We start from the raw sequence: 144,179 nt of genomic DNA on the forward strand, positions 1-144,179 counted from the left end.
CCACTGTGTGTCTGAAATCTCAAGATTGTGGCCAGATGCTACATTTCAGTTTCTGAAATGCTCTAGTTGAGTGTTGCCCACCTCTCTCTCAGCTTGGAACCTGGTCTTCTACTACTTTCCATGGCCTGAGCAACTACCTTCTGATTTTAGGCTTCAGTTGTTTTAGCTCTAAAAGGATAGATTTGTTCTTAATTCTAAAGTGTTCATCCTGAAGCTCTAAAATTCAGTGGCTCCTTGAGGTATTGCTTTTTGTGTATTTGCTTTAATTTTAGAGCTATTTAAAGCCTCAATTTTTCTAAAAGATAACAGGTTACATTAGGTAAGAAGTACGTTTTAGGCCGGGCATGGTGGCTCACGCCTGTAATCCCAGCACTTTGGGAGGCCGAGGCATGTGGATCACGAGGTCAAGAGATCGAGACCATCCTGGTCAACATGGTGAAACCCCGTCTCTACTAAAAATACAAAAAATTAGCTGGACATCGTGGCGAGTGCCTGTAATCCCAGCTATTCGGGAGGCTGAGGCAGGAGAATTGCCTGAACCCAGGAGGCGGAGGTTGCGGTGAGCCGAGATCGCGCCATTGCACTTCAGCCTGGGTAACAAGAGCGAAAGTCCGTCTCAAAAAAAAAAGAAGTACTTTTTAGAGTTGCAGAAATAGATAGTGACTTAGCATGTTTTTAAGATTCTAATGATCCACTCTCATGAGAGTGATAGGGGAAGGGTAAGAGTTAATAAAATACTAAATGAATTTGAACAAATTAAATTAGCCAAGGTGGAGCTGATTAGTCAATATTTGAATAAGCTACAGATGGCCATCGCAAATTTCCGTTTACTGTTCTAAGTGATTCCAGTGAACTGAGTCCTGTCTTAAGTAAGTTTATATTTAATGTTTAAAATAATCTTTAAAAATAGTCACTGATGCTGAAAGAAATATTGTCAATCAGTCCTAATCGATGCTTTGCTATCAAGTGTATTTGAAATAAATTTATTACTCTGCCTGATCTGTTTAATATTCCAAACAGAGAAAAATGCACAAGAATTTATGGAGTCTCAGGATTTCACACTGAAGTGTGCAATAAATTACGACATTATTTGGCCATGAAATTAACAAGCCATGGAAACCACACCATTAGCAAGGTATACAGTGGTAAACAGCAGGCAACGATGATGATAAAAACAAAATAGACTCTGGATGTTGGAGTAGCTGCCAATAAAGGAACAATTAAATGCATTCATATGCATCTCAGGCAGGTAAACTCTTTGAGGACAACTGCTGTGAATTCTACGTGCCTGTCAGGTTCTTACAACTTGGCTTCTGTGGCTTTTATCCAAAGGCCCTGGGGAAGGGTACTGTGGGCAAATTCAGACCCCTCCTCAATGTAAAAGCTTGGCAACATGAATCCTCAACAGCAGAACGTCCACAGACCCTTTTCACAATGGTTCCAGTCCTCCTATTCACTGCCACCTTGACAATGCAGGGTAAGGGTAATGGGCTAAAAGAAGTTGAATTAAAGAGAAGGACAGATAGAAGAAAGGGAGAAAGGGAAAAGGAAGGAAGAGAAGGAAAGAGGAAGGAAGAAAGGGAGGGAGGGAGGGAGGGAGGAAAGAAAAAGAAAAAGTAGATATGGAGCATTTCAATATTTGTATGAAAAGTTGAACTAAATCAAACCTGAGGTTATCCTAAACTATCAGTACATGCCACACAAAGCTAAATGAAAACAGTAAGGAAAACTGAGATTATTTATTTCTTAAACTTTAATGTATATACCTATCCAGGTTAAATTCATCTATATTTTTTTATCCAATAAAAGAGTACTATATTGAATGTGTCCCCTCCAAAATTCAGGTTTTGCCAATGTGATAGTATTAAGAGGTAGGGCCTTTGAGAGATGATTAGGCCATGAGGGCTGCTCTCTCATTAATGGCATTAGGCCTTTATTAAAAAGGTTTCACCTTTCAGCTAGTTTTGCTAGTTTTCTAACTTCTTATTCTTCTCCAGCCAAGAGAGCACACAGCCTTCCATTCCTGAAGAGGATGTAGCCTCACCAGACAACTCAACCTACCCTCACCTTGATCTTGGACTTTTAGCCTCCAGAACTATGAAAAATACATTTCAGTTCTTTATAAATTATGCAGTCTTGGGTATTTTTCGGTAGCAGTACAAGAAAGCTAAGAGAGCATTGTTTTGCAAGAGTATCTGGTTCTATCAAAGGGTATTTAAAGGTCAGATGACTCAACTTCAGCAAAAGCATTAGCCCTCAGGTGACTTACTGTTTCTTTCTGGTTATGACCCGTTAGATTTTCCGGAGGCATTTCCAAAAACCAAAAACCTAAAATAGTATTAGGATGACTGCCTATAGAAGTTTTACAACATCAAAAATTTTATAGGAAGAATATCTTCCTGGATTATCAACACAATGATGTCAACCAGGTCAATCTATGCTGAGAAACTTAAAAAACACTTCACCTCTATTATACTGACAAACACCTTTCTTTTGTAAACCTTGTGCTGCTTTGAAAAGTTAGAAATGGTAATAGTAAGCCAAAAACGGACACTGGTAATGCCAGAGGCTCAGGTTGAAGACAAAATTAGTCATCCAGGCTAAATTCCTGGTTTAAAAATTTCAATAAGAATGAATCTTAAAAACCATGTGCTACAGGTGACACCAGATTCAAAAGCATACCTAGTAAATTATTCAATTTATATAAATTTTAGAATTGACAAAATTAATGTATAATGTTAGAAAACAGATCATTGGTTGGCTGGTATAGGAAATAAGGAAGTTTTGCAAAGAGCCAGGAGGGGAACTTTCTAGGGGTTTGGAATTGGTTCTATCTTTATGGTGGTACTGACTACACAAATGTATACACTGGCTAAAATCCACTGAACTGTTCACTAAACATATATGTATTTTATTGCATGTAAATGATTCCTCAATAAAGTTTTTATTAAAGACAAAGCACAACAAATAAAAGGTTTTCAACCCTCAAAGAAAATGTGCTGTGTTCTCCCAGGGTACCAGATTGGAAAGGATGCATTGGTCTTTCCTACTCTAAAATATATAGAGAATTATCTACATTATTTTAAAGTGTCAGGTTTCACTTTCAGGGAAATTCACCCATGTTTCAATATCTTAATTTCTTGGCTGTACCTCCTTCAAATCTAGTGAAGTGTGGGGAAGGAAATTCAGCTCTTCTATCATTATATAATATGTTATTTCCAAAGCTACTGTTTAGAGATACATTTTGGCTGCAGTTGACAAAAGTACCTCTTTGACACTCACAAATCTTTTTTTTTTTTTTTTGAGACAGAGTTTCACTCTTGTTACCTAAGCTGGAGTGCAATGACACAATCTCGGCTCACTGGAACCTCCGCCTCCTGGGTTCAGGCAATTCTCCTGCCTCAACCTCCCAAGTAGTTGGGATTACAGGCACGCGCCACCATGCCCAGCTAATTTTTTGTATTTTTAGTAGAGACGGGGTTTCACCATGTTGACCAGGATGGTCTCAATCTCTTGACCTCGTGATCCACCCGCCTCGGCCTCCCAAAGACACTCACAAATCTTAACCAATAAATGATTGTCTCCATGGAAGTTGGAAAAATTAATTTGAAAATTAAGAGTTGAGATTTGACATTTTTCTTCTCTGTGATTCTCTCTTCCACAGAAGGAACAAAGACAGGCATGAAAGTAAGTAGGAATGTGAAACACATACTTTTTTTTTTTTTAATTTTTACTTGAAGTTCCAGGATACACGGGTAGAACATGCAGGATTGTTATATAGGTAAATGTGCACCTTGAGGGTTTGCTGCACCTATAAACCCGTCACCTAGGCATTAAACCCCATATGCACCAGCCATTTTTCCTGATGCTTTCTCTCCCCTTGCCCCCACCAGCAGGCCCCAGTGTTTGTTGTTCCCCTCCCTACCTCCATGTGTTCTCATTATTCAGCTCCCAATTATGAGTGAGAACATATGGAGTTTGGTTTTCTGTTTCTGTGTTAGTTTGCTTAGGATGATGGCTTTCCGCTTCATCCATGTCCCTGCAAAAGGCACAGTCTCATTCCTTTCTATGGCTGCATAATATTCCATGGTTTATATGTACCACATTTTCTTTATTCAGTCTGTCATTGATGGGTATTTCGGTTGGTTTCATGTCTTTGCTATTTTAAATGGTGCTGCCATAAACATGTGTGCACGTGTCTTTATAATAAAATGATTTATATTCTTTTGGATACATACCCAGTAGTTGGATTTCTGGGTCAAATTGTATCTCTGGTACTATTTCTTTGAGGAACTGCCACACTGTCTTCCACAATGATTGAAATAATTTACATTCCCACTGGCCTGGATTATTTCAGCAAGATAGTCTTCAAACTCTGATATTCTTTCTTCTGCTTGATCTGCAGACTTTGCTGAAGTTGCTTATGAGCTTAAAAAGTTTTTGGGCTGAGACAATGGGTTTTCTAAATATACAATCATGTCATTGGCAAAGAGGGAAATTTTGACTTCCTGTCTTCCTATTTGAATACACTTTCTCTCTTTCTCTTGCCCTCTTCATCTGGTTCACTCCTGTGCCTAGAGGTGTATACTGAGGAGGCTGGAGACTAGCAAAGATGGGTGCTTGCTCCTTTCTCTAGGATCCCTGACCTTGAGGGGCATGAAACTGATGCCAGTAGAAAAGCTCTTATATAGGGTGTCTGAAGACCCCTGTTGCAGGGGTGAGTCTTACCTAGTTGAAGGAGAACGAGAACCAGGACCCACTGAACAAAACACTTTGGTTTTCTCTTGATGGAGTGAGTGTGCCACACTGGGGGAAACCCACTCATCTAGACTTCCTGGATTCCTCAGAGCTGTCAGGAAGAAAGACTGAGTCTGATGGTCCACAGAGACTATGGCCACCACACCCCCTAGGAGTTCAGGCTCAGGGAGATCAGAGTTCTGTCCCTTTTGTCATGAGCAATCAAGGTGGTGTCTACCACCACTTCCACAAGGAGCTCAGATGACTTAGACAGCAGGAAGCAGCAGTGCTCATAGCTGCCCCTCCCCCTGAGAACTCAGTAGGCTTAGGTAGCTTCCAGCGGAGAGGCTATTGAAAATCTAAGCAGCTCCACAGTTTGGACCCAAGGCCGCAGTGGTGTGGATTCATGGGTGGGATCTTCCCATCCATGGGTTGCACAGTTCCATGAAAGAAGCACAGTTTTCCAGGCTGGGTAGCATGCTCGCTTATCACCTCCTTTGTCTGGGGGTATGGACTCCCCTGACCTTTGTGGCTTTCAGGTAGGCTGATGCACCACCCTGCTCCCTCCGTAGGTCACGCCAGCTGCCTGGTCAGTTTGCCATGACAGAACTTAGTTATCTGGTTGTTGGTGCGGGATTCACAGACTGTTTTGGTTCTTTTCGGTGGGAGCTCCCAAGTACGCTGCTTCTATTCAGCCATCTCGCCCCACTCCCTACATACATTTTAAAAAATTACCTTGCTGGATTTATATTACGGAGATAACACAATATGGTTAAAACTTACATAGGTCTCTCTTAACTAGCAATCTATCATGAGACTTATAATCTTCATGAAGACCAGGATCTTTGACTCTTTCTTTTATTCATTTTTTATTGATGACTCCCCAATGCCTGGAACAGTGACTCACAATAAGAAAATGACCACTACTTGTTTGTTGCATGACTAAATGAATGATAAATTCTGGCTGTCAGTGTGCATCTAAAACTGTCATTGAACCAACAGTTTCTACATCAGAGTTTGGGAGGGAGTTATCAAGATACTCACAGTAAAGGGTTATCATGATATATCCTTTCCTTAAAATAATCCAACTTCAAATGGATTGTTATCCCAAACTTCATGGTTCTTTCCAATATAAAAACCATTCGTTTCAGAAGATTGCGGTACACATTACATCACAGATATGATTTTTGATGATCTTTTTAACACTATAACAGTTTATTCTTTCCTCATGCCTCTTCGTCTTAACTTAAACCTGGCTTTTCACTAAAAACATGTCCCCTTCTCACTCACTAAGTTGTTGGTCTCTTCAACTCTCACTCTCCTCTGGAATCAAAGGAAGAATCAACACCTTCCTGCTCTGTAATGATACTTTCAGGTTATTTTTATTGCCCTGAGGAATGACAGAACAATTGCCCTATCAAAGCCATTTGAGATTGGTAGCCCTAAAAATTAAGATACAATGTTTGTGAAACATATACAAGTTTAAAATTACCATATTACGAAAGTAGAGATTCAAAGCCATTTATGATAATCAGTGTGGGAAGCAACCTCCTCTGGCATATCTAATGCTATATGCAGTACCTGCTTCCTGGCAGGTTTTAAGGAAGTATGGTAATGGATGGTTTCCTTTTGTGGAAAGACATATTTGGCTTCATAAAGGCTTGAAGTGCATGCATTTTTCTTGAATTAGATTTCCCATTAATTACTTTATCCACAATGAGGTATCATCAGAACTGATGTAAGCAATTAAGGAGATGCTACTCAGTGTTTTTTCTACTTGTTGACTTTTCCTTATTTCATCTTCCATTTGGCTGACACATCAGAAATATGCATGTCTTTCTATTTTTTTTTTTACAGAATAATATATGTGGGTGTGAGTGTATGTCCGCATGATGAACGCTTCATTAATATAAAATGCCATGAATACAATTTTAGGAAGCAGAGTTAATCTGAAGTTCTATAAAATTTTAAAGCATTAAATATTCCTGGACAACTTTACATTACCAAATTTGCCCAAAATTTTACTGACAGCTAGGAAATTTTCAAATGTTCAGTATGATAATTTATTAGCTTTATAATTATATGTTAGGAGTATATTATAATCTGTCATTATCCATTGTAATTTTTAAAGTATTCCTCTCCTTGTTCTTAGAGAAGGTATTGTCCTATACTAGTAAATAAGCACAGACTATCAACATGAAAGTACTTTATAGTGACAAGAACTACTCTAGCTTATCTCCATCCTAAGACAATGGACTATAAAACCACAGCTAAGTATTCCAGAATCACAAAACATTTTTCTACCCAAACTCAAAAAGAGCTGCATATTCAGAAAATATACCTATAAAAAGCATAAATAAACCACACTGTAACCTGCCACACATAACACACTGATGGTGATGTCATGAGTCTCTCCCATCTTTATGTAGCTGGAAATTATAAAACAGGATTATTTACCTTTGGGAGTCACACTATCTCTCATACCAATTATCTCATTGCTTCTTTAGAGATAACAGTAAATTAACTTGACTATCATGCAAAAAATAATGTTACTGGTATAGAATCTTTTGTTTAAAGATAGTAACTTCAATAGCAATGGGAACTTATCACTGTAGGCTTCAAATAACCCCCATATTTCTCAGATTGCATGCTGAATTACAAAATGCCTTATTGTATTTGAAGCCATTTTATTTTCTGTAGTTCATTTTAAATCAAAGCAATAAATACTGAAGAATATTTTGGCCCCTAAATCCATAATCCATTTTGATTATGCCTGGGTTATCACTGAGACATGATTGAAATCACAGATTAGCAGCATTCTGGCCAGCCCATACATTATATATTATACAGAATCACTTGTGGGAGGGGGAAGGGGACTGAGAAATTCCTGTGAGGCCTTTGAGATGGCAATATGAAATCCTAGCATTCAGAATCTTCATCCACAAGATGGGGAATGATGACAATTGACTTCATAAATACTTTCCCACTCTGACATTGAAAATCCACTGTAGGGCACAGTACCAGCAAATAAGATGTGAAACATACATCTACTGGCCAATCAGTAAATATTCATTTATACGTCTACTATGTATCAAGTGTGCTGAGCTCTAAGGATATTATACTGAAGCAGAAATGTTCAGTTCTAGTCCTTCCAGACCATATGACCCGGGAAACTATCTCTATTGTAAACGACCAGGACTGATAAGTTCTAGTCAATGCTATTTTCATAAGCTATTATCAGCAGGTGACCGATACAATACAGTTGGCATTTTAAACAGGCCTCACACTCTGTCATCTTGCTTCCAATATTTCTGCTTTCCTTTAGTGGTCAGTTTCCCCCAGTTGATGAGGTTTGGAGAAAACTTGCCTAGTGAACAATTTCTTGTGGCCTCACTCCTTCACCACACTGTCCTCCATGCACTTGAACTAAGGAGACCTTGATTAAAGTCACTTGCTATAATCCTATTATTTTAAAATATGGCTGCTCCAGCTTTGAGAGATTTCTACTGGTCCAATACGGTGGCAAAACAGCACTGAAGCAGAAGCAGGTAAATTTCAAAATGACAGCTCTAAAAATATCCTCTCTCCTTTTGTTCTCTTTTCTCCCCTTTGCTCTGAACACCTATGCCCTGATGCATTGCCTCTACCTTCCCATGATTACTGCTACAAAAAAAGGTTTTCTAAAAGCAGAGAGTATTTACAGTTTCATTTGCTCCTGCGTCTGTGTGGAAAAGAATTTTTCCTGATTTTTAATACTTTCACAATTGTGTTAACACAAAAACCATATTATTTTGTTTATACTCTCTTCAATTTTATATTTATCATTTTCTTCATCTGCAGCAACACTGAAAGAATATTTTAAAGACAATATTTTCCCCATTGCCCTTCCAAGTTTCATGTTCATTCCTCCAGTCTCATTTCCAACCCCAATTAAGAGCTGCATCACAAAAATATAAAAAAAGTTCTTTTTGCTTTTCCTGTACCAGCCAATTATTCTAATTTGTTCTATCTCTAAAGAAGGGGATGAGAAATCAACACAAAGGCCGATTATACGATCTGTTCCAAGAGAAAGATCTGAGGGTAGTCGATTTGCTAATGAAGCTCAGTGTGTTTTAAGGACTGACAGACACAATCATCTGGAATTTTCTTTCCTTAAATTAGTGTTTTTCACCAGATGCACATCTTTCACATTGGATGATATATTCTTTAAGGTCAAGATAGAATTGGATAAAAAGAAAAGAAAAAAACAATAACACATTTTAAAGTAATAATGCAATATTATAGCTATCACACTTCCTGGGGAATTCAGCCTATTTTATGGACACAATTTAGCACAAACCCATAAGAAAGCTAACAAAGCTGAAAACCACTTAACAATAGCCTGGATAGGTAAAGGTCAAAAATGATTATTGCCAGGCCCAAGAGACAGCAGACCTACCAAAAAAAGCACAGGACAAGAAAATCTGGAAACCTGTGTTCTAATTTCAGTTATTTCAGTAATCATTAGTGTGATCTGAGTGAACTCAGCCTGCCCTACATTTTCCAATTATAAAAACCTATATCATCCTCTCAGTAGAATAAAATATCAGATCTGAAAAGCTGTGGATCTCTTTAGGAAAAAAACAAAAGTGATGCTTTCTAACCAAAATTGAATAATTCAAACAGCCTATAGAATCCTAACAAAAGTTTGCTTTGTACCAAATTACATGAAGCAATTGCTTTTTTTGAAAGCTATTTTTGATAATTACTAGACTTTTTTCCCCCCAAGATGGCAGATAAAGGCTTTTAGTGAGACTCAGACACTTGGAAATAGCAAGATGATGCATAAAGATAAACTCTCTGAGTTTTAATTCAAGAAGAAAAATGGAAATTCACTGGAATCATGACAGACACCGACATTCTGGGAAGGAGAATTCAGGCAAATAGCCCCCGTTATGGCGTCTGGCTGGTGAAAGTGAGTGAAGCCCCATTATGTGAGAGGGGCAGAGAGCCTCTCTCTGTGACTCACCTTTCCACTAGGGATCTGAGTTACTCAAGCCAAGAGAGAGCACCTTGTTTCTCCTAAGCTCCAGAACGATCTTGGGGAGAGGTTTGGAGACAATGAGAGGGAAAGACACCAGGAAAAACTACAGGCATTTCCCCAGACCTGGGAGAGACAGCAGGGTGACATTTTTAATCCAGGTTCATACAAAGTCAGCCATTCTTTGACAACCTGCAGGCATTTTTGCCTCAGGTCAGAGATTGGAACACCTGCTATAGAGCAGTATAGGGGTCTTTACAGCCAGAATTGTGGAAAGTGCCTCATCAGTATGCACTTGAATTTTGTTCTCCCTTGTCAGAGGCCTGGGGTGGGAGGAGAGCTGCCACAGCTGTAGTTTATCCTGGATGACTAGACTTGCATCAGAACTAGCCTGGCGCCTTGAAACTGGTGTGTGTGTTATCACTGGGTGCCTCAGACTCCTCCCCCAAGATTATAGTGCAGTGAGGCCATCTCCACCCCATCCCCCAGGCAGAACACCAGGCATTCAGAAAACAGGCTTGTCAAGACCAGCAGCATGAGCTGCTCCACCCTGCCTGGGCATAGACTGTGGTGCATTGGGGCCCTCTCTGCTCAACACCCAGGCAGCTCTCAAGGCATCCTGGACCACCTGTTTGCCTGGTTCAGCAGTCTGAGCCACCCTACCCTTCCTGTGCATAGATTGCAGTGCAATGGGGACCTCTCTGCTTTGTGACTAGGCAGATGTCCAGGCATTCAGAGCAACTGCTTACCTGGTTCAGCAGCCTGAGCTACCCCCACCCTTCCAGTGTAGAGATCCTGATAAAGGTGGGGGCCTCTTCACTCCACATCCTAGCAGAACTCCATGCATTTGGACCAACTGCTTGCCTGGACCAGCAGCCTGAGTTTCCTAACCCTTTCTGTGCAGAGATAATGGTGGATCGAGGGCGTCTCTGCTTGATGCCTAGGCAGATATCCAGGCAGTCAGAGCAGCCACTCACCCAAATCAAAAGCCTGAGTTGTCCCACCCTTCCTGTGCAAAGCATGCGAGGAAGGAGGGCCCTCTCTGCTCTTCATCCTGGCAGATCTCCAGGCATGCAGAGCACCCACTCACCCAAATCAGAAGCCTGAGGCAGCCCACCCTTCCTGTGCAGAGATCATGGTAAAGCAGTGGTTTCCCTGCCCCATGCCCAGGCACATCTCCAGGCAATTGGGGCACCCAAATGTCTGGATTACAGACACTTCTTTCCTGTGTAAAGACTGGATTACAGACATTTTCCTGTGTAGTGTCTGGATTACAGACACTATCTTTCCTGTGTAGAGACTGTTGTATAGCAGGGCCCTTTTTACTCCACATCCTCGCAGATCTCCACGCACCTAGAGTAACCAGTCTCCTGGATTAGAAACCAAGGCAGGACTTTGGCGGTTTTAGGACCAAGGAGGTTTCCCATCTCCACACCTAGGCAAATCTCTGGGCACTTGCTGGTCACCTACTTGATTCTCTATAGCCACTTGTGTCTGCCATCAGGCAACCTGTAGATGGGCTTGCCTGGGCTGGTCCTACCTATCTTGCCTCCACCCACCCAACTACCCTAGGGCTGATCAGGGAGCTCAGACCACTTTGTACTCCATGGGTCAGAACACTGCCTGAGGCAACAGAGAGCTTCTCCAGGTAAACAAGGATCAAGTATACCCAGCTACATTGCCTGCCCCAAGCTCTTACCCATATGCACCATCTACTGGCTTGTAGGTAGAACTGCACAATTCAATATTAAACCTTCCAAAGAAAGTACATAGGGCCATAGGAGCAGAGCTAAAAGACCAGACACAACATTCTCTAAGTCACACCCCTGAGGGAGAAGGGAAAAGGGAAAGGAAAATTTTAAAAAATGATAATAATGCTATAAAAAAAAAACAAAAAATTTTACCCATACAAAAATAACTATAAAAATTTACAGCACCAACATCTCCAAATGAGAAGAAATCAGATCAAGAATTCTGGCACCATGAAAAATTAATGTAGTGACACTACTTAAGAATTGCACTAGCTCTCTAGCAATGGTCCCTAACCAAAACGGAAAACCAAGAATGACAGATAAAGAATTTAAAGCATGCATTGCAAGGAAGCTCAAGGAGATCCAAGACAAGGTTGAAAATCAACACAAAGAAACTTCTAAAGCAATCAAGGAAATGAAGGAAGAGATAAAGCATCTTCAAAAGGGATCAATCAGAGCTCCTGGAATTGAAAATTTTACTTTAGTAATTTTAAAATACAACTGAAAGCTTTATTGCCCAGGCACAGTGGCTCACCCATGTAATCACAGCACTTTGGGAGGTCAAGATGGGCGGATTACTTGAGGTCAGGAGTTCAAGACCAGCCTTGCCAATGTGGCAAATCCCCATCTCTTGGTTGCACGTGTCTGTAATCCCAGTTACTCAGGAGATTGAGGCAGGAGAATAGCTTGAACCCAGGAAACAGAAGTTATAGTGAACCAAGATTACTCTATTCTACCCCAGCATGGGCTACAGAGTGAGACTCTGTCTCAAGAAAAAAACAAAACTAAAAAAAACTGAAAGCATTATCACTAGACTGGACCAAGTGGAAGAAAGAATTTCAAAGCTTGAAGACCAGACTTTTGAGCACAATCAGACAAAAATAAAGGTAAAAAGCATTTAAAAAATGAACAGTCTTTGAGAAATATGGGATTATGTAAAGTGGCAAAACCTATGAATTATTGACATTCTTGTGAAAGAAGAGAAAAAGTAAACAACTGGAAAATATATTGAAGGCATGAGTCAAGAAAATTTTCTTAATCTTGCTAGAGAGGCAGGCACCTAGATACAAGAAATCCAGAGAACACCTACAGGATACTCAAAATGAATAGCATTGAAGTATATAGTCACAAGACTGTCCAGGGTCAATGCTAAAGAACAAATCTTGAAGGCGGAAAGAAAAAAAAAAGGTGGTGAGGGGAAGACTACATAAGTTCACATATGAAGGGATCCCCAACAGGTAAACAGCAGACTTTTCAGCAGAAACCTTAAAAGACAAAAGAGATTAGGGGCTGATTTTCAGCAGTCTTAAAGAAATTCTAATCAATAATTTCATATTCAACCAAACTCATCTTCATAAGTGAGGAGAAAAAAAATATTTTCTAAACAAGTAAGCACTAAATAAAGTTATCACTAGACCAGACTTAAAAGAGATCCTTAAAAGAATTCTAAACATAAAAATGAAAGAACTATACCTGCTATCACAAAAACACCTAAATACATAGCCTGCATGCCCTATAAAGCAACTACACAATAGAAACTACAAAACCACTGGCTAACAATTTCACAATGGGATTGAAATCATACATCAATATTAACCTTGAATGTTAAATGCCCCTACTGCAAAGGCACAGAGTTGCAAGTTAGATTAAAATAAAAACAAGATCCAACTATATGCTATCTTCAAGGGACCCAACTCATACATAACAGCCATAGGCTCAAAGTAAACAGTTGGAGAAAGATCTATCACACAAGTGAAAAAAAAATGAAGCAGGGGTTTCTGTGTTTATATGAGATAAAACTGACTTTAAACCAACAACAGTAAAAGAAAAGCTATAAAGAATGGCATTACATATGACAAAGGGTTTAATTTAACATGAGAGTTAACTAGACTGAATATAGAGGCACTCAGCATTGGAGCACCCAGATCTATAAAATAACTACTCCAAGACCCATAAAAGGACTTAGATAGCCACACAATAATAGTGGGAGACTTCAATACTCCACCAACAGCATTAGATTATTGAGGTAGAAAACTATCAAATACAGTATAGATATAAATTCAAAACTGAACCAATTAGACCTAATAGACATATACAGAACACTCCACCACAGTACATTCTTCTTAGCTGCACATGAAATGTACTCCAAGATCGACCACATGCTCAGCCATAAAGCAAGTATCAATAAATTTAAAAATTTGAAATTATATCAACCATACCCTCATACCATAGTGGAATAAAAATAGAACTCAATACCAAAAGGTTCTCAAAAACCACATAATTAAATGGAAATTAAACAATTGCTCCTGAATGATCTCTGGATAAACAACAAAATTAAGGCTGAAACTTAAAGGGACAGGGGTCAGCAAACTTTTTCTGTAAAAGGTAAGAGTAAACATTTTAGATTTTGTGGGTCATACTTCTCTGCTGCAACTGCTCAGCTCTGCTGTTTTAGCATGAAAACGGCCATATACTCATTCATTAATGAATGCGTTTGGCTGTGTTCCGTAAGACTTTATAAAACCAGGAGCCAAGCAGAATTTGATCAGTTGGCCATAGTTTCCTGACACCAGCGCTGGATTAGTGTTCATGAGAGACTGTAAGTCAATGAGTCATGAGACTAAATCCAGTTCTCACTGTGGTACCTTCTACCTGGATGAGCTTGGACTCATCCCCTTATCTATATGGCCTGCTATATAAGGCTTTTATATAGTAAGGTTTTCTTCAGAGAAATAAAAGAGACAGGAGGTTTCTAAACAAAGAGAGACAGAAAGGAGTTAGCTCACACAATTTTGGAGGTATGATCAATTCAAAATCTGCAGGGTAGACCAACAGGCTGCCAACCCAGGGAAGATGTGCAGTTCTGGCAGAATGACGCCTGATAGCAGGATTATTACTTGCTCATGGGAGGTCTGCTGAGACCAGCTCCATCATGGAAACCCCAACCCAGGTAGTGCTGAAGGTGTTTGCACTCTAACAGACACAAAGATAGAGTGCAAAGGTGGGAAACAGAGTGGGACACCAGGGGACTGACAGCATTTCCCAGATGAAAGCCCTGAGCAGACTCTGACCCATGTATTTATTCTTTGTGAACAAGTGATTATTTTTAGTAAGCAGGTACTCAGTATTTCTTCATAGAACAAAGACTAAACAGGCAGATAGTGCCTGTTCACTACTAAAACAAAGCACCCTTTTCGAGTTAGCAATGGAGACAATGCCATATATCCTGTGTTTTGGCAACTGGTTTAACTGGTTTAACCAGTGCATGACCGGTACATATTGCTTACTGTTCTAGCAGTTTTCTGCCTGGGGATGGCTCAGTATTTCTTGCCATCGCCTCTCAGCAAACAACATATACTCCATCACACACATATCAAGACTTTCTCTCAACAGAGGTTAGGTTTTTCTTTTCCAGTAAGATTTTCAACCGATTAGATGAGTCGCACAAATATGGCAGGCAATCTGCTTTACCCACAGCCCACCCTGTAGATGTTAATCTCACACAAAAAAAAGCACCTAGACAGAATGACTCAGAATAATGTCTGAGCAAATATCTGGGCATCATGGCCTAGCTAAGTTGACATAAAATTAACCATCTCAGCCACAGATTTCTCATCTTTTAGTGGGCAGTTTGATTTATTTGAACTAGTTGATGCCTCCTGGAGATAACCTTCTATCTTTAATTTTGCACACAGTGGGCATGGAGAAAAAGAGCCCATTCACTCACTCAGATGACACCACCTAAAAAGATAAAACTTTGTCTTATTCTCTTTACAACTGACTAGGAAGAATGTAAAAAATACAGTACCACTTGTATCTGCTTCAGCTAACACATGATAGGTTTGAAATTGACCTATATTCCTGGGGGGACCCATATAAGGTCTATTTTCATCAGTGGGAATCTTGGGTTGCTGAGTTTATAAGTAAAATAACGTGGTGCATTAAAAGTTACCCAAGGATATGAGTCCACGAGGCTGAGAACAGGAAAATAAACATCTAATTCCACAGGGTAAGAATATAATTCAGGGGGACAAACTGCTGCTTCTTTTCAAATCAGCACAAAAAGTATATTGGCAAAGGAAGAACATTAGTCATGATAGACAAATTCCTTTTTAGAAATGATCTCTCAAATGATTTGACTCAGTGTCGACCATAATTTGACTCCAGAAACCACAAGCCAGAGCTTCTCATTCTCAGGGCCTCCTCTGAAAATCCATAAGAATTTGGCTTTTTTTTTTAACTCCCCAAGTGATTATAATGTAAAACTAGGGTTAAGAACCACAGCCATATCAAATTCTAGACACATCATACAGATGTAGAAAGAATTTAAATTGAACTAGGGTTAAATAGTAAAACAAGCTGTGTAGCTAGACAAGGGCACATAGACTTAACAGGAGGAAACGAAAAAAGCACAAGACAAAATATCAAATGTTTTACATCTGTGTTTAGCTAATTGCCACTCAGATAATTCAAACAACCCATAGCACCTGAACCCTAAAATATGTTAATTGTTTTTTAAAAAGTAGCCGTTCAAGTGAATATACTTGGAGAATAACATAAGTCCTAAAGAAAAAAATGAATTTTTTCTTTCTGTGCTCGTTGCTTTCTATACCTGTATGCTATTTTATTTTCCTAACATAAACTACATATTCTTTTTCAGATTGGATAGATGAGGAAAATAAAACCAGAAAAGCTCAATAATTTTCTCATGGCCACTCATCGAGGGTGTGATTGGCAGAATAATTGCCCCCAAAGACATCCTCACGGTAGTCCTCCAAATCTGTGAATATTTTACCTTATACGGAAAAGAGGACTTTACAGATATTATAAAAATTATAGACCTTGAAATAGACAGATTATTCTGGATTATCTCAGGGAACAAATCTAATCACACAAGTCTTTAAAAGCAGAATATCATCCCCATCTGTAGTAAGAGAGAGAGAGAGGTCACAATAGACAAATAGTCAGAGATGCAACATTGCTGGCTTTGACAACGGAGAAAGTGGGCCCTGAACCAAGAACTGCAATTGACTTCTAGAAGCGGGTAAAATCCAGTAAATGAATTCACCCCTCAAACCTTCAGAAATAAATTCCGCCTTACCAACACCTTTATTTTAGCCCATTGAGATCTGTCAGGCTTCTGACATAAGAAAGTGTAAGATAATAAATATATTTTTAAACTCACTAAATGTACAGTAAGTTATATGACAGCAATAGAAAATATTAACAAGTACAGAGGTCCTATAAGACTCAGACTATGTATTCAGATCTAAGCAATTCTAAAGCAAGGGTCCAGTCTTGTGATCCACAGCTGCAGCAGCTTCACTGGAGCCTCACCCCACACCTGGAGCAAAGCGGCCTAATGCAAAGCAGTGACAGCAGCAGTGAGGGTCTCTCTCTGCCTCACACCTGGGGTAGATGAGGACCTAATCGACCTCATAGATGAGCACAGGTAGACACTAGCAGCTCAAACATACTAAGACAGCACATATAACTAGTAAAATCTGAATAAGCTCTATGAACTGTAGGAATGTCAATTTCCTGGTATTGATAAAATACTATATTCATGCAAAAATGTCAGCTTTGGGGGAAGCTGGATGATGCATACACCGAGTTACTCATATAATTCTCTGTAACCTCTTGTGAATCTGTATTACAAAATTTTTAAAAATCTTTAAGTGGGTCTATCCTAAAATAGTAGCAGTATAGGCACAGAAAGGATTAATGAGGTTTATGTCAGAAAGACTAAATAAGCTGCTAAATAACAGATAAGGTCTGCCAGCAGGAGATTTTCATGGCCCCAGCACAAATAAAACAAAGCAATTTTGGTTTTAATCCCCGGAGTTTAAAAAAACATTTAAAACAAAATTCCCAGGTATTTATGTAATCACAAGAACACTAGTTTAGAAATATGGCTTCCTAAAATGACAATTTCAAAAGCAAACTTACTAATTCAATGTGTATGTTAGGTTTTAATAGACCAGTGAGATTATTTAAGTCAGCAGTCACCAACCTTTTTGGCACCAGGAACTAGTTTCATAGAAGACAATTTTTCCATGAACCAGGGTCAGCAGGGATGGTTTTAAGAGTATTCATTACATTTATTGTGCACTTTATATCTATTATTACATTGTAATATATAATGAAATAATTATACAACTCACTATTGAGGGAAGGTGTTCTCTTTCCAGGGTCCACAAGTTTTAAGAGCAAGAATTTCCCTGCACCATGACTGCCTCCATCTCTCTCCATCTGGGAGATTTAATGGTTTATGTTTGAATTTTGTGGGCACAGAAAGAAACTACGAGTCAGTCACTCCAACGGAAGTTCTAAAAAAAATTCTTTCATTGGCGAGGGCTCTTGGAGAAGGTGAGGGTTCCTCCCAGGTTAAAAGTCCACTTCTTCCACACCCCTTCAGACTCCATGTTTGGGTCCCCTTCCACAAACACTCCCTTCGTGGAAGCCATCTTTCTCTTTCTCGTTTCCCCTCTGGAGTTCCCCTCCACGAACACTTCCTTCATGGAAGCCCGTCTTCCCCTCCGAAACTCCATCTCTTTCTATTCCCTTCCACTGAGTGTGGAAGCTGCTTTCCTCTCCTGGATTCCATCTTTCTGGATTCTCTCACTCAGTGTGAGAATTAGCTGTTTCTTTCTCTCTCCTTCTCCTGTTTTTTTCTCTCTCTCTAAATAAATCACTTTCTACAAACACTTTTAAGTCCGGCATTTACTGCACACTACACCGTGGTCCCCTCTCTCATACTTAAGAGGGCAGAAGGCCAAGAACCTGGAGAAACATCCTCACCCTAATATTACATTTTGGCGAGCCAGCCAAGAGAGGGGTAGAGCAGAAGACTCCAAAATTGTGAGTAAAACCGGCCCCATTCTGTCCTCCTTCAGAACATTTGAAGCAGCTGCAGCCAGGCAGAGCTGCGGGGAACCTGAGTGGAGGTGCCTCGGAGGCACGACCCAGCCCCTCTTAAGCGGCACAGCCCAGCCAGAATTAAAAGCCTGAAACAGGTTATAAGGTGATGCTGATAAAGCTGGTCAGGTGATCACACTTTGAGAACCACTGTTCCAGGGGCCTGAAATATTAAGATACTAATGGAGAAAGCCCTTACCAGATCCAGATTATACTATCACCAACTACTTTTTGTAGGGGAAAAATATGTTTTGTTCTTGGTTGCACCTGTTTGTTTATATTGAAAACTATTTTTTAATTTTTTTAATTCACACATTGTAACTACATATTTATGAGGTGCAATTTGATATTTCCATTCATGTATATGACGTATAATCAAATAAGGGTAATTAGCTTATCTGTCACCTCACCCATTTATTATTCCTTTGTAGTGAAAATATTTAAAAGCCTTTCTTCTGAATATTCTGTAATGTACAATACTTTATTTTTAACCATAGTTAAAATACCTACTGTATAATAGAATACCAGAATTCTTCCTGTCTTATTATGACCCTGTACCAATTGAACATCTTCTCCCCATCTTCCCATACCCCATTGCTCCCCAATCTTTGGTAACCATTGTTCTGCTCTACTTCTATAATATCTTTTTTTTTTTAAGCTTCCACCTATGAGTGAGATCATGGGGTATTTATCTTTCTGTGTCTGACTTATTTCACTTAATATCATGTCCTTCAGATTCACCCATATCATCACGAATGACAGGATTTGTTTTTTTTTCTGACTGAAAGTATTTCATTGTGTATATATGCCCCAATTTTTACTAACTCACCTGTTGAATCCGTTGATTCCCTATCTTGGCTATTATAAATAGTGGTGTAATGAATATAGGAGTGCAGACATCTCTTCAACATACCGATTTCATTGCTTTTGGCTATATACCCAGTAGCGACATTGCTGGATCATATGGAAGCTTTATTTTCAATTTTTTGAGGAAACTCCATACTGTTTTTCATAGTAGCTACCCTACTTTACATTCCCACCAACCATGTATGTGTTCCTTTTTCTCCACATCCTCACCAACACTTATCTTTTATTATTGTTTATGTTGTTTTTAAATTAGGCTGGTGCAGAGTAATGGCAAAAACACGATTACTTTTACACCAACTGAATAAATAGCCATTTTGACAGATATTAGGTATCTCATTGTGGTTTTGATTCGCCCTTCTCTGAAGATTACTGATGATGAGCATTTTTAATATACCTATTGGCCATTTTTATGTATTCTTTTTAGAAACATCTATCAAGGTCTATTGCCCATTTTTAAATCAAATTGTTCTTTTGCTGATAAGTTTCTTTAATATTCTAATTATTAACCCCTTGTCAGATGTATACTTTGCAAACATTTTATTCTATAGATTGTCTCTTTACTCTGTTAACAGTTCCCTTTGCTGTGCAAAAGCTTTCATGTTTGATTTAATTTCATTTATATATTTTTGTGTTGTTGCCTATGTTTTTGAGGTATTATTTTAAAAGTCCATGCCCAGCCCAATATTATAAAGGATTTCTCCTATATTGTCTTCTAGTAGTTTATAGTTTCACTTTTTACACTTAAGTTGTTAATCCATTTTGAGTTAATTTTTGTATATGGTAAGATAGGGATCTAGTCTCTTGTACTGAATGTGGATATACAATGATTGTTTTCTTTATTTCTTTTTCAGATAGTTTAATATTAGCATATAGAAATGCAACTGATGTTGACTTAGTATTCTGTGAATTCACTGAATTCATTCATTAGCTCTAACAGTTTTTTGGTGAAGTTTTTAGGGATTCTATATATAACATGTCATCTACAAACAGGGATTGTTTTACCTTCTCTTTTTCAATTTCTATGCCTTATATTTTCATTCTTGCCTAATTGGTCTGTCTAGGACTTCCAGTACCATGGTGAATAACTAGTAAAAGCAGAGATCTTCATCTTGTTCCTAATCTTGGAGAAAGTGCTTCAGCTGTTCTCCATTCAGTATATGTCAGTTGTGGGTTTGTTATATATGGCCTTTGCTGTGTTGAGGTAATTTATTGAGAGTGTTTATCTTTAAAGGATGCCACATTTTATCAAATGCTTTTCCTTTATCTGTTGAAATGATTTTTTGTGGTTGTTTTCTATATCACATTTATTTATTTGCATTTGTTAAACTATCTTTGCATCATCGGGATGAATCCTACTTGATCATAGTGAATGACCTTTTTCATGTGCTACAGTTTACTAGTAACTTGTTGAGAGTTTTTGCATCATGTTCATCAGTGATATTGGCCTCTTGTTTTCATTTTTATTGCGATTTTGTCTGGTTTTGGAATCAAGGTATTGAAGCCTTGTAAAGTGAGTTTGGAAGTGTAGTCTCCTCTTCAAAGTTCTAGGATAATTTGAGGAAGATTGATATAAGTTCTTTAAACGATTAGTAGAATTGAGAGACAAAACCATTAGGTTCTGATCCTTGATTTCTTTGATGGAATACATCATAGTACTGATTCAATTTTTTCACTCAGTATTGGTCTTTTCAGATGTTCTGCTTCTGCATTATTTAATCTTGGTAACTGTATGTGTCCATGAATTTGCATTTTTTCTATATCATCAAATTTGTTGGCATATAGTTGTTCATAATAATCTCATGACTTTTTGTATTTCTGTGGTAATAGTTGTAATGTCTCTTTTTGATATCTTGTTTTACTTATTTGAGTATTCTCTCATTTTTCTTAATTAAACTAGCTTAAGGTTTATCAATTTTGTTTATAATTTCAAATAATTAACTTTTTATTTTATTGATCATTCTAATTGTTATTTTGGTTTCTATTTTGCTTATTTCTGCACTGACCATTATTATTTCCTTCATGCTACCAATTTGAGTTTAATTTTGTTCTTATCTTTCTAGTTCCTTTAGGTACAAAATTAGGCTGTTTAATAGAAATCTTTCTTCCTTTTTGATGTAGGTGTTTATTGCTATAAATTTGCATCTGAGAACTGCTTTTTCTGTGTCCCATAGGTTTTGTTATATGTCCATTCTCATTAATATCAACAAATTTTTTAATTCTTCATTTAATTCCTTCATCAGTACATTGATTATTTAGGATCATGTTGTATAATGTCCATATAGTTGTAAAGTTTCTGAAGCTTTCCTTTTTGTTAATTTCTAATTTTACACCACTGTGGTCAGAAAAGATACTTCATATAATCTTCATCTTCTTAATTTTGTTAAGACTTTTTTGGTGGCCTAACAACTCATCTCTCCTAGAGAATATTTTATACACAGTTGAGAGAAATGTGTATCTTGCAGATGTTGAATGGTATGTTCTGTAAATGTCTCTTAGATCTATTTGATCTGTGATGCAGTTTATGTCTGTTTCTTTGTTGGTTTTCTGTGTAGATGATCTGTCCATTTTTCAGTGAGGTGTTGAGGTGTCTTACTATTATTGTATCTTTGCATCATCGGTGCAGATCTAAAGTCTATCACTGCCTTTAGATCTAATAATTTTGATATATATATATATTTGGGTGCTCCAATGTTGGGTGCATGTATATTTACAATTGTTTCATCCTCTTGTTGAATTGACTCCTTTATCATTATATAACTGGGATCCTTAGGGTGTCATTTCATCAGCCAGAAACCTCTGTGGCCTGCAGCACCTCTGCTTGTGTTTTGCTTGTACCCTCTGGGCTCTCTCTGCTCATGCTACGGACCTGGAACTCATGCCTGCCAAAGCAAGCCCGGTGCAGAGCCATGAGGGGCATGTGAGTGAGCGCTGCTCTGGCCACTGCTCACAGCCAGGCATGCCAGCTGTGGCAAGGCAAGGAGCTCCAGGCACTGGCACAGATACCAGCTCCATGTGTACCACAAGCGGCTTCCACTGCAGGTATCAGGAAATGTGGTGGTGCCCAGAGGCTTGGCGGCATCAGGAACCATAAAGCCCCAAAAAGATTGTCCCAGCCCTGGCTTGGAATCCCCTAAGTCTGGCCTTCCCAAAAGGCCACAGTTCTCTTCTCCTTCTCATTGACTGCAATGTGGCGAGCTAGGGCCATGTTTCAACCATGTTCGTGTTATAGCTCTTTCAGTCCCATCATTCAGCAGGTCTCAAGTTCTTGTCCTGCATCAAGAAAGAAAGAGTCATGTGGAAAACTGGAGGGTCATCAAGGCAGGAAGGAGCTTCACTGAGCAAGAGAACAGCTCTCAGGAGACCCAAACGTGGGTAGCTCCTTTATGCAGGCAGGTCTTCCAAATAAGTGTCAACTCTGAGCACAAAGTAGGCCCATAGTGGATAGCTCTTTTCTACAGGCATTTCTTGTAAGTTCAGTCAAGTGGTGATGAATTTTCTTAGCTTTTGCTTGTCTGCTTTTCTTCATTTGTAATTAAGAGCTTTGGTATATATAATATTGATGGTAGTCATTTCTTTTTCTTTCAGCACTTTTAATATACCATCCTATTTTCTCCTGGCTTGCAAGTTTTCTGCTGTGAAATATGCTGATAGCCTAATGGAAATACATGGTAACTTGGTGCTTTTCTCTTGAAACTTTTAGAAGTATATCTTTGACTATTTTGGTTTTGAGACAGGATCTTACTCTGTCACCCAGGCTGAAGTGCAGTGGCACAATCACAGCTTACTGCAGCCTTGACCTCCCAAGTTCGTGTCTTTGACTTTTGACAGTTTGATTATAATGTGTCCAAAAGGAAATATTTTTGGATCTGGTTAGAGACTTTTGATCTTCCTGAATCTGGATGCCTCTATATCTCTCTCAAGACAAGAATTTTTTAGCTATTATTTTGTTAAACAGTTTCTCTGTGCTGATCTCCATCTTTTCTCCCTCTGGTAAAACTATAATGCAACTGTTTGTTTACTCAATGGTGTTTCATAAGCCTGGTAGGTTTTTTCCATTTTAAAATTCTTATTTCTTTTTTTCCTTCTCATTGGGTAATTTCAGAAGACCTATCTTAACAACTGGAAATTCTTTCTTAAGTTTGATTTAGTAGGTTGTGGAAGCTCTCTGTTGTATTTTTTATTTCATTCATTGAATCTTTCAACTCCAAGATTTCTGTTTGGTGCCTTTTTACAATATTTATCTCTTTGCTAAATTATTCATTCATATAATAAATTGTATTTTATGATTTTATTTTCTATATTCTGCTGTATCTCATTGAATTTCCTTAAGATATTTATTATGAAGATTTTTAGGCAATTTGTAAATATACTTTTCTTCAAGATCTGTTACTGGAGATTTATGTTTCTTTGAGGATGTTACATCTCTTTCCATTTTCACGTTTCTTATCTTCCTTCATTGATATCTGCACATCTAATGGAATAGTAGATTTCTTCAATTTTATGGAATAACTTTCATAGTGATATGTACTATTGTACATCTACAGGGTCCTAAGGGTATTGGTTCGATATGGTACACTGTCTTTGGAACTCGGTGGACTCAATAGCATGGGCCCCATGCAATTTCTTCAGCTGTAACTTTTGTTGGTGATGTCTGTGATTATACCTCAGTGAACTAGCCCCTGAGAGCTTGTGACTTCAGTGGTATAATTTTTCTGAAGGTGGTGGTTCCTAGCTGGTTTTCAGGCTGGACACATTCAGGAGTGATGGGATGGAGGGTGTGTGATAGGTTCAACAGAGCCACTACTAAGCTGGGTTTTGGGCCAGGCATGCACACATGACGAGACTACTGTGTGGCAACGTCTCCAGGGAGATGAGGCTGCTGCCAGACTCACTATTGGCCCCACCAGTTGTGTGGTAATTTCTATGTGGATGGAGCTGATGCCAGAGTGGTTGTTTGTCTAGGTGCAAGTGCACACAGTGCAGTGAGTAGGTTGCTTATGTGGTGGTACCTCTAGGAGACAGGGCAATTGCTGCCCTCTCAGGGTTGATATGTGTATGCATTGGCACAGTGGGCTGACTTGCTCTTCTGCAGCTTCCCTGCTGTGCAGATCTACCTGTTCTTTGGGGATGGGGTTGCAGGCTCAGTGGAGCCAGGCTCATGATGCTAAAGGTACTCATATACATTGCCATATGAATTGTTCATACTTTACGCATATGAAATAAATTTGTTTCCCTATTGAAGTGGTACTCAAATTTTGCTGCTCATTTGAATAACCTAAGGAGCATGAAAAGACACTGGTTTCTGGGTCCCACCTCCAGATTCTGATTTAGTAGATCTGGAGAGGAGCCTGGGCATGGGGATTCTTTCAGAATGTCCCAAGTGATCCTAATGTGCAGCAAATTTGCAAACTGCCTATGGGCTGCAAGTCAACAAGTGATCAGATAAAAATGTAAGACACATGGGCTGTTACTTGAGCTCTGTTGCTATGTGTATTCTGTTTTTTCCTCCTGGAAGAGGTATACTATGGAAAATGACTGACAGTTGTGTTGATTGTCTAAAATAGATTGAAATTTCCAATTAGCTTGAACAAGGACGGAGAAGGGTTGAACACAATGCTAATGTGTATCATTTACTCATTGTGCTATGTGTTTAGCTAGATGCTGTTGCAATTGATTTCAACTCTCCTCTTCATGCTAATAGTCATGCTTGTCCTAATGCAGCTGAAAATTTCTAGGCCTGTAGGTAGACGGCATCACAAAGTATTTAACCCTCTCTCTCAAGCCCACTCCCCTCTCTCAATACATAAATATACATCAGTGCACTTGAGAACAAAATAAACATATTGGCCATTAATTCTTCTTCTATTCCACTTCCTTTTTATCAGAAGACCATCAAATGTTTGCCTTTTGGTGGAATGTAGACAATACCATCAAGAGGTAAAGCGCCCTTAGGGAGAAAAAAACAGTATTTCAAAAAGGTTGATGCTCGAATGAGGAAGTTTCAGTCATCTTGGCTTAGAGGCCAAATATCCAAAGTCAAAAAAACAAAAAAGAAAAGAAACAAAAGAAATAAAATCCAGCTTTTTCTATCTAATTGAAACCAGGCAGCTTTAAGAAAAAGAAATAAAAAAAATCTTAAACCTTGAATTGTCTTTCCTAATGCAATGTGTGCTTGCCCTTAGACTATTCCTCCTATTTCCTATATTACTCCTAGTGTTTAATTCTTGAAATAGCCACATAGCTGAAAACAGAAGCTAACCTCTTGCCCCAGTGTGAATTAAATCTTCCTTTTCTAAGACTGGCCTTAGATATACATAATTATTTTCTCAGTTTGAAATAAGATGCTGTGTTTTACCTTTTCAATATACTTAATGCAACTATAACAAACCTGCTATGATGCCACTTTGGTGATTTTCTTCATCCATGTAATTTTGAAAAATAAAATAAATTCATAATATTCATGTGTGGTTTGCCCACGGGGTGGTTTGCTGTAATACGAGGATATTGGAGCCTTTCCCTAAATCATTACAAAGCCTCCAGAAAGCAGCCCCTGGTCTCCTTCAAAGCGGGAGGAAAGGAAAGAATCTTTAATCATAATAATCCTGGGTGAAAAAAAAAATCTTGGAAATACAACATCTGCTTCTGTGCTTTGTTGTTTTGCAGGATAACGGTGATTGCTTTAGCAGCTTCTATTGCCATATGTATACAATAAGTAAATGAACATAAAATTGAACAAACACATAAAAGAAGGATAAACCCACCCAGCTTAACAAATCCACTCTCTCACCTGCTGTGCCCTGAAACATAAAAAAAGAAATAATTTGGATCATAAGGATTAGTAAAATAACAGTCTCTGTTAACAGCATTGACAGGCAGTATAAGGATAATTTGTCTGATGTGGGGGCCAACGGTCTTAACCTTTTAATTCTTCGTACTGTTTTCTTTCACCACTATCTCCCTAATAACGGGAAAAAAAATTACCTGTACATTTTTCTTAGAAAAAAATGAAAAGTTAATAGTCCAAATAGACTTTTTTTCTGCTCATTTGGAAATGAAATCCATGACTATATTTTTTTCTTATCATTCACGTCGTCAATGCGTAAAACATCATTGTGAATTTAGGTGCACTAAGATCAGAAAATTTAAAATTGGTTCTCCCGAGCCATTAATTATTAACCAACATTGTGTATAATACTAAAATCTTAGGAACCTTTTTAAGATTTAAAAAGCTCTGCAAACATTAGCTAATTTATCCTCATCATTTTTCTCATGCATCATAATTGGGAATTATTAAATATCCTTAATATTTGTCAATAAAAAAATCTTTGTTAACTGTCACTGCTACATCTAAGTTATACTATTAATGAAAAAGAGTATTATTTTGGATTTACCAAAACAACAATGGGAGTAGATAATTTTAGTATGCTATCAAAATTATCATAGTGATAATTAAATTTTTTAACTATTTTATATTATTTTATTTATCATTACTTATTTTTTATTTTTAATTATCACACGGTTTCATATGTTGCTGGTCATTCTGCACTGTAGTTAATACCCTCATTTTTTCTGGCCTTTAGTGTCTCATGTGTTTCTACTCTAATCGAGTAGCTAAAAGAACCAACAGTGAATCCAACAGATCCACGTTCAACTTTATGGTTACCACTTACTAACTATGTGAACATGGGCAAGTTACTTAGCCTACATGGGCCTTGGTTTTCTACTTTAAAAAATTAGGCACAAAATAATCACCAACCTCACATATATTCTTTAAGGGGTAAATGAGATTTAAATTGCTTAATATGGGACCAGTACCTTAATAAGTGATCAGAAATATTACCTGGAAAAAATATTATATTTTTCCAGTGGTGTTATCTTTGTGATTATTTTGTTCCTTTTAATACTTTTCTGCTTCAGTGTCACCCAAGTCTCTTCATTCAGTGAGTTACTCTTACCATCTTATTTTTTAAAAATGCCTTCTATTTCTTATAATTCACCACTCTTTTTATAACTTTTCTCTCTTACCTACACCCAACAATCTTATATAATAGGCAAGTTTGCTTTGAAGCTAATGAGGCTTAACCTTCAGAAATCCGCACTTTATGGGTACCTTATTAGATAATAGGAGGAACTCCAGAAATTAGTTGATGTCACCATATGCTTTAGAAAAAAATTTTAAAGTGATCTATTTTAACTTTAATTAGGTAAGACCACTGTCTTATCTTTTCCAATTTTCTTTCCATCATGTTACTTTGGTATTGGATCATACTAGAATGGTCATAGGTTTTTTGGGTGTCTGGCTAAAGGAAAGTTTGAGTTGAATCTATTATGTGATTTAACAATACCATGTATAATGAAGTATTTATTGTTCTTTCATTGGAATGGCTTCCAGAAACACTCCTATAGCCCACAGGACTGATTTAACTGGGACTAAAATGTGAAGACACAAGGACAAAGGCAATTTTGCAAAATAGCTATGTCTTATACTTCGTACCTCTGAAAGCATGTAAGGTTGAAGAAGAAAAAAAAATGGAAAATTTTGAAGCCAGAAACTGTTCTGTAGAAAATTATTTGAATTATCCCACATAAAGTAAAAATAAAAAGTTGGTTCTCATCAATGCTTAGTCAAAACAGACATTTTCTCCTGTCAAAAATATAATTATCAATAATGGAGTGTGTGTGTGTGCATGTGTGTGTGCATGTGTGTGTGTGTGTGTGTAGTGAGACTTGTATACTGCATAAACATGCAGTGGTGCTTAAATTACTAATGCATTTACAACTGTACAGTATTTATGAAAAAGTAATCTATAGATTATTCAAATATAAAATCAACTAATAATAATTAGACATTATGATAATAAATTATGAATCTGAAATAAACTTTTCTAAATTAGTAATTGAAAGCAAATTCTAATCAGCCATAAGAGAAATCTATGTATATGAAATATATAGTTTATTCCTTAGTATATATAGAGAGAAATATTATAAAGCAATTGTTAAATAAAAATTTCTACTTAAAAAGTAGAAAAAAGTTTTCAGAGATATGCCAAGTTGTTAAATTTTTATTTTTTTCCAGATTTTGTGATGTCTGTGATATTTGACAGCATTTTATAATTTGTAATTTGAAGAGCTTCCAGTTTCAGTTAGGATGAAATATTTTGACCACTGAGAAAGCATAAAACAAATAAATTGACTAACAATCAAAAAGTTTTAAGCATACCAAGAGTAAGAATTATATGGCTAAAATTAAAAGAGAAGAATAGCCAATAGAAAGAGATTTGAACATGATATTTGTGTTATGAATCAGAGACTTTAATTGGGATTAACATGGTCAAGGAAGTAAAGATAGAAAATAAGTAAAAAAATAAAGAATTTTACAAAATAATTGAAATGTATAAAAAATAATCAAATGGGCAGTCTAAAACTGAAAGCACAGCTAAACTTTAGAGTTAATAGGTTGATTTATTAGCAGAAAATGTGATTATAGAACAAGCTGGTCTCTCGGAGGACAAAGAGGAAAAATACAAGTAGAAGTATAAATAGGCTTGTGAGATATGGGGAAATAGTTGAACAGAAAGATTTTTTAAGTTTGAAACAGAAAAGAGAATGAAGCAGAAGATATATTCAAGGCTAAAATGACCAAAAGTTTTCCAAAATTGATTAAAACCTGTAATACACAGATTCAATCAGTTATGAAAATCCCGAGTAGAATAAGTAGAAAGAGAATTACATCTAGGCCATTGAAATAACCACTAAAACCAAAGAAAAAAAATTGTAAACATCTAGGAGGAAGGCATGATGAGAGAGGATGACACAGAGCTTTCAAATTAACAGCAAAAAATAGTAGTAATAACATTTGAGTTCTGTAGAGACCATGGAGGCCATATGGAAACACATTTTATATTAAAATAATTTGTAAAGTGTCAAACTGGCATTCTGTACCAACAACAAGTTTTTAAGATAGAATTAAGATCATTTCAGACCAAACTATTAAGAGAATTTATTATGACCAATTCTTTAGTGAAAGAAATATGCAAGGAGTTATTGTGAAAGAAAAAAAAATCTCAGAAATGTAAAATACAGGAAAAATGGGCAAATATGTTAATAAGAGTTGTCAATGGATTTTGACTATATAAACCAAAAAAAAATCTCATAGATTTTAAAATATGTTTAGGCTAAAATACATTGAACAAAATAAAAGCACAGCAAAGGGATAAAAAGTTAAAGTGTTAGAAAGTTATAGATTTATAAAGAAACGGTAAAAGAAAAATAAAGTATAGTAGCCCAAGTTTTCATGTTATAATACCTATAATAGTCATGTAAAGCAATTTATAAAAATAAAAGATTAAAATTTAAAATGTGAAAGAAAGTAAAATTTTAAAACCTTTCATTAATTCAGTGTGAACAAGACAAACACATAGAAGAACCTCAAAACATTGGAGGATGAAAAATAAATATGTTAGATATTGATCCAAACATTTCAATAATAACAAAGCAATAAAAGAAATAAATATACCATATATAAGACTAAGACTGTAATACCTGAATTACAAATAAACAAGAAGTTTTATTTGTTGTTTAGAAGTGACTCATTTTTATTATAAGGATCCACAATGATTATAAACAAAAGGATTAAAAATAATACACTATGCCAAAAAATTGCAGGAAAAAGGGAATATAAAAACAACATTCAATGCTAATATCAAAGTTAACTTTCAAAAATGGAATTACAGACATAAGTCATAGTGATAAAGGTGAAAATATGCCATGTCCTAGTCCATTTTCTGCTGCTGTAACAAAATACCTGAAACTGGGTAATTTATAATAAACAGAACTTGATTGACTCATGATTCTGGAGGGTAGGGTGTCCAAGATCAAGGGACAAACATTTGGTGACAGCCTTTTTACTGCCCCACCCCATGATAGAAGGCAGAAAACTAAGAAGGAATGAAAGTGGGAGAACAAAAGGCATGTACCCACATCCACAATAATGATATTAATTCATTTATGAGGGTGGAGCCCTAATGATCTAAACATCTCTTAAAGGTCCCACCTCCCAGTACCATCACAATAGCAATTAAATTTCAATATGAGTTTTGAAGAAGACAAACATTCAAACCATAGCATACCAGGAATATTAAAATTCTAAATCTTTAGGCACTCAGTCAATTAGATTCACCAAATATAAAGCAAATATTACAAAACTGAAACAAAAAAATAAGCAAATCAACAATCTTAAAAGATTTTATTACATTTCTCTCAAAAGCTGATAGAACAGACAAAATATCAGTTAATATATGAAAGATTTTTTTAAAAATTAAATTGATCTAATTACATATGTAAAACTGTGCAGACAACTCATATACAACACACACGTTTTGCAAGTGCACATAAACCATTACCAACTTTAAATTACATCATTTCAGAAATTGTGTAAACACATTTTGATTGAAATCATTCACAGTAAATTATTTGACCACAGTAGATTTAGGATAAAAATTAATGATTCAAATACAACTAGGAAATCCTCACGTTCTTGGAAATTAAGTGATAAACATCTATAAAAAAAAATAACAGGAAAACCATCTGATTCAAAGATAAGATAACACCAGAAATAACCAAATGTTTTAAACCAAATGATAGTAACGACAGAACCTATCAAAATTTGTAAAATTAAATATGACCCCCATTAGAATAAGAATGTAGAGTCTTAAATGCATGTAGAAAAAGATGATAAACTTAAAATCAGTGTTCAAATTTTCTACCTAAAGAAGGTAAAAAGAAAAAGAACATTAAATCAAACCCAAAGAAAGCCAAAAAAAAAAAAAAAAGGTGGGGGGACTATTAGAAAACCTGTCTGGTTTTTAAATCTATGAAAATCTGTGAAACAACAATTTTCAGATGCTGACCAACAGGCTGCACAATACTCTCATCCCAGAGGTGAGAGGAATAAACTAAGAGAGCTCTATGCCTGCACTAGCTTATTTCTTGGGGTCAGTTTCCAGACTTTTGTGTAGGAAGAGGAAATAAAACAAAGCCTGAGAGAATTGTGGACTTGAAAAGATAGAGATCTTATCTCAAGGAAGCCAAAGAAGCTGGAATTTGTGGACTCAACTACCAAAAAAGAGAGAACTGAACTGACTAGGGCTCTGAAGATGTGTAGTAAGGATGTCTTGAGGGCTTGACTGAAGATTTACCTGCATGTGTGTGAAAGGAAACTACTGAAGGTAGGAAAAGAATCATTTTGAGTAAGCAGAACAATCCCTAACATCACACAGAGATAGGGATAGTTGGTGTGTAACCAATCAGACTAGAAAAACCTTGTAATGTATAGAGTATCAAATCGAATCCACAAGAGAATGATTTAGCCATATACTAAAGAGTGTTCCATAATCCACTCTAAACAGTTTAAAAGTAAGCCTTGAAATGATTGAACTTTAATTACATTTCTTTAAAAGATGTTGGATATTAGATCTTTAAAAAATATATAATCGAAGCCAACAACCAACAACATAACATTTTCATCATCCAATCTAAAATTTTTAGAAGTCCTGGCTTGCAAAACAAAAAGTAACAACAAAAATGAAACAGTAACTAAAGATACAGAAATAGAAAGTATCCCAAAGAGAGGAAAAAAAGACTAATCTTTAGGTGATGAAAATTTTCTGTATCATTGTAAGAGATACGATTATAATGCCAAGAAAAAATAAATATGGAATATTTAATGTATTCAATTAATACCAAAGAAAAGACAGTAAAGGAGAAACAGAAAAATGAAAACAAACAGAAAAAGGGCATAGCTAAGTACAACTATACCAAAAATTGTTGATATGCTTCTCGAATTTGCTTTCGTTCCATCCATGAGGGCGTCCCTAGAGATATCCCTTGTGACAGTACAACTGGCTGTGTTTACTTGAGAAGCTTAACAGTGTACCAGCCTGTGTTGCCTTTCCTTCCTTCCTGCATCACTTGTCACTTCACTTTTTCCCAACCTTTGTTGTCCTGGGTTTGTAAGTTACATAGAAGCTCTGCTTCAAGCTGGGAGAAGTGAACGATGGGGTGAATTAGTAGAAACAGCAGCTGCTATTACTAAGAACTTACTCTGTATGACACACTGGTTCATTTATGAAGCATAGGGTGAAAAAGACAGTCACCTACCTTGAGGTAAGTCTAATGAGACATACATAGATAGAAAACAATCACAAAACCATCTAACTGCTGGGCCTGGCACTGTGGCTCTTGCCTGTGATCCTAGCACTTTGGGAGGCCAAGGTTGACAGATCACTTGAGGTCAGGAGTTCAAGACCAGCCTGACCAACATGGTGAAACTTAGTCTCTACTAGAAATACAATAGTTAGGCAGGTGTGGTGGTGTGCACATAGTCCCAGCTACTCAAAAGGCTGAGGCAGGAGAATCAATGGAACCCAGGAGGCAATGGTTGCAGTGAGCTGAGATTGCACCATTGCACTCCAGCCTGGGCGACAGAATGAGACTCCATCTCAAAAAGCAAATAAACAAAAAAACTGTCTAGTGAATATGACTAGAATTTCGAAACCCATCAGCATTAATTTACAAATGATCAAAATTGTCACTAGTTGTGACATACAGGTACATCAGAAATTTTTTACTTTCTAGCCCTCGTGTGTACTGATTATTTTTCTATACCCAAGTTTAGACAACCAAAAACACATTATTGAGAATTACTATTAGAGAGCCTTCCCAGCTGGGAAGTTATTATCTCATTAATATTCCAAGTCAAGACATTGGTCAGGGATTGGTGTGTAAACGTCAGATTTTGTGGCAATTTTTGGATAGGGGAGCCAGGAGACTTGAATGCCTTGTGCAATATTTCACCTTTCTATAAAACCTTTGCTTTGGGTGAGCTACATTAGACCAGGTGGTAGCTTTGCTCTCTGCCATTGTGGTCACTGACCTACAATGTTTTAATAATTTATTTGTAAAATGCCGTGATATATGCAGAATGGAAAGTATTTTATTTTACATACCAGCTCTCATATCCTTGGTTTCTCCAAACACTTTGCAAAGTAATTAATTTAATTCAATTACTGGTTTCACAGTGACTTTGCAAGCAAATGGAAAGTGCCACATATACTTAGTAGTTTACATAAAGGTCAGATTTATTCCTGGGAAGAAAATATTAGATCCATGCAATTCACAAATATGTGTTGAAATCACACTATGTTTCGGGCACTGTTCTAAGCACACGAATCTTATAAATGAGAAACGCAATTTAAAAATAAATGAATCAAGGGAAAAATGGGATAAGGCAGAAAACAATTTTTATTGGGTGTTCCAGACAGAATTCCATGTGGATGTGGCATTTGAACTGAAACCAGAATGAGGCAGAAGAGGCTGCCAGTGAATACCTTGGTAAAGAGTATTATAGGCAGAAGCTACTACTGTGGTGTTTGCTAAACTATCCTCACGGTTCACTGCAGCATAGATACCTCTCATAAGGAAGCAAAGTTTACTTTATATCAAGGACCACAAGAGGAAGAAGGACTTACTGATCTATAGCTATCAGCCACCATAAGCCCAACCTCTGATTAATAAAACCACTCACTGGATTTAATTCCATTTCATGTCATTGAGATTACAGCAAAATTACTAACAATAAGGAGTGAAATCTGGAACATGGTGAGGTTCAGGTGTCTGAAATACCCAGGTAATGGACTCCAATTTATAGTTAGTAAACTGGGTCTCCAGTGTGCCTGTAGAATGACAGAGTAAGTTCAATTTAATGTCACTCTCCTACTCTTAATATATGGAAATGTGGAGTGCATTTTGAAAAATTTGGAAACACATAGCTGAAACTGAAAAGAAGAAAGGCACATCTCTACTTTTCAGAAGTTATGAGAAAAATAAAATCCAGAGACATGAAAGCAGGCAGATGCTCACAGGCTCTGGTCCTAAATCCAGGCCACATGCAGATAGGATCTGGGGCTGTAACTCTGACATCATCTGGAGGACAGAAGTCTAGACTCAAGATGGAAGAATATTGATGAGCTGATATAGAGGTTCTGTGTGAAGTCCATGAGGGGCTGTTGAGTCCATTAAAAGGGCCCAGAGAAGTAGCAAAGAAGATTGACATCTCTCTCAGGTCTTCAGAGAGGGAAAACAACAATAGCTCTAAAAAATTAGTTTTGTCTTTTTGAGCGTTGTGATAACCAGGTTGCCATTGTACGCTCTATATGATACAGAAACTGTAAGGTGAGTAAATAAAAAAAAAAAAAAAAAAAAAAAACCTTGTACAGGGTGGGTATTGGAATAAATCCTAGGACCCCATCAGAAACAAAACTGAAACCATTTTAAAGGGAAATGTTTATAAGTCAGAGTACACAATATCTCAACCAAAAAGAAATAATTCTCAGGAAATGACTTTAGTTATTTAAATATTCCATGCATTTTCATAGCCATGTCATTGCGAAAAATTCTTAAAACATACACAAACAGTTCATTTACATGTCCCACCATCCAGAGAAAAATTCACTTGAGAACTGAACCTATAGGAATTAGAAAGTGCTGTATAGAGAGAAGGTTTTTGCTATTAAAAACTTGGACATAAGAAAGATAGTATCAATTGTTAATTATCTCATTTTTTATTTAAATCTTTTAGAACACAATAATAGAAAAATGTATAAATGAAGATTTGAATATTTAAAGATTTATAAGTCTCTTATCTATAAAGACTTCATAAGTCTATGTTTTAAAGAAAATCCCTGGGAGGTGCAAAAGTGTCTGGCAACAGTGTTTACTGGGCTTGAGAGAATTTCATTTGTATAAGATTCTTACTCAGCCATGAGACGCTTTCAGTAGCATCCCGAGTTTCATAGAATGACCCAACTATGTGAGGGATATTTTGCAAAAAGTTCTGCTCCATTTTTTAGCCTGCTCTTTGTGTTTGCATTTAAAGAAAAAATTCTGGGTTGTACATGATGCTATTACATATCCCTTATTCATGCATTAATTCATCCAAATAATATTGGAATTGAGATGCATCAGTTATATTCGATAAATAATATTCAGATGAATAAAAGTCTTTATTGTCATAATAAGCACTGAGAAAAATAATGAGAATGGAAGATTCTAGCTATGCAGAAACTTGTAATTGTGTTGAAGATATAAGATATTCTTAGGGAATCACAATTATATGGGACAGTCCCTAAGTTCAAAAATGAGATTTTATTGGCACAGCTTGAGAACAAAGAAGGGACAGTTTATTATGCACTGAGTATATTAACAAATGAACATTTGAGTTGTAATTTGAGATCGACTTTATAAAAAGAAGACTTAATTTGATATATACATAGAGGATCACGGCTATAGCATGTGCACAGCTAGTATGACCAATATCTATGTTTCTTATTAGTGACATTATTCAAAGATAAACCAAATGTAACTTTGCTTTCATGGATCCATCTCAGTATCCAAATAAGATGGCAAATCCTACCTCAGTAGCACTAGTGAATGATATAGTCATTAATGACGAGATTGCCAGGGAAAGGGGAAGGGTGAGGCTCATGTCCTACATCACAAGACATAACTTAGTAAATTCTATTTCTCTTTCTCCCTCCCACAAAGATCCTCTCCATCTCCCTGAACATCTGTCTACTCCCAACTCCTGCTAATACTCCTCCAGCCACCTTTCCAGATCTTCCTGGATCTCTTCATTTTATTTTTATTATGCCATAATTAAAACCTCTCTCAGGCTCTCCAGTTTGTATCACCACCAGTTGCTCCACAAACCTAAACAAAGAACACTTCTCAGGATCTACTCTCTTCGAAAGGGAGAGGCCATGAGAAGTGACTATAAATAATGTAAGTGGAGAGTTATGACTTGAAATACTGTACTATTTTTCCTGGTAGATAATAAAGCATAAATTCAGGGAACTTTGGGAAACTGGGAAGACCAGGAGCATTCACAATATTTATTGTGACTTCCAGAATAAAACACAGCCAGATGGTAAGCTCTGACAGGCTTTTTCAGAAGTTGCTTTCACACCCCTTGTATACATCAGTTGACTACAGGGGTGTTTGATAACCACGTCTGTTTCTTCTTTACTTTTTTCTTTCTTTGCAGGCACATATATGGCACCAGTCTTTCAAATCGTAAGAAACTTCCCATAGGTCCCTTGCCAGGCAAGGTTAAGCTGTAGATAAAAAACCCAAATAGATTTTTGAATAAGCTGGTTGGTTGAAAGCATAGGAAAAGAGCTGGGTTTTTCTTTTTTGACAGGCATATAATGAGTCACGGGAAAGTGGTTTAAAAAGTCAGTCTCATGTGAGGCCAAGGTTAAGAGAGAGACTCTAGAGGCCAGAAGAGCGAAGTAGCTACAGCAATCCACATGGTTCCAAGAGCAGGCCTTTATAACTGAGGGACTGATTTTTCCCACTATTTTTCCAGTAACCCAACTTGTGTCTATTAAGTGACCCAAGAGAATACAGTGTGACAGAGAAGGCTTTGATTTTCTTAGCCCCGAGTCAGGTATTCTCAGTTTACTGTCCACTCAAATTAAAAAGAGTTTTATAGGACGAACTGAATGGAATTGAGTGAACTCTTTTATTTCATCCCTTTACCTGGATATATTTTTTGTTTGTTTTCAACTTTCCACTGACATGCCTACATTAATATATTTTAAAGAGCAATTTGCTAAGTTGAAAGACTTTTTTTCACTATGTGCATTTACTATGATTTGGCAAAGCCAAATTAATTGGCCAAATTTGTTTCTATATCGCCAGAGATTATATTCTGAACTAAGTGAAAACTGGTGTTTCTTTGCTCCAGTGCTGAGCAATTGGAAGGCAGAACAAGAAAAGATACTCTATTAGTCCATTTTCATACTGTTAATAAAGACATACTTAAGACCTGAGAACTTTATAAAGAAAAAGAGGTTTAATGGGCTCACTGTTCCACATGTCTATGGAGGACTCACAGTCATGGCAGAAGGCAAAAGGTGTGTCTTATATAGCAGCAGACAAAAGAGAAAAGGAGAGCCGAGTGGAAGGGGTTTCTCCTTATAAAACCATCAGATCTGTGTGACACTTAGTCACTACCAGGAGAACAATATAGGGGAACTACCTCCATGATTCAGTTATCTCCCACCAGGTACCTCCCACAACATGTGGGAATTATGAGAGCTACAATTCCAGATGAGATTTGGGTGGGGACACAGCCAAACCATATCAGATACCTACCCATTCAGAGAAGGAAATTCAACCTCTGTAGCTGTTCCAGGTCCTTTAACTAAAAATAATGTAAGTTGCCATTAGTTCCCTAAAAATGTGCAGACTTTAGAAAGAGGCTTGGAACTTTCAGAGTCATGCAAACACTCTGATGTAAGAGTTAGAAACTAGATATTCCCTGTTTTAAATCTACCCAAATGCTTTTACTTCTTTTTTTTTGTTTCGTTCTCCATATTACTCTATATTTTTTTCCCTTGACGTGGCCTGCAATTTTATCTTTTTTTATGTCTTGCTTTTCTGTTAACGTAATTTTTTCCTTCTTTCTCATTTCAGTTTGCTAATAACCCATTACTCTGCAAGATTTTTATTACCTTTTTCTTTCTTATACTGAGATACTTGCAATAATGATGCTTTAGGAAATATTATCTCTTTACCAAGACTAAGAGTCTATTTCTATTTTTTCTAACCTTTAGATGCATTTTGGGAGAATCAGGGTGTATACCTGTACAAATCACAATTCTTTGGTTAAAGCTAAGAAAAATATACTTTTATTAACTTAAAAAAGAAAGGAATTTATTGAAAGGCTAAGGGAATCTCCTTTAACCGAGGAGGATATTGAGACAGTGGAGCCTGAGGCACAGATGGTTTCCAGGGATGCAGCAGGAAACCAGCAAGGGTTTATTCTTTCTCAGTGTCTCATACAATTGCAATTGCCTCCTCTTTCTGCTTTCTCACTTGCCTATACTACTGTTCTCTCTCTCTCTCTCTCTCTTTCTCTCTCTATCTCTCTTTTTCTCTCTTTCTGTCTCTCTCTCTTTCTACCCACCCTCTCACCCTACCTGTCTCTTTCTGCTCTCACTTCGTTATCTTTGCTTCTCCCTGCATACCTGCTTCGTTCTTCTTTTGAAGAATGTTTTTTGCAAAACTATAATGGTTTTGCAATCCCAACAGTATAAAATGATCTACAGATAACTCTGCAGTTTTTGTGCATGACAATGTTCCAGTTCCGAATTCTCTGGAAAAGGGTCCATTATCACATTTGGCTCAGTGACCACCCCTTATTTAAACAAATAGGCCTGGGGTAAGGGTCACATGGTATGAAAACAATTCATTCACTGAACTGTAGAAAGACAGGACACAGACATATTTTAGTATTATTAACTACCCCCAAAACTAAGTAGTATAGAACACCAACTATTAATTGTGCTCATGATCCTGTGGGTGATAAACTGGGAGCTTTGCACAGTGAAGAATTCATCTCTACTCATAAACGATGGGGGCACTTATAATAATTACACTGTGATAGGTTTGGCAGGGCCCTTCTTTTGTGCTTACACTTTGGCTGAGGTTTTTCCATTAGATTTATGCAATCATGGACCCCCCATTATTCAGCAGAATTTTGTTTGATTTGCTTTTGCCCACACTTTCTCTCAGCACTTTATTGAGCTTTTATAGCCTTTTTATTTACTTTATTCTCCATCATCACTGTGAAACAACTTTGTCTTCCTGTTCAGATGTTGAAAAGTGAACAGTAGCACCTCTTGAGCTTTACGTGTTACAGGTCAATTTTAGATGGCAGGGTCAGATACCCCCTACTACTTCCAGTGACATAGTCTGAGACATAATTTGATATAGGATGAACAATATGTTTTGTGTTGAAGTGTGTGTAGGGCTTATTATACCTGATGTAGTTCCAAACTGAAAAGATTTCAAGATCTTTATCTTTGGATAGTTTTTCTGTGGTGTTCCTTGGTGTCAGACTGTTAATGTGCAATCTGGCACCTGCAAATAATGTGGCTTTGGGAGCCAATCTTGTTTACTATGCTGCTTTGTCTGGGGAGAATCTTAAAGTCAAAACAGTGGTACAACCAGAATGACTGTTCTTTCTTCCAATTTCACTGCCCTAGTTTTTTCTTCCTAGTTTATCTGCAGTCCTCTTGGCCATTTATATTAAATATTTCTGCAATATATTGGATCAGGCATATTCCTGTAAACTATCACAATGTGGTCTGAAACAAGGGTATAAATGAATGTAAAATATATAATATAAATATATAGAGTTTAAGTGCAGTGTTTATGTTTTCTGTGCTGATGTCATTACTCCTCTTGCCAATAAGATTTGAATGAAAACACCAAAAAGGCAAAATCTTCAATTCTGAAAACTTAGTATGTATGAGTCAGGTATATAATTTATAAAGTCTTAGAAGTGAGGAACTGTCTTTTAAATTTAATTGCTAGTGTAAACAGAGTGGCATACACAAATAAGTACTTAATGAAAATTTATATTCTAATTTGGAATTCCTGTTTTTTTCCTTCTCATCTTATGATAATAGGTCATCCCATTACCTTCTGCTTAATGCTTCCACTTCATAACATGAGACATTTGCTGTGAACAAAAAAGAGGAAAAATTATTATTCCCTTTTTGATGAGGAGAAGGAATGGCAGAGAATATATAAGGTCAAACACCCATGAGGAACTCATAATTTTCTATCTATTTCATAGAGTGTTTTTTCTTTCAAAAATTGATTTTAAATTCCTGAAAGAATACTGTGATATGTTATTATGCCCATTTTACAGACTGAAGTTAGTGAATTTCATGGAAGTATGAAACTTGCCCAGGGTTATCCCATTAATAAGTGGCAGAGATGGAAATTAAATCCATATATATCTATTTCCAAAGCTTTTGCTCTCCTCCCCTCATCTGCTTTTCATAGCCAACAATTTCCTGCTTATGAATATGACAGGTTTCCCAAGAGCCAGTCAACAATGCTTTTTAATCAGCTTGAAAAATTACTGTTGATTCTCTAAAGACATATTTCTTTTCCATTCAGTGACTATAGTTGTCCAAACACTATTCCCAGAACCTGGTAATCATATGGATGGAGACCAAGAAGAAACAGAACTAGAGATGCCTCTAGCAATCAGTAAAGACTAGGCTCATTGGTGCCACCAAATGTTTTTCCCTCTAGACTAAATTAATCCTATTAGTAAGATCCTAACACTTTATAGTATTGCCCTTCCCTGATGACTTCCTCTTCTGCCCATCATTTTCTCTTATTTCTCCCCATATAATTATAATTACTTGTCAAGTTTTGATAAATTAAACTCAGTGACTGGTATTCAATGCAATAGTCACAAAAGTGGAGGCTACTAGATCCCAGCAAAGGGAAAAAATAGAGAAACATTATAATATATAAATATATGAATATATACACATACATAAAATCTACATACTATATGTGGCATTTCTTCAAACCTCTTTCAGTATCTGCATATTTTGTATATTAGAAGCAAGAATAGGAATAAGCATAGCATTCTGTTTACAAGACACAGAAAATAGACCCAAATATGGAAATCTTTAGCAATGAGAATAAGGAAGAAAGACTACAACACAAGATCGAGATGTTAATTTTTTTTTTTTTTTTTTTAGCTGCGATGCCAAATATTGCATTTTCAACCTAGGACAAGAATGCTGTAAGAAGATATAATGTTAGTTTTCTAGGGCTACCATAGCCAACTAGCATGGGATGGGTGACAAACCACAGATATTTATTTTCTCACGGTTCCGGAGGCTGGAAGTCTGAGATAGTGTCTCCAGGGTTGATTTCCTCTGAGGGCTCTCTCATTGGCTTATAGATTGCCGTTTTCTCCCTCTGGCTTCACATGATTTTTCTTTTGTGTATGTCTGCATCCTAATCTTTTCTTTTTAGGACACCAAATCACATGGATTAGGTTCTACCATGTGACCTCATTTTACTGTAGTCACCTTTTTAAAGGCCCTATCTCAACTTCCATAACATAAACAATAAAAGTAAAAAATAAAGGCTCCATCTCCAAAGCCAGCCACATTCTGATGTATTGGGGTTAGGACTTCAACATGAAAATTTGAGTGTTGGAAGGACAGTTTAGCCCATAACAGAAGATAGGGTTTTAAGAAGGTGAGTTACTACTTAATTTAAGTGAATTGCTTAAGTATATGAATGTATGCAAGAATAATAATAACAAGAATTTCCCTAACACTGTATATTACACAAAGAACTAAACGAATGATCACGACATCTTGATGTGGGCATTAAATGAAGCTAAGAGAGATTAAGCAATTTACCCAGAGTCATGTGGTTCATACTTGGCCAAATCCAGGACACGTATTTTCCCAGTTCCAACCTCATTCCAAAATTTGCCACAAAGAAACGATAATCACTTTCCAAGGGACCCCTCATCAACTATTCTCTATTACATATTCATTTAAATTTTTGCTGAGATTAATAAATCAGCATTTTTGCTTAGTTTCAGAAGTTACATGGGGATAGAATGGAATTGGAGATTGTTAGTAAACTTCCCACATGGGTAAATGAAGTCCAGAAACTTCAGTGATGTTTCCATATAGAAGACAACAAGAAGCATTTTGGCATCCTTTGCTTCATTTATCTCTCCAAAAACTCTGCAAGAATCCACTTTAAGAAGCCCGTGTGTTTTCCAAACTTTCACCAATGGAATGTTCTGGGTCATTTATGCTAATCTAATTAGTTTCACATTTTAATTCACTTTAAAACCAGAAATTCCCATTGTTCTCTGTGAGGAAATCAAGTGAAGATCCTAGCTGCTAATTTGGGGAAGTTTCTCTTCAGGACTCTGGAAAAACCCAAAACATATAGTAATAATTGTTGTTAATTATATCATGATTAATCAGACATCAAAAAGGGGCATACATTGGGATAAATGATGATCAGAAAAAAAGCATAGATTATAAATATTCAATATTGAAGCTACTTGAGAGGTTGGGGTGCACCTGAGCCTAGAGAGAGTAAGGCTGCAGTGAGCAGTGATCGCAACACCACAATCCAGCCTAGGCAATAGAATGAAACCCTGTCTAAAAAAAAAAAGATGGACATATGAGAAAGTCTTAGAATTTAAATCCCATTTTCAATATGGACATATGAGAAAGTCTTAGAATTTAAATCCCACGTTTCAGAAAAAACTTCTCAAAAAATCTCTAGAAACCCAGATCTATACTAACAATGGATTGGTTAAACAAACTACGTTATATTCATGCAATGAAAAAGATTATTAAAGAATGAGATACTCTTTTCTAAATGACTTATCGATGCTTCAAAAACAATGGTAAATAATAGTTTGTTTTGTTTTGTTTTGTTTTTTGAGACAGGGTTTCGCTCTGTCACCCAAGCTGGAGTGCAATGATTACAGCTCACGGCAGCCTGACCTCATGGACTCAATTAATAGTCCTACGTAGATCTCCCTAGTATCTGGGACTACAGGTGCCTGCCACCGTGTCTGAATAATTATTATATTTTTTGTAGTAATTATTGTAAATAATTATTTGTATTTTTTCACCATATTACCTAGGCTAGTTTGGAACTCCTGAACTCGAGTGATCTACCCACTTCAGCATCCCAAAGTATTGAGATTAAAGGTGTGAGCCACCATGCCCAGTAGTTTTTTTTTTTTTTAAATATGGTATTAGGCATCTTCATTTTGTCCTGAACTTATTGCTAATGTTAGCAAAGTTTTATCAATATCTTTAGCTGATACGGTCTGGATCTGTGTTCCCGCCCAAATTTCCTGTTGAAATGTAATCCCCAATGATAGAGGTGGGGACTGGTGGGATGCTTTCTCATGAATAGTTCAGCACCATCCCCCTAGTGCTTTTCTGGTGATAGAATTATCATGGGATCTTGTTGTTTGAAAATGTGTAGCAACTCCCCTGGCTCTGTCTTCCTTGTGCTCCAGCCATGTGAGACACCCCAGTCCCCTTTGCCCTCTGCCATGATTGTAAGTTTCAGGAGGCCTCCCCAGAAGCGGAAGCCACCATGCTTCCTGTACAGCCTGCATAACTGTGAGCCAATTAGACTTCTTTATAAATTACCCAGTGTCAGGTATTTATTTATAGCAATGTGAGAACAGACTAATATGCCTACCCCTTCTTTTCTGTTTTAAATATGTAATTCCTTCATGTCGCAGAAACATTCATCTATTCTGATTTATTAGTTTTTTTAATTAGAAATGAATGTTGCATTTTATAAAATACCATTTGATGATCTTTCAGATGATTGTATACCATTATTGTCTTTTGAGCATATTATATGGTAAATTATTTTTTGCTATATCAAGTAATTCATTATATATTATATTTACTATATCATAATTAAAAAGCAGCATTGTGGTTCAGAAATAGACTAATCAGTGGGAAAATAAATGTCTAAAATTAGATGAAATAATATAAGAGAATTGAAATTATAATAAAATTGACATTTTGGATCAGTAACAATAATTATTCAACAAAAGTAGAAAATATAGCTAATCGTTAATAATTTCTAGATATATTGACTACTCAAAAATATAGAGGCTGGGTACAGTGGCTCATACTTGTAATTGCAGCACTTGGATGGCTGAGGCAGGAGGATTACTTGAGGCCAGGAGTTTGAGACCAACCTTAGCAACACAACTAGACCCCCATCTCTACCACAGTGGGCATGGTGGAATGTGTCTGCTAACTACTCGAGAAACTGAGGCAGAAGGATCACTTGGGCTCAGCTGGTGGAGGCTACAGTAAGCAATGATTAAGCCACTGCCTTCCAGCCTGGGTGACAGAGCAAGACCCCACCTCTAAAAATAAAAATAAAAAAAGAAATAGAAATAATGGAGCTATAAAAGTACCAGTAGAAACCTGGTAGACTTGAATTTTTTTTTTCTTAGTGAAGCTATCTTTTTAAGCTAAAATTTTAAAAATAATCTTAATTATATAAGAATTTCAAATTTCTCCATGGAAAAACATACTAAAAAGAAGGTCAAAAACCAAGCAAAATCCCTGGGAAATATATTTAGAAATAGACATGCTTTCTCTGCATCTCTTGAGAGAAGCACATGGTTGTTTTCTTTCATCTATAATGTGGGCATCAATATAAGACACTGGTTCAGAGCATGAACTCTGGAGTTCTTGTCTTGATTCCACCACTGATCATCCATACAATCTCTACATCCTACTTCATCTCTATTTGCTTTGAAGTGGAGTCCTCACCTGAAATAGGGAAGCAAAATATGGTAGTGCTTCTCCTGGAGACAATAGGAGGTTAAAAGGAGTAAATATTTGTAAACCACTTGGGACAGAGCTTACCACAAGGGCAACACAACGTTGATGTTTGTCAAATTAAAAAAAAACTAAAAGATAAATAAAATACAGTGAATTAAATAAGTGTTTTCCTGATGTTAAACTACCCTCACATTTCTTGGATGACCCAACTCAGTCATGCTTTTTTCTCACTCTAGTGGACTTGGACAGCTAATAGAGTGGTTTAAACATTTTGCTTTTATATCCATGAGTAAATTTGGCTTGTAAATTTCTTTTTCATACAGTTCTTATCTATGTTCAGTATCAACATTATATTGGCTTTATAAAATAATTAAATGAAGATGCTTTACTGTCTAGAAGTTTTTGTTAAGATTGATATTCTCTTTGTACTAGAATTTTGATAGAATTCACCTCCCAAATGATCTGGGTCTGGTATTTTCTCAGTGGAGGATTTTAAACAATTGATTTAATGTCTTTACCAGTGGAAGAACTCTTTCAGCTACATATTCCTCTTGTGTCAGTTTTTGTAAACTTTAGCCTCTAAGAAATTGTTTTAAGTAAATGTTCAATGTTACTGACATTTCATATATTTTCTTATCTGTAATCTCTGCTGAAGAATTGCCCCCATTCTTTCTGCATATTATTTACTTCTGTTTTCATTTTTCTTAAAATGCCTATTTGTTTATAAATCTTTTCAAACACTATCATTTGGGTCTAGAAATCACCTCAATTTTGTACTATTTTTCTGTTTTGTTAAGTTCTGCTCTTTATTATCTACTTCCTTCTCTGAGTTTATTGTTTTATTTTTCTTTTTTTCCTTATCTTTTCTTTCTTTTTTTTTTTTTATGAGATAGAGTCTGGGCTTGTTCCCTAGGCTGGAGTGCAGTGGTGAAATCTTTGTTTACTGCAACCTCTATTTCCCAGGTTTAAGCAATCCTTCCACCTCAGCCTCTCAAGTACAGGAACTACTGGCGTGTACTACCACACCTGGCTTTTAAAAAATATTTTTATTTTTTGGAGAGACAAGATCTTGCCATGTTGCCTAGGCTGGTCTGGAACTCCTGGGTTAAAGCAATCTGCCCAAGAAGGCCTCCCTAAGTTCTGAGATTACAGGTGTAAGCCACTACACCTTCCCTGTTTTGCTTTTCTAACATCTTAGTTCATCTTAGTTCAAATGTTGCTCATTAACTTTCACAAATCCTTTCATTTGTAATATTCAAGTCTCTTTGAAAGTCTGAAAGTCCCAACTTTTTGTAAGCCTGTTAAGGGTAGGCTCCTCCATATTAATGTTGGCCCAAGACTTAATTCACTCCTTACAATAAACATGAAGGCATTTCTTTGCCTGTTGACTATTTTGTCTTTTGCTACTTCTTACTTTCATTTGCAGGGAAGCCCTGCAAAAATATTTTTTACATGCTGAAGGGACAGAAAGTCATTTTAAAAAATTTCTTTTCAGGATCTATCCACTAATGTTATCAAGCAGAAAATATGATATGCTGTTTTACTGAAGGCAGCATCATTTTTCTCTTTACTGCCATGTTTTATTGGCTGTTTCACACCAATGGGTTTTTGGCTTTCTTGATTATGTGTATTTTTATATTTGTTTAAATTCTACCTAGCCTCTTTAAATTCTACCTAGTTCTGTGTGTGTGTGTGTGTGTGTGTGTGTAAATAATTATATATATACAAAATTTGAATATAATATATATCATATATATTATAAATAGTATATGATCTGTAATATATGATGTATTATATATAATAATACATTATAATTCACATAAATTCAAATTATAAATTCGATTATATGCATATTTATATTATAAATTCAAATTTATATTACAAAATCAAATTTTATGTACTATATTACATATCTATTTTATATAATATATCTATATAATATATAGTATATATTATGATATTTATACATTATATATATTTATTTATTTTCTATCCTGTACCTGATCATTCTAACTTCTGGTGGTTCTGGGAATCAAATTCTTTTATTGCATGTTTTTGCTGATTCACTTTCATTGCAGCTTATGTTTTCATTATTGTGTGAATTTAAATTTTGAGCTCACATTTAGTTAAACCTTGTGGGAATCCCATGAACTCAGGATTGAGAGTGTACCTCTCCAGAGGGGATGGACTTCTGTGTTTAAAGGACTACCTGGCTGAGAGCACTTTAGCTTTCTTTGCTTCTGTTTCTAGAACTACAAACAAATTTGCAGCCCAAACTCTCTGAAAGCAAATATGGGGTTCTAAGTTCTCAAGAGTTCCTATCTTGTTTTCTACTTAGAGAAGAAGCAAACAGAATTGGCTCCTATTCTTCCTTTGTCAGTAGATGTTTCCCTGGTCCACCTTTGAATTAAAGATAAAGCTACATGTAGATTCTCAGTTCTAAGTTCCCATTTAGCATGAATAAAGTCTTATCTCCTGCCTTTCATGTTGTCTCTGCCATTAGTACAAGTCTTTAGGTCAGATGGCAGCGTACTGTGGCCCATACACAAAATCCATACAGCTACTTTTTTACAGCTTATGAACAATGAGTGATTTTTCTGTTTTTTGAGTAGTGACATTTTAAATGGTTTTGTAAGCACTCCACAACATCTTCAATTTTACCTCTTTTTCTACAAAGCCTAAAGTACTCACTAATTGACTCCATTAGAAAAGTTCGCCAGCTCCTGTCCTGGGACATCGAGACCTGCAATCTGTGCTAGCAGCAATTCTCACTTCAGCGGAAGGAACCCTTTCTGTTTGTGTCATTGTAATCACATTCTTCTGCATCAACCATACGCATGTAAGTAAGGGTACTACATGTAACCCAGAATATGCAAACGTTTTATTTTGTAAGAGTTTTTCCAATAATCTTGCCCGCCATGTTGTTCATGATCTTGTTAATAATGGCAAAGAAATTAAAAACAAGTTGACATCAATAAAGGAGAACTGTTCATAAGAAAATGATAGAATCATATGCAGTGTAAAACTATAAACATTAAAACAGTGAAATGCAACAATTTTTATTGTTATAGATACGTGTTCATTTTGGTCCCTTTTAAAAATTAGCATATTTCTATGTAAATGATCACATATTTATATATATATGTATGCATAATTTTATAATTACATATAAACATGAAATCATATATACATAATTTTGTATACATACATAAAATATGATATTTTTATATATACATACACACAAATATACTTACATCATATTTATATACATTAAAACTTGAAGCATAAATATGTAGCATATGACTGTGTGTATATGTGCATGTTTACACATGGATGTGTAGGTTGAGAGATCTATAGTTATGATTTAGACATAATTCAAGAATTTTTAAAATAGTTATCTCTAGGTTGGAGGGACTGTAATCACCTGATGGGTTCTTCCTGCCACTGCACAGACAAAACCAATTCACTGACTTTCCCTAGTGCAGTGGTATTGCGATAGGGAAAGAGTCAAATTAATGCAAGACCACTAAGCATAAGGGCTGAAGTTATCACCCAAATCATTCTCCCTGAATACCTGAAGGTTTGGTTTTTACAAGAGTAGTTCAGTGGGCAGGGGAATAGGGAGTAAGTGCTGCTGATTGGTTGGGAATGCAATCATAAAGGTGTGGAGAACAGTCCTTGTGCACTGACTCTGCCTTTGGGTAGGGGATCACAAGACCAGTTGAGTCGTCAGTCATGAGTCCAGGTGGGGTGACTTGGTTGTACATGACCAAAAACATTTCAGAAGACCAAATGTAGGTTCTATAATAGCAATGTTATCTATAGTAGTAATTGAGGAAGTCAGCAATTGTGTGACCTCTGGCCACATGACTGACTCCTGAGCAGTAAAGCATTATAGAAACTATGCTTACATATTTGCAGAATTTAGGCCCCTCCCATGATCCTAATCTTGTGACCTTTCATTAGTTTTACAAAGGCAGTTTCAGTCCCCAAATAAGGAGGTGATCAGTTTTGGGACTATTTTCATTCTTACTTCAAAGTTAAACTGTAAACTAAATTCCGCACATTGGCCTACTCCCAGGAATAAGTGAAGACAGCCAGTCTAAGGCTAGAGGCAAAATAGAGTCAGCCATGTTAGATTTATCTCACTGTCATAATATTTGCCAAGGTGGTTTCAGGATTGCAGCTATTTAAAATATTGCTTATTTTATATCATAATTCCTTATAATTAGATTCCTATACAAGTAAAATTTTAAATATGTATTCATACTTACATATACCATGCATACTTAAATATTTAAGTTTAAATATGTATAAATGTAATACCCTCTTTTTTTAAACATTTGTTTATTTGAGACAAGGTCTTGTTCTGTTGCCCAGGCTGGAATGCAGTAGTACAATCATAGCTCACAGCAGCCTCAAATTCCTGGGCTCAAGCAATCCTCCACCTTAGCCCCTACAATAGCTGGGACTACAAACTCAAGCCACTATGCCCAGCTAATTTGTTTTAGAGTTTTTTGTAGGGACACAATAATTCCCACCTAACATCATTTGCTACATGTAGTGGGACGAGGATGGCTAAAGCAAATTCTAAAATATCAAATTATTTCTATTGAATTATTTATGTCATCTTCCTGGAGTACATATCTAGCTATTAAAAAACATAGCAAAAGCACCTAAAAGTCTAAGAGAGGAAATACAACTCTTTATTTGTTAGAACCTCAAAGAAAAACTGTGGTTCTTTTCTGTCCTCTGCTAAACAGGCAGGAACCAAGCTTAAAGCACCTAGTAAAAGTCAATTCAAACGAAAGCTTTTATCCTCATAACTGAAAAAGTTATGTTCCAAAGAGACCCCTGCATCAACGACCAAAGCCCTTCTGGCATGATTCAAAACAATAACACTTGAAGAACAATAAGAAAACTAAGATTATAGCTATTTTACAAATAAATAAAAATAATGCAGCCAATTAGTGTTTTTTTAAATTTGAAAGAATGAAGGGAAATGTAGGCTGAAGGAAGACCTGATAAGAAAGGTAACAAGAAAAGGAAAAGGAAAATAAATTTTTCCAGTTTGATAGGCAGTGCTCTCTTTCTCCCAAAATCGTTTTGTCCCTTGTCTACCAGGCCAGTTGGAGGCTTTTCCTTCTTTTTCTTTTCTTTCCATGAGACTGATTGCAGCTAGCACTGGAGAGTCCACTGAATGAAGGAATTCTGGTGTGTAAATGAACTGTGTGCTCAGTAGAGGAAATGGAAATGGAAAATTGAAATGTGGATATCTGTCCATATGGCTGAGTAGGAAGTTAACAGATGTCATAGATGTGTTAAGGAGACATCACTGGATTTTATTATTTGGTTTCTCTTTGATATTTTTCAGGACTGTTTTAAATAAAAAAACACCTAGAGGTTCCGAGTACTTTTTGCTGATGTCACTGGGAAACCTGAGAGAAAATGGAATAGCAGAGCTGTCTTTATTCTTGACCAGATTACCTTATTTTCTGTAATCCGTTTTTATTGTAGTAAAATACAAGTAACATAAAATTCACCATTTTAATCATTTATAATGTACAATTCAGTGGAATTTTATACATGTATAATGTTGAGCCATCATTGAGATTATCTAGTTCTGAAACAATTATATCCCCCCACAAGGAAACCTCATAACATTTAGCAATCACTCCCTATTTCCTCCTCCACCAAGCCCCTGTCAACAGCTTTCTGTTTTGATGTCATAGAGACTGTCTCCATGGACTTGCCTCCTCCTGATAGCTCTTATAAATGGAATTATATTAATACAATGTGTCACCTTTCATGTCTGGCTTTCCTCACTTAACATAGTGTTTCTAATTTTATCTATGCCATGGCGTATATCAATACTGAATTCCTTTTCATAACTGAGTTCTCTGATCCTTTATTGGGCTGTTTATCTCACATTCACAAAATTAAAAAATATTTTAAGAATAAAAGGCTAGTTGTGGTGGCTCGCATCTGTAATTCCAGTGCTTTGGGAGGCTGATGTAGAAATATTGTTTGAGGCCAGAAGTTTGAGACCAATCTGGCCAACATAGTGAGACCCTAACTCTACAAAATAAAAACATTAGACAGGTGTTATATTTTTGAGTGTCTCCTCCAAATGTCATATTGAGATATAACCCCAATATTGGAGGTGGGGTCTTGTGGGAGGTGTTTGGGTCATGGGGTGATCCTTCCTGGTTTGGCGCTGGTCTCATGATAGTAAGGGAGGTCTCATAAAATCTGTTTGTTTAAAAGTGTTTGGCACCCATCCCTCACACTCTTTCTTGCTCTCACTCTTGCCATGTGATGTGCTTGCTCCTGTTTTGCCTTTCTACCATGAGTAAAAGCTCCCTGAGTTCTCCCCAGAAGCCAAGCTGATAATGACACTATGCTTCCTATACACTCTGCAGAACCTTGAGTGAATTAAACCTCTTCTCTTTATAAATTACCTAGCCTCAAGTATTTCTTAATAAGAATAAAACAGTGGCCTACCATAGAAAATTAGTACAGAAGAGTGGAGCATTGCTATAAAGATATCTGAAAATATGGAAGCAGCTTTATAATTGGGTAACAAGCAGAGGTTTGAAGACCTTAAAGGGCTCGAAAGAAGAACAGAAGGTGATAGAAAGTTTAGTATTTCTTAGAGACTGGTTAAACAGTTGCAAGCAAACTGCTAATAATGATATGAGCAGTGACATCCAGGCTGATGAGGTCTCAGATGGAAATAAGAAACTTGTTGGGAACTAGAGCAAAGGTAACCCTTGTTATGCCTTAGCAAAGAACTTGGCTCTATCATGTCCATGTACTAGAGATCTGTGGAAGTTTGAAATTAGGAATAATTTATTGGGATATCTGGTGGAGGAAATTTCAGAACAGCAAAGCTTTCAAGAAGTGGCCTGGCTGCTTCTACAAACCTATGCTGAGATGTGGGAGCAAATAAACTACTTAGTGTTGGAATTTGTACTTAAAAGGGAAGCAGAATGTGAAAGTTAGGAAAATTTGCAGGCTGGCCATGTGGCAGAGAAAGAAAAAGCATTATTCGAAGAGGAACTCAAGAAGACTGCAGAACAACCACTTGCTAGAGTCATGACCATGACTAAAAGGGAGCTGAGTGCTGGCAGCCACACAATGAGCATAAGGCCTTGAAGACATTCCAGAAATCTCTGAGATGTCTCTGCCCATTAACAGGCCCAGAGCCTAAGAGGAAAAAGTGGTTTTGTGGGCAGGCGCAGAGCACCAAGGCCCTCCCTGTGCCACTTAGAGAGGCTACTGCTCTAGTTCTTACAGTGGTTCAAAGTACCCCAGGTATAGCTCTGGCTGCTGCTTTGGAGGACACAAGCTGTAAGCCTTGGAGGCTTCCATGTAAGTGTTAAAGCCTGCAGAAGGACAGAGTGCAAGAGTGAAGGAGTCTAGACAGCCTTGGCCTACATTTCAGAAGATATTCAGGAAAATCTAAGTGCCCAGGCAGAAGTCTGCTGCAGGGGCTGAGCCTTCACAGGCAACCTCTACTAGGGCAGTGCAGGAGAGAAATGTGGGGTTGGGGGCCCCATATGGAATCCCCACTGGGGTACTGCTTAATGGAGCTGTGGGAAGGGAGCTACTGTTCTCTAGACTCCAGAATGGTAGGTCCACCTGCAGCTTGAATCCTGTGTCTGGAAATGCTGCACACACTCAACTGCTGCCCAAGGCATTGGCAGCCTGCCCCTCCACGTTGTGCCCTGAGTGCAAGACATAGAGTCAATGGAGATTATTTTCTGGAGCCTTAGATTGAATGCCCTGCTGGGTTTCAGACTTGCATAGAACCTATAGCCCCTTTATTTTGGACAATTTATTCCTTTAGGGATAAAAATATTTACCCGATACCTGCACTCCTATTGTATCTTGGAAATAAATAACTAGTTTTGATTTTATAAGTTCATAGGTAGAAGGAACTCATCTCAAGATGAGACTTTGGACTTGGGACTTTTAAATGAATGCAAGAATGAGTAAAGACTTTAGAGGACCATTAGGAAAGGATACGTTTCAGTGTGAGAAGGAATGAGATTTGGAGGGCCAGGGACAGAATAATATTTTGGATATCCTTTCTAAATCTCATGTTAAAATGTAATCGCCAGTGTTGGAGCTGGGCCTGGTGGGATGTTTTGGGTCATGGAGGCAGATCCCACATGACCTGGTGCTGTCCTTGTGATCTCTATTTTTATGTTGCGCCAACGAATCGATCTAATAAGTGAGCAATTAAGACAGAGCTTCACTTGTTTTATTTATTTATTTTTTTAGAGACAAACCTGGAGTGCTGTGACATGATCATAGCTCATGCTCAAGTGACCTTCCCAAGTGAGTTGAATTCTCACACGATCTGGTTGTTTAAAAGTGTGTGGCACCTGGTCACCCACTGGCTCTTTCTTGTTCCCACTCTTACCATGTGGTGTGCCTGCTTCCACTTCACACTCCTGCGTGAGTAAATGCTCCCTGAGGCCTTCCTAGAAACCAAGCAGAAACCAGTGCTTCCTATACAGCCTGCAGAACCACAAGCCAATCAAACCTCTTTTCTTTATAAATACCCAGCCTATGGTATATTTTGTAGCAATGCAAAAATGGCCTAACACACTGAATGTGGTGGTGCACGCCTGTAATCTTAGCTACTTGAGAGGCTGAGAAGAGAGGGTCACTTGAGTCCAGGGATTTGAGATCACAGTGAGCTGTGATCACATCACTGCACTCCAGCCTTGGCAACAGAATGAGACCCTGTCCCTTAAGAGAAAAAAAAAGGAGTGAAGCTCTGGTTTAATTGCTCATTTATTAGGCCCATTCATTTGAACAACATGAAAGGAGATAACAGCTATAAAATGATGATCTTACAAAAATCCTCATCCAATTTGATGAAAGTTTGTAAAATGTTGCAAAAAGTTATTTGCTTTATTTTAAAAATATTTTAATCAATTCTAGGAAATTACTGCTCATTAAAATAAATTTAAAAAGAATTCTAATTATTCTTAATAGGGGAAAGAGAGTAACATGATCTATCATCAAAACACTGTTTTCATTCAGATCTCCCATCAAAATACTGTTTATGGTTCTAGCCACTAATACTGAATTATATTTCTTAAAAATCAGACAGCTGCTTAATTTCTGGCATATTTCTTTTAAACTTTCTCTTATCAAATTTATTAATATGATATAAACAACAGAAGTTGATGTTCAAATTCAGTTCTAATATCAAGTCTAAGAAACTCCATTGGAAAAAAGTCTCATCTCTTGCCAAAATGTTGTCAGCTCTGCGGTAGCTTACTAGCCAAATGGCTCTTTTAACTGTTAAATGGATAGAGATTGTTTAAAAGGGTTAAGAGCCTTTTTTAAAAAGTATTTGTACACATTAAGAACAGTTCTAGGACCTCTCATACTATGTATCATTCATTTTTCCCTATTTTACACTCTACAGATGTGAAAAGCGAGTTTCAACATATTTTATTAACTTGCTGAAAGGCACACAGTAGTAAATACAAGCAAGAATTCAGTCCCAAATTTGTTAGACTAGAGTTTGAGCTAAAATTTGACATTAATAGAAATAGCAACAAAATTAAAATCCAGAGATTTTTATAAATTTCATGTTCTTTCACCGTCTTTGACTTGTGATAAATCATCTTATGTACATGAGCCTTAGTTTTCAGTTGTAAATCTAACTAGATGATCTCTATATGATTTTCTTACTCTAAAATATTTTTTTAAATTGGCCTCCTGCAATAATTGCCCTTGCAATATATGTATGCTGCCACCAAGTGGCAGTAAAGAGTACTAGTTTCTTTTTTTTTTTTTCCCAAGTGGGGAGTGCATTTAACCTGACTTAACCATCAAAAGTTCATATTTATTAATATAACCATAAAAAATTATATAATGGGGTATTATTTACTATAAAGTGGAGGCTTTAAATTATGGCTGTAAATCACATCAGAATCACATATGGAGGTTTTTAACCGTAGAAGAAATTCGGATCCTGTTGAATAATTGCTAGTGATGGGACTTGACCATCTGGAATTTTTTTTTTTTCTTCCAGTGATGATTCTGATATATGGCCAGTTTTAGGATAAGCGAAAAGAAATAAAGTTTAAGAGATGATTAAACTAGCTGTTAACATTTTATAATCTTTAACCTTCTTTGTATACATAAAGAAAATGTAGTTAACAAATATTATCTTCCTTTGAATTTATCAAATATGACTTATTCTAAACAATTTCTAAGTCATTTCTCAGCCTCCAACTTTAACTTCCTTCTTTTCAGATCACCCTTGCATTGCCCTAGTTGTACAGATACTTGCATGAAACACCTGGATCTAATTTACTACCATTGAAACACAAGTTTTCTTTCTCCCTCAGTAGAGGAGTGAAACGGTTTGCATACCCCACAAACACCTTGAGTTATCCCCATGGTAACTTTGGGCACTTAAAAACCTGCTAAAGGGAATGATTCAAAAACACTAGCTCAAAGCAATACTATAAAAATGAGTACTAAAATAAATTAAAGCAAAGAATATAATTTGTGTTTATTCTCAGTACACATATCTGCAAGGTACATACTCATCAGAATACTGTGAGGATCTATGCCAAGTCTGGTCTCTCACGTACTGGGGAAGAAAAATAACACATTCCCTAACATCTCAGCTGGGTCACACTGGTTTAATGTTACCACTGGAAGATGATTGATAAGTATGTATTAGATTATTATCATTTTAATGGCCACATAATCAGGAGAATTCTCAGACAAACACACGTACACATGCACACAAACACTCACTCATCCCTCTTTATAGAATATAATATTTAAGCATGAAATTAACTTTTTCTTTTGGTAGTAATTGCTTTTTTGCTTTTCCCTATTTTTTGTTGTCTGAGAATTTCCTACAAAGTCAACTATTAAAAGAGGCAAATTTGAAGGGTTTGAACAATTTAAAAATACATTTACAGTACTCAGTGGGAAAAGAAAGTAATTCCTGCTTACGTTGACGAAAACCCTACATTAAGGAAGAAAAAACTAGTGTCATACAACAAAGGCAGCAGAAGAGAGAAGTAAATATAATTGCCTTTATGTCCCTTCTGGTATCTTCATCCATTGCTCTAAGTGCATCACTAATACTGTAGCTACATACAGAGCAATTGGAACGAAGATGTAAAGACATACAGCCATTTGGTCTTCAAAGTCCTGCAAAGACATATGAAATAAAATCAATGTTTATCTAGTTTTCTATTCTGCAACTACCTATTCATATCCCCTTGCCTTTGGGTTTTCTGTCTTCTTTTAGATTCACTGGAGTTTTAATCTGTTTTTCACATTCAATATTTCTTCTCTCAGTGAATTTATCAGCTATTAATTTTACTCGTGAAATTATTTGTTGAGTAGAAAATGTTGATTTTTATATACATTGTTTACAACTTTTGATTAAGGTATCGGGAAGGATTATTTCTGCACTCAGGGCACGAAGCCCCCTCCTGTGTCTTCTTTTTTGAACTTTACACTTGCCTTTCCCATGGGCATCTCTATTCCATATGAGTTTACTTCCGTATGAAAGCTGAGGTAACCACCCAAGTTTATTCAACTTCCTAAAATGCATCATATTTCCCAACATCATCTATAAAACAATTGATACTTTTCCAATTTTTTCTGTAATGTTCATGAATAAATGGGTCAATTTAGAGTTCATTCAGTAGAATAGTGAATAGCCTCTTATTTGCAATGTGCTTTAAATGCAAAATACATACTGGATTTCAATTTTTTTTCCATTGAGAAAATTGTGAAATAAATATCTCATTAATTTTTTATTTGCTGATGTGTTAAAATAATAACATTTTGGTTACACTGGATTAATTAAAAATATTATTCACCTTTATATAATCTATTTCTTTTCTATAAGGTACCTAAGCAAAAATTACTACCACATATGTGTAGTTTGCATTATATTTCTTATAAGCGTGCTCCTATATGTTATTTTGGAATATTAGTTCCTGAAACATATGCCATACTAGTTTTATTACTATTTTTTTTTTTTTTTTGAGATGGAGTTTTGCTCTGTCACCCAGGCTGGAGGGCAATGGTGCAATCTTGGCTCACTGCAACCTCCACCTTCAGGGTTCGAGTGATTCTCCTGTCTCAGCCTCCTGAGTAGCTGGGATTACAGGTGGGCTCCACCACACCTAGCTAATTTTTGTATTTTTTAATAGAGAAGGGGTTTCACCATGTTGGTTAGACTGGTCTCAAACTCCTGACCTCGTGATCTGTCCACCTTGGCCTTCCAAAGTGCTGGGATTACAGGTGTGAGCCACTACACTCAGCCTAAAATTATTTTTATTATCATATATGAGCAATTTCACTTTTTTACTGTTTTTTTTTTTAATTATGAGCTTTCTTTTTAAAAGCTGTTTTTGTATTCCAATTCTCAGAAAAATGAAGATGGTATTTTTATTGTGCATGGACCAAACACACAGGATAATTCAGAACAAATGATATCATTAAATATTAGATTATACTATTCATGAACAAGGTCTATCTCACCCTTTAAGAAATTTTTCTATTCTGTTATAATTTTTAAATTTTCTTCACTCAGGTATTGTATTGCTTTTAGGTTATAGCCTAGATTTTACATAAAATGTTTTTGAGATTGTGGATATTTGTTTTCAGCTCTTATTTTTATTAGCAATGAGGGTGTATTGACATATTTTAGTTAATTTTGTAGCCTGTAAGCTATCTGAATTACAATTAATTTACTTCTGCATTCTGTTGTATTTTCTGAATATATCTTCTGCTAATAAAGATAATTTTATCTTTCCTTTTCCAATGTTTATACACATAATATTTTGTCATTCATTATTTCTATGGATGGCCGATACTATATTAGATCATATTTTAATAATGGATATTCTATTGTGCTTAGAGTTTTAATGAAAATTCAACTAAACTTTCTCCATAAATTTTAATACAACATTTTTAGCTTTAGCTTTTGTTTATTTGCTTCTTAATATATGTTTATTAAGTAGGGAAAATTCTATTTCTTATATTCTGAAAATTTTTATCTTAAATGTTTTCCAAAGCTTTTTAGGGAACATTTATTAAGAACTTATTAATAATTTTTAATTCTTTATTGCACAGATCAACTTTCTAATATTAAACCATCCCTGAATTCCTGCAATAAATAATGCATGATTTTTAAATATATGGCTAATTGGTTGACTGATATCCTATTTATGATTTTTTTAACCCATGTTCATAATTGTATTTGCCCTTGCCTTAGTCTATCTGTATTTATATTCTCAAATTGTGCCCACCTGATTTTGCAAATAAGCTGAAAAAATAAATCAATCTTACCCCTTTTTAATTCTAATTTTCTGATTTTTTTTTCACTACTCTACTGAGTATATTTGTACTTTTTTCTACAGTTTTCATTTGGTACTTTCTCACTTGCTTCCTCTCTTGCTATGTGATTTCTGTACAGCCATTTCCCTTTTCCTTCTGCAAAACTGGAAGATCTCACGACACAATGTTGGTGCCATGCTTGTAAAGCCTGAAGAACCAGGAGCTAAATAAACCTCCTAGCTTTATAAACTACCTAGCCTCAGGTATTCCTTATAGCAATACAGATAGACTAAGGCAAGGGCAAAGCATCTGTTGACTTTCAGTTGAAGGCAATGTTCACTTACCATTCAAAAACCCAAGGGCTTTTAAACACTATGCGAAATCTACTCTGTCTGTGCTCTGTAAATGATATAACAAAGTCTCAATGACAGCACAACTCTTTACAGCATGGTTTACCAAATATTTTAAGCACACCATTGAGACCTACTGTGCAGACAAAAGGATTCCTTTCAAAATACTACTGCTCATTGACAATGCACATGGTCACCCAAGAGCTCTGATGGAGAGGTACAAAATTAAGTTGTTTTCATACCTGCTAACACAGCATCCATTCTGCAGACTATGGATCAAGGAGTAATTTTGACTTTCAAGTTTTATTATTTAAGAAACACATTTTGTAAGCCTATAGCTTCTATAGACAGTGATTTCTCTGACGGTTCTTGGCAAAGTAAATTGAAAACCTTTTGGAAAGGATTTACTATTCTAGATGCCATTAAGAACATTTGTGATTCATGGGAGTAGGTCAAAATATCAATGTTAACAGGAGATTTGAAGAAGTTGATTTCAGTACTCATGGATGACTCTGAGGGACTCATTAAGTGGAGGAAGGAACTGAAGATGTAGTTAAAACAGCAAGAGAAATAGAAAGAAGTGGAGCCTAATTATGTGACTGAATCACTAAAATGATGACACTTGAAAAGATGAGGAATTGCTTCTGATGAGCAAAGAAAGTGATTTCTTGCGATGGAATCTACTCCTGGTGAAGATGCTAGGAACATGGTTGAAATGACCACAAAGGATTGAGAACATTACATAAACTTAATTGATAAAACAATAGCAGGGTTTGAGAGGATTGACTCCAATTTTGAAAAACATCCTACTGTAGGTAAAATGCTCTCAGACAGCAATGAATGCTACAGAAAAATCTTTCATGAAAAGAAGAGTCCATTGATATAACAAATTTCATTGTTGTCTTAAAGTCATTGCCACTGTCACCCCAACCTTCAGCAGCCACGACCCTGATCAGTTAGCAGCTATCAACAGTGAGGCCAGACCCTCCATCAGGAAAAAGTTTATGATGCTCTGAGGCCCACATGATCATTAGTATTTTTTAGCAATAAAGTATTTCTTTAAATAAGGTATGTACGTGTTTAGACATTTAATAGACTACAGCATAGGTCAAAATTACTGTTTCATGCCCTGGGAAAACAAAAACTGAGTGACTCATTTTATTGTAATATTCACTTTATTGTGGTGGACTAGAACCTAACCCACAGTATTTCTAAGGTATGCCTTAATGGCTTTCTTTTAGTTCATATTGACTTAATATAATTTTTTTCTTTTTTTGAGACAGAGTTTCGCTCTTGTTACCCAGGCTGGAGTGCAATGGCGCGATCTCGGCTCACCGCAACCTCCGCCTCCTGGGTTCAGGCAATTCTCCTGCCTCAACCTCCCGAGTAGCCGGGATTACAGGCACGCGCCACCATGCCCAGCTAATTTTTTGTATCTTTAGTAGAGACGGGGTTTCACCATGTTGACCAGGATGGTCTCGATCTTTTGACCTCATGGTCCACCCACCTCGGCCTCCCAAAGTGCTGGGATTACAGGCTTGAGCCACCGCGCCTGGCCTTTCTTTTATTTATCATTAGCTTTTCTTCATCCTACTTTTTTAAAGTATGATTCATGCAGACAGCATGCTGTTAGATCTTGTATTTTTAATCCAGTAGTCTGATAATTGAATTCAACTTATTGATATTTACTATTATAATTTACTAGTATATGATATTTAACATTATAGTAGAACTTCCTTTGGCCATTTAATTTAATATTTTCCATTTCTCTCACTTTCATTTTGTTTTGCTTCCCCTGCCTATATGGCCTTCTATTGCAAAGATTGGTTTTTTTATCCTTTTTTTATTTGAAAGATATACATTCTTGTTTTTTTTTCTTTTTATGGTTAAATGCAAATTAAATTTTAAGAAACACTGAGAACACAAAGACTGCTACTTACATTCATTTCTCTATATGAGTATTTCAAACATTCAATTATAATGTCCCTCAAACAAGAAAAGCAATCTAGCATAATTTTTACCTTCCTCTGGATTTCCCTAACCTTCCTCATTAAGAATTTTAGTTGTGAATTATTATGAATATGCCATTGATTTGACCCTTTTTTAAGACAATAAAACACCATTACCATACTTCTTGTATATTTCATAGTATATTTATGGTATGCTGTCTTAACTAGTGTTTTCAAATGAGGTTTTTGTATGGTAAACCTTCTGATGTTTTATGCACCTAAAAATATCTTCATTGTGACTACATCCAAATGTTAGCTTAGCGGGCTTTAAAATTCAAGGTTCCCATCAATTTTCCCTCTAAACTTTGAAATTATTACTTTATTATCTTTAGAACTGCATTTCAATTGAGAAATCTGATGTTCACATGACACCTGTTGATGTAGAGTTCATCTACTCATTCTTTCTTTCTGTCTGTGACTTTTAGATGTTCTCTTGGAAATGCTCTCAGGGTGTTTTATGAATTTTTTTAATGTGGGTTTTTCCTCTTTCCTATCCTGTTTGCTACACTTTATCGTTTTAATCTAGTGACCTTTCATGATGCTCACAAATGGCTTTTATTTAAACTTATTTGTTCCTGGTTCAGATTATGAATATTCTTGCATTTTGTTTGGCAAGTATTTAGTATGCTGATTTTAAAATCTAGCACTGTTTATTTTTAATTAAGTCTAAAATTCAGATTTTGATAAATTACCTTTTTTATGATATGTGTGCTCCTCGAATGCCTTGCTAACATTCCCTGTGTTTACATTCTACTCGGGTTGTAAGCGGGATCACCATACATGACTCTGCCAATTGAAACTTGCATACACATGCCCAGTCAAAAGTGTCAGGAGACCTAAAATGTACCTGTGCTCCACAGCAAGCTGGTGCCCTGACCGAGGGTTACATCTTCCCAGAACTCAAAATGAACTTTCTTTCACTCAAAGGAGTCATTCACTCTTCAAGTCAGGCCATATGATAATATTGTTTCCCAATTTTTGGATCCAAAATTAGTACCTGTTTCTAATTTTATACCCAGAAGTTGTGCCTTTTATTTTACTTTTACAAACTGTCCACCTTGTGGCAAATGCTTTTTCTAATCTGTTCATCCAGAAAGGTCATTTTTCAAATGAAATTTTGGGTAGGGTGCCCATGTATCCTGGTTAGCCTGGAATATTCTCAGTTTATACCAATTGAGCCCAGATAATTATTTTTCCTGTTTTCACTCTCAAAAGTGTCCTGGTTTTAATAATAAATTATATAGCCATCCACTTGTTTGTTCCCAATAAGTAGCCTACAGTATGACTTTGATTGTTAATTTTGTACTCCATTAGGGGTGCTCAAAGCCAAGGCTCTATTCTCTGACTCTCCTAGTGATTTTAAGGAGAGAAGATTTGCCTTGGAATGGATGACCCCCATTGTAATGATCTTGGCTTGAATTCAGCTGTTGGTTACCCAACCCCAAACATTTGCAACTCCCCCCATCTGTCTTCCCTGGACATTGCTCTTCTTCAAAGGCTTTACCCCCTCAATCCTGGAACTTTCAGAATGCAGGAGAAAGTAGAAGGCAGCTCTAAAGGCTCAGGCAGTCTATTTACACATGAGCCAGACTTTAATGATGCCCTGCCATAACCTGGAAACAAAACTATGTTGGACAAGCACTACTATTTTTCCTGAAGCAGCACCACTCCAGAGTTTTCCTTAACCAATCTCCTAATGGGAACTCACAGCCTAAACCTGCCTAGACTTCTTTTGCCATTCCATGCCAGGTCACAACCACCTTCCTCTCCCTGGGGGTTTCTGTAAGATTTAGCATTCATTTTTCAGATGGCTACACATTCCTCTGCTTTCCCTGACATTGATAGAGTTGGATTAGAGGCCACCAACAGCCTGTATCAGTACTCTCTCTACTGAAAAAACCAAAACTCCATTCTGCCCTTTACTGTCATAATACCATTGACTCAAAGAGCAAGTCCACAGCTAATAATTGCAGGGCCTGAAGCAAGAGAAAATACAGATCCCTACATATCACATATGCAAATATTGATAAGTTATAATTCTACCGGAATCTGTAAAGTTGGTTTTATCCTCTTTCCTTGAATATTAAAGGGCTGGTTAAAATTTTGAAACATCAAAATTTTATATATAATACAATGTCAAACACAAGAGCTGGTCATCACCAATAGCCCCCCAACCAGAGTAAGCTACATAATTTATAGGGCCCATGGTAAAATAAAAACGCAAGGCCACTATTAAGAAAATAGAAGCAAAACATGATTAAATGTACTAAAATATGAAGGTTTTCCTTTTCTTTATCAACTTGTTCTACATTTTTGTATTTGCTATTTGAATGAAGGTAAATTAAAATTTTAAATGTTTAGCATGAATCTTATATCCTCATGTTACACAATGCCAATTTAAATGCAAATATTTTTATATTGTAAAATGTTTATATTGAACCTTTTTATATTGTGCAATGCCAGCTTTATATGCAAATACAGATACATTTAACTCATATGCAGAGTGACCTAAGTGATAAGATTTGTATTGCACAGTTCATATATGCATACATATTTCATTGTTAGCTCAATAGGGAAAACACTGCACAAAATTAATTCAACTCCTTTTTACTTCCCTTTTTCGTGTGTGCATGTCTACAAAAATTTCTGCCTTTGGCTAAATACTAAAAGGAAAAGGAACTATGAATTGTCCTATCTTTCTCATTCCTTCTATGTCATCATTTTTGGTATAAATGATTGGCTAATAAAGCGGAGTAACATGCATAGTAAAGACTGTGCTAGCGTTCTTTGATAATTTGTGTTTTTTTAGACTGCAATCGCCACTCTGTCCACGTTTAAAGCAAGTTCTGGTTGAAATGAAAAGCTTGGCCCCTCAGGGCTGTTAGCAATCCTGCTTAGACGGAGACCTAACGTGTACTTGTATTGCTTGGAGACTCACTCAAGTCCTATTTACTGTGGGTCTTCTAGATTCCATGCCAGTTGGGGCACTGTGATGGTGTAGGCAAATGTGGTGGTAAAGAAGAGTGGTAGACGTCCACATGGCATGTGCTTCCTCTACTCATGTGCATGCTTAGTTTTCTTACTAGATTTGACAGTGTGAATAATAAGTTTAAGGATGAAATTATTAAGAATATCAAGGTAGCAATAACAGAGTACTATTTGCACTGCGTCCTTCTCTGTGTGCATGCCTGTATAATTACATAGGTTACATACCAGTGAAGCCAGCAGTAGGCAAACCCCGCTCCTCTCCCCACCCCTAGCTCCATACTGAACACTATCAAGAATATTTCAGCTCGCACATCCAGGCTATGTTTCCTTCCCTACATACAGCTATGTGTTGACCACCTATCTTCAGGAGGACAGAGTTAGGGAAGAGGCCTGTGCAGGTACTCAAAGCAGACTTGAAGGTTTTGGCAGGAAGTTTCAGGGTCGCAAGCTACCTAGATCATGGTTTCGATACATAGGATCTGGTCCATGTAACCAAGTAACCAAGGCAAGACCAGAGTGGGACCCTCTAAAGCACAGGGCTCATGGAAGGGACTCCATTTGTCTGGGTCTTAGGTAACTCCAATCAGTCAATCAATGCCACTCAGTGTTTTTCTCATTCTCATCATAACTCATTTTTAATTTAGCATTTTACATGTTGTAACTCATTTAAAATTTCCTGTATATTAGTACCATTTCCCTTTTGTTACATGGATGTCTTTTCACCTTTTATACATGTCCTTTCTTAAATCAGTTTTATTAGAGAGATACTTAAGCAGCCACAGAAGTGTCTGTAGACACCTCTTTGGTTTCTCCCATACTTACGTTATTAATGATGATATTGTGAGAATTTCATTTTCTGATATTACTTTGAATTGACACAGCTAAGTGAGACGTCTAGAATTAGAAAACTGCAAAACTTCATAGTCTTATGAGATCTACACTCAATTAGTTACTAAGAGGCTTGTCCTATGGATAACAGGTTAATGGTGGCATAGTGAAAGTTAGGTCCCAGACCTCCCACCTCCCAGTCTAATGCCCTGTACTTATTAATGCTTTCTCAAAGCAGAATTAGCCAATGATATATTGACTTTTTGACATCTGGGTTGTGAGGCTAGCTCAGATTACTGATAAAATCCAGTTCTGGACATGAGGGTCCAAGAGATCAATCAGACCCAGTATTAATACTCTGACAGGTATCTGAAAATATGTGCAATGTATTCCTGTAGAAGTCATTGCTAATCAACGTCCTCTTTCTTCTAGAGCTTTCCATTAACAATGAAAATTGGGGCTGGGTGTGGTGGCTCACACCTGTAATCCCAACACTTTAGGAGGCCAAAGCAGGCAGATCACCTGAGGTCAGGAGTTTGAGACCAGCCTGGCCAATGCAGAGAAACCTGGTCTCTACTAAAAATACAAAAATTAGCCAGGCACGATGCCACACCTGTAGTCCCAGCCACTCAGGAGGATGAGGCAGGAGAATTGCTTGAACCCAGGAGGTGGAGTTTCTTTTCAGTGAGCCGAGATTGCACCATTGCATTCCAGCCTGGGCGACACAGCAAGACTCCAACTCAAAAAAAAAAAAAAGAAAATTGGCACAAACCATGAGACCTGTAACCATCCCACCTATATAACTTAGAAACTGAAAATATTATACAGCCCAGAATAGATATTTAATATTAAACTAAAGACAGTGACAACATAGTTAACTTTTGTCTAACATTTTGTAAACTATTTCAAAACAAGCTTTGGTCAAAGCCCTTGTATCAATCAACAATTGCTATTAGATTGGTGCAAAAGCAAGTGCAGTTTTTGCCATTAAAAGTAATATAATAGGCCGGGCGCAGTGGCTCAAGCCTGTAATCCCAGCACTTCGAGAGGCCAAGGCGGGTGGATCACGAGGTCAAGAGATCGAGACCATCCTGGTCAACACGGTGAAACCCAGTCTCTACCAAAAATACAAAAAATTAGCTGGGCATGGTGGCATGTGCCTGTAATCCCAGCTACTTGAGTGGCTGAGGCAGGAGAATTGCCTGAACCCAGGAGGCGGAGGTTGCGGTGAGCCGAGATTGAGCCATTGCACTCTAGCCTGGGTAACAAGAGCGAAACTCCATCTCAAAAAAAAAAAAAAAAAAGTAATATAATAATGCCGTGTAATAAGCAATCAAAAAATGATTGGTTTACACATCAGACTTGCATGGATTAACAGAACAGAAGATGCTGTTGTGTTCGTACTACAAGCCTTCAAGTTCAGGTCTGCAACAGGTGTGTTTTATGTCCTTGTACCAGCAAGTAAGCCAAAGTTAGTTCTTCTCAGGGTGATGTCAAGAAAGCAAGTAGAGGCTGGGCATGGGGGCTCATGCCTATAATCCAAGCACTTTGGGAGGCCAAAGCAAGAGGATCCCTTGAGGACAGGAGTTTGAGACTAGCCTGGGTAACATAGTGAGACCCTGTCTCTACTTAACAAGAGAAAAAACAAAGAATGCAAGTAGATGGGTGGGACCTCTTAAGACTTAGACTTAGAACTGGCACACTGTCACATCTGTCTATGTGCCATTAGCCAGACCAGGTCAAATAACTAAGCCCAAATTCAAAGATTGGAGAAAGTCAACCCATCCATAAAGAAAACATGGTAAAGGTGTAGATGCAGAAAGGATGCAAAATTTGGAGACGCCCTTTCAAACTACTGCTTGCCAAATGCCTATAAGAAGCAATAAGAAGAAAGAACTTTGGAGCCATACTTAGAGATATTAATTCCACTAAGCTAAAATATATTTGCATAGTTTACCTAAGCCTTTTAAAGAATCTCTGCTGCTTGTTTAATTAATTGCTGTGTGTGAACATTTCTGTTTTCAGGGAAGCTAATGATTCCCTCATTTTTTAGGAGAGATGAGTCTTTGTACTTGATTCACTGTTGTCTTTCCTGCAATATGAGTACCACCCAGAGAATCCAGAACAGATGTCCCTTTGCCATTTAGTATTATACTCATGCTATTTTAGTAAGACTTGTCATCATCTATTCTGGAAACCAATTTTAAAAGCATGGTTAGGACTGGGTACAGTGGCTCACACCTATAATGCTGGCACTTTGGGAGGCTGAGAAGGGTAGATAATTTGAGATCAGGAGTTCAAGACCAGCCTGGCCAACATGGTGAAACACCGTCTCTACTAAAAATACAAAAATTACCTGGGCAGTAGTGATGTGCACCTGTAATCCCAGCTACTTGGGAGACCGAGACAGGAAAATCACTTGAGCCTGGGAGGCAGAGGTTACAGTGAGCCATGATCGTGCCACTGCACTCCAGTCTGGATAACAGAGTGAGACCCCGTCTCAGAAAAAAAGAAAAACTTGGCCGAATGGCATCTAAATTTTAAGTCTGTGCTTTGGAAATCCTGACAACTTTAATTTTTTAAGCTAAAGTAAAAAAACACCACCAAGAAATAGAAACCACTAACAGTATTATTTATATTATAAATAACATTACAGGATTATAAATTATTAAATGGGGGGTAGGGACAGGGAATATTTAACCCCAAGGAAATACTAATTATATTAATATCTACCATCTTTGAAAAGGGCCATTTATTTTCCTTTTTAGGATTCTTCAAATGTGTCATATACATTATGCAGCCCTTACCTAATAAAATTTTTAAAAGCATTCTACTGTAGAAAGTTCCCAGATATGTTTTTTGCAGAAGATTTAGTGGAAGGTGGAAAGGGAAGCAGCTACTTTGAAAATGTTATTTAACAAAACTAAAACTGCAACTTTGTTTCATTTTAAAAATAGACATTGCATTTCTTCATGTTCTCATTTTATGTCTAAAATACTATATATATTGCATTTCATCAGACAGGTGTGAGATTCTGGGTCAATTTGAAATTTGGTTAATCATTTTTGGTAGCTACTTTATTGTTTATATTAAGTTAAATGAAATCAATAAAATATGTACCAAGCCTTTTATACAGTAAGGTTTCTAGTACGGGCCAGGTCAATTACCCCTCTGATACCTGCAATTGGCATTTTAAATGATCGGGAAAAAAAAAATAGCTGTTAGTGATAGTTTTTCAAAGCCAGCTTGGTGACAAGCCATTTCATGGTCTCTGTAGAAAAGTGTTTCAGGAGAAATTAGATTAATTTTTTAAGGCTCTTTACCCTTGGGTTTACTGTAAGAATTCATCACCTTAACATACCATGTTTATTAAGCAACTCCATGTTTTATATATGATGTATATAAAATCTGGTTGTGTAAGGGGTTTATATTTGGCCATATCCAAGGCTGAATGAGACAATCAGGGTGACAGAATGTTAACATATTAAACGTATTAGTAAATAAGGCTTTAATTTTAACCATAGAAAAGATTTGCTTCTATGCCATATGCTAAAAATCCAAATATTAATCACATCTTCCAAATTTTCCATGATTACTATCTAATGGTCATATTTTCTATCCATTGGGAAGTTTTTGTTCCCTTAACTATTATGTAGTTATTTAATTATGAATTCTTCACAATTACAAAGTGATGTTTAGTTATTTGACACACTGGTGATTACATTTAAAATTTAAGGAAAAAAGACCCTCCTAAGAATTGCATTATGCAGAACAAGTCTGGCATTGGCCAAACGGTTTGACAAAGTAAGCCTTTCTGACTCATTGATAGAAAGTAAAGGACCCCTCAGCTACCTCCATGCTTAAAATACTCCATGGTGCAGAAGAAAACATAAATTCCCACCATCGTTGCTGCCTAATTTTAGTTTGCCAAATGATGAGTCATTTGTTACTTTTCAAGAAATTATTTCCCCAAAAAGAATTTGCCTTATTTATTCTTACACAATTAAGACAAAGAAAGAAAAGAAGAAAACTCATAGACAGTGAAATGCAATTAGAAAGAACTATGTGAAGTTGGATATGGATTATATCCTTGCAGAAGATGTAAGAAAAAAATGCATGTGTATTCCCCATATGCTACGACAGAGTGTTAGTTTATTATTTGTTAAACAGGTAGACATACAGAGTGGGAATTGTGTTTATTTCTCTGTGGTTTAGAGACCTGGAGATTAAAGGAAGACAGTTATCCATCCTTCCATTCATTGAGTAAAATTTGAATGAGCACATACTATATGCTGAGCATGAACAGATAAGACAAGAGAAAGCTACAATCTCAGTAACATTAGCAAACTGACATCCTCTTTCAGCTGCCTAATTTTAAACAGTGCAAACAGCTGTTAGACTGAAAAGTTATGTTTATGTTCTTAATAGAAAAGAAGTGGAAGACTCTGCCTTACCCCTAAGACTCCCCAAAGGCTTAAGAGTTGAAATTTGCTGTTTACTACATAAAGTAAAAACAATAGTATTTGCATCCTGTTTCCACTGGAGAATTAAAACACAATGGCCCTTAGCTCTCGCTTGGGCTCTGCCTGTCAACCATTTATAATACTGAGTATTACTACCTTGGAATGACAAGGCTATAGAACAGGGAGACAATGTTAGAGTTAATACATTAAAGCAAAATTCTAATTCTGCATAACTAGCATGCATTTACTTCATTAACTAGCAGTTACATTTCCCACGCCTTCAATTAACACTGGTTTCATTTTAAATGCTATCAGTTAAGACAAGATGTGATAAGAAAACATTATTGCCAAGCAAGCATTCCTCAAACACTGGCTGATTTATCTCTTTGGCAATTCATTAAAATGTAAAATATATTGAAATTGATTTTTAGCACTTTCAGGCAGGAATGTTTGTAATAATGTTAATTTGCAAATTTCCTTTTTTTTAAAGTCTCTGTGCTGTAGTCGCCATGTTTAGCTGGAGGCTATTTTTATTGTGCAGACAGAAAATGAACAGCGAACATTTATTTCTCATATCTTTCTGAGAAACCTGAGGTGCATGAAGATATTTGTGCTGTAACAGGCATAGTCAATCTCCTTCACTCGCTTTCGTGGCTATATATCACCAGCAAACTCCCAGCTAGTCCTGCTGTAGCAATTAACCTGCCAGAACTCTCTCCTGTCAGGCTTCGTAATAATAAACTCCTCCCCCCACCACCCCTGAGAGAGACAGAGCTATAGATTCTGGCTCTGCAACTTCCATAGAGGTTGAATTATTCAGAATCAGCATGATTAAGAAGATGACATGGGTATTAGTTTAAAAGACATACTTTTTTTCTCTCTCCCCTGACTGAGGTTTAAACCTATTAAGGTTTAAAGCAGTGGAGGCAACTGCTCTTTCCCTCTTTAGTGCACCAGTCCTAAAATAGGAATTCTTGAAAGACTATGCTATTTACAATACCTTGTCAATTTCCAAGTTTATGAATAAAAAGTATAAATACCAGGAGGGAAGTGTCAGAGTCAAAATGTACAGCTCGTGTAAATCTAGGAACTGGCTAAAAATAATATTTTCACCCCAAAGAGACAAAAGGAGCGAATTTGTTTCAAGGAATTAGTCATGTTTCAATTGTTATTCTTACAAGCAGTGAAAAACTCCTCATGTTTGTGGTTTTTGGGTCAGTTTCAAGTGGACCAAACTGTGATTAATTATAAATTTAAAATCCGGATACACACTCTGTCAGATAACAAGTCGTTAGACTCTAGAAATAGCATATCCCTAACAATAAACCTTGTTTTTATGAGGATGGCAGTATTATAAATGTCATAATGGATTGCAAATGAACCAGCTGTTTATATTCTACTGTAGTACATGAATGGGAGATAAGCATGCCAGGAAATAAAAGGAGATGGGGGAAATTTACTGGTACCGAGTCACAGAAAAAAGCCCAAGGAACTCAATTTTTACGCATTCCCATCCAATTTACCCTTGCTGACTTTGGGGGGAAGTGTAGCTTTGAAACCAATTGTATTATTTCACTTTAAGATGCCTTCTAGTATATTCAACAGACCCATCACAGTTATATGTTCTTTTTCAGTCTCAAGCTGCCCTCACCATATGAGATTGGTTACTGTCTGAGGACTTTCAGAGAAGGATTTGAATGCAATTTCAAAGGCCAGACAGAGCAGCTTTCAAAACACCGCAAGCTTAGGAAAGTAGGGTTAGTGGCCCAGGAGGGGTGAGACACTGGTTTTCTGTTTTTCATTTCGCTTCAAGCTAAAGCACCTTTTGATCCTAACCAGGTGAAATAGAAGCAGCATGGCATTTCTAAGTGAATGACCCCACCCATCCAAGCTCTGTAAAATGGCAATCATCAGTAACTATATTATTGCCAGCATCTTCCGCATTAGTCGAAACTGGTGATTCCTTTGAGAACAGAAACACATCGCTCTTCTATGTATGATCAAATCTAGGTCCACCCATGAGATCTCAGCAAATAGCCAGTCCGCTCACATGTGCTTGTTAGCAGATGGCCATTTTCTGCACATCAGGTATGAATCATACGTGTTTGTTATACAAAGATCTTATTTCAAGTTTCACGCCCTCTTTTATCAGCCAGAACTAGAACCCAGCAAGGGGATGCAAAGGAGGGGTACAATTTAACATTACAAATTAGGAGTGTTGCTTTATGGAGCATTACAGTTACTCTATTTAAAAATCCAATCCAGAAGATAACATTACCACTTTGTTATGTTTGCATTTTCAGATAAGGCACCTTACCCCTGGCTGCAGGTTTCTTATCTCTCTAATATTCATGGAGTGGTAGCTTTTAATTAAACCATCCACAACTCTATGTAACTCAAAGTGTATATTTTACTGCTGTGAGAACCAATAGTCAAGAAAAATTCCATATTTTAAATTTGTTTTTAATGCCTGGATAGTTTTATTATCAGTGATGTCATGAACAGTGTTGTCCTACAAAAATGACTAAGTGTTGTGTTTCCAGAGACATACAGATCATGTCAGAGGTCCCAAAAGTTCATGCGACTCTTTATTTTCATAGATGGAATATTCACAGATTCGACTTCGCCAGAAACTCCTAGAGGTCCATAATATGTAATAATTTCTCATTTTCCCCAGGTATAATTTTATTGACATGCATGGCAGATCTAGAATGTGGAGGTGAGTCACTAAACTACTGATTTCTCCAAATTAACTGTCTTCTTCAAATATAAAATGCCTTGACTTCTGTGGCATCTCTGACTCCTGATTTTTTCCAAAGATCACATTTTCTGTCTTCTTTTCAATTTCATCACCTAAATGTTGAGGTCCAAACCTCTTTTTCAGTCTTCACACTCTCCCTAGGTCATCTCTTTGATGCCCAGGACTTCGAGTTCTATGTATACGTTGATGACTCACTAGTACAAATTACCCACCCGTATCTCGCTCCTGAAATTCAGAGGCATATACTCAGCTGCCTCTTGTACACTGGGTATCTCACTGGCACTTCAATTCAACATATGCAAAATAGAATTCATAATAATTATAGTAATAATGCAGATAGTATTTAATGGGCATTTAATGTTTATACTCAAAATCTTTACCAAAACTCTAACATGTAGCAGGCTGTCATATATCCCATTTTACAAGTAAGGAAACTAGAGCTTAAAGAAATTAATTGTCAAAAGTCAAATGTTCACGAAGAGTTATGATTTGGACCTAAGTATACTGCCCAGAGTCTATGTTGTTAATCACCACTCCCATGCGGCCTAGCCTTAGTTTCATCTTTCACTTAATTCTTCCTAGCAGTGTTTCCTATTTGGATGGGGCAATTGCTTCAGGGTGCCTTTCCTGATCCTGCAGAGTGAGTTGGGTTTCCAGGACTAAAGTTCAACAATTAATTTTTAAAATTGTGCTTTTTTTTTTTTTTTTACCCTAGAGAATCTGTAATCACGTATTTGACTTTTAATCCTCTCAATCGCCTGGGAAATACACTGTATAGATACTAGCTCCATTTGAAGCTGAGAAAACAAAGCAAAATAAATTGGTAAGGGAGGCAACAGTTCAAAAAGATGGAACAGCAATTGCGAAAGCCCTGGTGGGGAAAACGAAATAAAAGTAGCATTCTCAAGTAACAGAATAATTTACTTTTCAAGTTAGAGCACAAAGAATGAAAGTGAGGAGAGACAAGAGGCAAGAGAGGCAGAGGGGTGCTAGATCACAGAGGCTTTTATAGGCCATGTTAGAGACCTGAATGTGTATTCTAAGAACAAAACAAAAAAACGCTTAAGCAATGGGATATGAAAACTCAAAGGTCGTTTCTTTAATTCTCAGTTGTTGATGGGCAAAACTGATCTTAAAGAGGTTCAAAATTTTGTTCAGGGCATGGAGGATGCTGATGAAAAAAGTCAGAAGAAAAATCATAAATTGTGGTCTTTTTACTTATGCATTAAAGGGCCAAGTAGTCCAGGGAACCCTGTGTAAGATATTAAGAGAACAGGTCTCATAATAATAATGTGTGTGTGTGTGTGTGTGTGTGTGTATTTATCTCTCTCTCTCATATTCATATATATATATATATATATATATATGTATGTATATATCTTGCTTCTCCACTCAGCTGAAGAAGCAAGAGAGTTTGGGCTTATCAAAGGCATGCCAACCAACGACAGACATACAGCGGGCAGTAAGCATTCATCTATGTGCTATATACATATATATATGTGTGTGTGTGTGTGTGATATTTTTAAAGCAGTTTCAGTTCACAGAATAGTTGAGTAGAAAGTGCAGGGTTTTCATACAGCCCAGCCTGCACCCCCTTACTCTACCTTAAATAGCCCCAACCATCCACATCTAGTACCAGACTGGAACATTTGTCACGATTGATGAGCCTACATAGACACATCAGTATTACCCCAAGTCCATAGTTTACATTAAGGTTCACTCTTGGTGATGTATATTCTATGGGTTTTGGCATAGAAACAACCAAGTTGTTTCACTACCCTAAAAATCCTCTCTTCTTTGCCTATTTGTCCATCCTTCCTAACCCTGAACAACCACTGATGTTTTTACTCTGACCACAGTTTTGTTTTTTCCAGAGTGTCATATAGTTGAAATCATATAGTATATATCTTATTCAGATTACCTCTTTTCACTTAGTGATGTGCATTTAAGTTTCTTCCGTGTTGTTTCATGGCTTGATAACTCATTTCTTTTTAGTATTGAATAATATTCCATTCTATGAATGTACCACATTCATAGAATTATCCAGTTATCCAGTTATCAGTTGAAGGACATCTTGGTTCCTTCCAAGTTGTGGCAATTATAAATAAGGTTGATATAAACATACATGTGTAAGTTTCACATGTATATAAGTTTTCAGCTCCTTTGGATAAGCACCAAAGAGTACAATTGCTGAATCCTATGGTAAGAGTATGTTTAGTTTTGTAGGAAAAGCTGCTATGTCACAAAAAGCTGCTATAACATTTTGTATTCCCATCCACAGTGAATTCCTGTTTCTATTGTTCCATATGCCCATCATCATTTGATTTTGTCAATATCATGAGTTTCAGCCATTCTCACTGATACATAGAAGTATCTATTGTTTTAATTTCCAATTCCCCAATAATAAATGATGGTGAGCATCTTTCCATTTAGTTTTCATCTGTGTATCTTCTGCAGTGAGATGTCTGTTCAGGACTTTTGCCCATTTTTAATTGAGTTGTTCATTTTTTTATTGTTGAGTCTTAAGAGTTCTTTGTGTGTTTTTATAACAATCTGTTATCACATATGGCTTTTGTAAAACTGAGGTTTCAGCAGAGCTGAATTCCTATCTGAAGATTATAAGGAATAATTCATCTCTTTGATATTTCCCAGCCACTAGTCTGCACTCCTTGGCTTATGGCCCCTTCCTGCCCCTTCAAAGCCAGCAGTGTAGCTTCAGTTCTTAAGTAGTATCCTTCTGAATTTGTACCTGTCATCACATTTTTCTTTAACTCTCTCTCTCTTGCTATCTCCCTCTTCCACTTTTAAGGATCCTTCTGATTACATTGGGCCCACCCAGATAAGCCAGGATAATCTCTCTTTTTTATAGTTAGCTATTAGCATGCTTAATTTTACTTTTGCCATGAAACTTAACATATTTGCAGGTTCTGGGAATTAGGAGATGGGAACTTGCAGGGAGGCATTATCCTGCCTACCACAGTGCTCTGTAAGTATTTGCTATTTATTAGTAGGAGTAGGAACTTAAAAACAACATAAATTCATTACTTATAAAATGATTAATACTGAGTTAATAAAATTTCCCTAATATTTTACAGCTGTCTTGTTTCATGGTGGAAGGGAAAGGAGAAGCAAGCATATCTTCATATGGCAGTAGGAGAGAGAGCGAAGCGGGGAGTGCTATACACTTTTAAACAACCCAGATCTCATGAAAACTCACTCACTATCACAAGAACAGCAAGGGAAAAATCTGCCTCCATGATCCAATCACCTCCCACCAAGTCCCTCCCCAAATATTGGGAATTACAATTCAACATGAGATTTGGGTGGGAATGCAGCACCAAACCATATCAGTAGGAATGTGAATTAGTTCTGCTCCCATGGACAGAAGTTTAGAGATTTCTCAAATAACTCAAACTAGAACTATATCAACGAACTAAAATTAGAACTACCGTTCAACCCAGCAATTCTATACTGTGTATATACCTAAATGAAAATAAATCATTCCACCAAAAAGACACCTGCACTTGTATGTGCATCACAGCACTATTCACAAAAGCAAAGACACAGAATCAACCTAGATGTCCATCAATGGTAGATTTAATAAAGAAAATATGGTACTTATACACCATGGAATACTATACAACCATAAAAAAGAATAATTTCCTTTGCATCAACATGGACGTAGCTGGAGGCCATTATTCTGAGCAAATTAACACAGAAACAGAAAAGAAAATACTGCATGTTTTCACTTAAAGTGGGAGCTAAACACTGGGGACACATGGTCAGATACATGGAAATAACAAACACTGGGGGTTCCAAAAGGGAGAAAGGAAAGAGGGCAAGGATTGAGAAACTACCTAGTTGGTACTATGTTCACTACTTGAGAGACAGAATCATTAGAAGCCCAGACCTCAGCAACACACAATATATCCATGTAACAAGTCTGCTATGTCCCCTTTGAATCTAAAATTAAAACAAATAAATAAATAATACAATAAAAGCTGCCGATTGAATTGCCTAAATAAGTAGTATCTGAAATTATTCTTTTCACTTGAATTTCTGTGATTATTGCTTTTGGGAATTCTTTCATGTAAAATTATATTGGCCAATTGAATCCCTCTTTTTGTGAGTTGCTTCTTAATCTTACCCCATTTTAATTAAGAAGTTTGAAGTTTTATAATTGATTTGTAAGATTTTGGTATATTAAGCCCTGCGTCGTATAAGCCCTTAAGTTTTCTGATTTATGTTTTTCTGTCTGTTCTATTTATGTGTCCTAAAGATATCCTTGAAAGACAGTCCCTGAATTGCCTCTTTCCTTTGGGAGGAAAACAATTTTAAAACACCATCTGCCTGAGATTTCTTATGGCTAGTAAATTTCCCAGTGATATTATTGCATGCAATTCAGTGTTCATCAAAGAGTTCATTTGAATCTCTAATAATTATTTGACTTTTTAAGAAACCATGCCTATTTTCAAAAAGTGTTTCTTCTATATATTTGTATCATAACTTAGGTACCAAACCAACTTGCATTTGTGATCCCTGACTTGTTTTCACCAATCAATTTCTATTCTTTTTAAATTGCATACTTCAGTAGACTTTCCGTTATTTAGAAACTGTTGCCTTAAAGCTTATTATTATAGCATCTCTATCTGTTAAGTAACATCAACATCCTTCCCATCACCTCCATACCTGTAATCCCCCTCCTCACAGCTCCCTTGCTGAATGAAAACCAACGAATTTTTTTGTTGGAAGCTTTGAATGAATAATTCATTTAGAAGATTCATCCGTGTTGTGCATTTTCAGAAGACAGAGTGCTTCTCTTGTCAGTCACAATGGCTTGGGTAGGACTAAGTGGTGTTCTGTGTGTTCTTGGAGTGTGTGGCTGATGGCGGGATGCTGAGATTGCCAACTGTGTTAATCCCGACCATCCTTCCTTGTCTTCGGTGACAGGAAGATTAAGAATTGGGGTGTTATTCAATTGTTGCAGTTAGACTGTATTTCCCTTTGTTGTTTCGAGCCTTCTTTTAAGTTACTGACAGAGTCTCATCATCCCTCAAACCCTGTGAATTCCTGACCTGGTGCAGTTTACTCCTGGGGCAGCATAGTTGAGAGGGGAGAGAGTATGACTTTTCACATCAGAGACCCTTAGGTTTGGATTTTACAGCAGCTGTTTATTAACTTTGCAGTTTGGCCCAGCTGCATAACCTTGACCAGCCTCAACTCTCTTATCTGGATATGGACAGGATAATTACTACAAAGCAGTTTGGGGTTGGGGTTGTGGGTGAATTTTATAAATAATTTTTTTTTTGGAAACACCCAGCACTCAGCCTGCAGGTTGGCAGGTTGCTAGTTAATATTCCTGTCCTTTTAACTGATTCCTTCTTCACCATTGTCCCCATTATTTCTGCTTTTTATTTTGTTAAACATGTATAAAATATTTAATGAACATATAATTTTTCTGTCTAACAAATAGAACATTTAATATTTCCCTATGTTCATGAGATAAAATCTACTCTCCCCAGCATGATCCCAGTCAGTGGTCCCTTCCCTTCCTGCCCACCCAATGGCCCAGTGGTCCATCTGTATAGAAATGTTCTTCACTTTTCCCAAGTCATTTAAGTTCAGTTTCCAGGCCTGGCAACTTCTGCCCTTATACATATCTAATCAATAAGAACTTGGATATGATAGCTCAATAAAATCACTTATTTAAATGGATTTTGTTAAGAAGGCAAAACCCTGGAACCCAGCTAGACCCACTGAAGGCAGGATGCTGGAATCTCTATCAAAATACCTCCTCAGTCAATTGTCTTGTCTCCTGCCTAGCAAGATGTTGTGGGTGCATGGTTGGGAATCATGTCTTACAATCTAGGCATTTGGCCAGGGACAGGATAATTATCTGATCATGTCTCCACCTCCCAATTGTACTGTGATCAATAAGGGGCATGCGTGTACTCTAATGTCTCATTGTTTGACTTACAGAAAATGCCTCAAGAAAATTTTTGGTGAATGAATGGACGAGTAAATGAATAAATGAAATACTGAACATTTTTAGAAACAGTATGGTAGAAATGTAAAAATGCTAAAATCATGGTGACAGACATGGTGACATGGTGACAGAAATAGCGGAAAATGCCTGCTGCACATATTTTAGATCAGACATCTGTGAAACCAGGCTTTAAAATATTCTGATCAATGCTAGGTACATTTTTCTTACTGCTTACATCTGCTCCCCACCTCCTTCATCCCTGGTTGCTTTCTCCAACTTTTGCCCTTTTCCTTCTGTCTTCTGAAGGAAGTAGAATTAAGAGGGATGATTTGGAGAATCTCTCCAAAGGCTGGTAGCCTCAGCTGTGTTAAAGGAAACCTGGCCTGTTTAACTTGCTGGGTCTATAAAACATCCTCACTGATGTTAACTAATCTTAGTTCTGTTAACTATCTCCTCCCTGGCTCAATGGTTGAGGCTCTTTTCTGTATTTTGTCTTGGAATTTACATTCCTTTTCTCCCCTAGGGGGCATGTGCTGTTTTAACTGGTACCGGCTAAAACTAATAGGCAGCAAGCCACATATCATAAAAATCTTAAGGGATTTTTCTCCTGCAGTTTTTATGTGGTGTCCATTGAGTTTTCAGGAAGCATCTCATCACTTTTCCTGTCTTCCCCAGGAGAAAAATCTAGGGTCTTAGAATAGACTATATCATCTGATCAGCACTTACATGCTAACATTGGATATAATTATGAATAGGGTCTGTATATAAGAGGCCCTATGCCCTTGCTCAGAAAAACTCAAAACTGATGTCAATATTTTCTCAGAGAAAAAATAACCTAGAAACTCATATGTGAACAAGATTGTCTTCTTTTAACTTGTGCCTTAAAACAAAAAATTAGACTAAGACTAAAAAGGGAATGCTATTTGAGATGAGCTATTGGTCATAATTTCCATCTAACGAAGTGTGAGCATGTGTATGTCTGATTGATATCTGTCACTATAGAGTGATGATGGAGAAGCCCATATTTTAATTAAGAGATGCATATGGATGGTTTGATTTTCTTTTGAGTTACCAAGAATGATAGCAACAATGATAACTACCATTAATAGACTACTAATTGTCACACTTTTATCCAATATCTTATCTAATCAGCAAAACGACTTGTAAAATAGAAACTATTATTTTTATTTTACAAAAGAGAACTGTGTATTAAAGCTGATGCTAAGGCTCTTGAGTGGTTTGACAAATGTCACATGATTAGTAAGAGGAAAAGGAGGTATTCAAATAGTCTAATTCCAAACTCTAACTTTTACCACTGCACAATACTACCTCCTGCTAGTTCAGCAAGATAGTACTTCTACAGCTTACTTTTTCCAAATTGTTGACAATATAATGCAATATAATATAATATGTAGCAAATCAATAAGAACTCCTGGATATGATTGCTCAATAAAGTCACTTTTTTATTAAATGGATTTTGTTAAGGAGCCAAAACCCTGGAACCCACCTAGACCCACTAGAGGCAGGACTTTGGAATCTTGACTAAAATACTTCCTGCCTAGCAAGACTTTGCAGGTGCATGGTTGGGAATCGTGTCTTAGAATCTAGGCATTTGGCCAGGGACTATGTCTGTCACAAAAGGACTGGCTTAGGAGTAACTCAATAAACTGCTATTGAACTGAATTTTTGAACCTTCAGTCTCTAAAGTGATATTCCCCACATTAAAGCACTGATGAGAACCATTTCCCTCTGATATTTTGCAAGGTGAAATCCACTCAGTGGCAGAATATAGCCCAGCCTCTAGGGTTTGGGGGAGATGCTCAGGCTGCAGCAGTGCAGTCTCTCAGTGGTTTCGCATCAAACAGAAAGACTACACTCAAGGCAGACATTTTCCTTCCTAGGAGAGTATCTGCCCCTATCATTAAAGTTTATAGGTATTTGTATATGTCATTACTGTTACCAGTTTTTCCTGGGTCCTGGGGAGAGTCCAGCTGAATGCCTGTAAAATACAGCAAGCTCCTAAGAGAAAGATGCTCTCTAAAGATATAGTATTACTATAAATTTCAACTACTTCCCCAAGCTTGAAAATGCTGTCCTGGAGAGAACGATCTCTTAACAATCATTGGCTCATTTCCCAAGCTCTTAGGAAACCAGCCTAACTCCCAGGCATGGTAAATGTGAAGGAATGGGATCACTGGGGCACAGGGCAGAGAAAATACTAGCCAAAGGGACACTGATCTATTTAGCAAATTTGTATCAGTTATAAATACAGCCTTATAATGACTTGGTGTAATGATAACAAAATCATGGACTTGCAAAACTCCCTCACTTATTCATAAGTGGAAATCCATCTTCTTAAAAGAGTGTATTTTCTGGATTTCTTATTCCTGCTCACAATTTAGCATGTGGGAGTATCAGGGAGACTGATTCTCTTTAACCCTGGAGAAGTGTGTCGTCTCAATCTCCATCAGATTTTCACAGTGGCTATTTGAACAAGTATAGTTCCCTTGGAGTTAATCTTTTAAACTCAAGGCAAAATCCCTTGAGCCCATCTTGTATATAAGAGGTTAAACATCTCTGAACTGTTCATAATCCCGGAGAAGTGCCATCTTTTGGCCTGCAGATAAATACAACCCTTCACCAGTTTCTGGGTATCTTAAACCCACCTGGGTTGTGATAACAAAGTAAAAACCACCATTCTAGAATGAAATGGATACATTTATAGACCAACAAAGGGAGTGTAAATCATAGAATCATATTTAAGAGCAATGATGCAATGTGATCAAAAGACTTGGAAATATTACTAACATACATTTACATTATACTTATATACATATTTATGTAAATATTATAAATAAATGGAATATAATGTTTGAAACGTACAAACATAATACAAATGTACCTAATATATTTACATTATTCTACTGGCAACCTTGTCCTGTTCCATGAATTCTGTGTTGACCACCATGAGACCTCTCTCCCCTCTCTCTATTTCAGTAGAGACCTGCCTTCTCAGGTCCTCTTGGATGACTACCAGCCATCTCAAACTAAACTCTTGACCCTCCCTGCCAAACTTGCTTATCTCACAATCTTCCTCATCTCAAATGGGAACTCTTTTCAATCATTTACTCAAAGCAAAAAGCCTAGGATTCTTGTTGATGCCTCTTTTTTTTCTCTTTTTTTAAGGTAAGGTCTCACTCTGCCCCCTGGGCTTAAGGTCAGTGGTGCAATCACAGCTCACTGCAACCTCAACCTTCCAGGCTCACATGATCCTCCCACTTCAGCCTCCAGAGATTATGGCTGTGCACCATCGCATTTGTCTAATTTTCTTTGTATTTTTTGCAAAGACAGGTTATTGCCATGTTTCCCAGGCTGGTCACCAACTCCAGAGATCAAACGATCTGCCCACCTCCGCCTCCCAAAGTGCTGGGATTACAGGCATGAGCCACTGCGCCTGGCCAACTTCTCTTTTTTCTACAGCAACCGAGACATTTCATTGTCTCTATACTTAAAATAGATCAAGAATCCAGACACACTTTATACTTCTATCACCCCCACTCTTCAAAACAACCCCACTTTAAATATCAGAAGGAAGATTTGTCTTGAGTTACCAGCAAATTATGAAGTCACCAGAAAATTGATATCTTTGATCGCCTTGTGAATAGAGGAGATTTGTTAAAGAGGGAGTGAGGAGAGAGAAAAGAATAAAAGTCAAGAAAAAGCTGTGAGGAACTTTCACATTAGATTTCTGATACGGAAGGTGGAAATTTAAAAGAGTTAGAAGGACAGCCCTGGCCCTTGCTTTGTTAGAGGTGAGACTATGGTAGATCAGCACTGGAGGCAAAGCTGGTTATGCTCTAGGGGAAACAGCCATCTAATCCTCCTAAAGGCTGTTCTAGAAATGTTCTAATTGTCATACAAACAGTTACTTGAGCCTAGGACCACTGCAAGGGAGAAATTGAGCCTCACAGAAAGGTATTCAGCTCCATCTTTGACTCTAGATTCAGTAGGGCCAGGTCATGTGTTTTTCATGAAACAAATGGAAGAGAAGCAGTCAGATGGTTCCAGTTTCAGAAGGATGTGGGGAAACTACAATCCAGGGTCATTTAGGCTTCTCAGTTGCATCCCAGGACAACAGCACTCCCAATGGCCATCACACGACACAAGTTCCTGTTGGATAGGCCAGGCTGCATCCAGGAGGCTGGGATGGAATGAAAAATGATGGAGTTCCCGAGATAAAATCATTATGAGTGATGTCTCATGGGGAGACTGGGGAGACTCAGAACAGCCATCCCCACCAGCCCCAGTCCTGCAACACCCTGAATTCTCTAGGCACATACACTAGGAAGAAGAATCTCCAGAGGAAACAGCCCAAAGCTACTGATGGATGAAGGGAAGAAGAGAGAGACAGGAGCCTGCAAGCAGCTGAGTAGTACTGGTCTTAGGAGCAGGAAGACAAAACAATAGATTACCAGATTCCAGAGCAGAGAGAACAGGGAACTGTAGAATAAAACCCTGTTTCTACCCACGCTTTTTCCACAGCAGAGATTCCTAGACGGAATTATTTAGAAGTAAAATCCAAGGGACAACTGGATTTCCTCTCATCAAAGGAGTAAAAGATTCTGACGTCCATTTGGACTTAAAATGTTCTGATAAATTTAAGTCTTCGGATATATCTATCACCTCTCTTTTCTAAATTGTCTTTCATAAGCATGAACCACTTTTAATTTTTTTAAATCAATACAAAAGCAATTAAAAGGAAATGACTGTGGGTTTTGTGCTCATGTTTTTCTCTGTTTCTAAAAGATTTACTCAAAGTCATATTACAAACTTCATGTGGGGTAGTTGGCTAGTATCTCATTTCATTGATTGAAAAATGGAGTACTGCAGAGATTAATAAACCTTTTAAAGGTTGAAATTCTAAACCTGTGTATTATTTTTCCCTAAGTAAAAATTCCTGATCCTAACATGTTCAAGCAGTTGTCAAGTCCTAATTCTGCTTTGTCCCAGATTCTGGTTGGGAAGGGCTGAACCAGCTGATTTGAGACTAATTATTCAGATATTAAAAATGGCATCTGATTTGACTTTTGTTGAGACGCACCTGACTGCGATTACTTTCCTTTCTTCTGCCTTAAGGCTTCTCTGCACCTCATGTTCAACTGGCTCTTTCTTTAGAAGATACATCAGATGGAATCTTTCTTTTCCTAGATGCCTTGAGTGGGAGCATTCTTTTTTGTCAATAAATATGTCAGGGATAACTCTTCTGGGTGACAGTCTATGAGAAATAAAATTGTATAACAAAATCACAGATTCTAGTGTTATTGGGGGTTTCTTTACATAAAAAACATCTATCTATTTTGCTTAAATTTCATGTTTCACATGAAACTAATGTTAGTAAATATTGTTAAAATACCAATTTTTTTTTTTTAGTTGACATCTACTTTCCTTCCAAGTACAATGTAGGCACAGGAAAAGCAGAAAAAAGGAAAGAAAAATTGCAAACATCAAATACTAAACTGTCAGTTACTAGAGTTTTATGATAATTCCAGAGAACAAAATATATATTTATGTGTTTCTTTTTCCCATACCCTTTCTTTTTTCAAAGTATGCCCACCAAGTGCCAGTAATTACTCTTTTAGTCCGAATCAGGGAAACAAAATTATGCTATTAAGAGCCAAAAGGCAAGAAATGTTTTTAGAAAACATTAAATGAATGCAGTTGCCTATTGAGTTATGGTTTTGTCAGACAAATGAGTCTTTTGACCAATTCTCAAGTGAAACAAGAATTATTGCTGAAGCTTCTGGCTTGGGAAAAGCATACCCATTATCTCATCTACTATAAATCCATATTGAGCACATGTACAAACAGCCTTCATTTAATTAATCTGAGGGAGAGGCCAAGGAAGGAAGGGCCAATAGCTAACATGAAAGAGCAGGTAGGTAGTAGCTCAACAGGGAAGGAAAAGAACAAATGCAGTAAAGTCAGCTCTGTTACTTCATAGTAAGACCTGCCAGAGGCCGGGATAGCACAGTCTGCCAAAAACAGAAGAATCAAAGTTTAATAAGCGTTGAAAGTTAAAGCAAGACTTGGCAGTCATTTAATTTAATTATCTTCCATTTCTGCAGAAAGGAATCGCATCTCTGGAGAAGTAATGTGGCTTGCTCAAAATTAGACAACTGGTAAGTGAAAGAGTTTCTGTTTCTACTGAAAATTCTTTTGCTCTTCCCTCAACTGACTCTTTTTGAGGAGGATGCCGATGCTAATGAAATTCACCTGGAGTCTAGTCTGTTTGGCTTTGATGTGAGAATTAATGCAGACATTTGGGAACAATAGAAAGACTTTGTTGACAGGGACTAAAACTTTGGTTTGAGCAGAAATAGTTTGGAGATATCAAATACCCTATAACCAGCTCAAGCTAATGTGGGTAAGGAGGGTGAGGAAGACAGGAGTTAGATACTCATACAGAAACAAAGCACAGGGTTGAATATCAGGAAGTGATAGTTGTTTGTCAGGAAAGTCTAAAAGAAGGTGTAGGGAAGATAGCTTTGCATGTCAGACACATCTATGTAAGAGCTGAAAGTTAAGGGGGAAAGGGCGGGTTTGGGCGGGTTTCATTGACAGGGTTCACTGATCCCTGTCACAAGGGCAGTTGGGGACTTCCCAAGCATTCTTACCTGAGAAGTTCTCCACTTCCCCTGGGTCTTAAAAGTACCCTGTGTTCTGAATAGGGCTTTCCACTGCAGTCTAAAATTATTGATTCACTACCAGAAGGCAGCATTCAACATATTCAAACTATCAAGAAAAAATGTTTAATTTACAAAACTTTTTGGGTATGTGAAATCTCCTTTTTCTTATCTTCAATCAGCCTATTTCTGTATATAACTTTCATTATGTTCTAAGTTTATTAAGCCAAAGTCCTTTTTAAAAATTTTACAGCAGTTAATAACAAGTTCCTGTCACATAGTTGATGACCTTTAATCAGCTGGGTCAGCAGACACGTTGAATCCAACATTTTTCATTCATATAGGAACCATTCTAAACCAGTAATCGTTTCAGAAATGTCAGATGGGCAGCAACTAGGATAAAGATCCCTGATGCCAACATAATCCCTGTGTCTTGTCCACACCTTAACCCTCAAGATCAAAGTTCAATTATATCAGCTAAAGCTTATCAATTCAGTGAGAAGCATGAGGCTTCACGTGTTCACAGAAATGGTACCTAGTTCAAATCAGCTAATGTGCCTTTTTTTTAACCTCATGTGTTTTTCAAGCTTACAGAACAGAGAATTCTGCTTGAATAGTAAGCTTAAATATTTGGTGGCACTACCTGTGATTCATTGTGTTCTTGAACTGTAACTCATTACCAGTGGTGTTTTATCCAAGTTATAAGAAAAGACTAGGCAATTAATTTTGATGTAATTGAGAAAGTCTTTTACATACTCTTGCGTGCTGTATAGTGCCAGTTCAGTACAAATCCATTATCCCTTAACCACAAATGCCAAAAACAAAGTCTATACATTAAAAATGTCTTGTTTTATCTTTTACAATTAGCACCATATTTATTTAGTGGGAAAATCTGATGAACTAATATGAGACTATTTGGAATCAATTTATCTCCCGTAGTGTAAATACTGATGATTTTTATTATAGAAATTTTAATGTATTTCACAGGGACAAGTTGCCCTAAACCCAGCTGAAGGCTCTTTCATAAAGTAAAATGTGTGTGTGTGTGTGTGTGTGTGTGTGTGTGTGTGTGCGCATACATAGACTGTATTACCTTGGAAAATATGAAGAGAAAATGGATTTTAAAACAGCCAGCCAAATCAATTTTAAATAAGGATGAACCCCAAAAAAGTAAAATTTGGATATTTTCTAAGGCTACAGAAAGTAATTTTCAAAATTGTCTCTACTTAAATAAGCAATTCTTTTTTTTTTTTTGGAGACAGAGTCTCACTCTGTTGCCAGGCGCCAGGCTGGAGTGCAGTGGCACAATCTCGGCTCACTGCAACCTCCGCCTCCCGGGTTCAAGCAATTCTCCTGCCTCAGCCTTCCGAGTAGCTGGGACTACAGGCATGCACCATCATGCCCAGCTAATTTTTGTATTTTTTAGTAGAGACGGGGTTTCTCCATGTTGGCCAGGATGGTCTCGATCTCTTGACCTTGTGATCCGCCCGCCTCAGCCTCCCAAAGTGTTGGGATTACAGGCTTGAGCCACCGCGCCCAGCCAAGTAAGCAATTCTTATTGTTGTTGCTCATTCATCCAGACTCTTTCCCCTGGAAGATTTTGTTTGGGTTTTTATTTCATGCTATTTTTATTTTTACTTTGGTCTCATTTTGCGTGCTCATAAAAAATCAACACTAGAATCTATCACACAACAAATCCACAGCGGTCAGTGGCCACACAGCTTTCCCAGTGCTATTAGGACAATGCCTCATGGTGATTTACTTGGCTACTTCTTGTGATTAGGGGCATATTTATTTAAAGAACATTTAATATGTGGTCTTATTGTGGAAACTTTCAGCAAAGGACCTGTGAAAGTAAATGTTGTTTATTTGACCTATACCCAATGCACACCACCACAACTTGTTTCTCATTCATTCCACTTCAGTCACAAACTGCTCATGAATCTTATCCACTCATAATAACCACTTTGCAAAGAAAAAAGAAAATATAATATCTTATCTTCCTAGGTGTGGTCTAAAATAAATTGCTTTCACTCTCAACACATTGCTTTACCTTTTACGTTTTGGTTGGAACTAGAACTATACTTAAAATTAATGTATTAGCTAAAGACTAATTGACTTTTACAAGGATAGTGGTTGAAATGGGTACCAAGTTATATATGTTATATATGTTAGGTTTCTAGACAAAGTAGATATGATCCCTTATCAACTGTGATATTGATCTTCAAAATGGAGACAGAGAGAGAGAATAAACACAACTGTAATATCAAAAGGTAGTGTTGTGGCAAGAAAACCTTTTCAAAATATTCATTATGTACATGATTGTCTGTTCATGAAGTTCATCTTAGGCATATAACTTCCTGTTAGAATGAGAAAGACAGTGAGAGGGAGACTTTTAGAGGCTGGGAATATTCAACTCAAGTTTTGTTCGGTAAGAGAAACTTAGAACATAAAATGCAAATGAACTAGTTTTGTCTTCATTGAAATTGAAAAGAAAGAAGAATTTGGACTCTATATTTACAGGCTATGGACTGGAAACCAACTGAAGTTAATTTACAAATTGACAGACAGCAAAACAAGTGAGAAGTATGCAACCTACATATATTAATCTGGGTGTATTTAAAATGCATTTCATTTCAAAAACATCTCTTTAGAAGTCCGCTAGTAGTGTATATTTGTGTATACAGTCATGAGCTTTCAATAAGTGGCTAGTTTTTATGAATTCAATGGAAACCTCAGTGGGTGGAAAGCAGAAACCATGAAGCCACAGGGATGTTTCAACTCCCTCAAATTAGTGCTACTTCAGAAAAGCAACTACCAACCTTTAAACAGCTTAAGCAAAATGTCAAGTAAATTAAGTACCTACCAGATGCTAAGCCTGTGTTATGAAAATGTTAACAAATAGTTAGGTATCATTACAGTGAAGAAAAGAAAACACATTGCAATTGATGGCAGCTGGGAAAATTACTGCCCGTGTATATAAACCAAAACTAAAAAATGATTTGGCATTATAGGAGAGAATCTTACGCATCTTTCCCCCATCCCACCACCCTTTGGAGACAGGTTGGAGGGCAGTAGCATGATCGTGCCTCACTGCAGCCTCGAACTTCTAGGCTTAAGTGATCCTCCTGCCTCAGCCTTCCTTGTAGCTAGGACTACAGTTGTGTGCTACCATGCCAAGCTATTCCTTAAAATACATATATCCATATGTGTATATTTTGTAGAGACAGGATCTGGCTATGTTGCCCAGGATGGGCATCTTCCTTTCATAGTCACAAAAATTTTAGTAGTACCTCTATTAATCCTGGGTACAATTGTGTTCTTTGAACCTAATGTGAGGAATTGCATGTTTACATAAGAAGTAAACTAGCCAGTGAGAGTAGTGTACAAATTATCTGCCTAGATTTGTAGGTGACAAGCCCATGTATCTATTCATTCTTCATGTAATTTTCCTTTGAGATATATATGTAAATAAAATTACATATATATTTTGTATATATGTAATTTTGCATAATATAATTTTATTTACATATATACCACTGCTTAAAAGTTCTTATGTATATTTCCTGGAATTTCTATGTAAATTATAATATATATATATGTAATGAGACAGGATCTTGCTCTGTCACCCAGGCTGGAGTGCAGTGGCATGATCACAGCTCACTGCAGCTTCAATGTCCCAGGCTCATGCAATTCTCCTGTGTCAGCTTTCCTGGTAGCTGGGACTACAAGCACATACCACCACCTGGCTAAAATACAGAAAAAAATAGCCATTGGTGGTGCTGCCTCTAATTGTGGCCCAGGCTGGTTTCAAACTCCTGAGCTGAAGTGATCTGCCTGCCTTGGCCTCCCAGAATGTGGGATTCCAGGCATGAGCTACGGTACCTGGTGTCTTGACATAATTAAGCTGAATGTTTTTCTTCCTTTTCTTTTTATTTTTTCAAGATGGGTTCTCACTCTGTTGCCCAGGCTGAAGTGCAGTGGTGCAATCTCAGCTCACTATAACTTCACCTCCCAAGCTCAAATGATTCTCCCACATCATCTTCCCAAGTAGCTAGGATTACAGGCATGAACAACTTCACCCAGCTAATTTTTTTATATCTTTAGTAGAGACAGAGTTTCACCGTGTTGGCCGGGCTGGTCTCAAACTCCTGGCCTTAAGTGATCCACCCACCTCAGCCTCCCAATTCCTCCTTTTCTTAAAGAGATACTAAAAAGCTTACATAGCTCCGACTATTCTGACATAGTATACTTTACTTATCTTTAGCTATCTTTTATAATTAAGGTAAGAAATGTACATGCAAGGCAGCAAAACAAGTAAACAGTGAAAATAATTATTTCTGTCATCCTACACCAGGCCACAGGGAGCTACTGCTTAAAAGTTCTTATGTATGTTTTCTGGAATTTTCTATATATTGTGTCCTGTTTTACCTTCTTCTACAACTTTCTTTTTTTCTTCTTAGCAATATATCTTAGAGAAAATTCTGTGTCAAGATGTCAGTACATACAGAGATATCTTATTTTTAAAATGGCTGCAAGGTGATCTATTATATGAATGCACTATAATTATTTTAATCAATTTCCTGTTAATGATCCTTTTAAGATATTTCTAGACTGTTACAACTAATAACAATGGACATGTATTTTTGATTACACATTAGACACATCAATAGAAGAGAGTCCTTGATATGAAACTGTTAGGTCAAATAGTATATATGTTGAAAAATTGAAAAGATATTTCTAAATTATGCTTCCAAACAGATATCCCAATATACATTTCTGTTAAAATTGCTTGAAAATGTTTATTTCTCCACATCTTCAACAATTATTTTTCTAGTAAATATGAAAAATAAAATGGTATTTCACAGTTGTTTTAATTCTAACATAAAATTTTGGATGCTTCTAAACATTTGTTCAAATGTTGTAAGGTTTTTGTGGTTTTTTTTTTTTTGGTCAACCTATTTATTCCTGTTCTTTCCCTTTTTCTCTATAGATTTATTTACTCTTTTGTTGATGATTTATAATAGCTCTTTAAATTATAAAGAGTATAATTCTAAACACAATCACATGCACTGCAAATATGTTTTCTTTTCCTTTTTTAAAATTTTCACATTAAGATATTTGGCCCTAAAAAAATTGTAAGTATAAAGGTTTGCCAATTTTATCCTTGGATCAGTGTTTCGTTGCTTTTTGTCAAAAGACAGAGTAATATTTTTAAGCAAACAAATGATTTTATTATTCTATGTAATTATAGATATAGAACAAAATTGTAGTTGCCTTTCTTTAAGAAGAAATACAGTTAAGAAAAAAATGCAAAGAGCTTGAAAATATGAACAGATGCTCAATTTCACCCATAGTCTGTTATTAAAATTTGTTAAGTTTTTGTTAAAAATAGATCATGATTTTCGTCAATAATAGGTAAGGAAAACTTAGTTCTTATTTTTGAGAACATAAAAGTCTACATTGAAAAATTTGTTTCTATTGATTTCCTTCTAGATTGAAAAGTAACAGTTGCCCCAAGAATCTTTGAGGTCTGGTACATGGTAGAGGTTAGGTAGCACAGAAGATCTCTTATGAAGCCCTACAGGTTCCAGTTTGCTCAACTGTGGTGACCTAGTGTATTCAATAGGGTCTGGAATATACTGTGTCATGGGGCAGCCTCTCTTATAGCCCATTTTATGGTTTAACTTTCCCTTTGCAACTTAACAAGCTGTCTTCCAGCTTCCTGCTCACTTCTGAACAACTTGATTTAACTGGACACCCTAGGATCCTCATGGAGTCGCCTATGTCAAAGACTCTGTAGGCAAACCCAGCCTGTGCTGGAATTTAACATTTAAAAAATAACCTAAGTGAACACAAGATTGTAAAACTAATATAGGAAGATTCTAACACCAAAAGTGTGACTTGAGCCAATGAAATGCCTAAATCCAGTTCTAGCTGACCACGTCAGTAGTGGAGGACAGACTTCCACTTGCCATTTGAGGAAAAAGCATATGAATTCATGACTATAATAGCAGATAGCCCCACTACCAAGTACTAAATCCTATACACATTCCTGTTCTCCAATCACCTTTTCTCCACAAATGTTTGTTATATAAAATTAAAACCTTCCCCAGTATTAACAAGTAAGCCTTAATTCTCCGATTTCTTTCTCTAAACTCGTACTGCCTTCATATCCAATATCACTGACTTGTACCCAACTTAAATCGCATCCTTAGCTTATGTTGTAGGTGCTATCTCATCTAAAACTGATTCTGTTCTCGAGTCTCCAGAGTGAGCACAGCTCTGTCAAGTCTGGAGTTCAGCCTAGAGAAAGTGCTTTCAGACTTCTGGCTTCCAGAGCTATAAGAGAATAAATGTATTTTGTTTCATGCCACTAAGTTTGTGGTAATTTGTTGTAGCGGCCATAGGCGGAATTACTCGAATGAAAACAAGTGACTGCAGACACAGTGGAGAGCCTGACACACAGTTGTTAATGCTAGTCTGGGGAACTGAAGCTTTGGTTTGAAAGGATTTCTGAAATGAATACAGTGACTGCCACCTTTCCCCATGTTCAGCTGGGGGATAAACACCTAGACACCTGGCAGCAAAAGGTCTTGCCTTCCCCAAACACCCCCTCTTACCTATTACTTAAAAGAAAAATGTTACTGCTCATCACTGAAGTCACATTATTCTTTTCCTTTCTATTTTTAATTACGCTTCATCCAACCTGTCTCCTTTTTAAAGAGAACACAGTCTTGTCTTAGGGGACTTAGGTGCCGCCCCAAGTTAATATTCCAGCCATGTCTCATGCTCCCTCCCAGGTCTCATCATTGAGAACTTCTGAACTTAAATTCTCCCCAGGTTCCCACATCACTCACTTTCTCAGTTCCCTCTTTTGCCTTTCCTTCAGATTCTTGTGAATTTAGTCCTTTCTCTACACATGGCTTACAATGAGGTGATACAGCCAAGTGACAAAAGTTCAGATGGTCTGGTTGTAATTACTGGGTTTTCCAAATCTATTGTTTGACATTGAATGAGGTATTTAACCTCTTTAGAACTCGGTTTACTGAAAAAAAGTGGGATTACAAATGATACCTACCAATTGTGTTTTTATTACAAAGATTCAATGAGCTTGTATTTGCTAATCACTTAGAATAGTGCTTGTTGTAGAGTAAACACTACAAATGTTTTTGTTAATAATAAATGCAAATTCCTAGCTCATCAGCTAGTCGGCTCTCTGTCATAAGTTTTGAGGTCCATCAACATTAGGTTCACAAATATTTTAGCATTGTTAAGGCTCACAGTTTCCCTGCAGATGTGAGAAATGTATTTGATGAACTCAATAAAACTTCAAGGAAAACAGAAAAATACTTTTACGGTGATTGTCAATGTGGCTAACTTGGGTATTTTCATCAGTAAGTGCTTCTAAATTTCTATACAACAGCCTAGGCTTGTCCAATGGCAAAAAATAAATTGACCTAGTTTGTGTTCTGTTTTAATTTTTTGTGAAAGAGTCTCAGTCTGCCACCCATGCTGGAGTGCTGTTGTATGATCAGGGCTCACTGCAGCCTCCACCTCCCTGTGCTTGGGTGATCCCTCTGCCTCAGTCTCCTCAGTAGCTGAGACTACAGGTGTGCAACACCACTCCCAGCTTTGTTTTTTTTTTTTGTAAAGATACAGTTTTGCCATGTGGCCCAGACTGGTCTTGAACTCCTGGGCTCAGCAATCCTCCACTTTGGCTTTCCAAAGTGCTGGGATTACAGGCAAGATCCACTGCATCCAGCCCGTCTGTGTTGTGAATCCTTAACTTCAATATATTCTCCCCACAAACCCTAATCTCTCTGTCTGTAAACTTTCATTTGCCTTCCACCTTATGAAATTCACTTCCAAGAAAGGATCTGATACCAGTAATTTAAAACATAGTATAGATTTAAAGAAAAGGTGTATTTACCTAAGATATACCTTTTTTAACAGAGGTTCTGTTTGGTTTAGTTTTTCTGGTCCCTCCCATGTCCCCCATTCCTGCCTTAAATTAACCTAGGATCTAGATCGTGGCTCTAACATTTAGCAGCTGTTTGATGCCAGGATCCTCAGTTTTCCCATCCAGAAGGCACACCTGAAGGTGACACGCCTGTCCTGGGACTTCTGAGAGAGTCATTCCCAGCTCTATCTCAGGAAGAGAATGAGCTGTTGTTCAGGAGGCCCTCACTGCATCACATCGCCCTGGAGTCACAGCAGTGACTGGGTCAGGGAGGCATGGGTGGGCTCCTTATAGCCAGGGGCAGTTTCTAGAGCTCCAAACAAAAATATTTAGAGCCAGAAAGACATGCACCCACATCTCTGAAGTTCTAAAATTTCCCACAAGCCACTTTCTAGTTCCTTAGAAGGAGACGTAGAAGAGATACTCTGCTTATTAATAACAGTGGTTTAGTCCCACTTCTTACAATTATTTATCTGAGGAGATGAATGGGCCTTTGGTGAGCTTTCACCTGAGGCCTGAAGCAGAGTTTGGATGAATATGAAATGTGGACTGTCTACATCATACTTACCTGGAGTGCTACTTGAAGGGCAGATTCTTGGCTCTACCACAGATCTAGGAAGTTAGGATGACCAGGCCAGAATTAGACATTTTGTGAAATGAGTGATTAGTCAGCAGTTCTGGTCTCACCTAAAAACAATCTGGGTAGCCCCTTGGGCCTTCTTCTTTCTGTGACTATGTCCTTACTTTGGCCTTAAAGCTTCCAAGGAAGTTGGGGAGGCACAAGATTTCAGGAAAAGAAAAAGATGCAGTCACATAAATAACATTGAGTTCAAAAATACAAAATGCATTGTTATGGGCAAAGACTGCAAGGACAAAAAAGAGGAAGGCAATTCAAATGGCATGAAAAGCAATAAAATTTGTATGAGAAAACAATAGTTGCTGTAAAAAGCAAACTAAAATATGGTATAATCTTAAGCAATTGATGGAAAAAGTCACAAGCTGAGGCCTTCTACCTGCAGAGAAGAAAATATAATCGTATCCCACTGCTATCTCCAGGACTGAGCAATGCTTAGTCAACATAATTTTTAGTTTTCAACCCTGTATTACTCCATTTTCACACTGCTGATAAAGATATACCCAAAATTGGGTAATTTATAAAGAAAAGAGGTTTAGTGGACTCACAGTTCCACATGGTTGGGGAGGCCTCACAATCATGGTGGAAGACAAGGAGGAGCAAGTCACATCTTACATGGTAGCAGAGCGGCGAGAGCTTGTGCAGGGGAACTCCTCTTTATAAAGCCATCAGATCTCATGAGACTTACTCACTATAATGAGAACAGCACAGGAAAGATCCACCTCCATGAGTCAATTATCTCCCGCTAGGTCTCTCCCATGACGTATGGGAATTGTGGGAGCTACAATTCAGGAAGATGTTTGGGTGGGGACACAGCAAAACCATATCAAACCCTTAGGTCAATTTATGGATAAAACATGGAATACTTTGCTGTCAGGGCATGACAAAATGTAAATGTTTACAGGGCAGACAAACAAAAGCAAATATTATAGACAGAGTTGAGTTTTGCAAGGAGAAAGGAAAGACAGAGGAGCCATGGGAAAACAGTTTTCTGCAGAGAGTCATAAGACTAGAGTGAATGTTGATAACACAAGAAATTGATAATAATAGAAAATACTTAAAAGCATCTGTGTGTTGGACGCTAAAGTCTGCAAATGCACTGTTCCACTTAAGCATCACAAGCAATTCCACGTGGGGGATATTAGCTTTTCCCTTGATGCATAGGTAAGGAAACAGAGGCATAGGAAGCCTCCATCATTACTCGAGGTTGCAAAGCTGGTAAGCTGAAGAACAAGGATTCCAAACCAAGAGGTCTACTTCCAGAACTAATGCTTTTAACTGCTTTCCCTCATCAATAAAACTAGTTAAATGGCATGAAGTTATAAAACAAAAGCAGTAAAATCAATGAAATGAAAGTGACATATATGAAAGGAAGAAATGAGGAATACGAGTAGGAGTTTATCATCCTCCTTTATGTTGGGGTGGTAGAAATATTTTCTAAAATGGATTCTGTAACAATAGAGCAGAATAAGCATAAAGTTTAGAACTATGGGAGTAAAAGCAAAGTGGTTAAAGACTCTTTGAAACTAAAGGAGGAAAGCTTGAATTTTAGCATCATTCAAATGAGTCTCATATTATTTTAATAAACAAAAATATTTCTATTTGTTTAGAAATAGTTTTAGCTGTGTAAGTGCATCCAAACATATAAATATCAAAATCATCTTCATCTCTCTCACATTTCTCAAAAAAATGTGCCTTATCAGAATTATAACTGAAAGCCTTTTTACAAAATGTCAAGAAATATGAATTTTTAAAATTTGTCCCTGGTAATATTATTGCCAGGCATGTCAGAGACAGGCTGCATAACTATTAGAAACGAACAGATTTTGACCCTGCTTCTGAGAGTTTTGACTACAGAAGGCAGGTGACTCTCTACAGCCAGTGATCAGGAACTTTGACCCTCTGGAACTGTGCTAAGCAACTGAGAGTAAAGGAATCAGGGTGCCAGGAGGAGTCCACTAGTCTCTTTGTGATGGTTTTGTTTTTACAGGGCTAATCTCATAAATATTGCACTAGGCACAATGCTGTGCATTTTACCAGTTATCAGATTTTATATGTGTTCACATTATAAAAGTAAGCATTTTTATGCTTCCTTTAAAATAGGGTTCCTCTATTTGCATTGCCTAGTAAAGGTAATCAGAGGACCACTGCCTAAGGATTTCACTCATGGAGAGAGAGAGAGAGAGGGAGGGAGAGAAAGAGAGAGAGAGAGAGAGAGAGAGTGTGTATGTGTATGTATGTATATGCTATCCATCAATCTATCATCTATCATCTGCCTATCTACCTACCCACCTATATTAGTCAGATAGACAGCAAAATGATATAGACTTGCGGCTTCAAAAAATACATTTATCGTCTACCGTCCTGGAGCCTGGGAAGTACAAGAAGAGGGCAGATTCTGTTTCTTGTTATGACCCTTTTCATGGCTTAAAGATGGCCACCTTCTTGCTATGTCTTCACGTGGCAGTGAAAAAAAGCACTGGTGTTTCTTGCTCTTCTTATAAAGGCATAAACCCCATCACAGAGTTCCATCTTCATTACTTTATCTCAACCTAGACACTTCCCAAAGTCCTCACCTCCTAATACCACCACATTGGGGGTTAGGGTTCCAAAATGTGAATTTTTGAGGGGACACAAAATTTCAGTTAATAACATCTATCTGTCGGCCGGGCGCGGTGGCTCAAGCCTGTAATCTCAGCACTTTGGGAGGCCGAGGCGGGTGGATCACGAGGTCAAGAGACCGAGACCATCCTGGCCAACATGGTGAAACCCCGTCTCTACTAAAAATACAAAAAATTAGCTGGACATGGTGGTGCGTGCCTGTAATCCCAGCTACTCAGGAGGCTGAGGCAGGAGAATTGCCTGAACCCAGGAGGCGGAGGTTGCGGTGAGCCTAGATCGCGCCATTGCACTCCAGCCTGGGTAACAAGAGTGAAACTCTGTCTCAAAAAAAAATAATAATAATAACATCTATCTGTCTGTCATCTATCCATCCATCCATATATCATTTATCCATCCAAATATATAGAACAATAACAACACTGGCTTATAAGTCACTTATTTTATTTCATTTTATCCTTTTAGAAATTTTGTCAGGTAAACAGTCCATAGTAGAACTGATTTCACTGAGACTCTTGCAGGCTGAGTCCACTGTTCATCATTATACAATTAATAAATGTCAGTGCAAGGAATTCACCCCATGTCTTGTCTGTCCTCCTCCCCTCCCTCTTTCCCTCCCATGTGCTGATGCCATTCCAGCCACATTACCTCACTAACTGCTCCCTGAAGACTCCAGGCATCCTTCCTCTGAGGCTGTAAAGTGACTATTTCTGTTATCTCAGATGTTCTTTGCTCAGATATCTGGCCCAGTTGCCTCTGATGTTCACATTTCACTTTCACAGTGAGGGTTGTCTTGTCCACAGTTTAAATGGAAACCCCTGCTTCTCTCTATCCACAATCTCAATCCTCCACCTACTTCTTTATTCTCCACAGCATTTGTAACTGGCTAACCTACCAGATAATTTGCATGTTTGTTGTTTCTTTTCTCCGCTTCAACTAGAATGTAGGGGCCACAAAGTCAGAAATTTTTCCTTTCTTGTAATTGACACTACTACCTACAATAGTAGCACAGGCCAGATGCTTGACAGATATGTTAAATTGATAGAGTGAATGAACTGCTTTCCAAATAGTATCTGGAACTTCCACTGTCAGCTCACACTATGAAAAGTAGAACTTACATTTTTGCCAAAATCACTCATGTTCATTAACTCAAGCCAGATGACAAGGATAGGCCTGGGCCCATTGCTGTCACCCATTTCACGTCCCTCTTCTCTGACCTCCTCACCATCTCTGCTGTCAGCTCCTTTAACCAGGAGCTCATTGCTTCATCTTTGCTTGGCTCACTGCAGTGCCACTAAGCTTCCTTGCCTCTGCCCCAGCATCATTTACTTCTTTCTCACACAGTCACAGAGGGGTTTCTAAAATCCGCATGTAATCTTATCATATCTTTGCTTACAATCCCTTTATGACTTCTCATACTTTCAGAATAATAAACAGATGCCCCACTGCAGTGTTTAAGTTTGTGTTCATTCCACCCTGTTGAACCCTGCAGGTGCACCTCCCAGCTTTGGTTTCACTCCTCAGCCACACCTGACCACCTGTCTGGTGTCCCATTGACTGTTCATCTCCTTTCTTTCCCTAACTTTTCAGTGCTATTGCTTTGACTTGGAAGTAGTCCTTCTACACTTAACTATTCCCTTTCCTCCCAGTTCATGTTTCATTTCTCCCAGAAGTAGTTCTTCTTACCTGCTCCCATTATCTCAGCGCCTACCTAGCCACTTGAATTTTTGGTCTAGTCATCTGCCTTCTTCACTACAATGTAAATTTTCTGGGACAAGAGATGTCTCAACTCTGTATATCCAGGACCTAGCACAGAGTTGATTGTAAAGTCATCACTAGCAAATGTTTAATATGCTAGAAGCTGAAGGGGGAATGCTTGTACTTTTCTCCTTTCCCCACCTTGAGGTGGTTCTCCTGGGTTGTGAAATACTTTAGAAATATTTTCAGCAATTCAGTCTAGTGGAGACCTAGCAGAATGCTAGAGTCAGCCAGATCTGGGTGTAAATGTAACTCATGTGATTGGATGTCTTAGTGATTTAGACTAGAGCCAGAGCAGTTACTCAAGAGAATCTTTTCTGATCATTTTAAGCAACATGATGAATTTTAAGAAAACACACATTTTCAGTCATTACAGAGTAGGCATGAGTGCTTCCTTTCTTGGTTCCTCTACATGAAAGAAACTGGATGCCAAGCCCAACTTCTCTGAGTGAATCAGAAATATGTAAGGATGACATGCCTAAGTCTAAATTAAACTAAAAGACACACATAAAAGACATTTAAACAGTTTTTAATATAAAATCCAGAAAGTGCAGTATCCCACATGTTTGTTTACCCAAGCCAGATGACGAGTGGGTATCAATTCCAATTAAGTCAGAATGGCTGGAGAGAAGAGCAGAGGGTAGAGGCAAGGACAGGCCACTTGATATCTCTCCAGTATGAAAGTCATGTCCAACTGAGTTGCCATCCCTGTTGCTCAAACTTCACACAGAGGTTTCTGCATGTGAAGTCAGAAAGGGTGGTTGCTTCCAGATCCTATTCCCTGGGATGCAGAAAGTTTTGCACAAAGTCTGTTGCAATACATCACCCCCGATGCATGCAAGTTCTTTTTCCACAGTTGATTTAAAGAGCAAAGACACATGAGCAGAGGCACAATAGTAAGAACAAGGTTTTAATACACACAATGGGGAAAAATAAGGGCCCATTGTGGAAACGGGCAAGGAGGAAACTAGCACCTGTAAATAGCAGTGGGCATCCTGGCATTCAGAGATTAGAGAACTAGCTTGGGGCTTGGGACAGCCAGCTTAACAGTCAGATCCAGTTTTCCTTTCTAGGGCTTTAACCCGCAACTTGGAATTGAGTTTGGGACAAAAAGGTGTCTCGGCCGGGCGCGGTGGCTCAAGCCTGTAATCCCAGCACTTTGGGAGGCCGAGGCAGGTGGATCACGAGGTCAAGAGATCGAGACCATCCTGGTCAACATGGTGAAACCCCATCTCTACTAAAAATACAAAAATTTGGCTGGGCATAGTGGCGCATCCCTGTGATCCCAGCTACTCGGGAGGCTGAGGCAGGAGAATTGCCTGGACCCAGGAGGCGGAGGTTGCAGTGAGCCGAGATAGCACCATTGCACTCCAGTCTGGGTAACGAGAGTGAAACTCCGTCTCAAAAAAAAAAAAGGTGTCTCAAGGGTGCCTGGATTCATTCAATTAAGTCCTATGTGATCCTTGACAAATTGGAAGCCAGCAACTGGCAGGGTCATGCTTCCACTTCTTCCTTATCATAAGTTGAATGCTAAGGTAAAGCTGTGGAGCTGGGTCCTCCTCAACCAAGGGTGAGAAAAGGGAGTCCCGCAAATTGGGGTCCTGACCTAGTAAAATGCCTTTCAAAAGGAAAAAGAAAAAAACTCTTGCATAGAAAAGATCCCTGTATTTGCAGGGCTGTGTTAACACCTGATGTGGTGGAGAAAAGAAAAAAAAAAAATCTTAAGTGCAGGTGGAGGAGGGTGCTTGAGGTGGGAGGAAACCTCTTGCTCTATGTAAATGAGTTCCTTCAACAAGGAAAAGACTCTTAATTGCTGTGGTGAGTGAAAAACACTGGCCAGGTGGCCACACAGGGCCCCTGGCCCCCAAGACCACCTTGGCGCCCATGCAGCGGCCATGGCTCATCCCTACCCTACATGGCCATTGGACACAGCACATGCGTGTAGTGTACATAGCCATGTGCCACAGCCAGGAGGGATTGGGAGAGCAGGGACCTGCCCTGCAACCCTCTGTTTGCCACATGCCTACAGTCATTGGAGTGGGGTGGTCGATGCACCTCGAAAAATAAATGAAAATTGCATTGTTCTGAATTGTGTATCTGATGGCTGGACCAAATGCTCATTCTACCTAGCAATATCTCTGCAGTCTGCAGCAACACTCTTAACATTATAAAGAAGAGATACGAATTATTTCAAACCATGAAAGGAGAAAGTACCATAGAAAAGTCTGTGATAATGGGTGGTCAGGGACAGAGCCAGGAAGCAGCCTTGGCCAGATGTGTTTAGTTTTCCTAGGACACTATTCCAGTCTCACACAATGGCTAGACCTCCGTGAAGGGAAACAAAGCCAACAATCTTTTCACTCAAAAGAGGGAGACGGCAGGGCTGCAGTCTGTCCTCTGTAGCTGCATCATTCATTCTTAATTGGCTCACCAGAGGTTTGGCGCTTCATTTGCCTTCAGAAAAAGTCTGAAAACTAGAAGTCTTGGAAACAAAAGTTAAAGAGGGTCTGGGTTCACATTTACTCACCCTCCAGATAACCCTATATGTGCCATCAAAATGAGTCTTTTTTCTCCTTAGCTCAGCTATGTCCAGGTTCTTGTTTCACAACCAGGTAGAATTAGGTGATATTCTCAGTATCACCAGTGATACTGAGAAGAAGGACAGAAGTGGAGGCAACACTCCTCTGTCACCTCTCCTCAGTGGCCAGGCGCCCACTGGCAGTGGAGGCTTGTAACGTCCCCATGCGGCTCCTGACAAAGGAAGGCAACAGGGAGCATATGGGCCAAGTAAGGGCACCTAAAACAGGCATCAGCAGACTAAGGGCCAGGCCCCTTTCTGGGCCCAGCGAGACTCTGTAGTCCTGGGGATGTCCTGCTTCTGGGGTAGGTAGGTGGCACTGGATGGGCCCCTCTGTCGGGCTGTGGGGCTTTTTCCACCAGAGCCCTTCCCACCTAGTGCCTGGCCCTGCAGCTGATTTGGTATACAGTAGCCCTGTCTTGGCTGGCCCTGTCTCCCAGGTCACAGGAGCAGAGCCTGCTGGAAGCCAAGCACAGGACCACCCAGATCCCGCAAGGCTCCTCCTGGGCCTCTCCAGTGACTCTGCACCACCTGGAGCCAGGCCCAGTCTCTCATAACCACCCTGGCTACCAGGGTCATCAGCACAGCCGGGCTTATTTCCAAGGAGAGGACATGGTGCCCTGACCTGACTGGATGCCGCCCTTACCACACCCCTTCTTGGCAGGCAGGGTCTCCTCATTTTATACATTTGTTGAAACAATATGTAAGCCTGAGACTCTTCCCCAGGTCATTCAGGCGACCATGGCCCAACCAGGCTTTGAACTCAGGCTGTGTGATTCCACAACTCATGCTCTGGCCTGTGTGCCTCCTTATCATGGAGACACTGGGTTTCCTCATTCTTTCCTATAGCCCATAGGGAACTTAGCAAGGTGATATATGTGTAATAAGCACATGCACACCTAGGAGGAGGCCTTTACCACAACTCACAAGTTGTCTGTGGCCCACATTGGGCTCCAGTCCTGTATGAAGATATAGGGCAGGGACCAGCAATTGTCACACAGCATCGTAACACATTTCTCTTTAATGAAGACTTGCAGCTCAGATGTTCTTTCTTGTCTTGTGTGAAGGATTTGATATATAAAGATCATATTCTAGATCCATTTTGGTCTACCCTAAAAGAAATTTACCGAGGGGACTCAAGATGGCGCTGTGAGAACAACCCAGGATTGGAGCCCGCGTTGAATTCGCAAACGGTGAGTCAGTGCTGCATTTCCAGACTGATCTTTGTTGCCCACAGAACGGGGAAACTCCCAAGTATAAAAAGACACGGGACGCCAGGCAGTAGGTCTGCCTGGCGAAGCCGGCAGCCGGGGCGGCGGCGGCCGGCCCTACCCAGCAATCCCCACAGGGCGCGCTTGTCCGGGTGCCTTGTTGAACCGGCAACCTGAGACTTGAGAGGGCTGGACTTGAGACTGAACGAGACTTGCACAGTAGCCCAGCCCAGGGGTTTGCAGGGACAGATCGGTTGGGATACCCAGTGGGACGAACAAAACCGTGATTTCAAACTATCCCGGGCAGACGGTCCGAGACGCTCTGTGGGGGAGGGGCGTCCACCACTACAGAGGCAACCTGCCCCAACTGATATAAACGCCCACTGCTGAGGCAGCCAGCCGTTGCCGAGGCAACCCGCCCCAACTGAGATACACGCCCACTGCTGACGCAGCCAGTCGTTGCCGAGGCAACCCGCTCCAACTGAGATACACGCCCACTGCTGACGCAGCCAGCCGTTGCCGAGGCAACCCGTCCCTACTGAGATACACGCCCACTGCTGACGCAGCCTGCCGTTGCTGAGGCAACACGCTACAACGAAGAGACTCCGCCGCAGGGCATGGCGGAGACCACAGCAGAGCCCGCAGGAACAGCGGAATCACACAACAGCAGGGCGGAGCCTCGGCAGCCAAACAGTGGCTAGTCTGCCTTTGAGCTGGGCAGGACACCTGATCGGACATCCAAAAATAAAGCCCAAACCCCTCAACACAGAGCATTTGAGAAAAAAAAAAGGGTTGTTTAATGAGCTGTGTTGCCGCTGAATCAAACATAGTAGCCTAACAGCCCTGAATGAACAACAGAGTGCACAGCTCAGCAATTAAACCCCTATAAAGTACAAACTGTCTCCTCAAGCAGCTCCCTGACCCCTCTATATCCAAAAGACTGTCATTAGGCAGGCATCATCCTGGGACAAAGAGAGCAGAAAAAGAAACTGGTAGCATCCCTCGCTGTGCCACGGCTACTAGAGGTGCACCCCAGACAAGCAGGGTCTGGAGCGGACCTCAACAGTCGTACAGCGAAGGGGCTAGACTGGTAGAAGGAAAACCAAGCAACAGAAATACTTCATCATCAACATTTTGGGTGTCCACTCAGAGACCCAAACGAAAAGTCAGCAACTACGCAGACGACCAGCAGACAAATCCACAAAGATGGGAAGAAACCAGCGCAAAAAGGAGGAAAACACCCGAAACCAGAACACATCGCCTCCTAGAAAGGACCAAAACTCCTCACCAGCAAGGGAACAAAGCTGGACGGAGAATGACTGTGACAAAATGACGGAATTAGACTTCAGAAGATGGATAATGAGAAACTTTTGTGAGCTAAAAGATCATGTATTAAATCAATGCAAAGAAACTAAGAACCTTGAAAAAAGATTTGAAAAAAGATTCGAGGAAATGATAACAAGAATGGATACCTTAGAGAGGAATATGAATGAATTAAAGGAGCTGAAAAACACAATACGAGAACTTCGCGAAGCAAACGCAAGTTTCAATAGCCGAATTGACCAAGCAGAAGAAAGAATATCTGAAGTCGAAGACCAACTCAATGAAATAAAACGAGAAACCAAGATCAGAGAAAAAAGCGCAAAAAGGAATGAACAAAGTCTCCAAGAAATGTGGGACTATGTGAAAAGACCTAACCTACGTTTGATAGGTGTACCAGAAGGGGACGAAGAGAATGAATCCCAGCTGGAAAATACTCTTCAGGACATCATCCAGGAAAATTTCCCCCACCTAGCAAGACAAGCCAACACTCAATTGCAGGAAATACAGAGAACACCACAAAGATATTCCTCAAGAAGAGCAACCCCAAGGCACATAATCGTCAGATTCAACAGGGTTGAAATAAAGGAGACAATACTAAGGGCAGCCAGAGAGAAAGGTCGGGTCACCCACAAAGGGAAGCCCATCAGACTCACAGCAGATCTCTCGGCAGAAACACTACAAGCCAGAAGAGAGTGGGGGCCAATATTCAACATTCTTAAAGAAAAGAACTTTCAACCCAGAATTTCATATCCAGCCAAACTGAGCTTCAGAAGTGAAGGAAGAATAAAATCCTTTGCGAACAAGCAAGTACTCAGAGAGTTTGTCACCACCAGGCCTGCTTTACAAGAGCTCCTAAAAGAGGCACTACACATAGAAAGGATCAATCAGTACCAGCCATTCCAAAATCACACTGAATGCTAAAGAGCTTCAACATAATGAAGAATCTACAACAACTAACAGGCAAAACAGCCACTTAGAATCAAAATGGCAGTATCAAATTCACACATAACAATATTAACCCTAAATGTAAATGGACTAAATGCACCAATCAAAAGACACAGACTGGCAAATTGGATAAAAATCCAAAACCCATCAGTGTGCTGTATCCAGGAAACCCATCTCACATGCAAGGATACACAAAGGCTCAAAATAAAGGGATGGAGGAAGATTTACCAAGCTAATGGAAAGCAAAAAAAAGCAGGAGTTGCAATTCTCATCTCTGATAAAATAGACTTTAAAGCAACAAAGATCAAAAGAGACAAAGAAGGCCATTACATAATGGTAAAAGGATCGATACAACAAGAAGAGCTAACGATCCTAAACATATATGGACCCAACACAGGAGCACCCAGATACATAAGGCAAGTTCTTAATGACTTACAGAAGGACTTAGACTCCCACACAATAATAGTGGGAGACTTTAACACTCCACTGTCAATACTAGACAGATCAACCAGACAGAAAATCAACAAGGATACCCAGGGCTTGAACTCAGACCTGGAGCAAGCAAACCTGGTGGACATTTACAGAACTCTCCACCCCAAATCCACAGAATACACATTCTTCTCAGCACCACATCACACCTACTCTAAAATTGACCACATAATTGGAAGTAAAGCACTGCTCAACAAATGCAAAACAACTGAAATCATAACAAACAGCCTCTCAGACCATAGTGCAATCAAGTTAGAACTCAGAATTCAGAAACCGACCCAGAACCGCACAGCTTCATGGAAACTGAACAACTGGCTCTTGAATGTTGACTGGGTAAACAACGAAATGAAGGCAGAAATAAAGAAGTTCTTCGAAACCAATGAGAATGAAGACACAACGTGCCAGAACCTCTGGGACACATTTAAAGCAGTCTCTAGAGGAAAGTATATAGCAATAAGTGCCCATATGAGGAGAATGGAGAGATCCAAAATTGACACCCTATCGTCAAAATTGAAAGAGCTAGAGGAGCAAGATCAAAAAAACTCAAAACCCAGCAGAAGACAAGAAATTACTAAGATCAGAGCTGAGCTGAAGGAGATTGAGACACGAAAAACCCTTCAAAAAATCAATAAATCCAAGAGCTGGTTTTTTGAAAAGATCAACAAAATAGACAGACCACTAGCCAGATTGATTAAAAATAAAAGAGAGAACAACCAAATAGATGCAATAAAAAATGATAAAGGGGAAATCACCACAGATTCCACAGAAATTCAAACCATCATCAGAGAATATTACAAACAACTCTATGCACATAAACTACTAAACCTGGAAGAAATGGATAAATTCCTGGACTCCTGCATCCTCCCAAGCCTAAACCAGGAGGAAGCTGAAACTATGAATAGACCAATAACAAGGTCTGAAGTTGAGGCAGCAATTAAGAGCCTACCTCACAAAAAAAGCCCAGGTCCAGATGGGTTCACAGCCGAATTCTACCAGACACACAAGGAGGAGCTGGTACCATTCCTTCTAAAACTATTTCAAACAATCCAAAAAGAGGGAATCCTTCCCAAATCATTTTATGAGACCAACATCATCCTGATACCAAAACCCGGCAGAGACCCAACAAGAAAAGAAAACTTCAGGCCAATATCCATGATGAACATAGATGCAAAAATCTTCAATAAAATATTGGCAAGCCGATTGCAACAGCAAATCAAAAAACTTATTCATCATGATCAAGTAGGATTCATCCCAGGGATGCAAGGCTGGTTCAACATACGCAAGTCTATCAACGTAATTCACCACATAAACAGAACCAAAAACAAAAACCACATGATTATCTCAATTGACGCAGAGAAGGCATTTGACAAAATTCAACAGCCCTTTATGCTAAAAACCCTCAATAAACTCGGTATCGATGGAACGTATCTCAAAGTAATAAAAGCTATTTATGACAAACCAACAGCCAATATCATACTGAATGGGCAAAAACTGGAAGCATTCCCTTTGAAATCTGGTACTAGACAAGGATGCCCTCTCTCACCACTCCTATTCAATATAGTACTGGAAGTTCTAGCCAGAGCAATCAGGCAAGAAAAAGAAATAAAGGGTATTCAAATAGGAAAGGTGGAAGCCAAATTGTCTCTATTTGCAGACGACATGATAGTATACCTAGAAGACCCCATCGCCTCAGCCCAAAAACTCCTGAAACTGATAAACAACTTCAGCAAAGTCTCAGGATATAAAATCAATGTGCAAAAATCACAAGCATTCCTATACACCAATAACAGACTTAAAGAAAGCCAAATCAAGAGCGAACTGCCATTCGCAATTGCTACAAAAAGAATAAAATACCTTGGAATACAACTCACAAGGAACGTAAGGGACCTCTTCAAGGAGAACTACAAACCACTGCTCAACGAAATCAGAGAGGACACAAACAGATGGAGAAACATTCCATGTTCATGGTTAGGAAGAATTAATATTGTGAAAATGGCTATACTGCCCAAAGTAATTTACAGAATCAACGCTATCCCCATCAAGCTACCATTGACTTTCTTCACAGAACTGGAAAAAACAACCATGAACTTCATATGGAACCAAAAGAGAGCCCGCATAGCCAAGTCAATTCTAAGCAAAAAGAACACAGCGGGGGGCATCACACTACCGGATTTCAAACTATACTACAAGGCTACAGTAATCAAAACAGCATGGTACTGGTACCAAAACAGAGATATAGACCAATGGAACAAAACAGAGGCACCGGAGGCAACACAACATACATACAACTATACAATCTTTGATAAACCTGACAAAAACAAGCAGTGGGGCAAGGATTCCATGTTTAACAAATGGTGTTGGGAAAACTGGCTAGCCATGTGCAGAAAGCAGAAACTGGACCCCTCCCTGACACCTTACACTAAAATTAACTCCAGATGGATTAAAGACTTAAACATAAGACCTGGCACCATAAAAACCCTAGAAGGAAATCTAGGCAAAACTATCCAGGACATAGGAGTAGGCAAGGACTTCATGAACAAAACACCAAGAGCATTGGCAACAAAAGCCAAAATAGACAAATGGGACCTAATGAAACTCCACAGCTTCTGCACGGCAAAAGAAACAGTCACTAGAGTGGATCGGCAACCAACAGAATGGGAAAAAATTTTCGCAGTCTACCCATCTGACAAAGGGCTGATATCCAGAATTTACAAACAACTCAAGCAGATTTACAGGAAAAAAACAAACAAGCCCATTCAAAAGTGGGCAAAGGATATGAACAGATACTTTACGAAAGAAGACATATATGAGGCCAACAATCATATGAAAAAATGCTCATCGTCACTGGTCATCAGAGAGATGCAAATCAAAACCACATTGAGATACCATCTCACGCCAGTTAGAATGGCGATCATTAAAAAATCTGGAGACAACAGATGCTGGAGAGGATGTGGAGAAAAAGGAACACTTTTACACTGTTGGTGGGAGTGTAAATTAGTTCAACCATTGTGGAAGACAGTGTGGCGATTCCTCAAGGCCTTAGAAATAGAAATTCCATTTGACCCAGCAATCCCATTACTGGGTATATATCCAAAAGACTATAAATCGTTCTACTATAAGGACACATGTACACGAATGTTCATTGCAGCACTGTTTACAATAGCAAAGACCTGGAATCAGCCCAAATGCCCATTGATAATAGACTGGATTGGAAAAATGTGGCACATATACACCATGGAATATTATGCAGCAATCAGAAATGATGAGTTCGTGTCGTTTGTAGGGACATGGATGAATCTGGAGAACATCATCCTCAGCAAACTGACACAAGAACAGAAAATGAAACACCGCATATTCTCACTCATAGGTGGGTGATGAAAAATGAGAACACATGGACACAGAAAGGGGAGTACTAAACACTGGGGTCTATTGGGGGGAAAAGGGGAGGGCCAGTGGGAGGGGGAGGTGGGGAGGGATAGCCTGGGGAGAAATGACAAATGTGGGTGAAGGGGAGAAGAAAAGCAAAGCACACTGCCATGTGTGTACCTACGCAACTGTCTTGCATGCTCTGCTCATGTACCCCAAAACCTATAATCCAATAAAAAATTAAAAAAAAAAAAAAAATAAATAAAACAACAACCTGTAACACTTCTTGAAGGACATAAATAATAAAAATGAATAAATAAATAAAAAAAAAAAAAAAAAAAAAAAAAAAAAAGAAATTTACCAGTGGATTATTGAGTATGAATTCAATATGAATTCAGTAGATTCCTATGAATAAGAATCCAGCTTCTCTAGCCTTCCTGGAATATGTCTAGAAAGCAAATACATCATGTATTTGCTATTTAATAGTAGAGCAAGGTATTGGATTAAAATCTGATCAATACAATTTGGTCATGTGAACATGCCTGCTGTGCCCACTCTTCACCAGACATTATTATCATGTAAATATCACTCTAGAACTTCTTATGACCAAGAGAAGAGACATGCTGTTTATTGTCAGGACAAGAGAAATGTGTGTTACTGTCCTAGGATCTGGAAGCTTCAGCTTGACAAGAAAGGTGTAGAAAATCCTATAGGAATTAGTCTAGTCTGAACCTTTTTTTATCTGGCTTATTTCATTTATGTGCTTTTCTTTCTTGGGGCTGATGTTGTGTACCAAATATATGACATGCAGAAGTTTCAGAACCTAGAACAGAGCTCTCTAAAAATATTTTCATGTATTTTTTCATTTTAAAACAGACATCTATTTAAAATAACATTTAAATCAATAGCTAGAAAGGATTAAGCTTAGGGAGGAAGACATGTCAAAAACTGAAATAAGCCAAAAGCTAAGCCTTTTACACCAAGCAGTTAGGCAAGTAGTGAATGCAAAGGAAATGTTCTTGAAAAAAATTAAAAGTGCTACTCTAGTGAACATACCAATGAAAAGAAAGTGAAGCAGCCTTATTGCTGATACGGAGCAAGTTTTAGTAGTCTGTATAGATCAAACCAGCTACAACATTCCCCTAACCCAAAGCTTAGTCTACAACAAGGCCCTAACTGTCTTCGATGCTGTGAAGACAGAGAAGTGAAGAAGCTTCAGGAGAAGAGTTTGAATCTAGCACTGCTTGGTTCATGGCTTTAAGGAAATAATGCATCTTCATAACATCAAAGTGCAAGTGAACCAACAAGTGCTGGTATAGAAACTGCAGCAAGTTCTTCAGAAGATCTAACTAAGATAATTGATGAAGGTGACTACACTAAATAACAGATTTTCAGTTTAGATAAAATAGCTTTCTATTGGAAGAAGATGCTATCTAGGACTTTCATAGCCAAAGAGGAGAAGTCAGTGCCTGGCTTCAAAACTTTAAAAGACAGTGATTCTCCTGTTAGGGACTAATGCAGTTGTTGACTTCAAGCTGAAGCCAATACTCATTTATCATTCCAAAACTCCTTGAGCCCTTAAGAATGATGCTAAATCTACTATGTGCCCTTATAAATGGAATAAGGCCAAGATGATAGCATATCTATTTACAGTATAGTTTCCTGAATATTTTAGGCCCACTGGGGAGACCTACTCCTCAAAAAAAAAATATTTCTTTTAAAATGCTAAACTATTGACAGTGAATCTAGTCATTCAGGAGCTCTAATGGAGATATACAGGGAGATTAATGTTGTTTCATGCCTACTGGCACCATGTCCATTCTACAGCCCATGGAAAAAGAAGTAATTGCAACTTTCAAGTATCATTATTTAAGAAATACATTTCTTAAAGCTATAACTGCCACAGGTAATGATTCCTCTGATGTACGTAGGCAAAATAAGTTGAAAACCTCCTACAAAAGACTCACCATTCTAGATGTCATTAAGAACATTTGTGAATTATGGTAAGAGGTCAAAATACCAAAATGAACAGAAGTTTGGAAGAAGATTCCAGCAATCATAGATGACTTTGAGGGTTTCAAGACTTCAGTGGAGGAAGTAACTGCAGATGAGGTACAAATATCAAGAGAAATGGAATTGGAAGTTGAGCCTAAAGATGTGCTGCAATTTCATGATAAAACTTGAGTGGATAAGAATTGCTTCTTATGAATGAGCAAAGAAAGTGATTTCTTCTGGTGGAATCTTCCCCCGGTGAAGATGTTGTGAACACTGCTTAAATAATGACAAAAGAATTAGAACATTACATAAGCTTAGTTAATAAAGCAGTGTCAGGGTTTGAGAGGATTGACTCCAATTTTGAAAGAAGTTCTACTGTGGGCAAAATGCCATCAAACAGCATTGCATACTACAGAGAAACCTTTCATAAAAGAAAGAGTGAATCTAGATGGTAAACTTTATTGTTCTCTTAAGACATTTCCACAGCCACCCCAGCCTTCAATAACCACCAATCTGATCAATCACCACCCATCAACATCAAGGCAAAATCCTCCATGAGCAAAAATATTACAATTCACTGAAGGCTCAAATGCTTGTCAGCATTTTTTTTGCAATGAAGTCGTTTTTAATTACAGTATATGTACATTGCATTTTTAAACATAATGCTATTGCACATTTAATAAACTAAAGCATAGTGTAAACAATTTTTATATGCACTGAGAAATCAAATATTTATATAATATGCTTTACTGTGGTAGTTTAGAATCAATCTCCAAGGTATGCCTGTATTCTTCAACCTCTGAGCTCTAAGCTAGCTACACTGTTGTGGTGTTTTGTTTTGTCTGATTTTTCCAAAAGCGTGTAAAAATCTTTCTGAGAGAAAATTTGCCTCAGTTTTTAGGGCCTTCTTGGTGCTCCACCCTTAACCTGCAGTCCAGATGAATTTTCTGGATATCTATACTTGTAGACATGAGAATTAAGCCCTCCAAGGACCAGAATCCTAGTGTTACTGAGATCTTATTGCTTCTCCCATTCAATTCTGTTCTTTATCTTTAAATCAAGTGGAGATTGTGGTTTTGGGACTGTATCTAGAATGCTAAGTATCAGCTCATAGTGAGGAGGAAGTTAAGGAAATGGCTCTACAGAAGGTGCTGCCTCTGTTAATCCTCAAAATCCTAACTTATAAAATGTGGATTATCAGAGTGAGGACTAAATGAGATAATCTGTTTAATATTTTTTATAACAATACGTGGAACTCCGCAAGTCCTCTATAACTCTAGATATTGTATTGTACTTCAGCCTTTCAGTGTGAGGACTTGTTTCAGGGCAAAAGCGGTGAGCCTCTGAGGAATCCCACCAGGTAGCATATAATTTCAGCTAAGTGGGAAGAAGGTGGATCTAGGACCAATCCTGTACTGACAAAGCCTAAGATTACAGCATCACAATTCCAAATAGCTGTGGCAGAGTCATGAGTATTTTGTTAACTAAGAACCGGAGAGGTTAGTAGAGTAAGAGACTTCCATTAAGAATCTCTTATTAAGACAGACTGAAAAGAGAGTTGAGGTTCTGGGAGCTAGTTTAGAATATAGGATAAGTGCACTTTTAGAAAGTGGGATGAGGACTCAAAATATCTGAAGAGAGTTTCTACAATATCTTCAGAAAACTGTTGAAGGAACCCATGATAGCTCATGTCCATGGGGCAAGCAGTACTTAATCCCCCTAGAGTAAGGATCTGAAAACATATTCTGTAAAGAGCCAGATAGTAAATATTTTCAGCTTTGTGGGCCATATAGTCTCTGGCCTCTATACACAAAATGCCAGTAGGGCCCCTCCCTCGAGTTGTGACAGTTTAAAAAAATATCACTAAACATTGCCAAATGTTCCCTGAGGGAGCAATATCTCCCTCACTGCCCTAAATAAAACCACTGCCCTAAAATGAAAGCTTCGTGAGGAGAGAAGCTCTGCTGGTTATGTTGCATTTGCCACTTACCTTTATCCACCGTCCACCTTCTCTCTGCCCGGAGGCTGCTGACTCACAGCGCTCCATCAACAGGCTTCGTTGCCCTCTGGCTTCCATTAGGGTGTGATCAATGTGAGGCGTTCCCAGACTAGAGGACAAGGAGATAGTGAGATGGAGATCATTGTCCTAGTTGTAGTGGGTTATCCTTGTTGGATGGCACACTGGTATCTAATGCCTCCGTTTCTGTCACTTTCTCACGGCAGTTACTTTCCCTCGTAACTGTTTTCCACTGTAACCGCCTTAGAACCCAGCACTGTCCGGGCACGGTGGCTCACGCCTGGAATTTCAGCACTTTGGGAGGCCGAGGCGGGTGGATCACGAGGTCAAGAGATTGAGACCATCCTGGTCAACATGGTGAAACCCCGTCTCTACTAAAAATACAAAAAAAAAAACAATTAGCTGGGCACGGTGGCGCGTGCCTGTAATCCCAGCTACTCAGGAGGCTGAGGCAAGAGAATTGCCTGAACCCAGGAGGCGGAGGTTGCAGTGAGCCGAGATCGCGCCATTTCACTCCAGCCTGGGTAACAAGAGCGAAACTCCGTCCCAAAAAAAAAAAAAAAAAAAAAAAAAAAAAAACCCCAGCACCGTCCCTTACTGGTTTCCTGAAATCCTGCCCAAACCTATGTAAATAATTCTTCTCAAAGAAGCTCTACTCAAATTTTCATTTTGAGCGTACCTTCTCTTTCTTGCTGAGACTATACGAAGGCTAGGCATATATTTCTCAACATTTCAATGTACAGCGTTAACTGCAATAAGCTCCCAGTAAAAAGATGTCATATAAATAAACAAGGGCCGACCGCAGTGGCTCACGCCTGTAATCCCAGGACTTTGGGAGGCTGAGGCAGGCAGATCACGAGGTCAAGAGATAGAGACCATTCTGGCCAACATGGTGAAACCCTGTCTCTACTAAAAATACAAAAAAAAAAAAAAAATTAGCCAGGCGTGGTAGTGTGTGCCTGCAGTCCCCAGCTACTGGGGAGGCTGAGGCAGGAGAATTGCTTGAAAACGGAAAACGGAAGTTGCAGTGAGGCAGGATCGTGCAACCGCACTCCAGCCTAGCAATACAGAGAGCCTCCATCTCAAGAAAATAAAATAAAATAAATAATAAATGAAATGGCAACTGCTTGTTCTCCTTCCTCTGACCTTCTGCCTTTATCTGCCTCAATGCTTCAATGGACCCAAACTCAAGAGCCCTTACCTGGTATAATTAACAGGCTCCAAATCAACTGAAGTATTCCAAGACATACTCAAAATTAACCCATATAGACTAATACCTGCTTCTAATTCCTGCTATGTCTATTTCTGTAACATACCATTACCTCTACTCTTTCTCTGCTTCAAATCCTTCCTGCCAATATGCACAGTTCTTCATTGAGTTTTGCTGCCAGCCTACCAATTATGTTCAACCAAATGCTTTCAGGTAAAGTTCTGTCGTATAAATTAATAATGTTTAATACCGTATCTATAAATTAATAGGATGACTCACTTTCAGGTATGACTCTATGATTTTTTTGAAAATTATGAAGGTAAAACCATTCATAGCACCTGCCCCATTTCAGAAGACTACTGGTTCACTAGATACTGTGATAATATTATTTGATCTAAAATAGTTCCAACTCAAGCAACACTTCACACATATTCCACAAATCTAGCTGCCCATCTCTGGAGTAAATAACATTTGTTTTAGAGGAAAAGCAAATACAGACAAAAGCTAAGTAATTAAGAATTTATTATAAGTGTTTAGATTTCTCCCAGGCAAATTCTCAATTCCCAAGCTTTTGTCTGTGTGTGTGCTTTCTTGACTCACAAATTCTGATCTTCACCTTCTTCTGTCCTTTTCCTGAGAATCAACAAAAGACAAGTCCTAACGATATTTTACTAAACAGGACATATAGTTCTTCTATGTTACCATGGACGACTATAGTTTTTAATTCATTTTAGTTTTCGTAGCTAAAAACTACTGTTTGTTAAATATATCAATATGTTTAAAACAAGCCTTACATTTTCTGAGTAGTCACAGAGCTTACAATTTTATTGATAAAGGCAAAGTCTTTTTCATATCTGTAGCCTTTTTTTTTTTTTGAGATGGAGCCCCACTCTATCACCCAGGCTAGAGTGCAGTGGCATGATCTTGGCTCACTGCAACTTCTGCTTCCTACAGTCAAGCAATTCTCCTGCCTCAGCCTCCCAAGTAGCTGGGAGTACAGGTACCCACCACCATGCCTTGCTATTTTTTGTATTTTTAGTAGAGATGGTGTTTCACTATATTGGCCAGGCTGGTCTCGAACTCCAGGCTTTTTATCCACCTGCCTCAGCCTTCCAAAATACTGGGATTACAGGCATGAGCCACCATGCCCAGTCTATCTAGGACCTTTTAAGAAAATGAGAAAAATGAGTGTAAGAAAGACAAGCACTCCTAGCTCCTCCACACAGAAGGGAGAGGAAGCTACTAGTTCCTGGAAAATAAAGTCTACACTAACTTCATTGCTTCATTTTTCTTGGAAAGAAACTTATTTGTGCCTATCTTTATTATACTCTTTCCTAGTTTCTTTTACACTCTATTATAAGAGGTCATTCCAGGGTAATATACATGAGAAAATGTGATTATTATAAAGTCAAATGTAAAAATCAAAATTATATAAAAATGTAGTATAAATAGTGGCATAAACAAATTGTACTATGGAAAAATGAAAATAGTAACATGGCATGGCAGTTTTGTGGAGAGTGTCTATCATTTAAAAACTCATTATTTTAACAAAAAATTAAATGGGAAAGCATAAGATAATTTCTTCTGTAGACTTTAAACTCATTATGGCTATTGTATTAGTCTGGCTTCACACTGCTATAAAGAACTACCTGAGATTGGATAATTTATAAGGAAAAGAGGTTTAATTGACTCACAGTTCCTCATAGCTGACGAAGCCTTAAGAAACTTAAAATCATGGGGAAAAAGGAAGGGGAAGCAAGGGATGTCTTACCATGGTGGCATGAGAGAGACAGAGGATGAAAGGGGAAGTGCCACACCTTTTCAAACAACCAGGTATCTTGAAAACTCACTATCACGAGAACATCAAGGGTGGACATTTACCCCATGATTCAATCACCTGCCACCAGACCCCTCCCCTAACACATTGGGATTACATTTCAAGATGAGATTTAAGTGGGGTCACAGAGTAAAATCATATGAGATATGATCTATTTGATTTTGTGACTCTTGAACTTGATTTATAGCAGGCTCTCAATAAACATTTTGTGAACACAAAATGAAGGTTATACTGCTTTGGAAAGAGTCAGATCATGTGAACCATCAGACACAAAGTAAGTAGAGACAATAACTTTATTTCCTTTAGATCATGGGATCCTTTTGTGCATTCCACATAACTCAACAACCAATAAGTGTTTTAATAAATACATTAAGTTAAGCTCCTCAAAAAACATTTTTGACTGGCTTCTGTAAGCAAAATGAATAAATTAACTAAGATACTCCTTGAAGTCCCCTGGATATTGTCATGATTTAAAAAGGAGCAACTTTGGCTACCCTAAAGGGATGAATAAATTTAGATAAGATGTAGGCTAAAGTTTCATATCTTCTTAACTTGAATTAGATAAATACCTAAAGAGAAGGCCAGGCCTTCTCTAGAATATGCCTTGAAGTGAATCCAAAATTTCTTCCTTCTTTCTGTGACAGTAAAATAAATAATTTTGGGCTATGGAAACAATAAAACACATTTTTTAAATTTTCAAATATATTTTTATATAAAGTTTCAAATGTACAGTAAAGTTAAAAGGATTTTACAGTGGACACCCATATACCTACCACCTAAATTCTACCATTAACTTTTTGCGATACTTACTGTACTACAGATCTATCCATCCATAGATACATATCTATCCATTCAACTATCAATCATCTTCTTTTTAGTGCAACTGCAAGTTCAACATATATATCTCCAACAAAAGATTAATTTTTCAATAGTTTTCTTGTTTTGAAATTAAAGGTACACATAGTGAAATGCAAAATTCTTAAGTGTGTAATCCACTGAGTTTGGATATTTATCTGGGTATTTTAAACCCTTATCAATATATAACAGTCCATCATTCCAGAAAGCTTTTCACCCTCCTTCTATAGAAATACTCATCCCCCTCTAACCCTGAGACACCTATTGTTCTGATATTTTCTTACTTCATTCTAGTGCTTTTTAAAGAAAATAATATGTTAGCTTTTTCTAGAAATTCCTATTAATGGAATCTTAAAATAGGCACTCTTTTCTATATGATCTGTTACCTTCAGGATAACGTTTTTGAAATTCACCATCTTGTTGAATGTAACGACATTGTTTTACCTTTTTTAGTGTTGAGTAGTGTGTTATAGTATATGAATACACCACAGTTTATTGGCACCACAACCATTTTCCATTTGCGGCTTTTATGAATAACACTGACATGGCTATTCATGTATAACTTAATTTATGGACATATATTCTCATTTGTTTTGGGTAAAAATAGAATTCCTTAGTCATAAGGTCAATGAATGTTATAATTTATAATAAGCAGCCATCAATTTTCTCAAATTGATCTTATATTCTGTATTCTCTCAATAATTTATACAAGTTTCATTTGTTTCATAACCTCATTAACATCCAGTGTTGCTTTTCTTTTTCATTTAAAATTAGTTACCCACATGCATAAAAAGATTAATTTAGACCGTTCATGTAAGACATAAAAACTAACTCAAAATGGATCATAGATCTAAATGTTATTGCTAAGACTATAAAACTTTTAGAAGAAAACACAGGAGAAAAAAACTTTTAACCCTGGGGTTTAGGAAAAGATTTCTTTGATACAATATCTTATAGTATTTTATAATACTTAGAAAAGCATGGCTTATAAACAAAAAAAATTTAATTGACTTTATCAAAATAATAAACTTCTGTGCTTCGAAAATTACCAAGAAAATGAGAAGATCAGCCACACACTTGGATAAAATATTTGCACATCATATATCTCATAAAAGACATGGATCCAGAATATATAAAAAAAACTGACAACTCAATGATAAATGATTTTTCAATGATTTAGTGGCTCAATTTAAAAAATGGGCAAATAGCTAGAGTAATTATTGTTTCAAAGAAGATATACAAATGGAAAACTAGCACATGTAAAAAATGTTGAATGCCATCTGTCATTAGGAAACACAAGTCAAAACCATAGTAAGATACCACTTCATACCCACTACGTGGCTATAGTAAAAAGGATAATAGGTATTATAGAGATGTGAAGGAACTGCAGCATTGGATATAGAAATGTAAAATGGTACAACCACTTTGGAAAACAGTTTGGCAGTTTCTTAAAGTGGTAAACTTAGATACACCATGCAGTATGACAATTCCACTCTAAGAAATGAAAATGTGTATGTACAAAGACACATAAATGTTCATAGCAACATTATTAGTAATAGCTAAAACATAAAAACATCTAATATTCAACTGGTGACTATATAAACAATATAAAGTATATTCATATTGTCAAATGCTATTCTATTCAGCAATAAAAAAGGAATGAATTACTGAACCCATAACTATGATATAGATGAATCAAAATTATTTTGTTAGGTAAAAGAAGCTGGGGACAAAAGCTATATATTGTATGATTATCTCTATACCAAATGGTCAAAAAAAGTAGATCCATAGAGATAGAAAATAGATTAGTGGTTCCCTGGAACTGGGGGTTGTAATAAAAATAACTGCAAATTAGTATGAGGAATGTTTTTGAGGTGATGAAAATGTTCTAAAATTGGATTTTGGTGATGGCTGCACAACTTTGTAAATTTACTAAAAACCATTAAGGTTTACATTTAAAATGGATGAATTTTATGATATGTAAATTATGTCTCAGTAGAGCTGCTTTAAAAAAATGTTTCCACAAAGAAAACTACAGGTCCAGATGGCTTTCCTGTGAATTCTACCAAACATTTGAGAAAGAAACAGCACCAATATCACAAAAACTCTTACGGAGAATATAAACATAGAAAATACTTTTTCAATAGTTACTTGTAGGCCTGAAAAGAGCATAACAAGATGGGAAAATTACAGGCCAATTTCATGAACATGGATATAAAATTTCTAAAGAAAAATTAATGAATTGACTCTAACATTAGATTAAAATAATAATATATCACAATCCAGATGGGATCATACTGAGTAATAACTGAAAACCATTCCATGTTTTTGAGGGTGCAAAAAATTAATAAATTTCAATGTCCTTTCATGATAAATGAAGAAAGATCTCGTAGAAAACTAGTAATAGAAGAAGCTTCCCTAATCCATTAAAAAAACTCTATAAAAACCATATTGCAAACTTACAGCTCAATGGTGAAATATTGAAAGCTAATCACCTAAGTTTAGGAAGGAGATGAGAATGGCTAGTGTTATCGTTTCTAGTTTGCACTGACCTAGAGATTTTAGCGGATGATGTTAGGGAAGAAAAGAAATAAAAGGTATAAATCTTCATTTAAATAAATGAAGATGGTGAAGCTGTCATTATTTACAAGTGACTGTGTATGTAGAAGAACCCAAATTAGATTTAATTTATGAATTTATCAAGGACACTGGATCAGTATGCAAAGTGAGTATTAGTTTATTTCTGTATATCAGTAACCCAAAGTTAGAAGATAGATTGTATAAAAGATACCATTTACAATAGCAAAGATTTGAAGGCACTTCAAAAGAAAGCAGAATCATATTTAGTAGGAATTCAGATATCACCATTATCCAATGAAACTGAAATAACTGTATTTCTACATTAAAATAAAATGACTTAAAATATAAGCAAGGAAAAAAGACAAAAAGAAAAGAGATATAAAAAAGTAATTCATAGTTTTGAACTTAAAAAACTGATATAAAAATGTTAACAGAGAAATTAAATCATAGAATATATAGGCTGAGATATTTAGTTTATTCAGAGATATACTTTTTCTATAAAATGTAGCATAAAAAATGGATGAAAAATATTAAAATGAAGGTAAGAGGCCAAGTGTGTTGGTTCACACCTGTAATTCCAGCAATTTGGAAGGCCACGATGGGAGAATGGCTTGAGGCCAGGGGTTCAAGACTAGCCTGGGCAACATAGTGAGACTCTGTCTCTGAAATTAAAGAAAAACTTAGCTCGGCATCATGTTGCCGGTGCTCAGCTCAGTGCTATGTTGCTGTAGTCCTAGCTATTCCAGGGCTGAGATGGAAAGATTGCTTGAGCAACCCTGAGTTCAAGGTTGCAGTAAGCTATGAATATGCCATTGCACCCCAGCCTGGGCAACAGAGCAAGACCCTATCTCTAAGTAAAATAAAAAAATATAGAAATAAAATAGTTAAGAGACATAGAGATTAGGATGAGGAATTCTGGACTGAGGAATGTAACCTTTGAAGAAATAGTACCTGAGAATTTTTCAGAACACTAGAAACACACTCTTAGGTATAGATATTGCTGAATATTAAAAATATATAAAAAATATATTTGAGTGAGCAAAATATGTCACAAATACATACATATAGTTTGGTTTCATATATAGAAACTTAAAAAGCATGCAGAGCTAAATGATCTAACATTTAGGTACTCATCAGATGTCATTAACTATTGAAAAGAGCAAGAGAACAGAAGATGCCATTCAGGATAGTCATAATCTTTGAATGGTGAAGAAGAAATAAGAACCATTCATAGAGGTTTTTTTAAGAAAATCACTACTGTTCTACACATGAAGCTGAGTGGAATATACATAAATATTTGCACTGTTATTTATAGTTATATCCTTGAAAATATATGAGCAGTTCCAGGCACTTCACAGAAGAAACTATGATTGCTCTCTAATATATGAATGCAAAATATAAATTAAAACAATAAAAAAGCATTTTCCACCTATCAGATTTAGACAAACATTTTAAAATGTGATAATACTCAGTTGACTAATAGGGAAGCAGACATTTATATATTGTTGGCCAACCTGTAAGTTGGTTTAAACACTTCATAGAGCATTGATACTATTGTTTGTAACACCAAAAAAATTACAAATCATGGCCACCTGTGGGTACTCATTTAGACAAACTATGGTGCATCCATTCAATGTAACACTATGTAGTCACTAAAAATAATGAAGTAGGTCTATATGTATTGATATAATGACCTCAAAGAAATATTAGCCAGTGAAAATACCAAGATATAAAACTGTGAATATGTAGTATGCTGCTATTTATGTGAAAAGATAAATATATGTATTTTATGTTTGCAGAGTCATGTAGTATTGCTAGGAGAGCCACATAAAACAAAAATCTGGTAAAAATGGTTAACTCTGGACATCAGTAGAACGGGGACTCTAGGCTTGCAGGTTAACTGACTTTTAATGATCACCTCTTTTTTTAACCTTCTGTACCTTTTATTGAATGCTAAAAATTGCCTTTCTTTTTTTTATTGCATTTTAGGTTTTGCGGTACATGTGCAGAACATGCAAGACAGTTGCATAGGTACACACGTGGCACTGTGATTTACTGTCTTCCTCCCCTTCACCTACATCTGGCATTTCTCCCCAGGCTATCCCTCCCCAGCTCCCCACCCCCGCTGTCCCTCCCCTATTCCCCCTAATAGACCCCAGTGTGTAGTGCTCCCCTCCCTGTGTCCATGAGTTCTTATTGTTCATCACCCACCTATGAGTGAGAATATGTGGTATTTCATTTTCTGTTCTTGTGTCACATTGCTGAGAATGATGTTCTCCAGATTCATCCATGTCCCTACAAAGGACGCAAACTCATCGTGTTTGATGCCTGCATAATATTCCATGGTGTATATGTACCACATTTTCCCTGTCCAGTCTATCATCGATGAGCATTTGGGTTGGTTCCAGGTCTTTGCTATTGTAAACAGTGCTGCAATGAACATTCGTGTGCATGTGTCCTTATAGTAGAACGATTTATAGTCCTTTGGATATATACCCAGTAATGGGATTGCTGGGTCAAATGGAATTTCTATTTCTAGGTCTCTGAGGAATCACAACACTGTCTTCCACAATGGTTGAACTAATGTACACTCCCACCAACAGTGTAAAAGTGTTCCTATTTCTCCACATCCTCTCCAGCATCTGTTGTCTCCAGATTTTTTAATGATCACCATTCTAACTGGCGTGAGATGGTATCTCAATGTAGTTTTGATTTGCGTTTCTCTGATGACCAGTGATGATGAGCATTTTTTCATATGTTTGTTGGCCTCATGTATGTCTTCTTTTGTAAAGTGTCTGTTCATATCCTTTGCCCATTTTTGAATGGGCTTGTTTTTTTTTCTTGTAAATCTGTTTGAGTTCTTTGTAAATTCTGGATATCAGCCCTTTGTCAGATGGGTAAACTGCAAAATTTTTTCCCATTCTGTTGGTTGCCAGTTCACTCTAATGACTGTTTCTTTTGCCGTTCAGAAACTGTGGAGTTTAATTAGGTCCCATTTGTCTATTTTGGCTTTTGCTGCCAATGCTTTTGGTGTTTCAGTCATGAAGTCCTTGCCTACTCCTATGTCCTGAATGGTTTTGCCTAGATTTTCTTCTAGGGTTTTTATGGTGCCAGGTCTTATGTTTAAGTCTTTAATCCATCTGGAGTTAATTTTAGTGTAAGGTGTCAGGAAGGAGTCCAGTTTCTGCTTTCTGCACATGGCTAGCCAGTTTTCCCAACACCATTTATTAAACAGGGAATCCTTTCCCCATTGCTTGTTTTTGTCAGGTTTATCAAAGATTGTATGGTTGTAGATATGTTGTGTTACCTCTGATGCCTCTGTTCTGTTCCATTGGTCTATATCTCTGTTTTGGTACCAGTACCATGCTGTTTTGATTACTGTAGCCTTGTAGTATAGTTTGAAGTCCAGTAGTGTGATGCCTCCTGCTGTGTTCTTTTTGCTTAGAATTGACTTGGCTATGCGGGCTCTCTTTTGGTTCCAATATGAAGTTCAAGGTGGTTTTATCCAGTTCTGTGACGAAAGTCAATGGTAGCTTGATGGGGATAGTGTTGAGTCTGTAAATTACTTTGGACAGTATGGCCATTTTCACGATATTGATTCTTCCTAACCACGAACATGGAATGTTTCTCCATCTGTTTGTCCTCTCTTATTTCATTGAGCAGTGGTTTTTAGTTCGCCTTGAAGAGGTCCCTTATGTTCCTTGTTAGTTGTATTCCTAGGTATTTTATTCTCTTTGTAGCAATTGTGAATGGCAGTTCATTCTTGATTTGGCTCTCTTTAAGTCTGTTATTCGTGTATAGGAATGCTTGTGATTTTTGCACATTGATTTTATATCCTGAGACTTTGCTGAAGTTGCTTATCAGTTTCAGGAGTTTTTGGGCTGAGATGATGGGGTCTTCTAGATATACTATCATGTCGTCTGCAAATAGAGACAATTTTGCTTCCTCATTTCCTATTTACATACCCTTTATTTCTTTTTCTTGCCTGATTGCTCTGGCTAGAACATCCAGTATTGAATAGAAGTGGTGAGAGAGGGCATCCTTGTCTAGTGCCAGATTTCAAAGGGAATGCTTCCAGTTTTTGCCCATTCAGTATGATATTGGCTGTTGGTTTGCCATAAGTAGCTTTTATTATTTTGACATACGTTCCATCAATACCAAGTTTCTTGAGGGTTTTTAGTTTAAAGGGCTGTTGAATTTTGACAAAGGCCTTCTCTGCATCAATTGAGATAATCATGTGGTTTTTGTTTTTGGTTCTGTTGATGTGGTGAACTACGTTTATAGACTTGGCGTATGTTGAACCAGCCTTGCATCCCTGGGATGAATCCTACTTGATCATGGTGGATAAACTTTTTGATGTGCTGTTGCAATCGGCTTGCCAGTATTTTATTGAAGATTTTTGCATCTATGTTCATCATGGATATTGGCCTGACATTTTCTTTTCTTGTTGAGTCTCTGCCGGGTTTTGGTATCAGGATGATGTTGGTCTCATAAAATGATTTGGGAAGGATTCCCTCTTTTTGGATTATTTGGAATAGTTTCAGAAAGAATGGTAACAGTTCCTCTTTGTGTGTCTGGTAGAATTCGGCTGTGTACCCATCTGGACCTGGGCTTTTTTTTGTGTGGTAGGCTCTTAATTGCTGCCTCAACTTCAGACCTTGTTATTGATCTATTCATAGTTTCAACTTCCTCCTGAGTTAGGCTTGGGAGGACACAAGTGTCCAGGAATTTATCCATTTCTTCCAGGTTTACTAGTTTATGTGCATAGAGTTGTTTGTAATATTCTCTGATGATGGTCTGAATTTCTGTGGAATCTGTGGTGATTTCCCCTTTATCGTTTTTTATTGCATCTATTTGGTTATTCTCTTTTCTTTTTTAATCAATCTGGCTAGTGGTCTGTCTATTTTGTTGATCTTTTCAAACAAACAGCTCTTGGATTTATTGATTTTTTGAAGGGTTTTTCATGTCTCTATCTCCTTCCGTTCAGCTCTGATCTTATTTATTTCTTGTCTTCTGCTGGGTTTTGAGTTATTTTTTATCTTGCTCCTCCAGCTCTTTCAATTTTGATGTTAGGGTGTCAATTTTGGATCTCTCCACTCTTCTCATGTGGCACTTATTGCTATATATTTTCCTCTAGAGACTGCTTTAAATGTGTCCCAGAGATTCTGGTATGTTGTATCTTCCTTCTTGTTGGTTTCAAAGAACTTCTTTATTTCTGACTTCATTTCATTGTTTATCCAGTCAACACTCAAGAGCCAGTTGTTCAGTTTCCATGAATCTGTGCACTTCTGAGTTCGTTTCTGAATTCTGAATTCTAACTTGATTGCACTATGGTCTGAGAGACTGTTATGATTTCAGTTGTTCTGCATTTGCTGAGCAGTGCTTTATTCCCAATTATGTGGTCAATTTTAGAGTAGGTGTGATGTGGTGCTGAGAAGAATGTATATTCTGTGGATTTGGGGTGGTGAGATCTGTAAACGTCCATCAGGTTTGCTTGTTCCAGGACTGAGTTCAATCCTGGATATCCTTGTTAATTTTCTGTCTGGTTGATCTGTCTAATATTGACAGTGGAGTGTAAAAGTCTCCCACTATTATTGTGTGGGAGTTTAAGTCTCTTTGTAAGTCATTAAGAACTTGCATTATATATCTGGGTGCTCCGGTATTGGATCCATATATATTTAGGATTGTTAGCTCTTCTTCTTGTATTGATCCTTTGACCATTATGTAGTGTCTTTCTTTGTCTCTTTTGATCTTAGTGGCTTTAAAGTCTATTTCATCAGAGACAAAAATTCAACTCCTTTTTTTTTTTGGCTCTCCATTTGCTTGGTAAATCTTCCTCCATCCCTTTATTTTGAGCCTTTGTGTATCCTTGCATGTGAGATGGGTGTCCTGGATATGACACACTAATGGGTTTTGGCTTTATATCCCATTTGCCAGTCTGTGTCTTTTGATTGGTGCATTTAGCCCATTTACATTTAGGGTTAATATTGTTATGTGTGAATTTTACACTGCCATTTTGATGCTAGCTGACTGTTTTGCCCATTAGTTGATGCATATTCTTCATTTTGTTTATGCTCTTTACCATTTGGTATGTTTTTGGAATGGCTGGTGCTGGTTGTTCCTTTCTATGTGTAGTGCCTCTTTCAGGAGCTCTTGTGAAACAGGCCTGGTGGTGACAAAAATCTCTGAGTACTTGCTTCTTTGCAAAGGATTTTATTTTTACTTCACTTATGAAGCTCAGTTTGGCTGGATATGAAATTCTGGGTTGAAAGTTCTTTTCTTTAAGGATGTTGAATATTGGCCCCCACTCTCTTCTGGCTTGTAGGGTTTCTGCCGAGAGATCTGCTATAAGTCTGATGGGCTTCCTTTTGTGGGTGACTTGACCTTTCTCTCTGGCTGCACTTAGCATTTTCTCCTTCATTTCAACTCTGGTGAATCTGACGATTATGTGCCTTGGGGTTGCTCTTCTTGCGGAATATCTTTGTGGTGTTCTCTGTATTTCCTGGCCTTGAATATTGGCCTGCCTTGCTAGGTTGGGGAAATTTTCCTGGATAATATCCTGAAGAGTATTTTCCAGCTTGGATTCATTCTCTTCGTCACATTCAGTTCCACCTATCAAACGTAGATTAGGTCTCTTCACATAGTTCCACATTTCTTGGAGACTTTGTTCATTCCTTTTTGCGCTTTTTTCTCTAATCTTGGTTTCTCGTTTTATTTCATTGAGTTGATCTTTGACTTCTGATATCCTTTCTTCTGCTTGGTCAATTCGGCTGTTGAGACTTGTACATGCTTCGCAAAGTTCTCGTGTTGTGTTTTTTAGCTCCTTCAATTCACTCATATTCCTCTCTATGTTGTCCATTCTTGTTATCATTTCCTCATATCTTTTTTCAAGGTTCTTAGTTTCTTTGCATTGAGTTAGAACATGTTCTTTTAGCTCACGAAGTTTCTCATTACCCACCTTCTGAAGTCGGATTCTGTCATTTCATCACACTCATTCTCCGTCCAGCTTTGTTCCCTTGCTGGTGAGGAGTTGTGGTCCCTTGTAAGAGGTGAGGTATTCTGGTTTTGGGTGTTTTCCTCCTTTTTGTGCTGGTTTCTTCCCATCTTTGTGGATTTATCCACCTGGTGTCTGAGTAATTGCTGATTTTCCTATTGGGTCTCTGAGTGGACATCCAGATTTTTGATGATGAAGTATTTCCATTTCTTAGTTTTCCTTCTATCAGTCTAGCCCCTCTGCTGTAGGACTACTGAGGTCTACTCCAGGCCCTGCTTGCCTGGGGTACACCTGTAGCAGCTGCAGAACCATGAGGGTTGCTATCCATTTCTTCTTCTGCTATCTTTGTCCCAGAATGATGCCCGCCAGAATCAGTCTGATCAGTCCTTTGTGAGGTGACTCTTTGGATATGCGGAGTTCAGGGAGCTGCTTGAGGAGACTGTCTGTACTTTATACTTGAGGAGACAGTCTGTACTTTATAGGAGCTCAAGTGCTGAGCTGTGACCCCCGTTGTTCATTCAGGGCTGCTTGGCAGGTACATTTAAGTCTGCTGCAGCAGAATTCATAAGGCCCCTTTTTTTTTACTCAGGTGCTCTGTGCTGGGGAGTTAGGGCTTTATTTATGAGTATCCATTGCACTGTCCTGCCCAGCAAGGAGGCAGTCTAATCAATGCCTGCCTGTAGTGGTTATGCTGAGCTGCCGTGGGCTCTGCCCTGTTGCCGTGGGCTCCGCCCTGCTGCCTTGTGTAATTCCCTGTAGTCCTGTTTATATGGGTGTAGTTAGAGCTGCCGTGGTGATGATGGCCCGCCTCTGTAGTGGTGGACTCTCTCTGTTCAAAAATTGCCTTTCAATTGGGAACAAAAGACATTTTTGTATGAAGATTCACATATGTACAGAGGTGTAGTAATGAGTATAATATGAAAGCAATCATGCTTGTCAAAGTCATTGTAACAATACCCTCTATATTTAGAGTTTATTTATAACTAAAGAAATAATTTAAAAACATTTATAATAACAAAAGTGACTTTTTGCTTTATCAATATTTTACACTACTCAAGTGTTACCATAAAGAAAAAAAAAACTATTGCTTGAAATTTCTAGTGCTTCCTGGGTTTATTTTGCTCAGAAATAATGGGAGAAATTGCTGTTCAAACATTAAAAAAGAATAAAGATTGGCTGAATCTCTTCTTTGACATGTATAAACATAAAAGCAAAAATAGGAAACAATTTTAAGACACCTATTTTGGGATTCCTTCTCTAAAGTAGGGTGTGTTATTTAATTTCACTTTTTATCAGTTGTACATTTGGGGGTCAAACTTTCTACAGTTCCATAATGGAAATTACCACTCTATTTTCAGAGGCGCAGATGGTGGAAAAACGTTTCACAAGTAAACCATTTTATTTGAGTGGAACTGAATTAGCTTTTCCAACCCACAATTTCAGAAATGAAATACACCCTTCTACACCCTAGTGATGTGGCTCTGGGAAAATCTTGCCTTCACTCAAAAATATAGACCTTTTTCTGCAAAATGAGGACCCCAGTGCCTTTGTTATAGTATTGTGAGGATTAAATCACATGTCATATGCCTCTGAAAGTAGTGATAGGCTGCCTGGCACACCTTGGGATGTCCCAGCCTGGCTGCTTTCCAGCATCACTGGTCAGCATCTAGCACTAATGCCCAGGCCTCACAGAAACTAATTAAATCAACATCCCTGGCCCTGGGCTCTGGAATCTGCATTTTCCCAATGAACTTCGCCAATGAAGTTGTAAAAATCCACAAACAAACAAACCGAGCAGTCATACATTTGCAGTGGCATGTGTGCATATATGACTCAAGAAACAAGAACCGCCTACACTAACCTGAGCGGATGCCACCTTAGCCTCTAGCTGGTGTATCAGGTAGAAGTGACATGTAAAGAGAAGAGAAGTAGGAGGAAAGGAGCATGTATTTTATTTTATTTTATTTTTTATTTTTTTTATTTCTCTTCAGGGGAAAGCGCGAACGCAGTCCCCCACTACCACAAATTATGCAGTCGAAAAAATATGGAACGCTTCATGAATTTGCGTGTCATCCTTGCGCAGGGGCCATGCTACTCTTCTCTGTATCGTTCCAATTTTAGTATATGTGTGCCGAAGCGAGCACGCATGTATTTTAAAAGCAGAAAAGCTGCTATTGCTTTAATGTAGCAGAAAAGACATTCAACAACTGAGCATGCCACAGGTATCTGTTGTTGCAGGTCAAAGTCAAGCCTAACCGGCCATAACGTTTCTCATAACAGTAACAGCTACTCTTAACAATTGCTACCTATCTCCTAACGGGGGACTCACTTAGAACTCTCAATTTCCCTTTATTTGTTCTCTATTTTTTCCCACAATACATAGTAAATTGTTTTTCTGATTGGCTCTATATTTGCATTAGAATATGAACTTCGTGAGAGTAGATCCAAAGTCCCAGCTATCTCTTACATTACCACATTTTCTTCCTAAATTTCTCTAAAATGAGATATCTACTGCTAAGGCATGAATTTTTTTTCATAAGAAGAGATTATGCCATGTATCAAAGTATAGCATAGAAGGAAGAACACAAACTAGAAGAAAATGATGTATTTTGAATCAATTATTTTTTTAACAATGTGTTCTCAATTGTATTTTCCATACATAAGTTTTTTTTTTCACATATGTTGGCCTATTTTGATTAAAAAAAATTTTTTTCTCTGATATTGAATCCTCCAAAATATTTTCTCTGGCTCTTGCTTAGAAATCATTGTTGTTCAAACTGGTCTCTAACTAATTCTCTGGTATGGCTTTAATTCCTTTCTTTAATAATTGGATTTTGCCTGCTGTTTCTAGCCTTCAGCATTTCCTCCAAAACTAAGTCAACTTGTAATAGAATAAACTTGTCCTCCCTTTGTCTTTCCTTTCCTTAGAGTCTTACCAAGTATCTCTGTACTCCTGGGCCTACAAAAAATTATCCTTTCCTCTTGTTTATTGGAGAAATCACATATGTGTCTTGTGTAAATTTAACCAGTGCAACATGTCATTCCATTAGTAAAAAGTAAGTTTGACCTTGCTCCAGACATCCTGTACATGGTTCACTGATCTATTAAACTGTGTGTATGACTTGAGCCAAGCAACTTCCCCTGTATGAAACTCAGTTCTGAAACCCACTTATAAAATGCTAGCCAAGTCCACTTCAGGTTTTTTTCCTCTATGTTCATGATTGTTTTATGAAAATAAGTTTGCTAAATGTAAAACATTTAGCCAACTTGCTGAACTCAGTAGGGTACAAACAGCATTAGTTTAAAAGCTTCCCAGTGTTTTAATGTTTCAAAATGTTTTCCAATGTTTCAAATGTTTTATGTTTCAAAGCACTCTGTAGGAGGCAACAGTCCCTCCTTCAGACAACATCTTCAGCAGGTCCCATACATTTGGGAAGTCTCATTTTCTGTGTTAAAGTCTACTGTAGTCTATACCTAAACTTTCACGTCATACCCAATGTAGAGTTGCTTTTCTGCTCCCTAGGTTCAAGGTTGATCTGAGTTTTGGCAAGTACCAGCCCAGAAGGGGAAACAAAATCCATTTTTGTCAGGCTAATATTCAGTCAGTACACAGCAGCCCTGAAAGGCAACTTTTCTGATGGTCAACATACACGTCCCACCAATGGTAAAATGGTTTGACTATCACTCATGGTTTTTTCCACTCTTCTTTCTCTTCTAACTCCTCCACTGCTTCTGGCTAGAGCTTTTATTAGTTCTTTTTCAGACAGCAAATGTCTTCTGTCTACCACAGTAAACATATGAAAGATAGCCTTGCTGTATGGCATATGAATTGGCTTTTGGAGATGCTCTTCTCTGTCAGATCCTTTCAAGAATTTCCAAGCCTGGCTACCTCTCATAATGTCTTATAGGAAACCACCCATCCTGGTTCTCCTAAATCTACGGATCTTCCATCCTCTTTCTTTTTCTTTATAGTTTCTCCAGCCAGCCCTGAGGGCTTGCAGACTCCTCCATGTAAGAGGCTTTATGTCTCTCCTCAGATCCAGAGGACCCATTTCAAATTCTCCCGAATTATTGCTTCCTACACTCCAGGAGTAGCTCTGGGTGGCCTAAAAGCCTCAGCACTCTTCAAACCAGAGTGAGATGTTAGCCTCCCTCTTGCAGACAGCATCATATTTAGTGATTGGCCCCCACTTCCTTGGCATAGAGGCAGGAAGCAAAGTCCCTTTGCTTCCTAAGAGACAGGCAAGAACTATTGGTCTTCTTCAAAGAAAATTTCCCTGACCAAATTAACTTTTGAATGTTTGATCTTCTCATACCTGGGGTGTTGGAGTGATCATGGTTGGTGTCCACTTCCTGCCAATTCTATTGACTTAGGTTGGAAATTTTTTTAACCCTTAAAATCCTTCACAGCCTTAGAACTTTTGCTAAAATTCCAAGATAACAGAAAGGTGTCATTCCCATTATTTTAAATTTCACAATCTTTTCTCTTGCATGTTTTTTCTTTAATGATTAAAGGATACTCAGGCCTTAGAATTGTTCATTTCATCATTAAACGGTCTCAGAAAAATACTTAGTCTCTCTAAATCTCAGTACATTATGTGTAAAATGAGCTAATATAAAATTACTTGACATGGTAATTATGAGATCAAATGAGACAATCTGTGGGAATTCTAGGTAAACTTTTAAGTGCTATTGAAAGATTAGTTAGTATGTTTGATATAACTCAAGTAAAATGTAAATTAAAGCTAGCTATTAAAGTGAGTCAGGCTTTCAAAATGTCTTCCAGTAGGTAATCTACATAAAGATACACACCTGAATATAGTCTAAAGCATACAGACAACATCCCAGCCCTTCAATCTAAGTTCTTACATAAGATCTAAGGTGTTTTAAAATTGATATATTATATACAAGAAAAAGAAGGAAGCGAGGAGGGAAAAAGGGTTAAGGGAGAAATTTTATTTTTAAAAAGAAAAAGTAATACCATCATGCTCGTTATGGCTGCACAAAAACCTCTTCTTTTGGCATATGCTATTACCACCAGGTTTCATTTCTTAAACATCTACTCTAATCTTTTCATCCAGCTTTCCTCTTTCCCTTGCATTTCTAAGATTGTTCTTTCCAAAATGCTGAAACTGCCATATATTTTACTTTCAGTATTCAGCTACTTCATGTATTAGTTTTTTTGTCACTCTAATTAAAAAATTAAGATAAAGGCTGTTCTTCATATTCTGTGGATTTTGCAAGGCATGACAGGGGGTTAAGTTCACAAATGATATTTGGTAAATGTATATTTGTTTACCTTTATTCAAATCAAAGTATGCCACAGATTGAGAAACCTCAAAGTAAAGTAATTTCTGTAGCAGATTTGATGAATCTTATTCGAAATGCTAACATGCTTTAAGATATATACAGATCAAGGGCCGGGCACGGTGGCTCACGCCTGTAATCCCAGCACATTGGGAGGCCGAGGTGGGTGGATCACGAGGTCAAGAGATCGAGACCATCCTGGTCAACATGGTGAAACCCCGTCTCTACTAAAAATACAAAAAATTTGCTGGGCGTGGTGGCACGTGCCTGTAATCCCAGCTACTCAGGAGGCTGAGGCAGGAGAATTGCCTGAACCCAGGAGGTGGAGGTTGCGGTAAGCCAAGATCAGGGCGAGATTGCACCATTGCACTCCAGCCTGGGTAACAAGAGCGAAACTCCATTTCAAAAAAAAAAAAAAAGATATATACAGATTGAATAAAGACCTAATATAAAGGATCACAGCTCACTTTGTTGACCAGGGAACCTTTAAGATTCTTGATACTGACAGTAAGACTGGAAATACCATGTGATATTTTTGTATCAACATTTGAGAGGAAACAAAGCATATTATTTACATACACACCCAAATATCTGCTAAATGCACATCACCATGTGACTCTTTATGTAGAATTATTTTTTCAAAACTAAAAAAACTTACTTTATGGCGGGGCACGGTGGCTAAAGCCTGTAATCCCAGCACTTTGGGAGGCTGAGGCCAAGAGATCAAGACCATCCTGGTCAACATGGTGAAACCCCGTCTATACTAAAAATACAAAAAAATTAGCTGGGCATGGTGGCATTACTTTAAAGTTTAGTCTTTTTTTTTTCTTTTTTTGAGACAGAGTCTTGCTTTGTTGCCCGGGCTGGAGTGCAGTGGTGCGATCTCAGCTTATGGCAACCTGCACCTCCCAGGTTCAAGCAGTTCTCCCACCTCAGCCTCCCAAGTAGCTGGAACTATAGGTGGGCACCATCATGCCAAGATAAGTTTTGTATTTTTTAGTAGAGACAAGGTTTTGCTATGTTAGCCAGGCTGGTCTCGAACTCCTGACCTCAGGCGGTCTGCCTGCCTCAGCTTCCCAAAGTGCTGGGATTACAGGCATGAGCCACCACGCCTGGCCCATTCAAGTTTAGTCTTGATTTGTATCAATTACTTCATTCTTGCCTTTTTTGATGCATAAATTATGATTCCTGTTTGGTAAAATGTAAATTCTAAATGTACAGGAGTGATAAACCAGTAAAAAATAAAAGTCAAACCAAAATAAGCATTTAAGAAATTACTACGATCAGGGACTAGGCTGCCAATATACATCTTTACCTTTTAAAATTACAACAAGCCTGTGAAATAGCCACAATATGCCTTGAGGAAATAGGTTCAGAAAAGGCTAAATAGTTTTCCCAAGATCATATAGATCCAATTGCTGAATCTGTTTTCTGATCACTATTCTATTCTGCATCCCAAAACCAACTTAACCAAGCCTATAGAGTGTTGGCCACTAACATTCCACTTCCGTATAAGAGGAAAGAAAATGATGGGATTATGAACGAAGGTGAGAAATGATGAATTCCCAACTGGCCCTAGTCTAGCTTTTGGTTTCATTTTATCTGTTCTCACACCTGTTTTGTAGGCACTTACTTTTATCTTATATAGACTGTGTGGTTATTCCCTCTTCAGGGATCAGGTGTCTGTCTCATGGCCCCCAGAAGAGAATCATGTTGTAGCAAGTGTACCTTGGGGCATGGTGGAAATGGGAGTGGAAGGAAGGAAGGGTAAAAACCCAGAGTGTTAGAGCCTCAAGAGTAAAGAGGAGTGAAACAGTGGCCAAACAGCTAATTCCTATATTCTAGTCAGCAGTAAAACGTGGATGTCCACAGCCAAGGTACATAGCAGCATGTGACAGGGAGCTTTCCTGTCAGAGGATGCTCTTCCACTAGCTCTCTGAGTTCAGGTTATTTCTCATCACACCTCATCTCTGGACTCTCTAAATGTCCATGTGACTTTTCTCTCCTTTGCCCACTCACCCTTTCTGTGTCTCTCTGTCTATTATCTTCTCTAACTCTCCTTCCCTTTCTGCTTTCTCTGCGTCTGGTTCTTCTTTGGCACCAAAATGGAATCCAATATTAATAAAACATGTTGCAAGAATTATCTTTAATTCTCACAATTCTGGATTGGAGATATGATTTTTTTTTTCATAATTTGCAAATGGGGAAACTGGGGGTTGGAAAAGTAACTCATCATACCAATGTCATCCAACGAAAACATTCAGTCACTACATGCATGTAGGTTTTGCTGTCTTTTTTTACAACAGCTTTTAAAGGTGTAATTCAAATATCATACAGTTCACCAACTTAAATCATACAATTAAACTCAACAGCTCTTAGTATATGCTCAGAACTGTGCAACCATCACCACAGTCAATTTTGGAATATTTTCACCACTGTCAATACAAACCCTGCACCATTTACCCATCAGATTCCAATTCCCTCAACTTTTCAGCCCTGGGCAGTCTGTTCTCTGGCACCATGGATTTGCCTAATCTGGACATATTATATAAAATAATCCTATAACATATGGTCTGTTTGACTACTTCTTTCATTTAGCATGTTTTCAAGGTTCATGCATGTCATAGCACGTATCAGTACTTCATTTTTTTCTGTGGCTGAGTAATATTTTATTATGCCCATTTTGTTTATCTATTCATCAATTAATGGTAATTTTGGTTGTTTCTACATTTTAACTACTAGAAAAAATGCTGCTATGAATATTTTTACATAAATTTTTGTGTAGACATATGTTTTGATTTCTCTTTGATATATACCTACATGTAAAATTGCTGAGTCATATGGTAACTTTATGTTTAACCTTTTTAAAATACTGCTTTCCAAAGCGGAGGCATCATTTTGTATTTCCACCAGCAGTGTATGAGGTGCAATTCTCCACGCCACCAGCAGTGCTTATACCTGTCTTTTTTATTATGCAGAACCTCAACCGATGCACCATCTTAATGGGTGTATCTGAAGTGGTATCTTCTTTAATTTCTGTTTGCATTTCTCCGATGATTGATGCTAGGCTTCTTTGAAGTGCACCTTAAAATACTGATTACAGTTTTTCAATTCAGTGTTAAAATACTTAGTAAGATAGTAATAGGAGTGGACATGTATACACTAAGCTGATATAAATGTGCATGCATGTGTGTATATATGCACATTGGGACCTGTTTATACTGCATGTGTGTCTCACAAGTATGTATACGTGTACATGTAATTGTTTATGTCTCAGAACTATTGAAAGCATGGGAACTTGGGTTAAATTGCTATAGGTCAGATCCAGGCACTGCCTTTTAATACCTGAATGACCTGAAGCAGGATGCTTAATTCCTATAAGTTCATTTTCTCTAAGTGAGAACAATAGAATTAGCAAATGTAACTTGCTTCTCATAGTGCCTGCTAAATTGTCAGTTTATAACTATTAGCTAATTACTTCTACATTAATTGACTCTTTTACAATGAGGAGATGTGCAATTTAAAAAATCAAACAATTATACATTTTATATTTGTACATATTGTTTCTATATCTTTTCAGTCAATATTTTTATTTAGGCTTTAATAGCTGTTTTGTCAGAGATCAGTGTCCCACCATACCTAATTGTTCAACCTGTTCTTCAGATTAGTCAAAAATTTTCCTTACAAAAAAAATTAAGAAATGAATAATTTTATTGCAAAATAGCATCATCAGTTTTCATAGCAAAATGCCTCTCATTTTGATACAGCTCCAAGCGAGGCCTCAAACTCAACCAAAAGCAGAAGAGGGAGCCACACAGAGCTTGTGACAGTCTGTGTCCTTGAAGGACAGCAAAACTCTCCTTCTTTTCTTCTCCACATCCTCCCGATTTAGCCTTTGCACTCTGCACTCGTCAAACCTGGGGAGCAGTAGAAATACTCAGCACAAATTGGCAGATAATGCACCTTATTTCCATGTAGAAGCAGGTGCATTTTCCTCCGGATAAGTGATGCAGTGACACTGATCCTCTCTGACAGGCCAGCTGATCTAAAATAGCTCAGCACACATCGCCACTAGAGAGGGAAGCTTCTCCCAAGAGCTTATTCCAAAACTCTTCAATCCCACGGGTGCTAATTAAAACTTACTAGATAATATTTGCAAAGCTCAATGGCCCTAGTTACAGCAATTATCAATTACTAAACGTTAGTACCAGAGATGTCACCTGATGATTGGCTTTTTTATCCAAGAGGATTTTCCCTTTTCCCCATCCTCTTACTCTTTTCCTCCACTTCTTCAAGAAACTGAATGTCTCAATTGGCTGAAGATGAAGAACTAGGGGAATGCACTATCCCACACTTAAAATATTCTTTTCTCATTGGACCACAAGTTGCTGAGTTTTAAACACAGCACCTGATCCCACTATAAAAGTAAAGGACTCAGTTGGAGGACCACCTTTAAGCCATGATCCTATAGAAAGGGTACCCCTCACTCATCCATTTGCCTCATGAGTGCATCAGCTTACACAGGTAGAAAAATGGCCTGGCCAAGATCTTATTGTGTTATCTTATTGTGTTATTGCTAATGATTGCTCTTGAAATGGGATGTGATATTTCTATATAAAGTAGATTCAATCAGTTTATGGAATTGGCCACCAAATCATCCGTAGGCAAAGGGCCTGACCACCCATGTCCTGCTCTAACCCTGTTTTCTGCAGACCACATGAGGAGTGGATTGCTGCAATGACATACAGATATATTTGCTGTGTCTAATTGAATTCCTAATGCACTTGACGGCCTTCATTTTATTTAATTTATTTATTTATTTTGAGACAGAGCCTAGCTCTTGTTGCTCAGGCTGGAGTGCAGTGGCGCAATCTTGGCTCACTGCAAACTCCGCTTCCCAGGCTCAAGCGATTTTCCTGCCTCAGCCCCTCAAGTAGCTGGGATTACAGGTAAACACCATCATACCTGGCTAATTTTTATATTTTTAGTAGAGACAGGTTTAACCATGGTGGCCAGCCTGGTCTTGAACTCCTGACCTCAAGGTATCCACCTGCCTTGGCTTCCCTAAGTACTAGGATTACAGGTGTGAGCCACCACGCCCAGCCTGATGGCCTTCATTAAGCAGATAATCTGTGGCCATATTCTCTTTAAATCAATGGCCTGAAAATTAATGACCAAATATCTTTAAGTTCTAATTCAGGAAAGATATCAGGTCCATGGGCAGGCATAGCTGAAGCCTGTTCTGGGACAGTGGCAACTTTTGCCCCTTGTTCATATACCAATGACAAAGGTTTGCCAAGACACTATGATCCCAATTATTAATTTGTTTGTTTCCAGAGGAACATTATCCCAGAGTTCTCTTCAAGAGGAAGAGCAAATAATATGTATAGAATATCTTCTATTTGCCGGTTATTAATGACTGGTACTTTTAAAAACAGTTATCTTTCTTCGTGTTGGCCAAACTATATCGGTCCTTATCCTTATCCTTTTTGAATCAGTCTCTTTTCAAATGCAAAGGAAAAAATGACTGTATATTTTTTTTAATAATCAGGGATATATGCAGCAGCGGTGGAAGAAAAACCAGACTTAGTGACAAAAGACCAGGAGGTGATTTTATTTTATTTTATTATTATTTTTTTTTAATTTTTTATTGGATTATAGGTTTTGGGGTACATGAGCAGAGCATGCAAGACAGTTGCGTAGGTACACACATGGCAGTGTGCTTTCTTTTCTTCTCCCCTTCACCCACGTTTGGCATTTCTCCCCAGGCTATCCCTCCCCACCTCCCCCTCCCACTGGCCCTCTCCTTTTCCCCCCAATAGACCCCAGTGTTTAGTACTCCCCTTTCTGTGTCCATGTGTTCTCATTTTTCATCACCCACCTATGAGTGAGAATATGCGGTGTTTCATTTTCTGTTCTTGTGTCAGTTTGCTGAGGATGATGTTCTCCAGATTCATCCATGTCCCTACAAACGACACAAACTCATCATTTCTGATTGCTGCATAATATTCCATGGTGTATATGTGCCACATTTTTCCAATCCAGTCTATTATCAATGGGCATTTGGGTTGATTCCAGGTCTTTGCTATTGTATACAGTGTTGCAATGAACATTCGTGTACATGTGACCTTATAGTAGAACGATTTATAGTCTTTTGGATATATACCCAGTAATGGGATTGCTGGGTCAAATGGAATTTCTATTTCTAAGGCCTTGAGGAATCGCCACACCGTCTTCCACAATGGTTGAACTAATTTACACTCCCACCAACAGTGTAAAAGTGTCAGGAGGTGATTTTAAAACTCTTCCTCTTTCATCTCTGTGGCCTTCACCAAAGAATTTAACATTCCGATCTTCTATTTACCTCATTAGGCCAAGACGAAACAAGACATGTGAAGCTTAGAAAGATATGACATTCTGTGCAAACATAAAAAAGACAGGGCTTTTACTCCAATCATGAGGTCAGTAGAAGTGACCTTCACAAACACTCGTAATGCTCATTGAGATCAAATTGAAGTGTCGCCAAGTTAAAAAGGTACAGCTGGTGACAGTCTGCAGTTTATGATGATCATCAATAGTTTAAGTAGTTTCTGTTCCTGATCCGTAAGGTTTTCTTCAGAACCAAGCAGTTTAAAGCCAACGTGTAACAACAATTAATACACTCGACCATTCCATTTCTTTCGCTTCTCATTTTCTTACTTTACTTATATATACTCTACAATATCACACAGGAAAGAACTTATATTCTCCTCCTTAAGCCTTTTCTATATTTCTTATAAATTTTATTTATTTATTTATCTATTTATTTATTTATTTATTTGAGACAAGATCTCACTCTGTCACTCAGGCTGGAGTGCAGTGGCACAAATGTAGCTCGATGGAGCCTCGAACTCCTGGGGTCAAGTAAGTTTCCTGCTTCAGCTTCCCAAGTAGCTGAGACTACATTCCCATGCTACCACACCTGGCTAATCTTTTAAACATCTTTTTGTAGAGATGGAGTCTTGCTCTGTTGCTCGGGCTTGTCTCAAACACCAGGCCTCAAGTGATCCTCCTGCCTCAGCCTCCCACCAAATGCTGAGATACAAGAGTGAGCCACTGTGTCTGACCTTCCAGTAAAATTTCAAAAGGACAAAATTCATCTAGTAAATGCTAAAAAAGCCTTGTGGTCAGACTTACCTGATCTTCTTCCAGGTTAAAATAATTTTTGTGAGTATGTCTGATAACCTACTAAACCAAATAGTGAAAAAAATTTATAAAGAAGCAAATTAATCTTTCCCCGAATAGCTCTTTCCCTTAACTAAATTGACAATGAAGCATTTAAATGACTAGAGAGCATTTAATAGGTGTCAAACATTTTCTGATGACTTCTTGGTACTGATCTCCAAATCATATCTCATACATGGAGACTTTTACTTATCCAGATAGTAGTATAATAGCAAGCAGTCTAAACAAAGGAAGCAGCACCTGACCTTAAGTAGGAGAAATCATGGCTGGAAAATAGGTGAAATGTGGGCAGCACAGGCAGGAGCTCAGTTCATAAAGGGCTTCACAACCGCAGCCACTTGGTCAAAATCCTGGGAAGAAACAGAAATCATTCAAAAGGTTTCATAAAGATACTTTAATAAAAGTGATACTTACACATGATTAGGCAGTATTTAGGGGGCAAACAAGGGTTGTAATCCAGGTACCCGGAGAATAACAACATCAGGGAGCTTTCATCACCCACTACCTTTGTCCGTAGGAGGAAGGAGAGGGAATAAAGCTATTAGAGTCCAGTGGTAGCCGGACCTGTACAGCAAAGGCTGTCCACATTGCTGGCAGAGAAGCAACACAGAAACAGAGGCAGCAAGACGGAAACACCTCTCAACTCTCTCCTTCCACCCTGCCAATGTCTCCCAGCCAGGGCCTTTCTTTGAACATAGAACAGAGCAGAGAAAGGAGTGGGAGGAAGATTGGTGAGCAGAAAATAACTAGCATAATCTATTTTTTTTATTTTATCCTAAGGAAAATAAGAAGCCTTTGAAAGATTTTAATCACAGGAGTTAAGTGGTGAAAGTGAGCAGTTAGGTCTTTTATGTTATAGATTTTATGAGAACACCACAGCATTTAAAGACACACATTTTTCCACATTGGCAGTTATTCACTGGGTTTTAAAACAAAAATGTGAGATATTTCTGGTCTGTTTCAAGTTTAAAAATGAATGGAAAACAAATATCAAGACTGAAGACAAATTTGCATACTACAATAATAAACACAAATCATACTATAAAAGTTCATAGGTGATTCACACTGCCTAGTTAGAGAATAGCAATGAACTCTGTCGATGATCATATGTGGAAGATGGGGAGTTTCATTTATGTTGCCTTTCAGAAGGAGTTAGTTTTGCAAGTTTTCATCAAAGGATTGTTATAGTTCAGATGTTTCCTGTTTTCGACAATGAGAGTTACAAAAGATACTTTTTTTTCTGTGTTGGGTGGTGTTTCTAATATTTGTTGGAAGGAAAAAAAGCCATTTAGGTTTTATGGAGATAAGTTGATTTCCTGTTAGAGTTAATTTTTGTGTGGCCATGTTTACATAAAATTGAGATCTGGGAGCATTTTGAGAGAAATCCTAGACCATTTAGTAAAGAAAAAAAAAGAGAGAGAGAACATATACATATATAGGATGCATATTTGTAGAGTGAAAGAGCCACAAAGAATTCAGTTTTCTAAATCAGTGATTCTAGTATTTTGCTGCATGTCATATATAATGTAGGATATTTTTGATACTGTTAATTCCCAAGGTACCCTAAAAACGAACTGTAACAAAATCTGAGTAAAAACCAGTGATTAGCCCATTTTCACACTGCTGATAAAGACATACCAGAGACTGCATAATTAATAAAAGAAAGAGGTTTAATGGACTCACAGTTCCATATGGCTGGGGAGGCCTCACAATCATGGTGGAAGGCAAGTAGGAGCAAAGTCATGTCTTACATGGATGGTGACAGGCAAGAACTTGTAGGGGAACTCCCCCTTGTAAAACCATCAGATTTTGTGAGAGTTATTCACTATCATGAGAAAAGCATGGGAAAGACCCACTCCTGTGATTCAGTTACATCCCACTGCATGCCTCCCACATGTGGGAATTGTGGGAGCTACAATTCAAGATGAGATTTGTGTGGGGACACAGCCAAACCATATCACCTAGGGATTTTTTTAAATGATTCTAATGTGCAGTCATGTTTGGTGATCACCAAAGATATAATTCAAGCCTTAAACCATATTTATTTTAAAGTTTCAGACAGTTAAAATGCTGGTGATGCATGCATATGTTTATCAAAGCACTGTTCATAATAGCAAAGACATGACATCAGCCTAGTTGCCCATCAGTGGTGGTACATATACACCATGGAATGCTATGCAGCCATAAGAAAGAGTGAAATCATGTCCTTTGCAGCAATGTGGCTGCAGCTGGAGGCCATTATCTTAATTTTAAGTAAATTTAATGCAGAAGCAGAAAACCAAATGCTGGATGTCCTCACTTATAAGTGGGAGCTAAACATTAGGTATAGATGGACATACAGATGGGAATAGTAGACACTGGGGACTCCAAAAGCTGAGGGAAAGGGAGGGAATCAAGAGTTGAAAAACTACCTATTTGGTATTATGTTCACTATCTGGGTGATGGGGCCAATAGAAGCCTAACCCTCAGCACCGCGCAACAAACCTGCACACATACCCCTGATTCTAAAGAAAATAAAAATAAAATAAAATGCTAGTGATGTCAGCCTAAAAACTTTCCAGATCCCTCCACCTACAGTCTATCACTCTTAATATCCAGTTCCAAATTTAAATGCATATAGATGGTTGAATTGACCTCAAAATACTGCCTCCACATTGTGCAATGCCTCTGTGTGCATTTTTGGTAATAGACTTTATAAATAGCATATAGTAACAAATGCCCAATTTTAAATGTGTTAACATTTTATTTTATTAACTTCGAGTGACTTCTGAAGTGCCCTGAATACCTAGGCTGGGTGGGGTTGGATACACTGAGAGAGTTCAAGAAATATAATGATCATTATTTTTTACATACTATAGAAAGTCATTGGTCTGTGCTTTAGTTCAGAGGTAATTGCAGTCTCTTTCAGTGATGGCTGCAATGAAATGTCAATAAACACTATCCTGAAATTGACCCAAATCCTGCACTTCAACATGATTGTTGTCTTCAAACTTCTTTCTTGTCATCAAATACTCACCTGTGTCCTATGTTTTTGAGAGAGGATTTGTGTGAGCTGTGCCCTGACTCATTCTAAAGCATTCCTCTGATTGGAGTTCTAGTTCAGTCTTTATTACACTGCTGTGTCTCTTTCGGCTAACCAAGGACGAAATATTTAATTATACTCAACTGGAAATAAAAGTCAGTCTCTGGAAATCTCATGCTTACCCTGTATCCCCATCCTTTCGCTATAATAACAACCCTACAGTTGACATGCACCATCATCATGTGTTCTGTGTAAACTCCTGAGCCTTTTTTCTTTACAATTTATGCTGCTGCAACATTACAATTTTCATTGAAAAACTATTAAAGCAGAGTGGACTGAGCATAAGCAACCACTTTCACCTCAGTATAAAATCTGTTGAAATAAAATATAAACTGTTTTAAAAGATTTTATCATGTTACTGGAAAATAAAAAGGATTGCCTCTGATAAACGTTAAAGTTTGATGAATTTCTGAAGAATAGAAAGTTGATTGGAATGAAATAGGAACTGAAGGCTACATCAAATTGTAATGAAAATACATAAAGTAAAGAAATGGTATTGAAATCAGAGTAGTTTGGGGCAGGTTCCCAATCCATGGGCTGTGGACTGGTAGTCCCCCACCTGTTAGGAACTGGGCCGCATAGCAACGCTGCATCTGTATTTACAGCTGCTCCCCAGTGTTGGCATTACTGTCCTAGCTCTGCCTCCAGTCAAATCAGCAGTGGCTTTAGATTCTCACAGGAGCAGGAACCTTATTGTGAGCTGTGCATGCAAGGGATCTAGGTGGCATGCCTTATGAGAATCTAATGCCTGATGATCTGCGGTGGAACAGTTTTGTCCCAAAACCATCCAACCCCTCACCTCCCCCCGAACACCCTGGTCTGTAGAAAAATTGTCTTTCACAAAATGGGAGGACCACTGGTTTGGGGGAATATTCAAGGTCAAAGTAAACAGGTGATGATAATGTGGCCTTAGGTAGTTATCAACTGGAGCTATTACTTTCTTTGTGCAAATGTTTTAAAAGGACAAAGTAACTAAGAGGTATCAGTGAATGGAGCAATAAAGCCAGAGAATTCCAAATATATAAAGATCCAGGGAGAGATGGAGAGGGTGCCTTCAAAATTACAAAGCAGTCTGTAGCACACCATGTTCTGCAGTATTTCTCTCTCTCTCCAAAGACCAGGTTCTACAATGAAAACATGCATTTACAAACAAGTAAACAGGAAATTTCCTGAAATATACAAGCAGATTAACTAAGAATTAACAAATATCTGAGGGAAATCAAAACTACAAAAGAAAGAACCCCCATTCAATAAGTACAAAACTAATGTGGAAAAATATTTAATAGAGCAAACAGACTAAATTCTAATGAAATTATATGAATATGTTTATCATATCTATAGAAGAGCATTTTATGAAAAAATAATCTGAAGAATTTGGAAGTAAAAATACTATACTTTCAAAAGGTGAGCTGAATGACAAAATGAAGTAAGTAGGCTGAAGAGTAAATTATTAATGAGTAAATTAGATGATCATGCAAATGATTTCACAGAACAGTGTGAAAGGAAAGAAGTAATGGAAAATATAATGAAATAAAGAGTTGCCAAGAATAGATCCAGTACACCCAAAATCCATGTAATAGGAGCATCAGGAAAAGGAAACCTAGAGAACAGAGAAAAATGTATAATCTATGAGATAGAAAATGTTAACAGAAGAAGAAATAAATATATTGAAAAGACTCAAACTTACCAACCTGGAGAATGAGTAAAACATCACAGCTAAATATACCAATGTGTAATTCTTCTATAAGCCAAGATGAAAAGAATATCACTCCTAAAATATTCTAGAAAAATATCACTTTTTTTTTTTTTTTTTTTTGAGACAGAGTTTCGCTCTTGTTACCCAGGCTGGAGTGCAATGGCGCAATCTCGGCTCACCGCAACCTCCGCTTCCTGGGTCAGGCAATTCTTCCGCCTCAGCCTCCTGAGTAGCTGGGATTACAGGCATGAGGCATGTGCCACCATGCCCAGCTAGTTTTTTTTTTTTTGTATTTGTAGTAGAGACGGGGTTTCACCATGTTGACCAGGATGGTCTCGATCTCTTGACCTCATGATCCACCCGCCTCGGCCTCCCAAAGTGCTGGGATTACAGGCTTGAGCCACCACGCCCAGCCCCAAAATATCACTTTTTGTAGCTTCCCTACAAAACAGAAAGAAGCATATTCACACAGGCTTCTCCTTAACAACACTGCATACCGTTAGATAGTAAAACAAAAATGGCAAATGTCTAAGAAAAAAACTGTGTCTGAAAGATATTTGACTTCTGCATATTTTGAAAAGTTATAAGTAACCTTTATTTTATTCAAGATATCAAAATTAAGTGATGGTGAATCAGTGTTATGGAATATTACTCTATGACTTGATAACAACACAGCAATAAGCATTTGGGGCAGCTTCTTTCAAGACAATTGCCACTTCCAAAAGAAGTGGCTGTATGGTTGAGAAGGCAAGCATGGCTTTTAATAAACTTGTAGGTCTAAGCCCAAAATGAAGCTTGGGTCCTGCCTAGGGGGAGGGTCGTTGTAAAAACTAATGCCTTTGGGTGGTTCTGAGGGTAACGTTGAACCAGAAACAGACCGGCCAAACAGGAAACAAAGTCCAAGTTCAAACAATTTTAAACCCTTTGGGATCTTGGTAACCTGAGATTCTTAATGTCCCTAGAATAACTGCCAGTCAGAAATAAGTGAAGCCTCATTAGAGGAAGAAAATGTCATCCTAAACCCCAATTATTTCAGCGGTTTTTTTCATATGCAAGCTTTGGCATCCTGATTAAATAAAAATAGGATATTCTGGAAACATCAATCCATCAATAATAACTAAGCAAATTTAAAGCACAACAACCAGACATACAAAAAGAAGTGACTAAAATCAAAGAAAAAATTCAGAAAATAAAACAGACCCATAAGGTAGTCATATAATGAAGTTATAAAGCATGTACTCTAAAATAGCTATCATTAATATGTAAAAAAAAAAAAATAGATGGCAAAAACACAAATTAGATAATTTCATTAAAAATTAGATAACTTGAGTCATTGCATATTTATTTAAGAAATGAATTTATGGTAAAATCCTCTGAAATCTCTCAATGTAAAAAACTCTAGGCTCCTTTAATATCTCATAGTTCTCTAGGGCAGAATTTGAGAATAGTGGGCTAGATTGTCTACTCAGGGTCTGGCAAATCTAAAACAAGATGTTAGCCAGGCTGTGTTCTCATTGGAGCTCTGGATAGTCTCCAAATTCACATGCGGGTTGTGGCAAAATTCAGTTCCTTGTGGTTGTAGGGCTGAAGTGCTCATTTCCTGGCTGGCTCTTAGCCAGTGGTTACTTTCAGCAGCATCCAGAAACCACTCACGGTGTTTTCCTCTTGGCCCTCTCCATCTTCACAGTCAACAATGACAACAACAAAAAACCCTTGCACAGAATCCTTCTTGTTCTTTAAATCTCTTTCACCAGGAAGACTCTAGTTTCCATTAATGGCATACTGGATTAGCCCTACCAAGAATAATCTGTCTACCTCCAAGTCAGATAATTTAAACTCTTAATTACATCTGCAAAATCCCTTCACAGCAACACCTAGATTTGTGTTTGATGGACCAACTGGGTGAAGGTCAGTGTACAACACGGATAGGAATCTTAAGGGCCATTATGGATCTCTGCCTACCCCACCCATTACCATTCTTTTCTAAGTATTATATGTTTACTTCTTCAACACAATGGTTATTTACTAATTTTTACTTAGCTTACAAATAAATATTATTTTAGTTTCCATTTTGTTTTCCAACTTTACTACGTTATATTAAAAAATCTGAATAATATCAATGATTTTAGATTAGTTGTACATTTACTTATGGCTTAACAGTCAAATTTTATAAAAATTCCCAAGATTGCACATTTTCTGTTTATGAATTATAGAGTCAGATGTCTCATATGGACAAAATATATGTGCAATAATACAGGCTAAACATAGCTTAAACGTTTAATATAGTTTAAACCTCAAATTGTTCAAGTATTTGATATCTATTATTCTGTTTCTGTAATCTATCTGTTTTTAAGAAGAATGTGTTTGATATAGCTATTTTTCTCTAGAATACTGTTAGTTGTTTTAATTACACTTTTAGGCTTTATTTTTGATATCAAAATTTACCATAGACATTATTTCTTTTATCAATATGCAATGTTTTTTCTTTTGCTCTTAATACATTGTTTACTTTAGTTATATATTATCAGATAT

General features: G+C 37.6%; 1 long non-coding RNA gene and 1 other non-coding gene across 3 annotated transcripts; both read right to left on the minus strand.

Moving 5' to 3' along the window:
* Positions 1-36,227: 36,227 nt before the first annotated feature.
* On the minus strand, positions 36,228-111,082 carry LOC118154517 (uncharacterized). Of its 2 annotated transcripts, XR_004744512.3 has the most exons (4): positions 110,836-111,082; positions 82,383-82,556; positions 39,844-39,883; positions 36,228-36,464 (listed from the first exon to the last, which is right to left on the minus strand). It is a non-coding gene; the product is annotated as an uncharacterized LOC118154517 (long non-coding RNA). The 2 variants fall into 2 exon arrangements; XR_004744507.3 differs by lacking the exon at positions 82,383-82,556.
* Positions 111,083-126,376: 15,294 nt separating this feature from the next.
* Positions 126,377-126,484, minus strand: LOC118148014 (U6 spliceosomal RNA). The gene has a single exon (XR_004734760.1). It is a non-coding gene; the product is annotated as a U6 spliceosomal RNA (small nuclear RNA).
* Positions 126,485-144,179: the final 17,695 nt, after the last annotated feature.

This window comes from Callithrix jacchus, chromosome 1, assembly GCF_049354715.1.
Source record: "Callithrix jacchus isolate 240 chromosome 1, calJac240_pri, whole genome shotgun sequence".
In the NCBI taxonomy this organism is placed as follows: Eukaryota; Metazoa; Chordata; class Mammalia; order Primates; family Cebidae; genus Callithrix; species Callithrix jacchus.